Below are 144,179 nucleotides of genomic sequence, written 5' to 3'. Positions count from 1 at the left end.
CTGAGGTATGGTTTTTGTGGGCCATCACCAATGAGTCTAGGACATATCACCAAACAGGGGGAAGCACAATGGTTTAGTTTTTTGCACTGTTTGTAGGAACAAGGTCCTATGCTTGCTTCTTTGAGATCTGTGGATTTTACATGTGCTCACCCCCTTTGCATTAATTACTAACCCCTCTCTTTTAAATGTTTTTTCAACTTCAAAGGTGCCCTGATTTAGTCATATTCCACTGTATGGGAAGACCATTCATGGCAGGTCAAGTCGGGTATGTTGTGAACTAACAAACCAACAAGCCGAATTCTCTGAGGTCCCCATGTTTAGACATAGGAACACAACATGCCAGTCATTGGGGTCACTCCCCTCCCTGTACCGTCTTGTCTTGTGCAATAGTTGATTTTCCACATCTGTGTCACACTTACAGTAAATTTTTCCCTCATTTAGATTTCCACCCTGTCTTAATCTATTGTTATCATTTAATTTTATAGCAAGCCTACAAAATTGTCTTTTTTTTTCACAAGCTGCGCCTTACTGTGCAACTTGTAAACACAAACACTTAAGATAGGACCAACAGCACTCTGATTTACCACAGCATACCTGATGCCTGGCACCAAAATCTCTCTTTAAACCTAAAACAAAGGTTGGATTGGACGACAGTTTCAAAAGAAGATGACAATTGATTTTATTATTTTTCATATGAATGCTCCTGCCTCATCTTCAAGGAGACATGTGCCGTACTCAAGTATGTGCAATCTCAAGTGGCATTACTAAACATGCCGAGCTGTATGCTTGGCACAAGGGAGAAGAGAGTGAAGGGCATGTTGCTTGGCTTTGGAGTGTATATAGTTAAAATGTATTGAGTTTTTTTTCTCTTGAATATTCAAACGGTTTCACAAGGAGAGAACAGCTTGGCCAGTTACCCCTGTCTTAAAATATGATATTAATATATAATTTCCATGTTGCCATAAGTAACTATGAAAATCCTAAAATGTAGTGTGTTTTCCACAGTGAAAGTCTACTTTAACTTGCTGCTGCAGGTTATAACTCTTGGAATTCAAATGCTCTGACACTTTCTAATAATCAACAGCTTGCAGATTCTTTCACTTTGAATAACATAATTCATCATGCTGGACCGATAGTTTTTTCTAACTTGCTTTTATTATGCAACTGATTGTTACATTTGAATGGACTGTTTTCACCTTCGCTGTACTCTGTCATTTAATGTGAAAGTGAAGAAGCAAATTCAAGGGCAGTGATCACTTCTCATTCAGTTCTGTCAAAATCGAGTTATACAGCTGCAACGAGTGGCATAATAAAGATGTGTTGGGGAGAAAAGGCATCACAGGTTTTTAAAATGGTGTAATATGTTATTCAAGACAGCAGCATGTACATTCAAGCTCATTTTTACTGTATTATTTGAACAACAATGGCCTTTGACTTTCAGTATGGTAAATCTGCAGCAGAACATAAACTACACACCTCAGACTATAACAAACACATTTCTGAGTTTAGTTTTTATGGGTCTCTGAAGCAATATGAAAAATAAACTCAACCAGGCATTTTCATTCCCATGACTTTTCCACATCCAGGATTTTTGTTTATGCAGTGCATGTGCACATATTTGAGTTTGTGTGGAGGCTCAGATGGACGCCTGTTTGCATCCAATCTTTCTTCCCACTGCCTTTATCATCCCAGCACAGCGACACAGTGGTGAGACAAGATGGATTCTCCTCCGTTGCATCTGCTTCTTTAACGCTTTGTTTTCTGCAGCTTCTACCTCTGACCCAAGCAGCTCTCCCAACTCTGTGAGTCATTCACATCTCTACTCTAAATTTCATTCCTATTTTACTATGTGTTCGTAAAAGGCTGGTGCAATACAGCTGGCAGGCCACCTCTAAATGTATCAACATTTATATTTTATGGTCACCATCATGAGCCTTCATTTAAGAGCAGTTTATCCTCAGTTGTTTAACTTTTTTTTGCATGGTGTATTTTGTATTCCATGGGGCATTTCTGCAGTTGCAGGGGTTACTTAGAAAGCTCAACTAATTAACTTAACTCAACTCAACAAAAAAAATGGAGTGTGATTTTATTGAAAAATACATCCTCATATTTGTGCTAGGGAGGAAAATAAACAGCCAAATAGGATTACCAATTGGTGTGATTTTGGTGTGGCTCAGTAAGCTGCCCACTTGAGTCAGTTGTAACATCACCTGTTGTAATTAAGAGTTTGGGATAACCAGTTAGCAAGTGAGCAGAGATGTAGAAATAGTAAGCGTATACATTTGAGATAGCTAAAAGTAATGGATAAACCGTTGAAATAGATAGCTACAGTATAATGAGTAAATGGATATGAATGAGGAATGATTTGGCAGCTAAAATTATTGGATAAAAAGATAAAATAGTTAAACAATTCAAATTGTTTGCTAAAAGTAATTACCGGTAGTAGCTAAATAGTAATAGCTAAGTATGGATAAAGATTTATATAATTATATAGTAAAATGAATGAATCAACAGTTCAAATTAACTAGGTAGCTAAAGTAATGGATAAACACTTGAAATAGTTAGCTAAACGTAATGAGTAGTGATCGGTAAATAGATGGATAAACAATGCATATAGGTAAATAAAAGTAATTAATAAACCATTAAAATCAACTAGTTATATAAATAGTTAGCCATAGAAGTAATGTATGACTTAATGTTAAGCGTTTGAAATAGTTAGATAAAAGTAATGGATAAACAGTTGCATAGTTAGCTATAAGTAATGTTTAAATGTTTCAAAAATAGTTGGCTAAAAGTAGCCTAATGGATAAACAGTTAAATAGTTAGCTAAAAGTAATAAATAAACAGTCCAATTAGCTTAATAATGTTGTAGTTTGGTTATATAAAGAAAATAAAGTAACCATAGGCTATCGACTTTTATATAACTGATAGTTTTAACATTGAATTCATTCTGAATTCATTCATGATCTATTTAATTGGTGCCAGTGAAGGGGCACTTGAGTTGATGTGATGGGGCTGTGGGGGTATGATAGACAAAAAAGGTTTGGAACCACTGGTCTAGAATATGGTCCTAAATAAACTAATCTTAGAGAGACCCTCTTGCAACAGCTTCTACCAATGTTAACTGGTTTAAGCAACAGCATTTTTGAAACAGATTAAGAAGCTAAAGGCCTGCTGTGATGGTACTTGTTGGCTAAGGTAGTAAATTGCTTACTTGTTATATTTTCTAGCTGTGATTATGCAAATAATCCTCCACATCTCCTCTTCTCTGTGCCTCCATGGGTTCAGACGAAAGCATGTTTTGGACGATTTTTGGTCAGTGTTGGTCTGGTTCTGACCTCGTGATAGGGAGCAAGGCTGTGTGCTGCCAGCTCTCTTCTGAGGGACATTGGGAGGAAATCTAGGGTAATTGATTTCAGAGTGAGCTTGTACCCTTCTGTTTTGGAAAGGGCAAGGCTGTCACACAGACCACAGCTTCTTCCAGAGAAACACAGATGGCCATGCAAAGATGGCTGGCTGGATTTATGTGTCTGGCCACAGATGACATTACTGAGCAAAATTCAGTTTCAAAATGAGCTCCAGATGTGAGCTATGAATTATAATTGTAGAAAGTGTGTATTGTAAAAAGTAAAATGAAATGGATGATTAGATAACTAGTTTTAATGCATGGGATATTCATTCTAATTTATCACTGACAGACAGACTCTTCTTCTCGAATCATCAGCTGTTTGTTCTGTAGTGTTCTGGCTGCTGTAAGTAGCTGGCATTGTTCTTAGTGTTACTGTTCATTCAAGCCTTTTATACTGTCCTTGCTTTCATTTTGCCTCCCACTTACATCTCACTCCCAGGCATCTTTGCTGAGCGATTGTGTTCTCCACATTAGTAAATAAAGCCTGGAGGGATGACAGATTATTGCAACGTGCTCAGGTGGAAAAGGGATGAGCAGCCCAATAGGATAAGCGACACAACAAGGGAAAGAAGAAAGATTTTCATAAGACGGGAGGCTTTCTTTTATTGCAAAATCAAATTTTTAATTTCCTGCTCTCCACAGTACTTTGCAATATACACAGCACTGTTACAGATGAACGTATGCCGGGGTGATCTGTGTGCCCTTCCTGCAGGAATCAGTGTATTCTCTAGGCACTCTGTGTTAGCAGCTCCCCTGTCACTAAGTGTTAGTGACTAACAAGTACAACTCTTCATCCTCTGGGGGTCGAGAGGACACGGTAGAGTCTCGGTAGTTGAGACAGTGCGTGGGCCACACTGTGTTTCAAGCGACAACTCTGAGGAGTTAATTGCTCGAATATGTATAATTTTCCTCCACAAAGTGATGTTCCGGTTATGGACCTCAGGAAAATTCTTATTGTGCCAGCTGTGGAAATACAAAGATAATTGCATAGTTTCATTTTTCTCATCTCTTAATGGACATTAGTTCTTGTCCCTTTTAAAGATTCAGTAAATCTCACGTGCCATTAATGTCACACAGTAGAGTGGTGCCACATATGGAGGAGTGGTGCAGTTCTTATAAATACTCATTTTCTCCAGTTTTCTGCTCTAATTCACAGTGATGATATTGGTTCAAGATAAGCACAAGTCCATACCTAATTTGTTTCCCTCATCTGTTATAGTATAGCTAAGATTTGTCATTAAATGACCTGCAATGGAAAATTATGATGAAGGCTGAACAGACAGACAGAAGACATTACGATAACTGTACAGTTATATTAACAAAGGTTTTGAGCAGGCTGCAGTATGCAGATAAAAAGGCTATCATTCTTTTGTTATTCTGACATCTCTGCAGTCGTTTTTGTGCAGCCATAAAAAAGGATGTTGTTTTCCCTTTGAATTCACAGAAAATGAGATTCCATTGACAAATTACCATAGACTGTACATAATGACAATTTTATTCTCTTTGTGCTCTGTCTAAACAAGGAAGACATACAAAATACATTCAGCCACTGTGTCTCTTACAGTGTTCACAAGCTATAAAGATACATTTCAGATTGTTCTGTGACCTTAGGTGACCACTGCAATTGAACTTTAGACTTTTGCATTATGAAACGTTGAAAAAAATCTGCCACATCTGTATAACTTTTGCTTTATGAGACTTTATGAGACTTTGGGCCCTATCTTGCCCACAGCGCAATTGACTTTAGTACACCGACACATGTATCATTCCTATTTTGCACCCGACGCACAGCGGACTTTTCCCTCCACAGACACACGTCGGTAAATCAGGGAATGAATTTGCGCTCCTGGGGGCAGTTCAGCAAAAAGAGGAGGCGTCTTCAGGCGCAAACGTTCCCTGGTGCTATTTTGCAGTTTCAGAAAACAATTCCGCCACTGACCAGGAAAAACCTGGTCTAAAGTCAGTGGCACGTTATTCAGATATGCTATTTTAGGGGCGCATGCTTGGCCATAATGTAGCGTGCGCACAACGCGCATACACCTTGCTTCCCTCATCTACACGGATGCAGCAGTTCCCATTTTTGCAAACCATACATAATTACAAAGAAAAATATTACTGAAAATGTGCTTCAGGTGTTTGGATAGGTCAGGAGGCACTTTACAGTACAGTCCTCAAAAAGTCGCAGCATTCTTTGTGGCTTGTTGTGTTTTACACAACATTTCCATGAATCATGGATGTGTTTATGACATAAATGAGGAAATATTAGAGGACTTAAGGAGACGTGATGTTGAACTACGGCGGGATTGGACATTTGAGGGTCCGGGAGTGACAATGCGCGATGTGCTCCTGGTGGAGCGGGTGGACGGAGATGGAGTGGGGGGAGGAGGAAGGGGCACAACAGGAGCAGGTGGTGCGTTTGGAGGCCCGCGTTCCATGGCTGCAGCAATCCTCTCCAGACTTGAGGAGATGCGCCCGAGAGGCCGCAGCAACATCGCCACCCGGACAAGACGGGCATTTATTACTTTGCCGCATCCCGGACAGCTCCCGCTGGCGTGCGCCAGGCAAATCCGCCGTCATAATAGCAAGCCGCCATGGAACAAGCACGCCTGCTCTTAAAGGGAATGTGAGATGACGCTCTGATTGGTTATTTTCACGTTACGCCCAAACCACACCTAGCTACTTCAGACCAACCCATTTTAAATTTGCGTCGGGTGCAAGACTCATTTATCCCGCCGGTATAATAGCAACAGCCCCGAGATCCGCCCACAAAGCTACTTGCGTTTTGCGTTTCATACTTTCGTTTCAGATCGTTAAAATAGGGCCCCAGCCTGTCTCAAAGGATTTGCTTTACAGACCCCATCTCTCAAGGTTCCAAGCATCAAACATCTTATCTGGGACAGGCTGGAGTTTGATGGATGGTTTAATTATGTGAGCTTATTTTTCTGTATTGTAAAAACAAAGCAAAAACAAAGCTTCTTTAATTTTATTTTCTGAGGGCGCGAAGGAAAGAAAGACAGGGATTGATATGCAACAAAGTGGCCTTGACCAACTGTCACTTTGCTTGTTTGCAAGCCATGATGTCTCTCTCTCTCTCATGGGCGGGCCACATTCTCTGGGCGGGCAAAGCAGAGAAAGGGGAGGTAACCTTTCCCCTTATGACCTCATAAGGAGCAGATTCCAGATCGGCCCATCTGAGCTTTCATTTTCTCAAAGGCAGAGCAGGATACCCAGGGCTCGCTTTACATCAATCACAATTTCAAGCCACTTGGGGACCATAGGCAGGCTGGGGGAACTCATATTAATGTTAAAATCCCCCATCCCCATGTTGGAGTTCACTGACCAGATGAAGCAGCTGGTAAATGCTGGAACCAAGTTTGCCCCCCTTCCTTCTCCCATCGTAAAACGCCAGGCACCTCTGCCCCCTCAAGGACGGCAGTTAACTCCTTCTCCCCAAACTGATAAGGATACTTGTGTGCAAAATGCAGCAAGCATTAACTGATATGGGCCGGGTCCAGGCTGCATGCCTAGTAGCACTCATGACTCTTTCCAAGACAAGCCTGGGCCCTGCGTATTAGATTCTTCCACAATTTATGTTGTGATAGGTAATAGAAAAAGAATGGCGAATAAGCACGTAACTGCAAACTTTGCAAATTTAGCATCCATTCCTCATCAGCCACAGTCTGTTCCAAAAAATGAAAACGCACTAACACTAGCCCTACTAAACGTTAGGTCTTTGGCGGGAAAATCATTTTTAATCAATGATTTTATTATCAAGCACAATCTTGATTTTATGTTTTTAACTGAAACCTGGTTGGACCATAATAACAGTACTGCTGTTCTCATTGAGTCAGCCCCCCCTAACTTTAGTTTTATGAGTGAGAATAGAGTGAATAAGAAAGGAGGTGGAGTCGCCATTTTGTTTAATGACTCATTCCAATGTACGCAATTATCTTACGGAAATTTTGCTTCTTTTGAATATGTTGCTCTTCAGCTAAGAGCCTCCCCTCAAGCTCTACTTCTAAATATCTACAGGCCACCTAAATACTGTGCATCCTTCTTTGACGACTTTACTGAACTGCTGTCTATAATCTGTATTAACTTTGACCGTGTAATTTATTGCTGGTGATTTTAACATTCATGTTGACAACCCCCGGGACCGAGGGACCAAAGAACTGTGTTGTGTTTTTGAGAGCTATGGACTGACTCAGCATGTGACACAGCCCACGCACAATAAGGGGCACACTCTGGACTTGATTATCTCCAAGGGTCTGAACATTCCCAAGGTTGTGGTGACTGATGTTGCTCTCTCTGATCATTCCTGTGTTTTCTTTAACGGCACTATCTCTGTGCCCAAAAGTGTTCAAACAAAGTTAATCAGAAAACGGTATATCACTGAAAACACCAGTGAATCATTCATTCAGCTTTTCTCCTCTATACCCACCCTCACTGGGGCCTCAGTCACTGAGCTTGTAGATAATTTCAACTGTAAAATTACGAATGTTATTGATGCTATTGCTCCCACTAAGGTCAAAGCTGTCTCTGGTAAGAAAAGATCTCCATGGAGAAATTTTATAGTTGTGAGAACAGAAAAAAGAGAGTGTCGAAAAGCTGAACGCAGTTGGCGAAAATATAATCTCCAGGTCCATTATAACACTTATAAAGAGAGACTTCGCATTTATAATCTGGAACTAAGAAATGCAAGGCGGTCCTTTTTCTCTGACATTATTGCCAGAAACAATAATAATTCACGTGCTTTGTTTGCTACTGTTGATAGATTAACTAACCCTCCAGTACCAGTAGCATCTGAACTGTTGTCTACTAAGGTTTGCAATGACTTTGCCTCCTTCATCACAGACAAAATTCAGAAAATTAGACAAACAGTCAGTGCTTCCATATCAAGTACAGGATATGTGTTGTCACAGTGTGCACGCAAAACAAATTCCAACATGACACAATTTCATACGATCAACCTTAAAAACCTGGAGGACATTATACAACATCTGAAAACCTCCTCCTGTTTCCTTGATATTCTACCAATGGGTGTTTTCAAAAATGTTTCGAATTGTTTGGCTTCTGATCTTCTACAGATTGTAAACACATCTCTGCTCTCAGGTATCTTCCCACAGGCCCTGAAAACTGCAGTCATCAAGCCACTCCTAAAAAAGAACAATCTAGACACGACACTAATGAGCAACTATAGGCCAATATCAAACCTTCCATTTTTAAGTAAAATCATAGAAAAAGTGGTTTTTCAACAACTCAACCTTTTCTTATCGCTAAACAACAGTTTTGATGCCTTCCAGTCAGGTTTTCGACCACAGCACTGAGACGGCTCTTGTTAAAGTCTTTAATGACATCCACTTAAACACAGATAGTGGCAAAATTTCAGTCTTAGTATTACTTGATCTCAGTGCTGCATTTGATACGGTAGACCATGACATATTGCTTGACCGATTGGAAAACTGGGTTGGTCTTTCTGGCTCAGTACTAAAGTGGTTTGAATCCTATTTCAAGAATAGGGACTACTTTGTGTCTATAGGTAATTATACATCTGAGCATACAAATATGACGTGCGGAGTTCACCAAGGCTCAATTCTGGGGCCTCTTCTGTTCAACATCTACATGCTTCCACTGGCTCAGATTATGGAAAACAACAAAATAAGTTACCATAGTTGCGGATGACACCCAAATTTACATAACCTTATCGCCAGGGGAACATAGCCCAATACAACAATTAAATATGTTCATTGAACAGATTAATGATTGGATGTGCCGGAACTTTCTTAAATTAAATGAAGAAAAAACGGAGGTGGTTGTTTTTGAGCAAAAGAGGAACGATTGAAAGTCAGCGCTCAGCTTCAAACGACAATGTTAAAAACAACAGACAAAGCCAGAAATCTTGGTGTAGTCATGGACTCAGACCTGAATTTTAAAAGCCACATTAACATAATTAAAAAATTAGCCTATTATCACCTTAAAAATATATCAAGGATTAAAGGACTTATGTCTCAGCAGGATCTGGAAAAACTTGTCCATGCTTTTATCTTCAGTAGACTTGACTACTGTAACGGTGTCTTTACAGGTCTCCCCAAAAAAATCAATCAGACAGCTGCAGCTGATTCAGAACGCTGCTGCTCGAGTCCTCACTAAAACCAAGAAAGTGGATCACATCACTCCAGTACTGAAGTCTCTACACTGGCTTCCAGTGCCTCAAAGAATTGATTTCAAAATACTTTTACTGGTTTATAAATCACTAAACGGTTTAGGGCCAAAATACATTTCTGATCTGCTACTACATTATGACCCACCCAGACCAGGTCGTCTGGGACAGGTCTACTTGTTGTCCCCAGAGTCAGAACTAAACAGGGGGAAGCAGCGTTCAGTTTTTATGCTCCACATATTTGGAACAAACTCCCAGAAACCTGTAGGTCCGCTGCAACCATAGACTGTTAATATTAATAATATACAGTCGATGGCTGCAACTCTCAGTTCTTTTAAATCTAAGCTAAAGACCTATCTTTTTGATGTTGCTTTTCTTTAAATAATCTATTTTATTAACTTTAATTTCTTACACTGCACTGTAACTTTTATTCTTATACTGCACTATCAATTTTATTCTTCTTTTAATGTTTTTAATTTGTTTATTAATGTTTTTAAATTGTTTTAAATTGTTTTCTAACTGCTCTTTAATGTTTTATGTAAAGCACTTTGAATTGCCCTGTTGCTGAAATGTGCTATACAAATAAAGCTGCCTTGCCTTGCCTTGCCTAAAAAAAAACTCATAAAGTGACATTTTCATGCCATGGGACCTTTTTAAGCCTAAACATTCATTGAACATAACGTTAAAATTGCTCATGTCTTTTTATGGTTTGTTTTACACACTATAGGTACTTTTTCCTGAGGCCAAAAATAATGTTGCGCACAATGCACACTAAAGCAGTTTAGTAGCCATCTTTTAAATTGATTTAGTGCTATTGAGGTTTTGTATAGGTCTGGTGCTTTGCTTGGGGGCAACACTTGTAGTTATTGGAATCATCACTGTGACCTTTCATCATCACAAGATTATATTACACAAGGCAATATTGGAATCAACACCAGCACCAACAGGTGGACATTACATACTAACACCTGGTACAAAGGAAAAAGCAGCAGGACAAATGGACATTGCAAGACCACTGGAAAACAATCATATGTAGCAGGACAAATATTGACACAATGCTGTCCCCATCATTACTCAGTCACTACTTAGGATTGCTCTTCTGGTAACGAAGATTGCATATTAAACCCAATTTCAGGAAAATAGAGCCCTAAATGTTTGCATGAGATAACATTTGGATTTCTAAAGAAGAACCATGTTGCATCTCCAGCTTCAACACTGTCAGAAGTGGATTAGAGGCTGGATTGTTTAAAGTCCTCTTTCAAACACACAGCTGCTGATTTTTCTCAGGCGGACATCAAGTATGATTGACTTGATGATACCGCTGGTGCTAATGTGTGTGAGACCATGTTAATTTGCAGTTCATTCCTTCGGGGATTCCTAAGCTCTCCTCTGATAGATCTGTGAATCTGTCTGCCCAATCTGAATGCAACACTCTAATACCCAGCACGCCGTAGAGAGGCTGCTGCATAACGAACCTGTCACTCACTCCCCCAGCAAATGTTGGAGTGTGTGTGTGTGTGTGTGTGTGTGTGTGTGTGTGTGTGTGTGTGTGTAAGATAAGTTTAGACCGTCTGTTCCAGATGTCTAGGTGAGTGAAGATTGCTTTCTCTGCAAGCATATGAACACTTAGAACAGAAATATTTGTCAATTTTCTGTCAGACAATGTATCTCCATGTTTGGTTTCATAGGTCCTTCAAAACTCAATTGGATAATGACGAAAATACATAGTCATCAAGTTTCTTTTCTTTGTTCATTAAAATTGTATTGATATTTTCGAGATATGTTGTTGCTATGTTACAAGGCTAAGCTAACCTGAGCTCATAGAACAAAGGAACAGCTACTAAAGGCTAATCTAGCTTGTAACATTAATGGTATTGGTCTCCTCTACCTGCATGATGCATTTAACGCGACAATGAGAACTGTGCTTGCCTGGATAAGTGTATACTTTCCTACCTAAGAGGGGTGTGCTGTGTTAAACTGACTTACCCAGCCGCTGTTTCAATTCATGCTCCGGAGCCAGGCCTGCTTCAACTATTTGCATTTAGGCTATTGACTTTTTGCAATAACTGTATGTATTCCTGTCCCAAGTTGCTGCATATGGACAGCACTCTCCTCACTAGAATAAGTTATGTTTGTTGGGCTCAAACACAAAGGTTTTCTTTATAATTCAATGCTTTGATGGGCCCTCCCATTGGGTAACACAAAGTGTGAAAGGAAGTCTTGACACCTCTTCCAAAGTTCATGCCACACGTTGGCACCATGGCAGTGGGGCTCAGCTGGTTGTCTCCCTGTGAGTGATTCTTTCAAGACAGCTGTTAACGGACAATAACCTACTTTTTTTGTTTCTCCCTGGTGTGTATTTGCATGTGTGTTTGTAGCTGCAGCAGTGGCGGGCCCAGCAGGAGGAGGTGGCGAAGCTGGAGGCAGCTATAGCTGCTAGACAACAAGAGGAGGAAGAGGCGAGGCTAAAGAGGGAGCAGGAGAAGGAGGCTGCCATCAGATCCCAGCACAAAGAAAAAGTAAACATACTCACACCATCACACTGAATGCATCAGTTTCTTCTTGCAGCATTTGCTTAATATCAACATTTATGCATATGAGTGTGTGCAATCACATTTCATTTTAATTTGCATGATTTCACTCATGCATGTGTTACCATGGAGAAATTGGGTTACACAGGTTTGTAAAAACATGTTATGATCAAACCAAATTGAATTAAAACATTAGTGTATAAGCGATCTCCACATATATCTCCACGTATATATATATATATATATATATATATATATAACTTGATTGCATTAGATAAATAAAAACACATCATCCTTTTAGGAGATCTGTATAGAATAAAACCATATTGCCATAGGGTTTTCAATAAATGGCCGCCATTTGATAAAGTTAGTCATTTCATTTAGTTATTGTCCTCACGGTTACAACAACTCCACAATATGTGTGTGTGTGTGTGTGTGTGTGTGTGTGTGTGTGTGTGTGTGTTTGTGTGTGTGACAGAGTGTGTGTCTGACTGTTTAATCAGGGGTCTGCTCGGAGAGCATGGGCAAGCTGAGACACTCTGATTAATGAAAGCATTTAGGCTGTATTGATTCCATATCATTTAGCACAATAGTCTGCCAGACATTGAAATATCATCTCATTCTTTCTGTTTACACTTATCTGATTCCTGCTCTGTCACAATCAATAGGACATGACGATCCTAAGAGTTCTGTAGGAGTCAAATTAGTTGTGGTGTGGCTACTGTTCTTGCGGCTGTTGTTAACTTTTTGTCGTTAGTTTTTGTAAATTGTTGTTTTTCCCCCAGGTCAGGCAGTTTTATTTGATGCAGCAGAAAAGGAGAGAGATGCTGGAGCAGAGGGATCAGGAGAGACTTGCTAACCTGAGGAGCGTCATGGAAGAACAGGCAAGGCGAGATAAAGAGAGGTGAGTGTTGCACCATGGGACCTTTTGGGAGTTTTCAAAGAGATGCTAAAAGAGTTGGTAAAAGATAATCCAGAAACCTAAGAATACATTATTACCTGTTACAAGCATGACATGACATGCATTTAACTTTTTGCTTATGGGCTTACAACCTCTTACAATAACAGATAAACTACATATTCATGTTTTTTATTAATCTAGCTTACATCAAGTAGACTGATGTCTATCTTGTGATGTAACTGCTATGTTACAATTATTAACACGACACTCCACTGTATCAAGCTCAATTTACTGGTCATAGGGAGCGCTACTCAGCCTATGAAAGCAGTTGTGTAAAGTCATCTGTGGCTCTGCAAAAGCTTTGTCAAGTCTGAACTACCCTGGTGATATCACCAAGAGGATCTGAGCATGGGCTTCAAGACTACAAGTACATAAAGTCTTCATCAGAAAGTGGAGGTGTAGAGAGTCTGATAAAAAGATGCTATTGGTTGCATTTTGGGAAGTATAGGATTGGGCGAGTTTGACACATACTCGGTACTAAAAGTCAGGACATCTCTGCCTCTGCTGCTTCAATTTGACAATAATTATTTTAATTATGTCGGCAGGATAATTTAAAAGGCAACCGTGACTACATTTGTTTTGTACAGCCCTATTTCTGATACCGTGGTAGCAGAAATTTTGCCGTGGTGGCCACTACAAAATCAACATAAAGGAAATACTGCTGATGATATAAACATATCTGAGGGTGAATTTTACTCTTGCCGCGCCTGCCATCATTACAAAAACATTTTGTGCAGCCAAACAATGTTCAAACTCACAGAACTTAATTTGAAATGTATTTCCATCAGATGGTATGGTGCAGCCATCAAAAACATGGAGTCTTAGGTTTTAATATCTCACTCAGTTTAAACATATAGCTTTAATATATTTAATAAAGAGCAGGAACAAGCTGATACACAATATATATGTGATTATGGCAGAAAGTGTGGACTGAGATGATTTTTAACAACCGTAGCTATTTAAGCAGAAATAAAAGGGGAAAGTGGACGTTAAGGAATTGTATTTGACGACTCCAGATTTACTTACTTACTTACTGACTTCATGCGCTTTAAAAGTGACAAAGTAGCTGAAAATCTTGTTTTTGCCTACCTCCAATGGTTCAACATCTCACCTTGCTGCAGATGTTTTAGAGTATTTGCCAGAGTGCGTCACTACTTCACCGTTGGGTGTGGTTACACATGCATTTCAGCCGGATCCTAAGTTATGCGATTTGTTTAGCATTTCTTTGCAGACACTCACAGAGACTGGCATTAATATCAGACATTGGTGGTGACATTGGCCGTGAGAATGAACTCAATCAGGAATGAGAATAGGATTCATTGGGGGGCTGAGGAAGAGATAAAAACAAATGATGGGAGAGGAGCTGCTCTCTGGCAGCTCCATAAAACCCTCCACAGCCCACAGGCCCGCTGTTTGGAGCGATAGGCAATGGTGGTTGTGGCGATGGCAGAGGAAAGAGAGGGGATGTTTAGGTCTGATGTCCACACCGTCTGTGCTCCCTCTAGGGTTCAGTTTCGGGCAGATATGTTGCAGCGGCGAAGGGAGGAGAAAGAGGTGCAGGAGCTTGAGCGGCGGAGAGAAGAGGAAGAGAAACAGAATCGTCTGGAAGCTCTCAGAAACCAGGTGGGTCATTATCTGCGCTTAACAGACGGGAAGACTCATAGTTATGAGTTGAGACATCACTGCCACCTTTTGGTAGTAAGTAAAAATGTATGTTATCACTCTATTACATTTTTTTCTTCTATTTATCATAGGTTGGGGTTATGGCAGAGGCAGATCCAGAGAGGATGATGGCAGATACAGAGGCTTGGAGGAGTCGACACTTACATGTGAAGGAGTTTGATCTCCAAAGGCCTCTCTTCAGTATTAACACGTACACAGACACACAGGTGAGAAATGACATCATCTACTCTCCTATAACCTTTAGCTTTTGCTTCACTTATTACAAAAGCTTCACAGCTGCATAATCATTTGCCCCAAGTTCCTTATCTATGCTCTACATATTGTAAGCCCACAAGGCCTCTTTCCCCAGTTTCCTTGCCTATATTCAGCCATTTACAGAATGTTTTGTTTCATCTTGGGTGAGACTGACCAGTGACCCATGCAATGCAGGAACATTATGCAAGATGGTTGGCTGGTCAATCAAGAGAGAGACTTGTATACACAGCCTTGATCTCAAGGCCACCCCGTCAATCAGTGTTCAGTAAAGTGTGTGTGTGTGTGTGTGTGTGTGTGTGTGTGTGTGTGTGTGTGTGTGTGTGTGTGTGTGTGTGTGTGTGTGTGTGTGTGTGTGTGGTTTTATCTTGGTTAGAAAATGCTTTTTGTGTAACACAGGCAATGACTAATGATTGTAAAAACTGTGTAAATCTTCTCCTTTAAAACCAAAACTGTGAAGGATTAGTGAATAATCTTGTTTTAAGTATTAAATGCATACCATAAAAAAACAGCTGTTTCCAACTAGACACACACTCAATATGTAAACATTGTTTACATATTGAGTGTGATCTAGTTGGAAACAGCTGGATATATGTTATTTACTGTTGGTTTTCTGTTTTCCAGATTGTGTCTGATCCAAGAGTGCGGGTTGAGCAGGCTCTGCGGCAGGCTGGTCTGCACCACAGTCAGTATGCCAAAGAGGTCCTGTCTGTTATCACGCCCCTTAAACCGGCAAGAAGAGATACCAAATCCACACTCAAATTCTGACCTGGGGCTTGTTTGGGGTCACATTATAAAGTCCAAATCTTGTTCCGGTATTGAGCATTATATTGAATGTGAATGTGAAGTTAATCAGTAAGTACGTAAGTATGTACGATTTTATTAATATATCACCTTTTAAAACTAAGTTCTTCACAGGATACAGATGCAGACAAATAAGACACATACATATACAGCTATAAACAGAAAGGACCCTATTGGCAAAAGCGCAATCATCCTTGGATATGAGGAGGGAGTAGGCTGTGAATAAAAGACCTTGGTTAGATGATCTCAGTGAGAGGTGGTATAGAGTTCAGAGCTAAATAAAGGGGCAAGACAATGAAGGGCCCTGTATGTGATAAGCAGTATCTTGAAGTTTGTTCTTTACTTTATGGCGGCCCATGAAGGGATTTAAGAGTTGGTGTGGTGTGTGATATGCGGTTGGATTTAGTCAACCTGGCGAAAGGGAAAAGAGCATTGCAAAGCATAGTCCAGGTGTGAAAATATGAGGGTATGAATTAGTAATTCTAGATCCCTGGTTTATAGAATTGATTTGATTTTTGTAAGTTTAGCTAAAGTAAATTAAATCATCAATTCCTTAATAGCAGCCAGTTAGTCATGGAAGATACCAATATTACCAAATGGAAATAATAAATTTGAATGAGCTGCATATGTAAGAATCATTGGACAGATCACACCGCTGCTGTGCTCACAAAGTCAACTGAAATACAGTAGCTACAGTATGGACCACCACGTGACACAGTGCAATTACTGTTATTGACTTTTATTGAAGGTTATGTATTCTACAGCATCTCATGAGCTATACAGTGTCATACAGTATCACTGAGTAATGATAAACATGTACCTCAAACAAATCACCTCTGCACATTTATCAATATTTATTGACCGCTTATGTTAGTTTCAGGAAGTTCGCATTTGCATAAACAAGCTTGTGTGGCAGTAGCAACTAAAATGTAATGTATGCCTCTAGTCATCTGATAACACATTCATCACTGAAATACATTGTAGGAAGGCCCACTTCATCTTCTTGTATCATGAGGGAAACCACTAAGGACTAATACTTCCCATCTAACAAGCATATAGGAGGAAAAACCTTTATAACTAGAGGCTGCTGACAGATTGCAAACCTCCAATGGAGGGCGATCATTTTACCAACTTGCTAATACATAGTTAGTTATAACTATAGTTATAAGTGTAAGTCAAATATTAAAATCAACATACAGTACTATTCTTTAGAAAATTAATGTAACCTTACATAAATAACAGTGTTAAATATTAAAAGATACAATACTGTACATACTAACATATACGTATGCGACACACTTAATATTTTAGCTTCATCAATGAAATCTTAAACATTTTAACAATGTTTTAAATAAGTGTCTAACACACATATTAACATGTTATGTATATACATATCCACATATCAGCTATATACACATTTGAGAGGCTGGGGTTGGGATAGGATGGGAGATGTAGGGGTCTCAGACAATATGTCCCAGGCGTTTCTTGATAAAGTGGGACACCAGGACTTGAGGTCTCTGCTGGTACTCCACCAGAACATCGTGGGGGGAGGTGATCTGGTCTCCGTCAAAGCGGTTCAGCAATGCAACACAGACCACAGCCGCTGGAGAGAGAAATGAGATCATCAGTCATACCGTACACATCAAAGTAGGTCTAGTAGAGGTGTTGTTAAAGCAAGATTGTATCTTCAAAGCCATCAATAAGCTGTGCCAGTGTACAGAATGTTCTACATTTTTAAACTATACCTTTGACGCCACAGACACGGCACATAGCAGCAAATACAGTGGACTCCATTTCAATATTCCTCACTCCGGCCTCATAAGCTTTCCTCAGATACTCCAGTTTTTCTTCATGAGAGAAGGAGCAGAGCGCGCCGTCGAGTCGGCCTTGACCTTGAGAGACACAGGCACAGGATTTGTCACTACCTGACCAATGGTTTTGACATGTTAAAGTTCTATGTAATTACAAATGATGTACAAATATGATCACAAACAACCTCGGCATGTGATGCGGTTTATACCTTCATAGAAGTCATGGGTGCACATGGTGTTTCCAATCATCGTAGGAAAGCTTTGAAGCTCGGCAGAGCACTGCAGAAGCTCATTGGCCACTCCCTCATCCAGCTCAGTGCTCCTGGTAATGACTTTACCCAGAACCACCTGCTCAAACTGGGGAAGGAAGGAGTAGTCCACTGCTTTATTCGTGACCACCACCGTCCCTGGAGCCAGACCTAGAGGCGACACCAGGCATGCATTTAAAATCTATTTTGTTTTAGAGTCATTGCCTAATAAGAGCCAGGATGAAGTAGTAATTTGGGGAAAGCACCCTTTCAATAAGTTTTCTAACAATTTCAAAACAAGAAAATGCAATGTTCTTACCGACTCCACCGGATGTACCAAGGCGAATCAGGACCACATCACTGCACTGAGCGTGGTGCAGCAGTTTGATGAGCTCATGCAGCATGATGGAGATGGAAGGGACACCCATGCCGTGCTGTGATGGACACAAGATCAGAATAGACGTTACTTTGAAAACAGTGATTATTAAACCAGCAATGCAATATGTGAAGCTCCTGCCAGTATAAACAACGCCTACTAGGACAGTATATGTTATTGTTCTGTAGTACTTACACTTAAAGAAAGCACAGGTCCTACTTTATACATGCAGTAGCGATCAGTTCCCTCACAGATATCTCTGACTTCCTCTGGGTTTCCAGGCAGTTCCAGCTCCTGGTGGATAAACTGGGCGAAAGCCTTCATACGATTTGCGCTGCCTCCAACACACACAAACTATAGGAAATAGAGAAAGACGACTAATGAATTCTGTTTTATAGCTTTTGAAATTCTAAACCCCCCATTATTATTTTTTGTGTTAACATTTCACAAACCTTAATATCTCCAAACATTTCTGGGAGGTTGTGAGTCTTGGTGCTCAAGCTGAAATGGTAGAGAATATCCTCCTCCATGGTGTCCAAGTAAGGATTTTTCACTTGGACGTGTTGTCTATGAGCAATATAGTACAGCTTATTAATAAAAGGGACAGATAATCCCAAACTTACATCCTAAATGCTCTGAATGGATTAGCAAACACAAATACATTGGATTTTGAATAGCAAAAAGAAGAAATCGTCAGTTACAAACCTAGATTCTTAAATACTTACTTGATATACTCATTTTGGTCATTCCCCATATGGTCAAGTATAATTGGTGCCATGACTGCTTTAAAATCAAATATAAAATGTCTTCAAAAGTTGTTCTTCTGTAAAACCTCCAGATACTCGTTGCAGCTGTTTCTAAATACGAGATACGTCTGACTGCAGAGCTGATATAGCTGTAACCTCTGGCCCTGCTGCTGATTGGTTCCAGAGAGAGGAGTGGCACCTGTCCTCGCTCTCACAAAAACATCCACCAGCCCCAAACAAACAGAGCGAGATCAAACACACAAGAAATGATTGGCTGAGTACCAGTATACCTTCTGAAGCTGTTGAATAACTAACGTGTTATGACACCTTTCCCAAAGAACACTGAGATAACCTCTGACCCTGGCATGCAATACACCTGCAAACAACACATTTATCTACATTTTCCCTGCATGCCAAAATCAACTGCATCAAATGATATACATTGTATACAGTATATACATTGTATTGTTTGCTGTAATATTACAGTATTATGTAGATAATTATTAACTTTAAAATTTCAGCCTGTGAATACAATTTGGGCATATAAGGCAAAAGCAATAAAAAGTGTTTATTTGAACAATTACATTTTTATTCCTTAAAGCTGCCTTTTACAAACACAGAAAAAAAAGAAGGAATACAGTTAATGAGGCACCGCTAACAGGCACAATAAATAAAAGATCCTAGCTTGAATTCAGTTAAGCACTTTCACACTTGTGTAATACATCTCACATGACAGAACATTTGAAACTAAGTAAAAATATTTGATGTGGCTCAGTATATGAAGGGATAATAAAGAAATGAATAAGGAGAGGAAAGGATGGCAACGATTCCTGTTGGAAGCATTTGAGTTTGTACATCCTTTTCCCACGGCACTGGCCAGTCTTCTAATCTGTTGACATGGAAATGTATACAAGCACGAGTCATTCAACGAACCATTATTACATATTATGTCAAGAGGCATCATAAGTTCAATAAGTTTCAAGGCATCAACGTTTCACACCCTTGACTTCATTATGAGATGTTAAGAAGAATTTTGACAGCATAATGAAAAAAACAAGAAAGGAAATGACTTATGGTGATCTGGAAGCTGGTCACTCAATCTGTCAGAAACACTGTGCTACTTACTTGACAAATCAGTGTTGTCTATTGGTTTGTTCTCATCTGCATAACCAAAGCTCAACAGCTTAGACATGTCGACAGGGGCTGGATTCTTGTCATATACTCTGAGAACACCAAGGACAAAAAGTGATGACATTGCAATTTTTGGAACGCTTTTTTATGGAAATCAAACTCGATGGGGGGTTTTGTAGTCACAAATATAATGTAATGTTTTGCCATCCCCACAAAGTAGGAAATAACATCAGGAGACAATTTAAAACACTAAAAATGGACCCTTACCTTTAACACAGTGTATACCAAGATCTGGCTACTCATTACAAATGTCCTCTTCCAACAAAACACACAGCGAGAACATGTTTGCTTTTTACAATTTTCTCTTCATTTTATACCAAACGACCAACTCTGCAAAACTATCCATCTAAACAAGTAATTTAATCTCAGATTTAGCCTTGTTACCTTTCTTGAAATAAAGTAAAAAAGTTCAGTCACTCTTGTTTCAGGAAATTTCTAGACTCTGTTCTTTTGACTCTCAAAGTTAATATCTTACACCAAGACTCTGTATAACTGATCGCTGCACTGCAAAGACGCAAATAACTGATTCTATTTTTGCTTGTTTCAACAATGTGATTGTAGGATTTAGGTAACTTTTTTTTGCAGTGGATCCTTTGTGGAATCGTTAATTGTTGAAGTATCAAAACCATACATGCACTATGACCACAGTCTTTACTGTTTTCTCTTTGTAGCTTTGTATGTGAGGTTATTTTGGATTTTTGACAAGTCATTGACATTTCCCGAAAGGGTACATTGAACACACATCACTGACTAGCAGTGAGCCAAAGCAAACAAGTCATTGTCCGGATTTGTCTCGACTTTGTGTGCTGTTTCGTTTGACCTAAGTGTGCCGCCAGCCCATGAGCACTTCTGCTTAGTCATAACAACGTGGAGACATGTGGTGTATAATTTACTTACCCTCTTACACAGATTTTTACATCAGCCTTATATCTTATCTGTTGTAATGCTAATAACTACATAATTACACTGATGGAATAGCCAAAAATCTTGGCAAAAACCCTGTAGATCATGCAGTTGCTTACAGTCATCACAGCAAACAACACTTAAAGGATAGGTTCACAATTTTTCAAGTCAGTCATAAAACAATAGTCAGTGCCCATATGTTCATTTAAAGAGGCTTTGTAATATAAATGATGTTGGACAAAATCCACAATCCACCTTACGTGCAAAAATGCATTCAGATGTTTATGTGGAGCTAATGTCAGGCTTTAGCAGTCTGAGTTAATCAAATCAAGTGGATATCTTCCAAAGTTACAGTCTTTTTAGTACAAAACTCCCTCTTTCTATTTCCCCGAACAGTGTTTCCCTGATGAGCTGCAGTGGAAGGATAGTGAACAGCCTCATGTTAGATTCAGGTAAACTTCTGAATACATTTTTGGACAGGACTGTGGATTTTGTCGCCCATCATTTACATTAAAAGAAAATTAAAAAGGGACTTTATAATGGCCAGTGTTAACAGGAGCAACAATTACAGCAAGTAAAAACTGTTATATGGGCACCTGACTATTGTTACAGGACTGACTTCAAATTGTGTAAACCTATCCTTAAGTGTTTGCTATTACTTCCACTCAAAGTTACAGATATGATCTGACATAATAAGATCACTGTTCTATTCTGTGCAATTGTGTTTCTGAGAGTTGTAAAAAAAAAAGTGGCATTCTGGGACACCAGCCACTTGTACTGAACAGAATACGGAACAACAGCACCACCTTGTGACCACGTGAACTTACATCCTCTTGAATTTGCTGGTCTCATAATATTGATCGGATGGCTGCAATTTCTCCGTCTGGCTGTAATGAACATTGTTGTTCTACAGAACACAAAGCAAAGTCACAGTGCGTGGTGGTTAATTTGTGAATAAAAAAATATAGCCAGGATATTTTTTTTTCTCACCCATCTCTCCCTTAAATTTGGCAGTATGCTCTCATCTTGACAATAAAAAAACATTTGAGAAACAAGTACCTGATCCACAGAGTAGGTCTTTCCCATCGAGTAACAACTAAATGAGGTGTGTAACACTACAGCATCACTAACAATCCCTCAACTTTGTCATAAAACATATGATCATAACAGAATAAAACAACACGAGATAGAATACATTATTATTGTGTTAACTCATGGGGCTAAATTACTTTCTAAATGACATATCTTTGTTTACCTTCTCTTTGGCTGTGGTGCTGCTATCATCCCTCTCCCAGGCTGACATATTGTCCGTCCCAAAGGGGGGCTCTCGCTGTTGAAAAGCTCCAGGGTTTTTCTTCTCTTCACTGTTAATTAGACTGTTGGAAAAACACAATATAGGGATATGAAATGTAGCCTTCACTTAATGATAGCTGGAATATCTAATGAAGAATTTTGTCCTTGTCTTATGTCTTGAGGACCCCCTCGAAAACGAGATGCTTCATCTCAAGTGGTTATCCTCTTAACAATTTCAATAAACAATAATAAAAGTAGAAAACAGTCATTATCGTTGCTGACTGTTACTGTCTATATTACAGTACGTTAAAAGAATGAACGCTAGCAAGTTGTACGTAGTATATTAGCAGCAAGTAGTAGTGTTAGTAGATAGGTGTGGCAATGCGAGACTATAGTGTTAGTAATTTAATCATACACTGACTACAAGTCCCAGTGCATGATAATAATAAGACAAATGTTACATGTACCTTGGTTTTTCGTCATCTCCTGATCCAATGCAGAACCTGCCTGGAGGTTGGTATTCATCAGGTTTAGAATTTCTTGTTTCCTCATGCCACAAAAGTCCTGTTGAAAACAAGGACAAAAATAAGTGTAGGCAAAATGCATTAACCAGCAGGGACATGATAGACATAAGGCAACGGGATTGCTCTACCCTTATGCCCTCCTTGTTTTGCAAGCTTGACATAGTCAGAATCACTCTCTAGGACTCCGGCCCTTCGCCCTCGGGCCCTCTCTTCAGGAAGAGTGCTGATGGTCGGGGACAGTCCTGGGATCTGGGAGATCTGGCCATCTATTCCTTGGTACCCTGCACACCCGTAATGTTAAAACACACCCCCACAGACACAAAAGAAACACACCATTTATATGAATTGATATGTGAACTACACTAACGGTTACCACATGCACTAACGTTAACGTTACCCCACCAGGGTCCAGTAGACAAGTCTCCCTGCTGACAATAACTGACCCTAAAATTACACAGAGTTCCAACGTGAGGTAACTATCGTTAGCTTAGTCAGTATAAACAGTTGCACTTGCCAGATGTTGTCGATGGAAGATCGTTATTCATGAGAACTGAGACATTTCTAGTAGAAATGAAGACAAAAACCCGGTACACAGTCAACCTCTTCGACGATAGCTTGTAAGAGCGAGCAGTCATTGCCGTTAGCGTCGTTAGTTAGCTAGCTAGTTAGCTAGTTTAACGGTAGCTGACTGCAGTTAATTTATTCAAGTCTTAAATTAAACACAAATGTAGCTAAGTGACAATTAGTCTATACGGGAAAAAAAAGTTTAAAACACACAGAAATTACAGTTCTGATTTAAATGCAGACGTGTTTTACTTACTGTGAATACATTTTAGGAGCAGATGGAGAAACTAACGTTATGTAACGTTACGGAGCACTGACTGTTTGGAACTTCTGACCGCGTTGCCATGGACACGGTTCCAGCCGTTCGGAGTGCAGCTGCTGCCTAGAACTCTAGACGCGCCCATATACTACTACTACTACTACTAGCGGCAGCAAAAGGAACTTGCAGGTCTGGCTTGTCCATTGACATATGGCTTGTCAGGCTATACTGCTGCTCCGTGATGTGTGCAAAGACTGTACCAGAGACGGTTTAGAACATTTAGTATTACCAACAGTTATGTCTGAAGAGTTGAAATGCTAATAAAATGTCTAAGCTTTGGACGGTTTCGAGTAGCCTAATGGTTAAACTTTTTTTTTTTTATGCATTACACACTCAGAAAAGATGAATTTCCCGAAGGTCCTTGTAGAAGAAATCCCGCAAGGGAAATTACAATGTTTTCACTCTGTTGTTATTATACACATTACACACAAGCCTGAATTACACACACATGCTCAGTAGCCTACCTATATGCACTAATGGAGATGTCAGAGTGAGGGGGCTGCCCATGGAAAGGCGCCCCGAGAAGTTGGGTTTTAGTGATTTGGCAGTGAGTAGGTATACAGGACATTCTTTTAACCTAAATTTATTATTATTAATAAAGTAGGCCTACCTCAGACTTTGTAGAAATTACAAAGTCTGTAGTAAGTGATTGAAGAATCAAATGATCTTTCTAAGTATTTTTACATTTAAATACCTTAGGCCTATGTGATAATATGTCAGGAAACACATTTTGGAGCGATTTCATACTGCCTACGTTTGTTTTAAAACATACCGATATTTTGTATTGCCTGCTATGCCCAATATTTCTTGAACCCTTCAGTTTTAAGAGCCTTCACTCCCCTAAATGCTGAGTCGGGAGCATGCGCAGAGCAAACGAAATAGCAATGGTCCTTTAATACCGCGCACGTCAAGTTAGCCAGAGAGAAGTCTGTGACAGGAAATGCACGCGTTTGCTTCAGCATAAACGCACAGTGTATCGCTGGATAATATTTGGGTAATCAGAGGATGAAAAAGAATATACTTAGGCCTATATTATACGGTTTACTGTAATTTTTTATTGTAGAGTTCAATTTGCACTACAACGCCCATTGATGAGCCTACATCAAAAATACGTTGAAGTTAAATACTGCAGGCCTACCTGCAAGTACAACTTTGAGCTACTCCCTGAAAGCTAACGTGTGCCTGGTTTGTCCTAATGAAGTTGAAATTTCATTTGGGAATATTCACTTCTAAAGCAAAATATCAGCTGACATGATAACGGCCTTAAAATTGATTCTGTTTTACTTAAGGTCCCTGTGTCAAAATCTAGTTTCAGCCATAGACTGTAACAGTCTATGGTTTCAACACCTTCGTTATTTCAGTTTTGTGTTTACATGTTTTTCTTAATTAATTTGTGTTGAATCAAATTACCACACAGCACAGGACCCTCAGCTGTATTCTAAGATAGGAATGCTGGACACAATGCAAGGTACATGGGATCAATGAAAGTCCACAAGTTCATTTTTTTACCCGGCCCCAGGGACGGACTGGGGCTAAAAAACAGCCCTGGACTTTCTCTCAAATAGGCCCATCATCCGGCCATTTGCCCCTAGCCGTGCGCGACAGACACTAGCCAGGATGTCCTGATACTATGCCACAATACTCTATTAGCCTATCAGACAAGGTATTCATAGCAAGTAACATCTCAAATGATAATGGGGTTGTGTTTATTAATGAAGCCTCAGCCTTCAAATAACAAAAAATGTACAATGCCATTACATCTGCATTGAAATTAAAATACAAATAATGAAATGTCACTGGCTACAGAAACCCCAAATTACACAAACTTGTAAACAGTACAGAGTATTACTGACAACACTTTAAGAGATAAAGTAGGCTACTTGCTGTACCTGAACATGGGGATTAGATATATTGTAGGCCTATACCAAAACTACACTAAGAGTGTTAGTTACTATATACTATAACTATTCAAATATAAATGTATGTGTTGCTTTCTGTTAAAGAATTAGCATTGAATAACCTATTTAATATTTTCGCAATGTCATATTACACTTTTGATTCATATTAAGGCTGTGAAATTATGAAAATGACTAGGCCCTATCAATGTTGTCTGTGAAGCTTTTACAACCAACCACCAGGTCTTTGCCAGTTCCACAATAGTAAACCAAATATGAAAGACAAGGAAAAACTGCACTCTGATGGAAGACAAACAGAAAGTGCAAGCTAGGATTTTTATGGTTAAACTTTTGGTTAACGTTGGTGAATTATTTAGCCCCCTTCCCTGTTTGTTAGCACGTTTAGAGTGGTACCAATGCATGCCTGATGTTTTCCCGTTTAATTTAATACCATAGTCTTCATCCTAGCAGCAAAAGTGAGCTCACTACAACCTCTCATATAACCAAGTGAAATCGAGGTCAACCCCCGATTCATTTCTAACGCGTTTAATGTTTCAAATGAACCTAACAGAAATGATTAAATACGTTAAGTTTGACAGCACGAAATGGCACGATCATTTTCATAATCGTGATGCACATGCTCATGTTGATCTGTCAACATGCAATTCGCTAAGATAGGGATAAAGGCAGCCCACACTTACCAGTATTGCTGATGTGAAATTAACTCACGTCTAATGATGTAGGCCGACTCTTCTTCAGTTTTAGTTTTACACGTAGCATATAAGTGATTGCATTTGCGCCCCCTGTTGTTGGCTGTTAATATCAGTTTAATAGACTTTTTTGTGCTTTTCCAGAACGCACAGATTGTCAGTCCGTCCCTGCCCGGCCCCTAAACAGTTTAATCCTACCATTCCTAATAGTATGTGAAATAGTTAAAATTAGTTTCACCTCCACCAGCTACAGCATTAAAATGCTGCTTACAAATTTAGGCATCAGTGACAATAAAACACTATCATAATAATAAAATGTGCTATTGGTCATTCTGCGTAATTGGTACTTTTACTTTTGATAATACATTTAGCTGAAGTGGTGGAGGAAGTATTTAGAACATTCTTCAGTAAAAGTAGCAATACCACAATGTAAAAACACTCCATTAAATGTAGAAGTCCTGCATTGAACATGTAAATTAAGTATATGTTAGTGTAGCCTACATAAAGTATTGAAAGTAAAAGAAGCCAAAGTGGAATAAAGGATATTATTGGATTATTATTACTGATACATTCATGCGTAAGTATCATTTTATTGTTAGTGGGGTATATACAGGGGTAGCTTAATCTAAAACATTTTATGAAGGGATTGATACATTTTGTGTGTAATATATTCATTTTTAAACTAGTACGACTTTAAAATATACATGCAGCAGAGTAAACTCTGTACCATATTTTTTTCCCTGAAATGTAATGGAGTAGGCCTAGATAAAATGGAAATACTCAAGTTCAGAAATAAAATAACCACAATTAACAATTCTGTAGGCTACCTTACAGTGCTTTGTAGGCTACTTACATTTTGCCACTGTAAATAAATGCAGGCTACTTGAGTATCTTTTTTAATATTTCTACTTTTACTAATTATAATTAATTAATTAGCGTCTTCATTCTTCGTCTACCCCTGGGGATAACATAACATTTAAAGAAAGACGAAGCGCTACATTTGTTTTATTTTGGAACGCGTGACCGGAAGAGCCCGTATTTACGATCTCGCTTAACGCTGGATAACAGTGAGTTGTTGGAAGGTAACTTCCTCCTCCAATCCTGGCTTTTTGCCTTCGTGGGTTGGAGTGCGAGTTGTGAAGCTCCAGACAGTTGTCGTGTGTGAAGGGGCACAACGTTACAAAATGTGTCTTAATCTTTCTCTCTCCTAAATATCGCGTGAATTTGTCACTTTTTTTCTTTCACCGAGCTGACGACGGACGATGATGTTGGCGTCATGTAGGCTCTGCTTTTTAGACTTTGGAAAACAAACCGGGTATTGTCGGTGAATTCTCGGGAGATGGCAGAATAGATCGACCTGCGCCACTTACCGAGCCCTCATAAAGCAGTTTGAAAAATAACCTGCAAGGTAAGTTTAATCATGACATACCTAAAATGTAGGCATCTATTAAAGTGTGTATCCTAGTACGAGTATAGACATTTCGGTGTAGGCTACGTGGAGAAGTTTGCTGATTTGCAGGATAAGATTTCGTGACGTGCTCTCTCACAACTGAAATCCCTCGGAGCTTTTCTTCGTACAATCGTGGCCTGTTTTGTTATTGTAGCCACCCATTTTATTTTACCATATCATTATTTATCAGGCTGTGTGAACAAATACGTGCATATATAAATATGATTTAGCCTTTACGTAGCCTACCATAGCCTATTCTTTTTTTAATTTTATTTACCACGTCAGAGAGATGTTTTTGTTTAGTTATTGATAAATGGTGATGAGCTTCAGGCCAAAAGACAAAAAAAAACGTCTTGGGTCTACCATTGCGTCACAATCAAATCAAGATCGCTACATTGCAACTAGTTGTGACTTTTTTAAGAGTTTCTTTTGTCATGCAAACATTCTTTGGGAGGGTCGTTCCTGCTCGATCGTGTGTCTCATCATCCCATGCTGAGCACATTTAACATCACAATCACACCCCTGGAGGGGGGAGAAGAGCCCAAAACACTGGTGAAGACAAGGCATGGCATCTGTGGTTTAATTTCGAAACAGTCGGCAATGGAGTTTATAGAGAAACATTTAAAATATCACCAATATTGTTCTTGTACAAGTATTTGTTGACATGCGTTTCCCTGCTGAGGAACAATCAGACCAAACAGGAAATGTGTGATAAGATTGCAGGGCAATTAAATGTAGATCAAGTACAGTAGACCTGCTGATGAGAGGGTGCAAACTTCATTACAAAGGTGTTAATGCTAGCTGGAAACATTCAGAGATAATTGTGCAGATTAAAAGATGTGTGAATGGGAATGTCTCACACTGAAGTGTTCTTCCTCAGAATCAACTCATTGTGCTAGATCCTCGCACTCACTAAATTACTTTCCCACATACTAATCGGGCCTTTCTTCACTAGTACCCAAAATGTCTGGGGAGCAGCTGATTGTGCATTTGCTTTTGCTGTGTAGCCTGTGTGATTGAACACGGCCCGGCCAAGTTCTAGTAGTTGTGTGATGCGTTAAAGGCGACGCCTAAACCATTCAGTTGACCACACTTTCATGTATATGCATGCCACTCCGACAACCATACATTATGCAGTGATAGTGTCAGTGTAGATAGCATATTGTTTAATCAATATGGATTAGCCACTCAGAATCAATTGTAACACTTATGACCCCCACCAGTTGAAGCTGTAATACATGAATTATTCTGGTGAATTTCAGGACTGGATTAGAGGAATCACAGTTGATTTGATTTGTTATGGTTAGTGGCTGTGTTTGTGTGGTTGGGTGATGATCTGGAGAATGTAACCCCATAGCTGACCAGTCACTGAAGTCTGGCCTCTGTGTGGGCGCCTGCTGTTCTCAGTGGCTTGCGTCGTGAAGTCTGGCTGTCTGGCTGATAGTGGTCTGATAAAAGGACGGCAGGCAGTCTGATGCTGAGATATGGTTCAACTCCGGGGGATCTTTAGAATCCCGTTCTGTTCAGCTGAGCTAACAGGCACCGGCCCTGATTGTGGTTGCTCGCCCTGTCATCGTGATTAGTCCTCTCCTCCTTCTCAACGTCTCTTGGTCTGCAACAATGTTATTGGCCTTGGGCCAGTGTCATTGTTTCAAATTGCCCAACTGTGGTAACTTATTCCTCAACCACTTGGAGGTTATCCATCTCTCTATGACCAACTATGTATTCCCAACAATAGGACTGGTTTGGGGTGTCTTGGAATGTTGAATGAATTTTTTTCTTGCATTGGTTTCAAAGAGGCCTTATGTGTGTCTGATTTATGATGCTTGGAGGTATTTATGTTGTTACACAAGTTTATCTTACTTCCAACAGGTTGCTAAAAGCTGGCGCTGAAACAAATAGTCAATTAATCAATCATAGAAGTTCAGAAATGATTGAAATTAGATTGTTATGTCTGACTAACAGTCCCAAACCCAAATATATTTAGTTTACTATCACATAAAACAAAAAAGCGAATATTGACAACTGAGAAGCTGTAAGCACAAAATGCTTGGCGCTTTTGTTTTAAAATAAATTTAATCAATTGTCAGAATAGTTGCTGAGAATTGTCAAATGTACATTGGTTCCAACCTGTCCAATATTGATGATTTGCTGGGGAACTTTTTCTAACATTTTATAGACCATGAATCAAATTAATAGTCAGATTAACTGATAATGAAAGTAATCATTAATGCAGCACTACTTTGAACACAGCTATTAAAAATAGGCTTTTGGTAACAAGCTGAGAGTTTTGCCTCTCCTACAAGCCTCATTCAAGTTTTCATTTCCACATTATGACTCCTGAATTCTTTGGCTGCAGATATCCTGGCCTCTTCATCAGTGCACTGCTGTAGCGGTTCTTTCTGATGGACCTAAAGTGTATAATTTGCCCACAGAGGTTTGAGCATTTAGAAAGCTTGAGGCGAGTATGGGTGGGGGGGTTGTTGGGTTAGGGGGATAGGCCTCTGATAGCAATCATTTCTCTGTGCACAGTAATTTGGCTGTCAGAAGCAGCTGGCAGTTTAGAGAGAGAGAGAGAGAGAGAGAGAGAGAGAGAGAGAGAGAGAGAGAGAGAGAGAGAGGGGGGGGGGGGGAGAGGGAGGGGGAGAGAGAGAGAGGGGGGGGGGGGGGGGGGGGGGGAGAGAGGGCCGCTTGTTTAACAAGGGAACTGCAGTTATAGAAAGATCAAGATAAAATGCTTCAATATGTGAGCAAGAGTCTGAGTCGCATCGTCTTTTCAATTTTTTTTTTGTTTTTTTTTTTTTAGGTTTTTTTTTTTTTTTTTTTTGGTTTGGGGGGGGTTCTCGGTTTTTTAAAAAAAAATATTTTTTTTTAAAAAGGAGTGTGAAGGATAGAAAGGAGGCAGGATTTGGCTTGAAGTCTAGCTCAGAGTAGCAACCTTCAGCTGTCTTGCTTCAGCTTTTGGCCATGTATACGTCGTGCGTGTGTGTGTGCTGACTTAAGAGAAAGCTGACTGCAACAAACCTGGCATCAGATGAGGCAGCAGGCTGCAGAGGAACACAGCATGTGGGTTGAATTTGCCTCTCCTCTATGCTCCTGTCCAGCTTTTTTTAAAAGGGACCCTCTGTCTGCAGTGTTTATTTTTAGTCCAAAAAAAATCCTTGAGCCTTTAATAATCATCAGCCTTAAGTAGCCCAAACATATCATAATGATAAGAGCTGTCTGGGACTTGCGGGCACTGCAGTTTCAGCATGACACAGGAAGTTAGAGGGGAAAAGAGAATAAGATAAAAGACTGCCTGTGTATGTGCCAAATTTTAGTCCTGTTCCTGTTTTCGTTTTCGAAGCTCCTTATCTGGAGGCTCTGCACAGACGTATTGATTTCTCTTATTCAATGTTCAAATGGGGATGAGGACCAGTGGAGACAGAGAAGGGAGAACACACACACACACACACACACACACACACACACACACACACACACACACACACACACACACACACACACACACACACACACACACACATACACACACATATATCTGCAGTGCTCGTGGCTCCTCTTCTTTCTCCACACTAACCCCAGACTGCACTGGAGACAGTCTGCAATACACATTTTATGAGCCCTTCACTCGCTTCAGTGCTCTTGTCTTATCGCTCAGCTGTTAGTGGGAAAAGTTATGGCTTTGTTTCAGTTGCTGCCTCTCTCTGATCTCATTCCCCTGACCCAGGCATGGGTTCTTACTTGGTGTGGGCACTTTGTCTACAACTTGAGAATAATCTATGTTTCATTTTTGGGTCATGGGGTCGTAAACTGAAGTAGTTCTGTTATGATGGTAGTACTTCAGCTTCACATTTATGGGGCTTGCTTAAATTAGTCCAGTCCATTCCCCATGCTTGAGCCAAATGGGCCATTTGTTATGTTTAAGTAAGTAATCGGTTTTGGCAAGCAAGTAGGGCAGTTGGCTGAAATCAATATCCCAATATGATAGGAATATTTTTGTTGTTTCTGCATTTACATATATTATATTATGGCAGTTGCACTCATGCAAAATCTAAGGCTGCTAACAATTATGGTCATTATCGGTTTATGTGACGATTATACTATTTTCTCACTTAATCAATTAGGTAGTTTAGGGTTTAAAAAAATAAATTCACTTTTTAGAAGCTGGAGTAAATTAATTTTTGGGACTTTTCCTCATGAAATGATGCAACGATTATAACATTTCTGTGATCAAATTAATCAATGAATCGACCAATTGGTTTGATCAGAATTAGTTTTGACTTATTAACGCCATCATCACGATTCAATTCCACTAAAAATGTACCACCCAGCCCTACATGCACTAATCACTTACATCTTCATTTCCCATTTCTGACTTTTAAAGCTTAGAAACTGCCTACTACTACTGGTCTTTTTCCTTAGAAGTCTTTTCTCTTTCCGGAAGGCCAGGAAACTCCCAGCCATAAAGGCTCCATTGGCAGCAGGATGGAGTGGCTACAGAGCAAAGTGCTGTATGCAGATTCATTGTTTTGTTGCAAGCTGTTTGCTGAGTGATTATCATCACGGTGGTGAATGGTTTGGTTGATGTTTGGGGGGGTCACGCAGCGAGGGTTATAACGTTAGCACTCGGACTCTTGGAGCTCAGCTTTGCCAGGCAGAATCAGTCAAGGCAAAAAAAATCCCTGAGCTCTGACTTAGCTGTACGCCAGCTCGTTGGTGTGATTTGGTGTGAAGGAAAATGTGTTTAAAGAGTGTACCGTGATACAAATGAAGGTGTCCTTTTGAGAATAGTATTGCCCCAGGGCAGTGAACTTTGTGAGATGGTCGTTTGGAGGGAGAGTGTTTGTGCATTCCTCTGTTGGCAAACATAGCTGAGGGCCATAAAGATGGTGTTTGAATTGGCTGTTTCAGAAGTTTTGATGGCTGTGTGAAAATGAATGTCTAATTGCTATAGTTACCATTGCGTAGAAGACTTGTTAATAGTGTCTTCACAATGCTGGTAAGTCTTCCAAGTTGTGTCTCACGAGACGTCACGCAGCACAAAACCATAATAAAACTTGCGGAAACGCGAAACCTACTATGACTGCGTACAGATGTGATGTTGTGTCTGATGTCTGCATTGCCTGTATGTTAGACCCTCCCAGACCTACCTTTTGTCTTCAGTTGTCCTCTGTCACCCTCACAACTATTGCCCTGTGGTGTTGCGTCTAAACAAATCAAATTGTGTCATGAATTAGAAACAAAAGTGTATCAAAATGCTCCTCTTTTTTTGTGATTGGGGCCTAGCAGAGTGTGTCAGTGGGTGCAGAGGTGGAAGGTAGGGTTGGACCACAGCAGGAAGAAAGGGCAACAATTGTCTCTGATTACATTTGATCTAGGCTGAAGTAAGTGTGTGTGTGTGTGTGTGTGTGTGTGTGTTACACTGTATCCAAGGAACAAAAACCTGCTATGCTGTTGAATCCCACTACAATGAATGTGTGAGTGAGTATTGAACATACGCAGGGGGGCATTTGCATTTGATTACATTCCTCACACTGTGAAAGGAGGCAGCTGCTGATATACTGTCGGGCCCTGAGAGATGGAGCCTGGCTCGACCTGATGGGGCACTGCAGATTCCACAAGCTCTTCCAAGGGGCCACAGCAGTTACTCTTTCATCTCCACATTTGATGAGCCCCTTGGCCAGCGAGGTGTGTTTCCAAAGGTTAATGAGCTTTGCTTTGTAGTCAGCAGAACCATACGCCTTTCACATCCAGCCTCAGTGTATGATACAGAATATCAAGAGGGGGCCCACCTAGGTTTGACAGTTCTGCCAGACAAGGTCACAGCACCGCATTGAGCTCAATTTCAATACAGCTGCCAGTATAATACCTGAGTTTAGTTTCAATACCAACATATTGTACTATTGTACTACCTACTCTGCTGGTTTTGTCCTAACCTCATTTAACATAAAGGCCAGCATTTCCACCTATTCAGTATTTAAAGGTGTGTTTGGCCACTTCTGGTTCCAGTGAGCTGGTTCCCATTTTGTTTGTATTTTGTGGTCTACTAGCATGCAGATTAAAGCCCAGTTGGACCAGAATAATGCTGAAATGAATTATAAAGTAGTGATCCCATGGCTAAATCACTCAAACCAGCTGCTCACTTGATGTTATTTTGTCAGAGAATATTTCTCATTATCAAGCAGAATATCTGTCATAATATTGGCTGATCCTGCTGCTATAATGATGCAGATGCTGTGGGTGCTTGGTCTGAAGACACCTACACACTGCACAATTTTGGACTGTTCCTGACAAAAGTTGACCGTAAAAACAACACCTCCACCTGTGTCAAAATTCGGACAGTTTCAGAAATTTAGGACCAAATTTTCACAATGTAACCCCTGTTATGAGCTACAAGTCTACAAACCAACCACACCTAATACTGTATGGAATTACAAATGAATTAAGGCCAAACCTTGCTTATTGTTCTGCTGCATTTCCAAAGCTCAAGAGCAGTGCAGAATGGATGATTTGACTTCATGATGTTTCTGCTTTTTTTCTATAGTCCTACATTCTCATTCATTGCACACTCAAAATTGATATTGTACAGCCTGACACAGATTTGGGACCCAGATTGTATTAGACCATCTTGCACAGTGTGACATGTGATGAACCTGCAAGATTGCCAATTTTAAGCCAACTTGACTACAAACCTTCCGCAAGATGACATGGCCCATCAAATCTGTCCTAAATTGGTTAACCATTACCATTGTGCTTTATGCAAAGTGTTGGCACTTTGATATATAATCCTTGACTTTTTGAATGCAGTTTTGTTCAGGTTGTCCCCCTGATACTCCAATTTGTTTTTTAAATCAAACTCTGACGTTCAAATCATTAGTATGCACCCTTCTTCTTTTTTTAGACAACATTCATTGTTATCTTATATACGACACAGCTCAAAAGGACCGCTGTATCAAGTGTGTATTCCCTCATACCCTACTAAAAAGTTAAGGTCGTATATTCTTTCAGCTAAGTTTTAGTCATCCCAAGTTTTGTATTTGACTGTAGGCAGAGAATGTTTTTTAGACTGAGGTGAAAGTGTTGATTTGCTGAGCTGTAGTGTGAATATGAATGTGGGCTGCAGCAAAGACGCCGACTTTCGCCCCTAGGTCTGTGTTACACCCACATTCACCTAGGAGCGAACCATCTGTGTGTCCCTGATGGCATGCTGGCACTTTGGCTGTCTGGGATGGGGACAGGGACATGAACACGAACAGCAGGCGCCGCATTGCCCCAGTCTTTGCCTGTTTCTTCCCTCGCTGTCCCGCAGTTTGCTGCAGTTTCCTCGGTGCACGGGCTATTTGTGCCATGGTAACTGTGCCAGCCTGCCAACTCAGACACAGATTCCACCTCTCGTCTCACTCTTTGCCAGCATGATGACTCAGCAGCTCCTGCAGGGCTTCCAGCCTCCTCCCTCCTCAACCTCAGTGATACACCATGCTCATCAGACAAAGTAGTGTTTTGTCATTCTCTCCTTCGTCTTGACCGGAATAAAAAAAATGTGTTGTTGAAAGCTATAACAACATTCAGTTTTAAAATGTCACCTAGAAACAACAAATGGTAATAAAAATAAGGTTTAAAATGGCACTTGAAGATGTAGTCTTTTAAGTGGGAATGTGTACCAACTCTTTGCATGTATTTAAATTATCATAAGTGTCTACATGCTCCTCTTTTTGGGTTCAGTTGTATCAATCGCAGCATTTGAGTGGCATGTTTAATCATCTCCATCTAATCACATTAAGTCCTGCTCAAAATCTTTAGAGAAGTGCTTATCAAGATAGCCCTCTGGAGTGGGATCACTGGAAAGAGTCTGGGAAGGAAATGTGGCGTCATAAAGCGGGAGCCTTGATATGTAGGCTCACTTTCAAGTCCCTCCAGCAGCACTCAGCGGGAGTCAGCCCTAACATACTTTTCACTGGGCAAGTCTATTTCAACTATTTTTCTCCGGGTTGTACACACTTTAGCTACCTTGTGTTGAACTCAATGTGTTTTTTGTATTCCCATGTGCAAGGTCAGTGCTTACGCATCCAAGAGGCATTGATATCATCATACAAAATACCTGTGGTGGGAAAAGCATTTAGATTATTTGCTAAGGTAAACGCGTAAATCCAGGGGCATCGGACTGGGGGTAAAACCAATACTGATTACCAGGACCCAAGGGGAGAGAGGGCCCTTAAAAAGTCTGGAATATAGTTTATTTTACCTGGATATTTTCATTTCCTAATTAAATTTCATAATGCATGTCAGATGAAATGTAAAGTTAGTGTATTGTATCTCACCCACCCCTTGCTAATGCGCCAAATGGTTTAGTCCATCTGCACGCATTTTGTTTGTTAGTTCAGTTGAGCATCCGGTGGAGTGCAAACTTCTGCTGTAGAAATGTCTTTCTCAAAGAAAGCCAAATCAGGTTACCAAAAAAGAAAGACAGGAGAAGGAGAGAAAACAAAATGAGGGGAAACAATTGGTGACTTGACTTCTTTTCAAAGAAAGGTGAGCAAAAACTAGAAAACAAAACCCATGGTGCTAAACTGCTTGAATATCTCTGTTACCATTAGTGCTAAAGATGGACTGAGACAACCCATTGAAAGAGTAGAACATACACTTTCAAATGATAATTTGGTTATACATGTTATCTGAGATGAAGGCTAAATAAATAAACTACACTAACAATGCTGTTTGCATACAACACACCATTATTATATCTCTCTCTCTCTCTCTCTCTCTCTCTCTCTCTCTCTCTCTCTCTCTCTCTCTCTCTCTCTCTCTCTCTCTCTCTCTCTCTCTCTCTCTCTCTCTCTCTCTGCATACAGTACTTTGCTCTGTAGCCACTACATCCTGCTGCCAATGGAGCCTTTATGGGGCCCATCAGGACTGCCTATGTGTAGGGCCCATGATCTTCTGCTATGCCCCTGCTGAAATCCATTCAAAATAGTCAATTAAGAGTCCTGCATTTAGAGTTTATCTGAAGTATTATCACCTAAAAATACGTAAAAAGTAAAAGTACAGATTATGCAGAATGACCCCTTTCATACAGTACATTATTATTACAAATGCCTTAATGTATAGGTAGCCTTTGAATGTCACAGCTTGGTTGAGGGGGAGCTGTTTCTACCTACTTTCTATACACTTGGTTAGTTAAACCCTTAACAGTTCACTGCATTGAAAAGATGATCACATGTTTTGTATGTAAAACATCAATCTGCAAAGTAACTACTAACTGCAAAGTAAAAGGCACAGTATTTCCCCCTGAAATGTAGTGGAATAAAACTACATTTGAACTAGCATAAAGTGGAAATACGTAAAGTACAAGTACTTTAACATTGTGCTTTCGTACTTAAGTACAGTACTTGATTTACTTTCTACCACTGCAAAACATGAGCTCAAGACACCTGACCAGTATTAACTGCCTGACCTTTCACAGAAAGGAAGTAAAAGAGAAGGAATCATCATAATGCATTGTAAAACAAATGACTTACTCACAGTTGTGTGAAATAACATTTAGCCACCTTTTTAAGCTTGTGTAAAATATTTCCCTGCGTTATAATTTAGTAAGACCCATTATAGTATTAGTTCCAACAGCAGTAAACATTGTAATTATAACTTTAGATATATTTTCCCATGTGGTATTTATACTAGTTTTATTACAAAACCACATTAGAGGATATAGGAAGAGGGAATAAATGGAAAGAAGGGGGTTGAGACAGATAAGGGGTGTGGGGGGTGTGTGTGTGTGGGGGGAGAGCACACACCCTTGGCAGGATGTCAGCTCTATGAACACACAGAACACTGCCAGAGAATTCAATATGCACACACCCACATACACACAGCGCCATAAAGTTGTCTGCTCAGATCGCAATCGGTATTGCAGATGCTTGCCCTGCCTCTCTCCTTTCCAAGACTCCCTTCTGAGGTTTCCAATATCAGGACTAGTCCTGGGTGTGTATACATCACGCAAAGCTGTTAGCTGGCTTGATGATATGTTACCAGCTAGCTATGCCTCATGTGTGGATAGATGTGGAGTAGTGTGCGTTTACTGTGCTTTTGCAAAACAAACTGTGTAGATAGTAATGCATGTGTGCTAAGTGGATACATAAACACATGTTGGACATCAGGCAAAAGGCCCTCAGGTTTAGCAGAACACAGACTGAAATATTTGCTGTGTACATAACGACAAACTCATAACAGGACCACTTAGCAACTTGGTCTGCAGCGTCTGGCACGCTGCTTATCATAGCTTATTTAAGACAAAGTGTCTGCGTGGGAGAGATGAACTGAGACATAGATCATTTTAGTGCCCCGTCGAGGGTCTTTCAGCAGTAAATGTAAACAAAAATGCAGCTAATTATTTACCTACGCTAATTGAGGCCTTTAAATAGAGTCTCGTGACATGCTCTACTTAGTTAATTGAGGTGAGTTATTGATCTGTCGGCAGCATGTGAGTCAGGATATGCGCTTTATTGTCCTTCTACATGAGTAATATATGAGTCAATATCAAGATAACCAGTCAGACAGAATCACTTTTTTTTGGCTCTTGTGTGTCTGTTCCAGACTGTTGTCTTTTACTTCTCTGCTTATCTCTTTATCCTGTTTCCCCCGGCCCCCTGGCTTCACCGTAGCCCAGCCGACCGTCCCCCAACAGCATGGTGCCCTTCTTCCCACTGTCCCTCTGGGCGCTGACACCAGACACCTCCTTGTCCCAGTTCTCCCTCTCTTTTGCCTACCTCACTGTTGCAGCCCACATGTCGCTCAGCCCTGTTCTCTGTCTTTCTCTGACCCACTGTCCCTCAGATGCCCCCTGGCTTTACCTCCTTTGCCTCTTCATGTCCTCCTGCCCGTTCCCTGCCCCCAATGCTACTCCACGCTCCCCTGGTCCAAAGGGAGCAGCCGAAGCTCCTGATTATCTCTGTGTGGCAGCCTCTGTTTTGTGCTCTGATTAAAGGAGCAGCATGTGGTCTGTGTGTGAGCGGCCCGTACAGACGCCGCCGTTGGGCTAATGCTAACATTACGTGCTTAATCATTTATGTCTGGGAGACGGGCACAAAGGCTTGGAGGGGATGGTGGTAAGGGGGGCACTGGGGTGTTTATCAGTGGTACAGATGCACTCAGGCGCAGACACACATGCTTCCAAGATAACGGCGCTGGTGCGTAGTATGGCATAAACGGGGCACGCTGCAGGCTATGATGTCTCCACAAAACTCAAATACCATCTTTATAAAATGGGTAGCTAGGGGGGGTTCCCCTGTGTTCATAGTTATAGTTAAACTGGTGGTCTAATACAAATCTGTCACTGGATAAAACAAACAAACAAACTGCACGGCGTATGACGCTTCTAAAGACGCATTAAATATTGAAGGATTAGACTGTCTCCAGGTCTCTAAACGATAGTATTTGGGCACCCACACTCATTCTCCCCGCTGTGCTCCTCTCCTCTTTCTCCTCGTCTCTCGTCTGTCTGCTCCTCTCCCCTCACTGCCAAGCAGCCTGTCCCTCCAACACACACACACACACACACACACACACACACACACACACACACACACACACACACACACACACACACACACACACATACATCCCCCCTCATGCACTCACGCACACACACGCACGCACGGAGGCAGCCAATAGGAAAGCACCAGTCTCCCCATTGCTTGCCACTCAATGCCTTGTTGCCAGGACAACAGGAAGGCATGAGACCCACTTTACTTGAGCATTTTAAACTTGGTGTTGACTCTTTTTCTGAAAACAAGAAAAGGTCTCCCTGTGTAAAATTGCTCCCTCTAATACTCTTAGGTTGACAGCAAATCCTGTTGTCATCTGCCTGTCTCTCTTGGTCTTATGTCCGTCTCGCTGAATGGTGTTCAGAAAGATGTTTTATAAAAAATACCAAATGTATTCTCGTTCTTCCGTATAAAAATCGGCATCCTTTGCTTTGAATATAATATCGGCCCCCTTTTTGCCCGGCAAAATACACATATGCATTGGAGTGTAGCCGTCATTTATATGTTTTTCTTATTTTTTTCTCTCTAGGTCTACAATGACAGTTGGGGACATGTTTCTTTTGGTTTTGATCGTCCTGGTCCTTCCCTGTTCTAGCTTGGAAGGTAAGTGTCTTGTCACAAAACACAGCTGTCCCAAGTACATGCAATAGCTGGAAGGGTGTGTACCAGATGTCTCTGTTTCCCTGTTCTCTTTTACTCTGGTTAAACATAAACACAATCCTTTAGCCTCTCTGCCTTTATCTGTACCCCTCAAGTCTCTTACATGCATAGACCAAAAAATCACAATTCTTTTCCCTTTCACTACCCCTCCCCAGTCTGTCTCCCTCTCATCTGCTGTCTCACAGTGTTATTTTAAACTGCTGCAGTGGCAGAGGAATGCAGTGGAAAGAGGAGCTTTTTTTGTGTGGCAATCCAGACTTGTCCCAGTACTTACAATAGATATACATGCATCAGAGGGATAAGCGCTGATCATCTGTTGTCACAAAACATTTGGGAGCATATTAGAGATTTAAGTCCTCCTTTGCAGCAGCTCTTAGTCTATTTCCAATGAATTCTGACCTGTTCCATAATTGTTTTTTCTATTTTTGTAGGTGATATCAGTGCGAGAAACTCTGAATGTTTGTGTGATGGAGCGTCCTGCAGCAATGGGGACCGGTGTTTTGGCCAGCAGTGCTTCACCTCCCTCACCATACTGAACGGGACATCGGTCTTTCAAAAGGGCTGCATTGTGGGTAAAGAGGAAGGGTCCTCACAATGCGGAAGCCCGCCAACTCCTGAGCTGGTTGTAGAGTGCTGCTATGGAGATTTGTGTAACGTGAACGTCTCCTTGCAGTCACCAGTGAAAGGTGAGGTGTTTGCATCGTAACCCTGTGTGAAAAATATTTGGCCTAAACTTCTGTAAAAACTTTCATTATCAATGCCATTGAAACAAATCCCTTACCAGAACAATATGAAAAAAGTGTCATTTATTTTCTGTCAAAACTCATACATTTAAACTTACTTGATTGGTCTGTTCAGCCAGTCAACAGAGATACATTTTCATGTTTTCTGATCTGAGTGAATGCCATTTAATTTAATGGGCTACTAATGGTATTGCTCTAATGGGTTTCCACATATCTCTATTTCCTCTTATCAGATATAGAAATGTCTGCTGGCAGACCAGTCCTCAGAGACCAGGAGTGTGTGTGCGAGGGTGGCGTGTGTGAGCGTGACCATCGCTGTGGAGGCCAGCAGTGTTTCTCCTCTCTGAAGATGATTGATGGGGTGGCAGTCCAACAGAAGGGCTGCCTGAGGGACGACAAGGAGGGCAGAGCCACCTGTGCCATGCCACCCTCATCGGCCCATGTTGTCAAGTGCTGCCAGGGCCATCTGTGTAACATGAACGTCAGTGTGCAGGCTCCAGGGAAAGGTGACTTTGTACACATTGTACACATTTCTCTTGGCTGCCATTCAACATAGACCTTATGTCACTCACAACAATTTTTATTTTTTATGACAAAACTTGAATTTTGATTTGTAGAACAAGTAATTCAGGAATAGATTTAATGATTTCTTTTTGAATATTCAATTATTTACAAGCCATGTCTTCTTTTCCGGAATCTTTTGCAGAGGAGGAAGTAAAGCCTCTGATCAAAGAGGAGCATCAGTGTGTGTGTGAGGGCAGCTCATGTGTAACAGGAAATCGCTGCATGGGCCACCAGTGTTTTTCATCTCTGACAGTCAGCGCCGGCTCCCAGGTGTACCAGAAAGGCTGCTTTAAGGTCTATGAGCAGAGCACATTGACCTGCAAGACCCCACCCTCCAGAGACCAGATTGTGGAGTGCTGCCATGGCCACCTGTGCAACATGAACAGCACTGTGAAGCTACCTGTCAAAGGTACAGTACTATACTACCCAGAATGCCGTGTTCTATACCTTTCTATTAAAGATGCTCCATCTGTTGATTTCAGCCTTAAACTGTGTCCTAACCAAATTGCTAAACCCATTCCAGGCAAAGTGCTGTCTAGCTTTCATCTATTCAGAATAGGAACCATGTGAGTTGGCTATTAATGTTTTAGACAAAATAAAGTTCTCCATTGAGAGGTCTACGTCATCGGCTGTGAAACTGTGTGCCAGGGCTGTTCCGGATGGTTTCGGTTGGCCCGAGTTACACCTCTGTGTGGTCACACTCCTGGCACCCTATGAAACAGAAATGGGGGAACCAGTGGCAACCAAAGGTTTTGAATATTATTTAGTCATGGTCCACTTACCCTTTGTCCTCTCAGAGGCCGTCAGAGTTGGCTGACAAAAGCCCAGAGGGTGAAGCCATCTGGGAATTAAGGAGAGGCAGGCATCCATACACATAGCTGTTGTTGCCCTGTGTTTCTTTCACCTTTACTGTATATTTTATAGATAAACATGTATACCTAAATACCTTAGCTGTATCCTTTGGTTATGCATTTGATTAGATCAGAGATAAATACAATTCTGCAAATTGGAAATATTTGTGTTAACCTCAGAATCCGTTTAATGGCCAAGTAAGTGTGAACACATACAAGGAATGACTCCGGCTTTTTGCTGCTCTCAAAGTACATACACAGGAATAGACATACGCTAAAAACATGGACAACAGAGCTGAACAAGGTCAACATAAACATTTGACTACTCTGTACAGATTTGAGTTTGTATATATATAAAAAAAAAAAGTGAATATATACATATACACATGCATACATACACTGACTGACTTGGGTGCAGTTTACCCAATCATAACAATTGACATGTCCATGTTGCAAACCTCCACTGTCTTGTTATGTTGCCACAAATGCAAGTCTAGCTAATTGCATCCCTGCCCATGTGTTTGGTTCAAGTCTAGTGAGTTCCTACAACGTGTTGCTAGCTACGTGTATTTGGGAGAAATGGTTCATTATTCAAGTTGAGAAAAGGGGGTCATTGTCTGTGCTGCAGGCAGAGCTGAGCAGTCTTTCCCTTGGAATGTTTGGAAAGTGTGAATGGTGGTCAATTCCTCAGGCTGGCCTTTGCTGACTTGATGAGATCCACTCTGTCTGTCTTTCTGTGTGTGTGTGTGAGTGAGAGCGTGAATGCTCATGCGCATATGTGGTCTGTGTGCACCCCCACCCTTAACTGTTTTTTCAGATAGTCTGCAGAGTGCTGCAAACCTATGATTTCTGTCAGTATGTGTGGTCCAGTCAGAAAAAAAGCCACAGCAAAGAAGAGTTTTCCCTCTCCGTACATAGTTATAATCATCTCTTCTTATATCGCTGTTAAGTTCCATTGGACGCTCCCATCTGTTGTTTACTCAAGCACTCAGTCGTCTGACAGATGCAAGCCAAATTCAGTCTTTTTGAAATCAAGCTTTATTTTGTGTTCTAAAGAATGTCCAAAAGGATGACCTGATAATCTGAAGAAATCTCACATTGTCATTGTTTCTTTCCCCTCACAGCTGATGAGCTATCCAGCTACAGTGTGACCACACTGGCTATTGTCATCATGGCGCCCATTATCGTCCTCATCATCCTCTCTGCTATTGCTATCCTGGTGTTCAGACGCATCCACAACAACCAAATGGAGAGACTAACATCGCGAGATGCTGAATATGGAACTATTGATGGCCTTATAGCATCCAACGTGGGGGAGAGCACACTGGCGGTGAGTAGGTGGATAGCATTTAGGAGGCTAACTCCCAAGCTCATTAGAATGACTGACTGACTGACTGACTGACTGACTGACTGACTGGTACAAGAGCTGATCAAGGCATATTTAATTGACTGGTATATGAATATTAAATTCAGTTCCAGTCCTTTATTTTAACCCACTTCTTTTCTCTATGCTATACTGTAGGTGTTATAAATTGACCTCTAGTGAGGCACAGAACATCTGCTGTGTGAAAGAAGTTTGAATTGGTAAATAAAACTGTGCAGTGACTCTATTTTCTGAGTTAACAGATTTAGTTTAAAACAGCCAGTGTCATTAAACACTTTGGAAGGAAACTATGGGAAGAATCGATACCTAAACTATGCTGGTTGTACTGTCTTGATGTATTTGAAATGTGCACTGTGAGCCCAGCTGTATTATGTAAGAAAATGCATATCAGTTCAGGGCTCGGTAAAAGATTATATAATATTAAATCACTTGAAGATCGGTAAAAAAGCTTTTTGAAATACTTAGTTACATTTGCTTATTTTCATAGAGTAGGCAAAGGCCCAATATGTGTAATTATTTACCATATATGTATGTTATAAATATTTTCACATGTACAGTACAATTTAATATGTACATTTCTCAGCTGAGCAGAATTAGCGGTTTGCTGTTCTTAAATACTCTACCAATGTAAACAAACATTTTACAGCACCAGAAAACAATGATTTAGATTAAGTTGTTGTCTTGCGTGAGTTCCGATATTTAAAGACCTATTCATCATTTTGAGAGTAATAGCAGATTTAAAATCTTTTAAAGAAAGGCAAATGTATACCAACAACCGAGATGGAAACCCCCTTCTAAAATTATGTTTTGTAATAACTAACTTGAGATTCAGCTGATGAGTTAAAACCCTGTTGGATTAGAGGGGACTTCCGCATCTTCGGTGTACACATTTGGACTATTCACCACAAGATAATATACAATAGACACAATGGCACGATAAACCTTGTTTGCCTCTTTAATCCAGATTTGTGAACAAGGCAGCCATGTTTTAGTTTTATATGCTGTGATTGACCCAAACATGGCACAAACACTGAACTAAAGACAACTTCAGTTCAAAGAAAGCATATTTTTTTCCTTCAACGTAATTCCAGTCTAATAAAAACATAAAAATTGAATAAGAATAACACCAGCCCACTGGACCATTGTTGTGAAGTTGTAAATGTTACTCCATTTATCTAAATGGTTTCTTCAGTTCTGTTGGTTTTATTTTGGGTTTGCGTCACACTACATGGATGAATCCATTAAAGCACTCACTTTATGGTGGGAGCACATTAAAGAAATAAATCACTAAATACAGGGCACAAAAACCCCGAAACCTCATGTTTGGTTCATTAAATGTTATGAAATTATAGACAGATAGATAGATACACTGTATAAACACACAGGTAAAGTTTAAGCTTTAATATATTACAGTGCTTAGTGTTGTTGTTAGGTCAACATGTGCAAGGTCTCTCTCCAAAAATGATTAAATTCAGCAGTGGAGACTAACCCTTCTGAACTTGTGTACTTTCCACATCATAATCTCAAGAGTATTTGGTCATTCGTATGTAAAAACATTTAAAACAATGCATAGTGGCTACATATTCATGAAGTGTGTGTGTTTGTGAATCTTCTCAGTCACTTTTCCAGTCTGTTAGAGGAATATCTTTTGCTATTTATTTTCTCTCCACTCAACTGTGGATTGTAAGTTTTCTGCAGAGTGGTTTATGTTTTGAGGGCCAGTAAACTGATCCAGAGTTTAGGTGGAGTCCTGTGGTTAGCGTTTAGTCTGAAAGACAACCCAGCATATTCACGGACTCACACACTGTGTATTCAAGTTCAGCAGAAATTGCTCACAGTCTAGCTTGTGCCCTAACAAGTACACAACTGTTAGTCCATTTTGTGATTCTATATACTCACAAAAGCACATGTTGAGGTACATAAAGACACATTAGTACACTTTATTTTTATTGAAAGTATTTATTTTACATATGTTGCTGTCATGGAACATATAATCTCTTTTTATAAGCCGGTTTAACTGTTCAAAACCCAGATTATCCAATTTATCTTTAATTATGAATCTTGTAAATAACATGTCCAACTGTTTGTTTGTGTCTGTCTGTCTGTCTGTCTGTCTGTCTGTCTGTCTGTCTGTCTGTCTGTCTGTCTGTGTCAGAGAAAGAAATAGCTGATTTGGGCTCTCTTTCCAAAGTCCATCAATGCACTTGGCAATGGAAAGCCCAAATATGAAGTGGCTGTGAAAAGCAAATCGAACTGAAACACATGTGCTTGTCCCTCAGCAGCCTGCTGCCCAGAAGTCGTATCTGATTATGATGATGTTGCATCGTTCTGATTGCATTCTGCTGCTTAACGGCCTGGCCCAAATATACCCCCCTAAAAACAATCCTCCTGTACCAAAGAGAGGGATTTAACCTCTCGGCAGAGCAACTCGTCATTCATTTTATGGCCTCTGTCTTGCATTCCTGTGTTGTGATTCCAAATTCTCTCTCAGGCAGCTCTTGCATTATGCATCTGTTTATCTGAGGCATCACTCTTTTCTGTTGTTTTCAATCCTCATCCTCCTTCCCCAGTTTAGTCGTTTGTTTTGTTTTGCTCAGCAGCTGCCGGCTCTGTTGCTGCACACTGCCCTCCTGTGTCAGCACCAGGATGCTGCATGTCTTATGGCTGAGATAAAAATAAAAGGCTGAGCAGCATTGTGCATGTTTTGGAGTCTGGCCCTTAGTTAGATAAAAATCTCCAGCGCTCACACCAGTCACCAGGGAGGGGGTGGAACTTCTGTTGTTTACTCAGCAGGGGGCACTCTGCACCTCCAGCACAGACATGCCCACACACACAAACACAAACACACAAAATCCTGGTACACGCACTGCTTGCCACCCTCCATCCCACATGGGTGCCACATCAAAGGCGGCCGGTTGTATTAGTCTCCATCTGAGTCGCAGATGCTACGTATTTCATCATTTCTTAGGCTCGAGCCACAGGATTCCTTTGGGAAGGTTTTCATTCAGTTAGGTTATTTACACATATAAACCAACAGATGTAACTTTACTCTTTGTTTTTCTCTTTGCCAGGATCTTCTGGATCATTCCTGCACGTCAGGAAGTGGCTCAGGGCTCCCTTTCCTTGTTCAGAGAACTGTTGCACGACAAATCACACTCAATGAGTGTGTGGGTAAGTGCCCTGTTAAAGGCTGTTTTCATATTAAAAATAGCACTGTCTCTGAAAACTCTGCCTCCCCATTAATTTCAATGAGGCAATCCCATTGTGCTGACATGGGGGCACTGGCAAAAAATGCTAGAAAGTCTCACTAGAAAGGTGACCCTGGCTCAACTAAAGTCTCAGTGCAGCCGTACACCATTTGACAACACACTGCTATTGGACAAATACAGTATGTGTAAGGCATATATACCAGATACAATATTTTATAGCATTGTGTTGACAGAGGAGCTAATTATTGATGCTGTAATAACTTACTAAGAGTTGTAAATTCTCCCTTGAAGGAGTGTAACTCGCTGTCTAGCATGTTGCTGTCTGATAACCCATGAAACTGGACTTCCTTGTTCATAGCTTCACTGATACTAGTACACTCTCTTTCCTGCCTTCGTTTGTAAGGCCTCTAGCTCTTCAAGGACCGACCAATACATGCAATACAACTACTTTATCCACAAGAAATAAATCTGCTTGAAATAAATGTTTGGGTTGCAAAACAGGCCAGTGCTGGGCGGATATTCTGAAATTGGGCAAGAATGAATGTTCAGCAATCAGATCCCCTATGGACAAAAATTGCACATATTTCAGTTTTAAGGTTGTAGTATGTTAAGTGCAAACTAGGGTGGGGGGGCATCGATACAGCGTAGTATTACAATATTTTCCATAGCGATACTGTGTCGATACACCGACGCCAGGTATTGATCTTTTATTAATACACAACTTTTTGGTACTAGAATAATAAAAATCAGTTGCTTCTCAGTCCACTAGATGGTGCAGTTTTTTCTGGTGAGTTCAACTGGAGAAATGTATCTTTTTAGAGAAAACAGATCTTGCTGTTTTATGTTGGAAAAAAGGAAATAAATTGCAATGAATATCGCACAATGTTAAATATTGCAATAGTATCATGTCGTGACATAAGTATCTTAATATTGTATCGCGGGGCCTCTGGTGATTCTCCCCCCTACTGCAAAGCTATTTTCCTATCGACAAACCTGTTGCCATAGTTATCAGTGTTAAGGGTTAAGTCACCCATGTTGAAATAAGTTCACTTATCCCTCTTCTACTCCATTTGTGTTGGTGCAATTGGTAGTTGCAGCCAAACTCTCTAAGAAAATCAAATCAAATGTGCATGCATTCATTTGTGGCCATTAGGGGACAACCAAATATGCTGACATTTTCACAGACACCACCACATTGCCTATTTACATATCAAGTAGACTCAGCTACTACTACTATTAATTTTATGGCCACCTGATAAATGTAATTCCAGTACTCACCTTCCTTTTAGCTCAATCCTGACACAGATATCTGGATCTGTAGCTACAAAATGTTTTACTTTCTTCATCAGCCACTCACTAACTTTATCTGCTATGTGGAACTGGCCAGCCAGCATATGGTGAACCTTATCACAGTTTGTTGCTGCTGTAAACTCATTTACACTACAGAAAGATGATGAGCTCAAGAGTAGATAATGGTAATTCTAGTACTAAATGCAACCCTTACACTAAAGAGAGACATTTGATGACATGATAACACCAAAAATATCAAGTTATGTTTTTATAGCAAAACACATCCCTCAGGCTGATTTATTTTATGAGTCCATTTCTGTGTTTGCTGTTTGGTCATTTTTCCAATGTTTTTGTCCGCCAGGTAAGGGCCGTTACGGTGAAGTGTGGAGGGGTCAGTGGCAGGGAGAGAGTGTCGCTGTCAAAATCTTCTCCTCCAGAGATGAGAAGTCCTGGTTTAGAGAGACTGAGATCTACAACACGGTGCTGCTGAGGCATGAGAACATTCTGGGTACGTACCATATTTCATGAATACAGGCTCAGCGAGCTGTGAGAATACTGTACCATACCATGTGTTGTGATATAACTAATTTCTAATTAAACCCAGCATGAACATAATTTGATTGATTACGGCAAGACAATATATGACAAAAAATCAGGAGGCTCTAGTGCTTTAAAATGTATTTATATGTAATTTAATAGTTATCTCTTGTTTTAAGAAATACTTGTGCAGACCATTCTACCTCACCTTTACTGGCTATTTGGTGTACTGTAGTGCCCAAACATGTCCCATTGGCTACATACTATGGTGCGTGTGTTGATCAAAGCTTTTTTTATTAATCACATTTGAAATATTTCTCTCAATTTAGGCTTCATAGCCTCAGACATGACCTCCAGGAACTCCAGTACTCAGTTGTGGCTGATCACTCACTTCCATGAGATGGGCTCCTTGTACGACTACCTTCAACTCAGCACTCTTGATGCATCCAGCTGCCTCCGCATGGCGCTCTCCATCGCGAGCGGCCTGGCACACCTCCATGTTGAGATCTTCGGCACTCAGGGCAAACCGGCAATCGCCCACCGAGACCTCAAGAGCAAAAATATATTGGTTCAAAAGAATGGACAGTGCTGCATTGCTGACCTTGGTGAGAATATTGACAGATCTATATCATAAATACGCTGTGTGTGTGTATATATATGTATATGTATATATATATATATATATATGTATATATATATATATATATATATATATATATATATATATATATATATATATATATATATATGTATATGTGTGTATGTATATATATATATTTTTTTAATTATTTTATTTTTATATTTTTTCATCTAATAGTTATAAAAGTTTAACTTAGATTGTTTTGCTTTCAAGATGTGAATAGGATCAATCCCACAGAGATGTATTTAAACTCTACTAGAGATCCCAGAGTAAATATGTCAGGCTTAATTTGGGGGAAATGTGTATGAAATGATCCACAACACAACTATATTATTTACATGAGATTGAATGGTGCAGCTATAAAAACACAAAATCTTGCGTTTGAGTTTTTCCTTCCGTATACACATAATATGGCTTCAATAAAGAGCTGATAACAAGTTGATTAATCATAAGATCATTTTAACCACCTTAAAGCTACTGAAGGGGTTGATTTAAAAGTTATGGTTCATGGGTGTTGCTTAAGAGATGCATCTGCAGTGCTATCACTCCACTCCCATCTATCTGCTTAGCCATATTTGTTGTTGATTTAGGAAGAACAACCACTGCTTAAATGTACCGCTGGGTGCTTAATCAAAAACACATTTAGAGGGACTCGGACCACTCTATCTTAATACACCAATGTTCCATTTGCAGATGCTTGAGTAAAAACGAATTCAGGTGCAAGCCATAACCTGGCAACTGGCTTGACATGTTTACAGGCTCGACGTAATAAATCTTGCTCCAGGTGACGCATTTCACCGTTCCGACAAACATGGCAGGAATTGTTTGTCTCCCAAGCGAGTTTTTCTGATGTTGGAGTACTTCCTGTGGGAACAGGACTGTTTAGGACAAACGAGTAGTGTTTCAGCGTTTCAATCAGTCGATGGAGTGAGTCTAGTGTTTTATCTTCACTATAGTTGTCTGAGATGGGAAGCTTAAAACTGAAAAACTCAAATGTGTTTTTCTCATTGTTACTTCTCTGGATGTTTGAGCTTCACTGTGAAGAATGATGTATGTTCAGACACCAGGAAGCTGTTTTCACGTTCAAAAGATTCTCTGTGAACACCTCTAATCTGAGTTTAAGACAAGTATCGACGAGCATGATTTTGCGAGTGTTTTCATACGTCTTATGTCTGAAAGGGGAGCTCTAAAGTGTTCTGTGTTTTCATGCTAGGTCTGGCGGTCATGCATTTTCAAGACACCAACGAGTTAGATGTGGGGAACAACCCTAAAGTGGGCACAAAGCGCTACATGGCCCCTGAAGTGCTCGATGACTCCATCCAGATGGACTGTTTCGAGTCCTACAAGAGAGTGGACATCTGGGCCCTGGGCCTCGTCCTATGGGAGATCGCCAGGAGGACTGTCAGCAATGGTCAGTGCATGGTTTACACAACTTGGTCCTGTTGGCTTCTCTGTAGTCCTGTCTCATTGTTTTTTCAATTTTGAATTTTTCTCAATTCCAATAAATTTGCATTACCTGCAAGCAGCATATTGTCAGTTTTTTTTAAAGATGTTACTGTTTTTTGTTTTCTTTTTACATTTGTAGAAAAACGTGGAAACACGTGGTTCTTTTCATAATAAATAAATGTTAATCTTAATTAACACAGAATCATTGCTTTTAAGCCGGACTAAGGAAAAGCTTCTCTGCTGTTGATAGAAAGATTGAAAGTGGTCTGCGGAGAAGCCAGAGGCATCTTATGTGAAATTAAATCTACTTCTTCCATCGGCTGTCAAATGGGTTTATCGCTTTATAGTAGGAACTGGGCTTTCAGCAACACTTTATTTGTATATATTGATTTAACCCCGACACAGTAACCGCATATCTCTATTTTGTCCCAAGGCTGCACTTGAGAGCAAGTTAAGGATAACATACATTTTTTCATTTATTTGTGTTTTATGTGTCAGTCATTTGTCATTAGAACTCTTTTATACTTTGTTTTGAGTGATCTTGAAAGTGAATTGCTGCGTGCTCTGCTCTACTTGTAGGCATCGTAGAAGACTACAAGCCACCTTTTCACGACGTGGTCCCAAGTGATCCCAGTTTTGAGGATATGAAGAAAGTTGTGTGTGTGGATCAGCAAAGGCCCAACATCCCAAACAGATGGTTTTCAGACCCTGTAAGTGATATTCAAACTGTCATGAAGTATATCATTCAAGTCTGCATGCTTTTGATATCCAGAAATAAAAGCATTTCAATAATATTCATGACATGGGACAGAGCAATTGATTTATTTCTCCCATTTCATTTTCAGACTTTAACCTCCATGGCTAAACTCATGAAGGAGTGCTGGTACCAGAATCCCTCAGCCAGATTAACAGCCTTGCGCATCAAAAAGACTCTCACAAAGATTGACAACTCTCTGGACAAAATAAAAACAGACATTTGAGCCTGCCTCGAGAAGGAGAGGTAGACGTACTTAAAGGTCTTTGAAGAAATCCAGAGGGGGGACCATCCTTAGAGAAATCTCACAAGACAAGAGACTTTGTGGGTTCAGTGCCCTTATAGTGGCACAAACCTATATTTATTTTAACACTTGGCGGGACACATTTTGGCATCCAAAGATGGCTTACCGGGCATTTCGGAGACTGCCAATGGTCTTGGAAAAAGGAAAATATCTATTCAATTTATGACATAGGAGCTGGACTGTTAGCAATGTTTTTCAAAGAAGAAACTGTTACCTGGGCATTTGAGTAGGCTTGCTTCTGTTAGATCCGCAGATTTTGTCTGGAGCATTTTTTTAGTTTGAAAAGTCTGAACGTATTACCAATTTCACCTTATCTCTTTAATTGTACCGAATTGTTCATTTGCATTACTTTATTCATTTGGAAAAGAAGTCAACTTGCCAAATGAACTTGCCAATTTAATCTGCATTACTTTCTTAAACAGTGATCACAGTGAGCAGTGTTATGTTTAACTTTTGTGTGTCACGCACCTCTGTTAACAATGCTGTCAGAACAAGTTTCTTGGGATCTCACCAATCCCATAACGTTTAGTTGTACAGCTGCATTGATGGCACTGTTCTTCTGTTGATATCGTCCAACTATGAGTACTCTGTCGCAAACCTTTTGTATATCACCATGGATTTTACATTGAATTACCTGTACCTGTTTTATGTTTTGTTTCTTCAGCTTTACAGAGACAAATGCTAAAAGAACAAAATAAAATATCTGCTAGATACTGAACTCTATTCCTCCAGAGGCCTGTAAGTAAGCCTGTAAAGCCTGTATACTGTCTTAACGCGTGTATTGTCAAGTAAATGAAGTCAAACTTCAGCCTTTTTTATTTCTTTTAACATTTTATATCAATTAGTGATTTATATTAATTAAATAGAAAAAAATGAGTTTTATTTGTCTCATTTGTCTTAGTCCAAATCCCGACATTCCGCCGGATTATACTCTTTTTAGCCAGATGTCCGTTACCTTCCATTTTCTTTGTGTTGGAATTCTCTGGTTGATTTATGAGACTATGGTCAACTGCTTCTTAGATCTCTGCAGGGTAAATTGAGACTAGCTAGACTATCTGTCCAATCTCAGTTTTCTGTTCCATGACTTAAACAACTTTTGAACGTACAAGTTTCACCAAAACGGAAGTTCCTTCCCGTGGCTTTTCCCGGTGCTTAGCGCCATAGACGTGTATATATGTCTATGCTTAGCACCGCCCATGACGATTGTGATTGTGTTCTCCCATCCCTGAATGTTGTGTGGACAAGCCAGACTACATTTCTCTTGATGCTGTATCTCGTAGATTTATTTATTGTTAGCCATGCTAGTGGAGTAGCTCCATGGATGGCAATGTCGGTGACTCTGTCGGTTCACCACTTTGGTCCATACTGAAATATCTAACTATTGGATGAATTAAGATGAAACTTTGCACAGACATTCATGGTCCCCAGTGGATGAATCCTACTGACTTAGGTGAACCCCTGACTTTTCCTCTAGCATCCCCATTAGGTTTACGTCTGTGGTTTTAAGTGAAATGTCTCAACAACTATTGACATGAAATGTGGTACATTCATGTCCCTCTCAGGAGAAAAGTGTAATTGCTTTGGTGATCCCCTGACTTTTCATTTAGCTCCATCATCGGGTCAGTCTTTTAATTTGTCCGCTGCTTTGGTTTATATGCCTCCGCGCTGGCTAGTGGCATCCTTCAATCTTGAAACGGCGTTGATTGTTTTGATCTTCTGTGCTGCGGGGTTGAAGATGTGTGTGAAGAATCCATGTTTCACAAAAATATACACTTAATACCTTTTTTATTAAATTAATTCAAAGTCTTCACTACATATAATATATGAGTCTGGATAGACATGGATGTAAACTTCAACTAGACTGGTTGGCGGAGGCAAGGTGGAAATTCTGTTTCCCATCATTCTCAGCTGTAGTTTGTGTTCAGTGATAATTAGCAAAGGCTAGTACAGCAGAGCTGTTAGCATGGCTGTTGACGCTTATTTTACTTTGCGCTACTGAGAACATTTTTAATTTCTCTGCTCATTTTAATTTGTTTCTTCCTGTGTAGACCATAGGATAAAAGTTGTGACTAATAGTGAATCTGTTAATTATTCATGATCTTTAATAAGATTGGCCATGTAGTTTTAATTTGAGTACCATCTATAGTTTCAAATCAAACCCTGTCTATCCCCCCTCTAACCATTCTCTTGTGATTTATAAGTCTGATAGTAAACTTTGCCCAAAGTATATCGTAAAGACCAAGTAATTAACATTTTTAAATAAAGTGGACTAATGCAGCCGTCAGCTCTGCAGCTAAAACCTAACTTCCATATTCCAGTGACTGCCTCTATTTTTGTCAGTACAGGTAGAAATGTTAGTTTATACTAAATTATTTCATTAATATACAATTATTTCTACACAAACTATTTACTGGCTGCAAAAAGCTTGACATCTGCCCTGATAATGCAACAAATTAATCCATATTTCCAAAAAAAAAAAAATATATATATATATATATATATATATATATATATATATATATATATATATATATATATATATATATATATATATATATATATATATATATATATATATATATATATATATATATATATATATATATATATATATATATATGAGAACATATTTCCCTGCCAGCTGTAAAGTGAAGCTGTTTGCACAGCAGAAACTTGGCAGGTGTCAAACAGAAACTGTGCCCCTGATGGTTCTCAGCCTGATTGATATACCAGAGGAGTTATGGGCCATATGATTGAAACCGTGGATATCTGACAGTGCTGAGACGCCCAGCCTGCATGTATCAACTGCTGTCAAACTTTCTACGTAGACTGTCTTCATATTCAGTGTCATTTGAACTATCCTGCACCCGCAGAGCACAGAAGTTTGAATCCACCAGTTTTTAAAATTGCATCGTATTTCCCCAAGGTTCTGTACTTGGTTTGTATACATGCTGTGTACTTTTATGCACCTACAACTGAGAGGGAGAAGAGGTAAACTGTTGATGCTTGCCAACAATTGTATTTGTATGTCTAACTTTCTTTTAAACATTTTAACAATCACAAGAGGTGGAGAAAAGGCAGAGGATACAGTATTAGTGGTGTGGATTCAGTGTGTGTGTGTGTGTATATGTATGTATATATATATATATATATATATATATATATATATATATATATATATATATATATATATATATATATATATATATTATAACTGTCTCACTATGTACATAACCGGTAGACTGCATAGATTTTTCTCTAAATACATAGATAAAAGTACATTTTGTGCTTGTGGCTTGGCCCGTGCACTCTCCTTGGTGACATGTTGCTATGGAGCCCAAGCAGCAGGAACACAACGTGGTCACATATGGCCTGCAGCAGTAAATAAGGCATTACATCCAGGTGAGTTGAGCTGTAACAATTGCTCTGAGCTTAATGTACAGCAGACTACCTGGCAGTCTGCTTGTTTGGATGGGATGTTGGCAGTGGTACTGTATGTGTCTCGGCTGGTCTCTTTAGTTTGCTGACCTGAGTTCTGGTCACATCCAGGGAGAGGAATTACAATGGTCTTTGGTAATTTAATTAACTGCCATTTTGCTAGCGATGTTGCACCTCTCAAGTACAGTATCGATAAAGGTGGGTCCTGCATTATTATCTAATCTTGCGGCCCTGTTTTGCAGAGTGGCCCTGTGTGAATTAGTTATTTTATGCTCACATGGTGATTATCCCTACATGAATTGTGTTACATTACTACAAACTAAGTGGCAGAAAACTCGAGGCAGGTATATCACCATAGGAGTACTGGTTTGTGTCTGGGTATATGATAAAGCTGCCATCTATAATCTGCTGTGTGCACTATACTTGATGGGAATTTATAGGAGATAGATGTGTTGGTACATACACAATAAGGGCACAAGAGCAATGTTCGTTGGCCCAGGGCCCACAAACAGGTTAATAAGTTCCCTTGAAAACCTGCATGTCAATATACTGGCCCACTAGTATGTAGCCTACACATGAAGTTGGAGAAGAGTCAGTGCACTTCTCCAAAACAATCACTACTATTCTTACACTTGGGATTGCACCAATGCCTTAGATACAGATACTCTGGGATTTTGTAGTTTGTACTTACACAAATGGATTGCATCACCATATTCAGTGTAATGTGAACAGTTGGACATGGTTTCCTTCCACAGTAAGCATTTAGTAAATAATTCAGAGCTGAAAAAATGTCCATATTCAATATGCACAATATCACTGGACCTGCATTTGTTAAATGGATGTGCAACACACTTTCTCTCAGGCTCTCATTCACATGTCTTTATCAGAGGTCTGCAGTGTTAATCCTCTTAAATTTCAGTCAACAGAGGCGGAGCAAACCTCTCCCTGCGTTGTAAAGTTTCCTCCCCGCATTTGCTGTGCGAGGCATTTGTGCGGGGTGCATGGCCGACTGACTTTACCGCAATGGATAATGTGTTTTTCTGTAGAGTAGCTGTGTGAACGGTGCGACGGAGACGGAGCAGATGCGGCTCTTGCCATGATTCGTCCCGGGAAGCAGAGCTTTCAAGCGGCGTTGATCTTTCTGTCTGTCGCCCAGCTGACTGCAGGTACAGTAGCTGGCAGATCCTCACTCACTCTTGCAATTCATTAATCAAATGCATTCATTTAGTAAATTACATTAGGCCATTTAAAGCTTTTATGTGAGTTATTAAGTTGCCTACCAGTGTTGGCTTGGCTAACTAGGGTAGTTTATTCACTTGACTTTTGAAATCGCCCATATTATATTATGACAGCTGTTATTATGGGTTATGTCATCAAACAATGAATTGCGTTTATTTGACTTTAAAGGACACATTATTTTATACCAATAAACTCACCTCTGTAAATTACATTAGATAAAATAAAAATAGAATTTATGTTTATTAAGCTTAATTGATGTTGCTATTAAACCTCTGAATGCAAAGACCAGTAATTTAAAGAAAATAAAAAGCCCCTATAGCCTATTATGTCACATATAAGGCAGTAGGTGCAGATCTTGTGTTTTAAGTTGTTGTCCAAAATAGCTTTCTTAAACATTAAAACAGAGGGTGCTTGGTCGAAAAATAGTTTGGCAGACCTGTGATTCAAACCCAACTTTCAGGCAGTAGAATACTGTCAGTTTTATTCTTTATTGCCATTTCCCAATCAGTACTTACGCTGTAAGATCTTGGTGAGATCATGGTGTCATTGTTTTGGGCAAAACTCAAATTTGGTAGTTTCCTACAGCAGGATAGCTTTGATCCTTTGTTTCACATCTTATTAAGATCTGAAATCTGATTGGTCTTTTCTGGAGACTCTGTTTGTATTGAAGATTAAAGTTATTTGTTTTATAACAGAACAATTCTAATTTTTTTTGACTAAATTCATTACTACAGTTGAAGTAAAATGAAAGAAAAAAACCTTAATCAACCTCTTTTTCCAGCTTCTCCATGTGAGGATTTGGAGCTTTTCCTTGTCATATATGATTGTAAACAGAATATCTTTGGGTTTTGGTACTTTGGCAAAGTCTGATTTCATCATTTTCTTACAATTTATAGACCAGGCAATTAATCAATAATTAAGTGGTGGTCCGCAGGTTGTTATGCTGCATTCATTTAGAGTGCATTTTAAAATGCAAAATGTAATCATTACTTATAGAGCTTTGCATGGCCAATCTCCCTCTTACATCCAGGATCTATTACACGCGCACACTTCTGGTCGCTCTCTTAGATCTTCAAGCCAAGACCTTTTAACTGTTCCCACAACACGTTTTAAAACAAGAGGTGATCATGCCTTTTCTGTGGTGGCTCCAAGGCTCTGGAACTCTCTCCCTTTAGCCTTGAGAGCCTTGGATTCTGTGGAAACTTTCAGAAAACACCTAAAGACACATCTTTTTAGTCAAGCAGTTAATTAGCCATATGTATTTTATGTGTTGTTGTTTTTATTTGTTTTACTGTAAAGCACTTTGTGACCCCTCTTGTCTGTGAAAGGTGCTATATAAATAAAGTTTACTTACTTACTTACTTACTTACATTCAATACAATAAAATACATTGTAAATGAATGTTCCAGTGGCTGCAAATGCCTCCTTTACATTTAGTGTCAAAAACAATCAACCACTCACTGACCTGCTACAGCTGACATATACCCACTGCTGTTTGTCCTGGTGTGTGCCCTGATAAATAGGTGTGTGACTGAAAGCTTGTCTGTCTGATAAAGTTAAAGACAGCAGTGTGCTGACCCATTTTCTTTGTCTTTGGCTACTAATGGTTCAGACTTAGAATACAACATTAACAGTAACTTGTTTCCAATGGGACAACAGGGAATGTGGGTTGATATTAGAAGGGATATAAGTTTGGAAGGCTCTCTCAACCAACATGTATTGTTTTATACACAGTAAATTATAGAAGCCCACTTATTGAACACGTTCTTTTATTAAATATAATTGGACACACAAATTCAACTAATCAGCAGAGTGTTTTTCTCTAATATGCCCTCATTGCAGGTAATAGGCTGCATAACACAGGTAAATTAAAAAATGCAAAATATGACAATAATAATCATCTCTTAAAGACTTCTGTGGTAAAAAGGTTTTAAAAGTACAATCCTTTCAGCACTATACTTCTATAAATTAGTTTTGCATCTAAATGATAATACACATATTTGGTTGTATTTTTAAGTTAAGGACTAAATGCATATTATTAACTTTATTTACCTAGGATATTACTCATATCTCCTAAAGGATTGAGGGGAGCTTCAGAGCTATCTGAACATGTTAGGAGTTCTCAGAGAATGATAACATGTGCACATATTCCAGGTTGTGTGGAAAAGGGCTGAACATTGGATTTGAAATAACAAGAAGTTTCCTGAAAGTCACTGACAGGATTCAACTTTTTGTCACCAAATCTTTCTAGATAGTTCTTTAAGCCTTAAGGCTAAACAGTTAGCCTACAAAAGCAATGGCTTCAAAACGTGTTGCATATCGCATCTCAAAGCTCAAAGCAATTCCTCAACAGCTTTTCTCCATAGTTGAACTCTGTTGTTAGACTTCTGATTTATTCTCTCTCATCGGTTTATTTCCTTTTTTTTTATTCAGGGACATTTCACTGAGAGGAGGCCTCTCTTTAGCAGAAACTCCCTGATTAGATTCGCACAGTTAAACGCATTCTCATTAACGGGTTCGTATGATATGGTACGAAAGGTTATGCACATTAAAACGTATGCTAACATACCAAAACTCATATCATACGAGCTTCGTGAGGCGGCTACAGTCCTCCGTCACAGCTTGTCATATTAGCGGCAGTTAGTGGATGTGTTCAGCCGCTACAGAGCTCTGCGACACCGGCTACGATGCTCTGCATGGTGCTCCGTCAGGTCAGCGATAGTTGGTTGTTCAGTTACCCACGAATAGGTGACTGTGCGCCAGGTACAGATCACTGAGAGCTGCCGGTCATTTCAGCGGAGATTATGATTAAGTTTAGGCAAGAAAAGTGAGCGTTGTGCGGCGACGGAAGTTAAGTTAAGGCACCAAAACGACTAGTTAAGTTTAGAAAAAAGATTGTGGTTTGTATTAAAACTCTCCCAAGGAACACACATTCCCTGGGTGAAAGTCTTTTGTTTTCCCCTGGAAGCGAACTCCACCAGCGAACTCCAGTGTTAAAGGTGCCCTGCCATACAAAACCGTTTTTACTTGCATTTTTTGAAATATGTTAGGTCCATATGTGTTTGTGTTATGTTGTGAATGTGAAAATGAACTGCTACCTCCTTTGTCAGCTCTAGCCACTGAAAAGAAATAAGCAGAAAAATTAGGCCAATTACAAAAGCTGGTCATTCTGACATCATATTGCCTGATCTCATTACTAATCATTAGCTCACCCAGGGCTAGATTTATTAAGCAGTTTGCGCCTGTTTCCAGGCGCTAATTGGTCGCAAAGACGGACGTAACCGATGCGGGCTATTTACAAACAGGGCGCACTTGGGTAAAATCGCAGATTGTCTGCCACATGAGCGAGAAGAGACAAGTTGCGCTTTCAATATGTGTTCGTGGGAGGGTCGTGGGGAAAATGGGAGTTCCACACAAAAAGGTGGGAGGATAAGCGCAAAGTGCACCTAATTATATATTCCGTGGTATTTACAAAGACTGTCAGTAAGAGTGCGCCTCTATTCTGCGGGGGAAATTCTCCGCCTCTTAAAAGCAGGTCTAAACCAGCCTCAATCGAGTTTCCTCGTAGACCTTTATGCCGCTGGTGAAATGGCAACAGTAATTTGAGCAAGACGAAGACATAGGCAAGGCTGAAAATATTTTTAACACAAGAATCACACTTTGTCAGTGAACACAACATCATTTAGCGTTACAGATCAAGCAGCCATGCAATATTAGAGTTACTGGAAGAAATCAAAGATGAAATTGAATCTCCCACTCAGCGTTCACATCCCATTCCAGCAGTTGTTAAACTCCTCGCTACATTACAAATATTGGCATCAGGATCATTTCAAACAGTCATAGCATCAGCTATGGGAATATCGCAGTCTGCACTCAGACGTATCATAGCACAAGTACCGCTTTGCTACAGCGCAATTTACGGTATAGTGGGCAGAGAAAGACGCTGATTGCCTGATGGGTGTCAGGGTTGATAAATACTACGCAAAATGTGGAAGCATAGCGTGCGCTATTACCAAACTCGCATAAACAGACGCAGCGCAAACTGCGCTAGTGTTAGTAAATTAGGCCCCCAGTTGGGCTGGGTCAAGGATTCTGACAGCCAGGCTCTCATTGGCTAGCTGTAAGCCAATCAAATTCAAACAGTTTAACAATAATCGAGTCTTCCTGTAGGCTTTCTATACCACGTTAGCATGGCTTGAAACAAGGTAACCAAGGCATTTTTTCCACAAAAGTTTTTACAGAGTCCATGGTAGAACTTCAGACATTACCACAAACAGAGGTGTCCAGTAACGAAGTACAAATACTTCGTTACCTTACTTAAGTAGAAATTTTGGGTATCTATACTTTACTGGAGTAATTATTTTACAGCAGAATTTGACTTCTACTCCTTACATTTTCACGCAATAATCTGTAATTTCTACTCCTTACATTTTAAAAATAGCCTTGTTACTCCTATTTCAGTTCGGCTTGTCTTCATCCCGGCTTGTCATTTCAGTTCGGCTTGTCTTCATCCCGGCTTGTCATAGTTAAAAAAAACACACGCACAAAAAAACCTATCCAGATAAATCGCCCCATCCGGATAGAGTGAATTTGATTGTGATTGGATGAGAAGTATAAACAAATACCAATCCCACACCCTATTGGTTTGTACTCGATCCATCGCATCTTCACAGACCCGGTGCTAATACGGCACCGGTGCCTTAACGACTGTATCTACCGGACCGAATAGCAACGCGGATTTCGGTGTCTTATTTAGATGCCACTTAAATGCCTGCGTTTCTCTCTGATGCTCTGAAAACAACGACGTTAGAGGGAACTGAAACATCGCCGCACGGGACGCTAGTTAACGCTACACTCGACAGCAGGTAGCTAACGTTAGCCTACCGTTAGCTAGCAGCTGGAGTAAACACGGTTAAAATGCTGACAGCTAAACGGTGTAAAAGTGTCTGGATTTCACTGTAGAGGATTGTAACACCAGACTGTAGCTGCCGTTGTCTGAAAAACACAGACAGCCTGAAATAAGTTATTTTTATTACATTTTTAATAAATCATTTAATTTTGACCCTGTGGCCTTAGCAATACACAAGCCATTCTTTAATGTCGCCTTGTGCTCCTTTTTTTTATTTAGATCAACTTTTATTTGTTTTATTTATTATTTATTAATTGAACAAGGTGCTCCTTTTTTAAATATATATAATAGAGATAGAGAGAAGAAATGTGTCACCTTTTTCAGCCCTTCTGAGTTTGCAGCTATGATTTTAATATAACATTATAGTCATCATTGTCTTTAGAAAAATGTTTTTTGTGGAGGTGGGGCGGGCTAAGCTTTTGTCCTGAGGATAAACAATTACAGGTTCAAAGGGTTTGAAACAGGTTTAATACCCTGTGTCGCTGTCACCGATGCTATGCATTTGTAACCCAGTCAAGGAAAGGGTTAACAGAAACTTAGTTTTGGCCAATCGGAGGAGGTTGTACCAGACTACCATCTTTGGCTGAGTCTTAACACTTAACACTTTTGCAAGGCACTGTATCCGTGTCACATTCTCATTAGGGTCTGATGGTGCGTTCTTTTTGTCTTGTAATTGCGACTAGTAGCTCGAGCGTGACGTCACATCCGTGTCGAAAAACGAATAACCGCGGGTTGTTGCATTCTTTTTGTCACACAATACTACGAGTCGGAGAAAAGATGGATTTTTGTAACATTTTTAGTAACATTTAGGATTCTATTCACCCAGTTATTGACATATTACACACATATATTTCACAGTTTGATACATGAAAATTACGTTTTGATTAACGTTAACGTTAGGCTACTGCTCTGCTTTCTGCTCAAGACTCGGCTTAAAGCCGTTGTTGTCATATAGCAACCGAGCGTCTCTAACCAATTTCAGCTGCACCAGCTACAAAATAACTAATCAGGCGGTATTTAACTCCTAATAAGACTGTAGCGACATGCCTATAGGTAGCAGTATACAGCGCTATGTGTACGACTTCTTCATTTGGTTACAACAAAGACAAAAGTGCTTAAAATTGTAGATAACCACAATATTTACTACGTGTGATGCACGACGTAGCCATCTTTGAAAGTGAACTCGGGATCCTCTGAGTTCAGACGACTTGACGAGTCGTAAATACGACCTTGGGGGCGTTCTTTTTGCAACTTCCGGGTCGTAACTCCAGAAAACAACTCGTAAAACGACTTCGGTGGACAAAAAGAACGCACCATGAGCCCCCCTAAAGGTTTGATCCTAGAATCGTCCCTGGGTTTGGGGGTTAAGAGCCTTGATCAATGGCACCTCAGTTGTGGTAATGAGGGAGGGGAAAGCCCTGCTTTTTCACTATCCCCACCCCTCCCCAGCCTATCCTGCTGGTCTGGTCAGAAGCTTGCTTCTCTAACCTTTAGGCCACCACTGCCCTCACTGTTTCTAGTTATCTTCATGCAGTTTGTTGTGGCTCATTCACTATGTTAAAGTATGCAGTACAAAACTTTTGAATCCATAATCAATATGAAGTCACATGTCACAGTGATTTTGAGAAAATATTACAGATCTATGGTGTGATGTCAATGACAGGCAAGATATGGAGCAGTAAACAGGCTAAATATTATAGTATCTTTATTTAAATCTTTTTTTTTTTACCACCATTAAATTAATTTAATGTACTGTTTTGAAAAAGACTTCTTTTTACTTTTGCTGTCCTTGGTGTTTTTTTTTTTAAGACACCAGTTTTCATTTTGTTGATTGTTCTGTTTAGAGAGCACAACACTGTTCTACGTCTTTTCTCTTCCCCAAACATTTTGTGACAATAATAACACACAATGGAGAAAAATTTTTATATTGACATCTCTGTATACATGATTAAAAAGATATACACACCAATGCTCATTCATTCATCTGCTTTAAAAAAAAATGTCATGTCATGCTCTTGGGTCTAGAGCACTGGTTCCCAACCTTTTTTCCTTGGCGCCCCCCCTACTCATGTCTAAGAAAAGCTGAGACCCCCCCCCTCCGAAACCAAAGTTGAGGTAACTCGAGATAGAGCATTACTTTCTTTTTTGATACAGAGGAGTTATCAGCACTTCGATGTTTCTCCGCCATGTTTCATTCATAAAATAGTGATGCCATGGTGGCAGGAAAAACGAGGATGATAGCAGCTAGCAGCTGACCTGATGACAGCAAGGGCCACAGGTTAAGAGGTCTCGGAGGTTTGGCCTACTAAGTAGCCTGCCTACAATTTTAAGCGAGAATAAAAATATATAGTTTTTATACAGACTTTTGTATACATTATATATTCTAGTGTATTATCATAATTTGTTTAACATAAGCAAATATTTTTTTTTACCTCAACCTCAAACCAGATAAAGACTTGCGCATCCCCTGAGGGGTGCCCGGACCCCAGGTTGGGAACCACTGGTCTAGAGTGTGGTCTAGACCTACTCTATCTGTAAAGTGTCCTGACTTCTGTTATGATTTGACACAATAAATGAAATGTAATTGAATTCAACCTCATGGAGCTACAGTAAATTCACAAATTTAAAGTTGCCCAACCATTTTTACTTGAATTTTTTGAAATATGTTAGGTCCATATGTGTTTGTGTTATGTTGTGAATATGAAAATGAACTGCTACCTCCTTTGTCAGCTCTAGCCACTGAAAAGAAATAAGCAGAGATATCAGGCCAATTACAAAAGCTGGTCAGTCTGACATCATACATTAGCTTGCCCAGTTGGGCTGGGTAAAGGATTCTGACAGCCAGGCTCTCATTGGCTAGCTGTTAGCCAATCAGATTCAAACAGCTTAGCTTGTTGAATATTAATGAGAACTGGCAGAAATCGAGCTGAGTCTTCCTGTAGGCTTTCTATACCACGCTAGAATGTCTTGAAACAAGGTAACCAAGGCATTCTTTTCCGCAAAAAATGTTACAGAGTCCATGGTAGAACTTACCACAAAGTAATGAAATACGTGTGGCAGAGCACCTTTAATAGCCTAATCATTGTCCTTGAGAAAGGTTGTTGCCAAGCAACTCCTAGGTATGCTGTTAATGAACATTTTTGTCATATTCCAGTCAGCCTGCTTCCACTTAAACTGAACTGCTGATCTTCTTTGTCTCTGGCTAATTTTGTCAAAACGCCTCTCTTACTGCTGAAAAAGCTTTAAAAGCCCTTTAAAATATAAGGTTGTATATTCTCTATTTTTTTCTAAATGACAATACATTAAAAGACCAAAACTCGTGAGAAATTGATCCTGCTGAAAGGTAAACCATGCCCTTATGTTTCATTTCAATAAACACTTGTGTATTTTGAGTCAATCCTACACCATCTTGGTGCTGTACCCACTGGTGCACTGTATGTCTATTGATCTGCTGCTAAATAGTTTTCAAGAATGCACTATTTATTCCTTGAATAGTAACATTTGCTAAAAACTACAGAACCCAACTGTTTTCTGAAATCCCTGAGCCATTTAAAAAATTATACTTTTAATTTGTGACCCATTTTTTAAACAATTACATATATTCAGTAGGTACAAGTGGACTTAGGACTGAGTTCCGCAAGGTCAAGGTATAATTTATTGGCACACTCTCCATATATATTACTCAGTATGAAGTGGAACAAAATTGCATTTCAGTGCTCCTGTGTACACAACAAAGAAACAGGGTAGGGAGGTCAGATGGTATTGAGAGACAGACTAGAGACAGACTAACACATTGCTGGGTTTTTTTTCAAGGGAAATGAAATATCGATTTCAAGAAAAACAGAATAATGTCAGCCTTTTCTTTTGACGTACTTATTACTCCATTTTTGTTGACCTTGGGTATTTCAGGGGCATCCCTCAAATGTTTCTCTTCATATTAATTCAATAGTAAATTGCGGTATTTTGCATGGAATAATTCTTGGTCCCGTGCTGTTCTCTTTTTATACAATTAGCCTTGTATTAAACACATTTTTTTATAACCGCAACATGGATGACACACAACTGTATCTTTCATTAAAGCATGTGTCCCTTACAACTTGTCCTCCTTACTGAGTTGTTTAGCAAGTATGAAAGACTAGACATCTTCAGATCTCATTAAAAGTCATTCAAACCCCAGTAACAAAAATATGAGTTACTTGTGTTCACAGCATGAACTTTGACTATAATCTCAAAATTCTTCCAGTTGTGAAATATGCATTTCTGTTCTTATCTGGCAAGATCTAGAAAAGATTTATTAATGCTTTTATTACTTCTTAGAAAGAGTATTGCAATACATGTGCAGTATACATGCTTAGATTGCTCCTCTTTCAGGACTCCAGCAGTCAAAAATGCCACTGCCAGACTTTCAACAGAATCCTCAGACAGTTCATAACGCAGAGGATACCTAGGGTTCAGGATTAGTATGGGGTTCAGCATGTTTTCATTTTTCAAAAGTTCAGGTTAAAATAAGTAAATTTGTGGACTCTGATGAAGATGTAACCTTACATCGAAAAGTTAGTCACTGTTATGCACCTTAAGAAATAAAACCATTAAGTAAGAAGACATCTGTGTTGTACCGTCAAATTTTTTGTTATTTTATACTGTTGTGTCCTGCTGCCTTGGCTGCACCGGATTGTTGTGGTCTGCAGAAGCGCAGAGAACCCTCCTTTTTACCTAAGTAAATTTGTGATTTTGGAGTCTCCTCAAGATGTTGATCACAAGGTGACAGGTTTTATGTTATCTCCTTATTATTCCTGTTCATTTTATTATTCATTTTTCTGTATATCCACACATACATATTATCTCGTTGGCATGCGCAATATGAACAACATTCTCTTCCATAACTGTCACTACTCCTGAGGACAATTCATGGAGGTTTATGATGGACTCATCACTCTCAACAGGTTAAGGATGAACTGCATCCAGACTTCCTAGTTTCATGTCAATCAGGTGACATCTACTTGTTATGTTATGTTATCTAAAGCAAGTTCCAGGTTTGTTGATATATACATGACAAATACAGGTGATGTGAAAATGACAACCTGTGTAAAGTGAATCCTCCTGACTAAAATACTTTTGGGAAATTCTTTTTTTTAGACTGAATTAGAATTAGACTGAGCCGGCATGAAAACCACTAATTGCACACAGGACATACATTTCAGACAGCATCCACCAATTTACACTTGCTGGCCCATTTATTAGGTACACCTGTACAATCTAATGCAATCCAATCCAAACAGCTCTGCTATGAATTAAATTTTTGTTGATACTGTCAGAAAGGTGATACTTCTCCTTTGTTTGTTATTGATTGTCATTAAACTAAGTTTTTTGTTCAATGAGCAAACTAAACTGTATGAAAGTAAGATGAGGCCACTTAATATTCAAAGGTCAAGATTTTGAAAATGCTTCAAAATATATTTAAAAAAAAATACAGATTTGTCAGTGAAGTTTATGATAGATACTTTTACAACTTTATAATCTAATAATTTATACTTGGACACCGTGGAGACCTTTATTTACCTTATTATGGGTAATGCAGTTATAAATGTATGCTTCTCAAACTACTTTATTTATTAAAAATAGTTTGAATATATTGAATAATGTATAATAGTCCTACAGTTTATTTCCAGATTTTTCCAGTAGTAAGAAGACAGTGCAAGCTTGCTTATCAAACGTGCACAGTCTTATCAAACAGAGTATGACAACATTTCCAAGAGGAACACAAGATTATCTGGGTGTTAAACTAAGAGGCATTATGTTGGTTCCTCCACCTCCAGCTATTTAAGAGCATGGACCTGCTTACATGACAAAGAGTTAAAGACCACTAGCCTGGCGGTCTGTGAATTAAATTTTTTGTCCAGCCCCCCACCGATTATACAAATCAATGAATTAACTGGTGATGTAATATGTTTCAGGTCTGAGGTGTGTTTGCCAGCTTTGTGCCAACCACACATGTGAGACGACCGCAGACGGTGCCTGCTGGAACTCTGTGATGCTGATTGACGGGAAGGAGGAGACGGACAAGTCCTGCCTGTCGCCCTCTAAGTTGAAGGGCCAGGTCTTTTGCTACAGCTCCCGAAATGTCTCCAAGAGGAACTGCTGCTTCACTGACTTCTGCAACAATGAGACTCTGCACTTACACCCAGGTACAGCGGATATGATGCTTTGGAACGGATGCAATCTTGTCCTTATCTCTGGTTGTCTTTTAATAAAACATTTTGTAATGAATAATTCTAATTTTAAACAGTATGAAAGGAAAAAGAGACAAAAATAGTAGAGGAAAGATAGATTCATCCCCTCAGACGGTAGTCATTCGAAAGCAACACCGCCCCAATCAGTGTGGGATTTCCCACTCATTCTGACCCCGGCTAGACGAGATGGATGCTGATCCTACTAGATCCTCTGACATAACAAATCTGGCAGAGGCAAAGGGATGCCGGTTAGTGATCCTCCCCCTCTCTCTGCTGATTTATAAATAAAGACTTTGTCAGGCATGTAGTCATACTGCAATTTAAAAGCTTCACATGGGTCTGCTGGGTGGAAGTTGGCCTTAAAGCAGAGGGGATTACTTACACCTGTGGATAGACAATTCAGTGGAAAAAACTGGGAGATCAGAGTTATGCTTAGCGTGGGAGTTCATAGTATTTTTTTTCTGTGTTTCACTGCCGCAGTACATAAATTGTATTATTTATGTTGTTTTTTTTTGTTTTGTTAAACCTAACCCTAACCCTAACATATCCGGTTTGAGTTCATGGCAATTTAAATACTCTATACGTCCATGTAAATTAGATCACACATTAAGAATGTAAATCAGATTAGTTAAAGCTGCATTATTTAGTCTTTTTTTTTGGCCAGTTGGGAAACTTCACAACTAGCTGTAAACACACTCATCTGTCATATTATTAATATTATTAATTGAAGATGAACTGCTGGACATGGATCAACATGATTGTCTATTTGGAGTTGTGTTTCTGTCCACTTGGTAAATAAAACTAATATCCACTCTCCTTGTAGCTATGGTTTTGGTCTCTACTAACTCCCTTTTTGCTAATAAATGCTCCACTATGTTCACTAAAAGTTAGTCTCTAACTTTGTGTGTCTGCTGTTTGGTGCAGAACAGGAGCAGGTAGTGCACAGAGGATTTGTCAGAGCTGAAAACAGCAGCCTGCAGCAGTTAGAAAAGGGATTGAGAGAGCAGTTAGACTAATCAAATCAGTAAAGCTGAAAGATTGCAGAGTGATAATTACCTGTGGGTTTTTAATAGACATTTGACCCATTGCTTATATCACAATATTGATTAGTGCAGCTTTAAGAAAACCAAAATGCATCTTATCATACTGTATGACCTGTGAACCTGTAAAACTTAACATTCACATTAATTTTAATGCTTGCAAATACTTAAGTGAATCCTTTTTTCCAGTCCATTTAATTGCTCATGAGTACACCATTCTGGCTGACTATTTTTATTATTGATTGAGCTAGTAATTATTTTCTCAGTTAATCAATTAAACGTTCTATAAAATGTCTCATTATCCCACAGCCTGAGGTGAGGTCTTCAAATATCTTATTTTGTTTAACCAACAGTCCAAAACACAAAGATTTTCAGTTTATTATTATACAGGATTTTTGTGATGAATTGATTATGAAAACTATTGCAGATTAATTATCTGACGATCAAATATAGAATTAATTGATAAACTATTTCAGCTTTAATTTGCAGACACATGTTTTTTAAAAACTGTGAAAATACAAAATTATAAAACAAATCCATCCAGGTGGTATGCCCAAATTTGTACTATAGGGAAACACTGCTTTATAGTCTGGTGGCTTCATTCAAGACAAGAACAGCTTAAATTTTGACAATATTTACTTTTGGTAACTACATGGTCCATACTTAATTTCTGACACCAAATAAAAGACAAAACTAAGAAAACAAAAGGATTTATTCATTAATCTAAAGTGATTAAATTATATGGCGTTGTCAGACAGTGGCTGAAATTAAATGTTGAGGTGATACAGGAGATTTAGAGTGTAAAGTGCTATAGACTGTTGATGAGATGGGTCAGGGCAGCACACTCAGGCTGTGTTGGTGGTGATTGTGAATGAGGACACCAGAATCAATCTGTTCCACTGCTCTGCTAAATATCAGCATGTGAGTTCAATCAGTGTGCTGTTTATTTCTATACACAAAGACTTAATGTTTGTTTGTGCCATTGCTGTGACTTCTATAAAGGTCTGAATACCAGAATGCATCTACAGTTATAAGGTGAAGTTATAGTGGTTAGTGGTCTTGTGTATCTGTATTTACAGTTCAGTTTATTGTCCTTTATTGTCAAACGAAAGTAAAATTGACTGCTCAGATTACTTCCTTGACCCATGCAGAGTCACCTAAAAGTCAATCAATAAACAGTTTCAGTTTGTAGAATGTCTTTTGCCACTAGGCCAGAGGAGAGTAAAGTCTTGTTTTGAATCATGTCTGCTGGGCTCGAGTTGGACACATGGCCGGATATGTTGTATTTAGGTAAAAGGCTAAAGATGTCTTAGGAAACTGTGGTTTAGTTCACGACGTGTTGCTTTGCACATTAGGCCATCTGCAGATATTGCATGTTTGAGGCCCTCCTGGTGAGGACATTTTATGCTTTGGGGATTTGAGAAGATGATAAGGCTGAAGAAACATGGATTAGGATAACCGGTTCTGAAGTCTTTATTGCTTATGTTTAAACTGTATGTTTTAAAGAGTTATTAGTTCCTGCAATGGTTGCTGGAGTTAATATGAGGCCATCTAAGTTGGCATCTTCTAAAGTTATGTTTTAGTACAACATTCTTTGTATTTCCCCAGACCTATAATTAAATTCTAGTACTGTGCTACAATGCTATTACAGTGTGTCTTTAAATCTCATATTACCAAGGTGCCCACCAGCTCTGCTATTGTTGTTTGTGTCCAGGTCTCCTCTGTCCACCCACAGACAGAATGAAGGTCAGCGATATAACTGCCTGGTTACATTGTTTTGCTAAACCCACAATTTGTTTTCATAGTGCACCTGTCCTGATCAGTCACTTGTTTTAAATGAAAAGGCATGTTTTATGAAACAATTACATTTAGATTTTTACTTTTTGGAGCAAAGTTTCTTGGCACTAAAAGCTTCTGCCTCTGTATCTCTTTATTACTTTTAATTATTGACATTTATGGTCAGTGTAGAACATTTCTTGTGCTCTGGAAAAACCTATTTTTTTGGCAGAGAAAACTTTGCATCTGCCAAATGTACAATTTCCATCTCTCTAAATTTTAAGATTAATTAATAATTAAGATGGCTCAATTTAGCTGAGTTTGTGTTAAGGTCAGAGAAGCGTTTCCCTGAAATACAGCACATCAGCATATTTCAGCAGTAGTCATGCTCCACTGATAATAATAATAATAATAATAATAATAATAATAATAATAATAATAATAATAATAATAATCAATAATGGCCACCAGAGGGTGCAACAATCATGGGGAGCTCAGTGATGAACATAATTGCAAATCCCCTCTCATTTTATTAATTATTTATCTTAAGACTTCAATTTCAGCTAACCATGATATGTTAACAATGTTGGTCATGTTGCATGTGTGTGTGTTATCAGAAAGGCCTTTGGAAGAGCCTGGCTGGAGCAGGCTGCAGCTCACTGTGTTGATCCTGGTTCCCTCCTGCCTGTTGTGTGTGGGGATCCTGCTCGGTGTGTTCGTTGTGCAGGGCCGCCGCTGTGCCTACAGCAGAGCCCGCAAGCAGGACCAAGAGGAGCCTCTGGATGACCAGATGCTAATGTCCACTGACAAAAGTCTTAAAGACCTCATCTATGACATGAGCACCTCAGGCTCTGGATCAGGTAAGAGAGACGCTGGCTTACCTGATATGATCACTCATTCTGGGTTAAACTCAACAAGACTTTAATAAATGTGAAGCAAGTGAAAGTAAATGGTTGCATATCAATATCAGCTAATCGTCTTGCTGGTGTCTTGCAGGTCTGCCACTGCTGGTCCAGCGAACTATAGCTCGGACCATTGTCCTGCAGGAGACCATTGGGAAAGGTCGGTTTGGTGAAGTGTGGCGGGGAAGGTGGCGAGGAGAAGATGTGGCGGTGAAGATCTTCTCCTCCAGGGACGAGAGATCATGGTTTCGTGAAGCAGAGATTTATCAGACAATCATGCTCAGACATGAGAACATCTTGGGCTTCATTGCTGCTGACAACAAAGGTATCAGCTTCAGATCCACTAACCAATCAAGTTCACATTACAGTTATGAGATAAATTTGCCAACATGTGACTGTATTATTTGCTGTATGCTGCAGATAATGGCTCATGGACCCAGCTCTGGTTGGTGTCAGAGTACCATGAGCATGGCTCTCTGTATGACTACCTGAACAGGTACACAGTCTCCTTGGAAGGCATGATCGTCCTCGCTCTGTCCATAGCCAGTGGGCTGGCGCATCTCCACATGGAAATCATTGGAACACAGGGTAAGGCTGTGTTAAGTGAATGCAGATCCTGAACTCTTGGGCACTGACCTCATATTGGGGTATTCAAACAATTATGGCACTTGTTTGATTGATAAATTTGATTGTTATTTAGGCCTCCAACTAAAAATTATTTTGACCTTTTTGATTGATTGATTTGTCATTTAGTCTCTACAAGGTAAACAATTAGTAGAAAATGTTTCATCACGGTGTCCCAGATACCAAAGTTATGTCATTTCAATTTGCAATGATATAGAACATGTAACATATAAAACTAAATAAAGCTAATGTTGGGTATTTAGCTTGATAAATTATTTAAAAGGTTAATTGATCATGAAATTTGTTGGATAATGATTATCATTTTAACACTACAGTTTTAACATCATGTTTCATTGATGGCTGTGACAATTTGATTAGATGATGTTAAACAGCATGTAAGAATACTAAAAAACATTGGTGCAGATGTTATTCTTTTCACTCCATTAATTCTGCGAAAATCTTCCTTTTTTTGATCCATTACTCAAAGACAACCTTATTTGTGTCTTTCTTGGTTCTAGGGAAACCTGCCATTGCTCACAGGGATCTAAAGTCTAAAAATGTCCTGGTGAAGAAGAACGGCACGGCAGTCATTGCGGATTTGGGCTTGGCTGTGAAACATGACTCAAGCACCAACTCCATTGACATGCCGTCCAACCACAGAGTGGGAACCAAGCGGTTGGATTTACCTCAAAACCCACAATTAACACACACACACAGTAAAGAATCATTTAGGGCAGGCTGACAGCCAGTTTGTGTGAGCCACACACACACTAGAAAACAGGAAATTAAACTAATTTATTTGATGTGCTAGATTTCCCATGAAGTTTACATTGCAGGAGGTGTCTAAATTTCTCTAAAGTCAACCTGTTTTAAAGTTTTTTAGCCAATGCTATTAACTGGCCCACAACACAAAGTGAGCCACTATTGTTGGCACTGTTTTCTGCAAGAAAAGCATAGTCTCATAATCAAAACCCCCGTAGGTTTCCACCTACCACCGGTTTCACATTCAGTCCCACAAGTGATTCCTAAAATAATATGCTGCTTGGTTGATGCAGGCATGATATAATTAGTTATTTTAAAAACACATTTTTTCTGGTAAAGTGATGAACACATTTATCTATAAAGACCAAGGTTAAACCCTGTATGTGTAGGATTTAAAATTCTTACACTTTGGCTACTCCTAGTGGTATTATCAAAAGAAAACAAGATATATATCAATATATCTGTCAAACTAAATCACCAGTGAGTGCTGTCAGTGTTGTTTTTAAGTTCCCAGAACATAATGTTTAAATCTCTTAAGAGTGATGAACTGCCCTTGTTTTTTTCTATATTTATGATTCACATGAACATAGGGAAACAAACCCACACACTAATCGGTTAAGGAAAGAAGTACTGTGGCTTTTTATTTCATTAGGTCTTAATCATTTTGTCCTCTGCAGGTACATGGCCCCAGAAATCCTCGATGAGACAATCAATATAACTAGCTTTGAGTCATTCAAGAGGGCGGATATCTACTCGCTAGGTCTGGTGTTCTGGGAACTAGCCCGAAGATGCTCTGTTAGAGGTACTTTAAAATGACACAAACACAAATACACTCCCACTTGTTTATTGATATTTATAGAAATACTTAATGGACGAGTCATCAGCAAAACTGCACTATGGCACTAATAGTACATGCATGACACCACCACTATTTTCAGGTGGTTTATGTGCTTATGTATTTCTGTAAACTGTGCACCATCAGTCCTGTGCGTCATAAGGCGGTTGAGCAAAAACATCCTCCATCTTTGTCCTTTTTCACAGGACTTCATGAAGATTTCCAGCTGCCTTATTACGACCTGGTGCCTTCTGATCCGACCATCGAGGACATGAGGAAGGTGGTGTGTGAGCAGAAACTCAGACCCAACGTTCCCAACCAGTGGCAGAGCTGTGAGGTGAGACGGGAGGATGTATCTGATGTATCATCATGTAAGATAGTTAGCACCGACACTGTAACTCAACACTAGTGTGTGCACAACACTGTAAAAGTCAGGTATGAAACAAAAACAGACGGTACATGCCATATTATGTTTATGGGATAAATCTGGGTAAAACACAGGCACTTTTTTGTAGTAGACTTCTTCAGAAGCTGACACTTCAGCCTGTTGTCTGGATAAAGTGACATTTTGTTTTTATATAAATAGTACTGTCTCCTTGTTGATACATCAGGCTCTGCGTGTGATGGGCAAACTGATGAGAGAGTGCTGGCATGCCAACCCTGCTGCTCGACTCACTGCTCTGCGGGTCAAGAAAACGGTGTCTCAGCTGTCTGCCATCAAGGATGTCAAAGATTAGTTAGATTTGTTGCCCTGCAGATCAGCACTGGTGCTGGCACTGGTACAACATGATGGACTGAGAGTTGTTGAAAGCAACAACTGTGAGAAACTGTTCTCTCTAACGGCCTGAGGCTGCCCTCTTCAGGACACAACAACACTGTTCACCCTCAGAGAGCAACTTCAGGTTGTTTTTGGTGCCAAAGTATTGTAGGGGGTGTCTGTGGCTGCTTTGCACATAGACACCTAGGTAAAAACAAAATTGAACCAAACTGCTGAACTTTTGGTCGGAAGAGCCATATGAAATAAGAATATGTCTTATATATATAGAGATTATTTTGCTACCTCAAACATTTAAGTGCCCAAAGCTTGAAGTTGCACATTGTGATGTTTTTGTGCCATATCTTGTATCAAATACAGTATTGCTGAGTAGTTAGTGTGCTAACTGACAATCACAAATGATACTGGATAAGACACCCTGACTGGTTCTGACTGGTTTTAAATGCAACACTTACATACTGTCCCTGATAATCTGAATTTTAAAGTGTTAAAAGTGTACACTTAACAGGAATACAACTGTGCATTTCCAAGTGGAAAACATCCTTTAGCTAAATTTAGTTTGTTTTCAGTGTGATTTAGTTCTGACTAGTGATTTTAACCACCATAGCTCCATGAATGGCAATGAAGTTTGTCCATTCGATCTGTTGGTCCAAATACCTCGACATGTATTGAATGGATCACAATGACATTCCTGGTCCCCAGAGGATGAACCCCCGATCCCCTGACTTTAAGTATATCTAAAGGCTGATTCTCAGTTTAGTTGAGCTGAAACTAATAAGAATTACCGTAAAATCATTAGAGGTTTGGATTTAAAGACAAAACTTTAAGTATTTGGACAGACGTAGTGGTAAGAATTAAATTTAAATAATAAAGCAGTCTCCATATTTGAACAGCCTCATGGGATTAGTAGAGTGGCTATAGACGTTTTCTTTGTCTTGTCCTTTACAGAAAGAGAAGTACAACTATAAGCTCCTGCTATACATTTTGCACATTTAAAGCTTTCAGTTGCTGAAAAAGCTGCTTTCTTGACAGGTGAATGCTAGTTTGCTGACAAACAAAAGCTCAATTATGAATGTGAAAAGTCATTTTTTTTTTATATTTCTCAAATGTATTTATTTAGACTGGAAGCATGTTATTCAAATTATTAAATCTTAGCAACCCTAATGCATGGGTCAAAACATCAGTATTGTTAACATTGGCTCATTGGTATTTCTTTTGACAGGGAAATCTAACAACTAAGCCCAGTACATGTTAGAAAACACTCAATCTTTCAAGCCCAATGCTGTTTTACAGCAGGTGTCCCAATGTACAAGGTAATTATGATGAAATCAAAGACCAAGATAAGATCAGAGCTTGATAAAGCTAATGATAAACTCATAAAACAAGAGGATAACAACAAATTGTTTCAGTTTAAGACATTTCACTTGGAGACCACAGTCTGGGTGATGGGTGCTCTTATGATCACCAATGCCACTGGCTGTTGAGGCCTGTAAAGCCTTGTCAAAACAGGCTTAGGGGAAGTGCACATCAGTGAATCTGTACACCATGTATGCTTGTATGCATCCACATGTGTGAAAGTGTGCCTGCGTGTGTGTGTGTGCGTGCGTGTGTGTGCGTGTGTGTGTGTGTGTTTCATATCATGTGAAGTGATCCTGGGATTAATGATGTGAATCTGATCATTGTAGTGTTTTTGAAACATGGTGCTGTCAAGAAAACCTTTCCATGTTTCCCATCCATCATGGCTTTTTAATACATCCTCCGTTAATGTTCATGTTTTTAGTTGCTAAGGTTTACATACTTCCATGTAGCTGCTTAGTGTTGACACACATACGTGTCCTGCTGTTATGAAGGTGTCATTGTTATTACTGGTTGATATGTAGCATCAGCTGTGTTGGCTCTTAAAAATAAGCTATGTACAGTAGCCTGGCGCTCTCTTGACAAATATCAGTTAATGAACAAGTTTTCATTTTTTCTTTCTATGAAATGATTAGTTGACTTCAATCATAGGATCATTTGACTTTGTATGGTGCAGAATATATATAAAAGAAATATTGAAAATGCAGTATTAAAGCGTCCGTCCATTGAAAATGGAAATGAAAATGGATTATCTGATGTTGGATCTTTGCTGAGCCAAGCTTATATTTTGTCTATTGTGTCATAGCTGCTTCTCCAAGAATCAGACAGGTGACACAACTCATAGCTAAGCATATGAAAAACTTATCAATCCTTCCAAAGAGGAGTGACCACCATGTGCAATTTCTGACTGGTGTCTTTTTAATATATTGTATATAAAATTGCTAAATATGAACAAACATTATATATTATATTATAATAATACCGCTTTCATGAAAATAAGACCTACTTTTTGATTTCCAAACCATCCAGTCATTTAGATCAATACTTTTGATTTATGTGAAACTGTTTTGTGTCATTGCTCAGATTTCATGCCATTGAATTGTATCTTTTCTCTTGCACTATTTATTCTGTATAGAAAGTAGTGATATTAGTGGGTCAATAAACTGTTTTTCATGAAGTTAACTGTTTTCATGACTTTTTTTCATGATGAAAATATGTTTTCCAGTATAAAATGTCTCCACATTGCAATTGTAAATTGTAATCAGTGAACGCGCTGATTGTGCAGAGCTGTGCAAATTACTGCACGTAGGACAGAATTTCCCAGGTTTACTGAAACAGGTCCTTTTTTATCTACCCCATCACACTTTAATCTTTCATCATACATGACTCATCTTGGCTTTTTGTTCTACCGCTATTTGTGTACACGGTTTATGATGCGTCCGTTAGACAGAGGAAATAAAAGTGTAACACTGAGGCCATCAGCACTACGCAGATGAGTCAACGCCGCAACATTGTGCTGTGAGTTGCTTAAACGGCTTTTACTGTGCTGCCTGTTACCTCAGATGAGAGGTCAAACAGTGTTACTCACAGGAGGTTTATGGGACACACTAATCATCCAGACATCCAGTTTTCCAAAATGTGACAAAATGATGATAGTTTTAGCTTTTTAAAGATGGAGTCACATTTTTTCACATTAAGGAAACAATGTTTGTGTAAACAGAAAGAGGTAATTTACATACTATACCATACAGTAATTTGGAAGATAACCACTTGGTTGAAGAAAGACTGCTTTAGAATGCAATTTAACACAAAACACAGGTTGTGTTTTGTGTTAAGACTAGATTCACATTTGAATTGGCTGTGTTACACAGCAAATTCATTGTTTTACAATAGACTTAAAAAAAATGTGAATCTAGTCTTTAAAATGTATTACAGAATCATTGGTGATGGTGCATCTAATGCTTTTCTGTTTTTGTCACTTGTAGCGTGCAGCAGGAGAGTGCATGCTATCAATGAAGAGGACAAGATGTATTATTTTCTGTACTTATAGTGGTAAAACTGTGGATGGGAATTTGGAATGTCCTGGTGAAATGGGATATCTGTGTTCCAGACGGTCCCGTGGTCGGTTGGCCAATGGCTCTGCTGAGGGTCAGTGGGGCAGAGGGGGACTGCTGTGAGGCAATCTGCTAGTTAAGGACTATTTCAACTGGGTTCATATATACAGTACTGATTTTCTGGTCACCAAAGAAATGCATCTTTTGTGCATGGTGAAAGATAATATTCTTTTCCTGCAGATTAACAGTGCACCTTTTGTAGGCATGGGTGTGGTAGTGTAGAAGTGCACGGTGGTTCAGTTTTCTTTACCCTATCATCCATTGTCTCCCTGGCTGGCGGCCTGTGTGTGTGATTTTCCTTTTGAACAAACCATGTCTGATGCCTACGGCCCAATGACCCATGCTGCCTGTTTGGGGAGCGTGACACTGGCCCCAAGCTAAATCAGCCTTTTGTCTGTCCTCATAAGACAAGTCTCTCTGCTTGGCAGAACACAGGACTCAGGCTCACTGAAACTAAGCCCATTGAGAAACTGAGAGTGAGAGAGGATGGAAGCAGGTGCTGGTGGAGGCATGAGGTGGCAGTTTCTCATGCATTGCTGATTTCTGACAGACCAAAAATCTAATTGCTTAGCCTGCAAAAAGGGAAAGGGACTGTTTGAAGGGGAATAATAAGAAGTAATTTCTTTGCTTTTCAAAATAGCAGACCAACCCTTCTCAAGAAAGAAGAACAAAAGAAGTTGAAAGGGTTGAACAGGAAATTAGGTATGTGAGGCTTAGATCTAGAGAAGCAGGGCCACCACAACCATCACATGACGTGGATTTCCGCTTTGACACATTTTGCTTTTGGCTGCACAGAGAGGCAGGGCCACACAATCACTGAAAAGCTTCTGCAGCAGGACATGATGGTGCTTTGAGGACTATTCTACCATGCAGTCCACCATGAATTTCAATGGACTTGCACGCCAGGGCAGCCAAGAGAATTACATTCTGGATAATACTCTGAGGAAGAAATGTTCCCTATGGTACCGACGTTCACTGAGGGGAAACAGTGATCGACACCGGCACAACACAGGCTCACTGCCCCGAGAATGCAAGGTGAGACAATAAATCAAGTGGGATATAATAGGCTAGAATATAAAGTGTAAATGCACACACTTCTGCAATTCAAATCAAACATCATGAAACACTGACATATAAACTTAATTATAGTAGAGATTGTTCTTATACAGTATTGTTTTATAATGAAAAGCAGTTTACTGATATACCACAAACTGTGATACAAAAGTACAGCAGCTCCCTGCAACTGGCCAAAAGCCTTGTAACAATTTTAATCTTTTGAGTTATTTAGCACTGTAGGATCAACATATTCTCACATTGAACAACCTGATTAGTTCCCTGAGAGGTTTAAAACTCAACTCTATTCAATTGTTCTAAAGAGGAACTCTGCATTTCTCCTTTTGCAGCCCAAACAAACCCACTCCACCTCTCTGGTTGATTATTCTGACCCGCAAAGGTAAATACATCAAATCTCATGTGCAATTCATTACTACATGTAAAATAATATATAGCATTATAGTATTTTTACAAAACGTTTTTTTTTTATTAAAAAGAGAATAGAGCACATTAAGAGCAGTTCCTAAAATATGTATGTTTTCTCTTTTTTTGCATTTCTCTTTGCACAGGACCACAATTGTTCTGGAAAAACAAGACAATGAAACCTTTGGTTTTGAAATTCAGGTAATCCCATTTTATAATCATTAAAATGAAGTATATGTATCATTGTCATGCTTTTTTAATCTCTGATTCTAGAGTATTTTTTATGCTCACTCCATGTTTAAGAGGATCTTTTTTAAGAATTGCTTTTGTGACAAATTGTCTCTTTGTTGCAGACCTATGGCCTGCAGCTGAAGGACAGCTCTGCAGTGGAGATGTGCACGTTTGTGCGCAAAGTGCAGGAGGACAGCGCTGCTGAGAGTGCTGGCCTGACCGCAGGTGAACCCCCCACATCCTCTATATACACAGGCTTTCATACGCATACAAAACCGTCAGACCTTTCTGGTGTATAGATAGGTATATAGATTGACGATTATATCTCTTGCTACACATGTAAATGCCCACCCACACACACATACTGATGCACAAATGCAATGCTTGTGTTGTTTTCTCGTAATTGATTAGATCCTTTTTTCGCATCCTCATTCATTGTAGGAGATGTTATCATCACTATCAACGGGGCCAGCATTGAAGGATCATCTCATCAGCAGATACTTGATCTGATAAGAGAATCAACCAACAGTCTAAAGTGAGTGACAGAAATAAAAACTGGTGAATCCACTGCACAGAAACAAAAAAACTGTATGATAGCAGTGTTTTCTGTTAAAAGTGTGTGTGTGATTATGTTGTATTATGTGATTCCAGGATGGAGACTGTATGTGGGAATGTAGTGAAGCAGATAGAGCTGGAGAAGAGGATGAACCTGCTTAAGGTATGTCTCTTTGACCCTGCTCATGTTTGTTGTTGACACACTGCAGCTCTGTGGTTGCATTGCAGCCTACAAACGACTAAACTAAACCACCCAAACCCAGCTGGTAATAATGAAAGTGGAAAACTGTCACACTGTGTTTAATTACAGGTTGACCTAATGCTACAGCACTGTGTAAAAAAAGGTGTGAAATGTTCTCAATGCATAAGCTAAAATGATTTTACTGGAAGTAAAACCATGATGTTTTTTGCCCATACAGCTATCACTACGTGAGAAATTGGTTGAGCTGCAGGCCCTCACATTACAGGAAAAACGTCTAATGCGAGGTGAGAGGGTTTGCTCAGCTGTCAGACCACAGCACTTCCTTTCTCACAGCCACTGCCATATGTCTCTCTATGATGTGAATGCAATTGTAAACTCCAAATAAATTAGATGGAGTTTCCCTGAGAAATACACAGACGCTGCTGACAAACTACCTGTTGCAAACTTCTCGTCAGCTTTCTCTAATGAGGCACTTTGTTATGTTTTCAGGTAACTTAAACAACAGCAGCCTCCACCTCTCAATGGACTCTTCTTCGATTCTGAGCTCCCCCACAGGCCGCTGTGGCCAACGTTTTTCTAGTGACAGTAGCTACAGGAGCATGATGACAGATGACAGTGACCAGGCCAGTGTGTTTGACGATCTGTGCTCTCCCAGCCCATGCAGTGCAGCCAGCCCCACAGACGACAGCTGCTTCTTCTCCAGAGATTTTTCCTCAGAGAACAGCTCTTGCAGGTTTTCCTCCAGCTCCAGCCATCATCACCAATCCCTCAACCGCTCCAGGAGCTCCAGTTTGGCCGGCAGCAGCAGCTCCCTCTCTCCTTCCTGGGATGAAACAAGGATCTCCTCCTTGTTTGGCACCCTGCCCCGTAAAGGCAGGAAAGTCAGTGTCCGCAAACACATACTGAAGTTACTTCCTGGACTCCAGCGATCAGTTGAAGAGGAGGAGATTGGAACAAACACTCAGTGACTTACATGCTCCTTTTGTCTACTTGATACTACGAGTTAACAAGGGTTCTCATGCTCTTGTTGCAGACACTGTAAAAAAACTGTTTCCCCACGCTTGCCTTAATGGGAACCCAGAGACGACAGACATTTTGGCACTTGGCATTTGCCAATGTCAAAGTTTACTCAAGAGGGTCCTGAGCCTCAAAGGTGAGCCTGGCACACTGCTTGGCTTAGACTTGTGTAGGCACAAAAGCATTAAGAAAATATTTTTCCTTTGTTTGAATGAATGCATGCATACGAGATTGTAATGTACATAGATGAGATTATGTATCCTACTAGCTTGAATAAAGAACTGAAATATTTCTTCTTATGCCAGTATGATCAGCTTTAATCAGAATAGTCTGAACTGCAGTAGCTGTATTCATGTAGCACCTTGGATTTTAAAATAAGACTACTGTGACATAAACACATTAGAACCATTCACTATCAGGTCAGATAGACATTTAAACAGTACATCTGTCATGTTCAGGTGCTGAAAACCAAAACCAAAGCTCTACTCAGTATAGATGTCTGCTCAGCTCAAAACAGGATGTGGGTACAAGAGGAAATACTTAACAGTTTTCATTTCCAACATTAATCTCAGGCTGTGTACAACTGCCAGTTCAGAAACACTGAAACTGTTTCTTGTAAATTCTGAATGTGCTAAAATGTGTATGTTTTACTTTCACTGAATCAAATACAACTTTTTAGAGAATATTTTTTGTATCAAATCAAGAAAATCTGTAAGCAAAACAATAAAAGATTTTTTTTAAATACAATAAACTTGTGAAGTCTTAAAAACCCACCAATGTTTTCCTTCAGATGATAATACACACTCATTCTTCAGTTACACTTTCAACTTACACATAATTTACTCATACACAGAAACAAATATTATTCTAGGGAATGCAGAATAGTTTGTAAAAGATTATGCTATAACACTTGAGACTAGAAACCTTATACATTTCCTGTAAAAAGTCTCACTTCTTTGGTTTCCTGCTAAAGAGAGAGAGAGAGAGAGAGAGCGAGAGAGAGAGAGAGAGAGAGAGCAAAAGAGAGAGAGAGAGAGAGAGAGAGAGAGCTACAGAGGGGCATTATAACATAGTAATAAATGAAACTGTTGTCCTGCACTTGATGATTACTATTCACAAAAATTACGACAAACTTTATTATGAAGCAGCAAAACCGAGAGAGATCATGAAAAAAAGACTACTTCTTTTTCACTTTTTTGTGTGTTATGTTGTTTTTTCGACATGCTGTACGATGACATTTATATTTTTTTACTTTTTTCGATATACTATACTATGACTTGTTTCAACTATGACTTTTTATCACTTTTACGACATGCTATACTACGACTTTTTTTGACATACTATACTTTTTTTTATCACTTTATTCAAACTATACTATCACTTTTTTTATCACCTTTTTCGACTTACTATACTATGAGTTTTTTTTAATCACTTTATTCAACATTAGGGCTGGGCACTGGTTCCTACGTAAACGGTAGTTACGAGACCGAATAAGAACGAAAATTTTGGTGCCTTATTTCGGATTTTTTTTTTTTCAGAAGCATCACTGCATGGGATGCTAAATTACCGTTAGCTAGTAGCTGGATTAAACACAACGGTTAAAATGCTGACAGTTTACGTTAGCGGTGTAATGTGTGACTGTGTTTCCCTGTAGAGAAGTCCAACACCGGGACCTAACAGTCTGACTGTAGCTGGTTGTCGGAAAAACAACACAGATGATGCGTTTACTTGAAACTCGCCAGCCTTGTGGTGCATTTTAAGTTATTGTAAAATATCCTTTTCCCATCTGGTGCTTGTTTTTGTCGTTTAGCAGCAATTTACTGGTGAAATAAGTCAATGTTATAAGTTATTGTTATTACATTATTAATCAATCATTTAATTTTGACCATATGGCCTTAGCAATAAACTATTTTATTAATCCTTTTTTATACAATGTGTTTGTTTATTTCCATGACTATTTACATTGTAGATTCTCACTGAAGGCATCAAAACTATGAAGGAACACATATGGAATTATGTAGGCCTACTTAACAAAAAAGTGTGAAATAACTGAAAACATGTCTTATATTTTAGATTCTTCAAAGTAGCCACCCTTTGCTTTTTTTGACAGCACTGCAAACCTTTGGTGTTCTCTCAATGAGCTTCATGAGGTAGTCACCTGAAATGGTTTTCACTTCACAGGTGTGCTTTGTCAGGGTTAATTAGTGGAATTTTTTCCCTTATTAATAAAAAAGCAAAGGGTGGCTACTTTGAAGAATCTAAAATATAACATGTTTTCAGTTATTTCACACTTTTTTGTTAAGTACATAATTCCATATGTGTTCATTCATAGTTTTGATGCCTTCAGTGAGAATCTACAATGTAAATAGTCATGAAAATAAAAAGGAAACGCATTGAATGAGAAGGTGTGTCCAAACTTTTGGCCTGTACTGTACATTATAAATATATTATATATATTTTGGTTCAGGTACTGGTTCAGGCATCGTTTAGGTACCGGCACCATTTTAAAAGTATCATTTTACCACCGGTATCGGAAAAAACCCCAAACGATACCCAACTCTATTCAACATACAATACTAGGATTTTTTTTATCACTTTATTCAACATAGTATACTATGACTTTTTTATCACTTTTTTCAACATACTATACTATGACTTTTCCAACATACTATTTTAGGATTTTTTTATCACTTTTTTCAACATGGTATAATTACTTATCGACATGCTATACTATTAATTTTTTTTCAACATATGACTTTTTTTAATGACTTTTTTGACATACTATATTATCGTTTATTGTTATCACTTTTTTGACATACCATATTATTGTTTATTTTTATCACTTTTTCCGATATACTATACAATTACATTTTTTGACATACTATACTATGATGATACCAGGATTTGTTATCACTTTATTCAACATACTAAAATATGACTTTTTTAAAAATGTTTTACTTTTTCGAAAGACTATACTATGCTATTTTGGGCATACTATACTATGACTTTCTTCGACATACTATACTATGACTTTTTATCACTTTTTTCGACATACTATACTATGACTTTTTATAAATTCTTCGGCATACTATACTGAGACTTTTTCATGACTTTTTTTGCCATACTATAATAAGATTGTTTTCAACATACTAGTAGCCAATTATGTTGTTGACATGTAATTTTAGCAGAATAACACTCAGATTAAACAAGGATGGGATTCAAACCCACTCATGCAATACAATCCATTAGCAGTCCATCACCTTAACCACTCTGCCACCTTGTCTGACTTTTTATTACGTATACCATGACTTTTTTTTTCACTTTTGTGACATACAATATTATTATTATAATATATTATGTTTCAAAATAGTATACTATGACTTTTGTGACATGCTATACTATGACTCTTTTCAACATATAACACAATTTTTTATCACTTTTTGACATACTATATTATAGCGTTTTTATCACTTTTTTCGACATAGTAACTATGACTTTTGTGACATACGAAACTATGACTTTTTCGACATATTATACTGTGACTTTTATTGACAAACTATACTGTGACTTTTTCGATATATTATACTATGAGTTTTTTCGACGTATTATATTATGACTTTTTTTATCACTTTTTTGATATACTATATTATTGCTTCTTTACACTTTTTTCGACATACTATACTATGACTTTTCTTTAATCACTTTATTCAGTGTGCCGATGTGCTACAATAGCAGCAATCGGCACAATGACTATTATCCCCCAAACTTATTATTCCGCCACATTTTTGTCTTGCTACTAGTCACGGAGCGTTGCCAACACATGCACACAAAATACATCAAAACGTGTGTAATGATCGGGAATGGTGTGGCTTTTCTAAAAGAGCGTTTCATTAAAATATTCCACTTCTGTTTGATACATTATTTGGTTTTATTCAACATTTCAATGAAATTCATAGTAATTAAAACCATTCCCACTATTCAACTATTCTCTTCACCTTCTTCTTACGTAATTATGCCAGCAATCCAGTTTAGCTTTGGCAATTTAGCTTTTCAGTCTATCAATCTAGGAGTCGTGCCTCTCCAAAGGGCCACAAAATAAATCTGAGGGATTGGGACATGATTAATGGGAGAGGAATCCACAAATCTGTATTCATTTTTCTCTAATCTTTGCTTTTTTGGTGAAATACTGGAGAGTTTTACCTTTTTGTGGCTCAAGCAGTGCTGATGTTGCATGTTGAACAAACTGTACATTTTCATAATGTTATATCAGCATTTCAGGTGCCTTAGTAAAGATGCAATGACATATATATGCACTTAAAGTCCAAGACATGAACAGGGCTTATCTTAAGCACATGTGCAAACACACCGTTCAGGCGGTGAAAGACTGTAAAGAAAAAAAGACCTACAGGAGAATGTTAATCCAGACTCAAAACGTTACAGAATGAAAGTGGTCACCCAGCAGAGATTAACAAAGAATGAGTACAATCACTTCATTGGAGATGCCAGAGTCACAAAGACTCTTTGTTGGGGCCACAACAAAACCCCGTTCTTCGGTGATTCAACACGCACACAGAATTACATGGTACTAGAACTAGAAAGCACACTAGAGCGCTTGACCTTGCACTGCTGACTGAAATGCAGGACAGAGTCTTTCTTCACTCTTTGACAATATAAGATAAAAACTATTTTGGTAACACACTTGGAATGCTGGAGCAGACGATGTGATGATTTTGATTCAACAAATAATCTGCAAAACACAAGAGCATTGAAGCTAGACTATTTTCAATATCATAGTGGAAAGAAAAGAAGACGGATAGAGATGGAGGCAAGCACAATGCCTTCAAAGGCCCTGAGGCCCTCAGTAGAAGAAGATGCATTGGCATATCAGGTACTGGAGATCATTGGTGGGATCACTGTTGAGGCCCTCCAGACCCTGGAGGAACCTGAAGAAAGAGACGTGTTGTCAATGGAGGAGGGAGATGACTCTGTGTTCTACAGTGACGAGGACCAAGCTCATCAGGACATAAAAGCAAACACATCTTGTGGTATTGGTGCCAACGAGTGTGAGCATGTTGTCAACAGCGTGGCAGCTGATGAGGATGACCCAGGGGAAGAATCCATTATGGATGAAGAAATTGCCGAGATGGAGAAGGAAGTGACTCAGTACATCATTCTGACTGAACAAGAAGAACGCCAAGAGCTCCAGACACCCAAAACTGATCCGAAGGATCAGTCAGATCCTTCAGATCCAGGAGCAGAGTCTGATCTAACGCAAGAGAAGTCAGTGAGCACCCGTGGAGAATCTCCAAATTGCACAATTGCAGACATGCAAACACAGCAAATTATATCAGCAGAAAAAGGTAAGAGGAATTTAGTATTATTGTGCAGTAAAATAGATTGAGAGGAAGGTTTTTGTTTAAAAGATTACAAAATAGATTTCCCCTTACTTTTCTTTTCAGCAAATCTACCAGTTGAGAAAGAAGTGACACCAAACCATGAACCCTTTGATGTAACTAATGAGAAGAGTTATACAAGGCTGAATGAGGAGGCAGACGTCCCAGAGCAGATGTCTAGTGCTGAACTTCAGATAGCAGGTGACAGGCAGCTTCGGGTGGAGCCAGAGCAGGACCACAACTTCCCTGTCCCTATGGGGTTTCATCAAAACCCCAGTCCAGGCTACTCCACTCTGCCTCTGACGAAGAAATCCTGTGGCAGCGTAGACCACCAGAAATCCTTCAACCACCTCTCTTCCTCCAAATATAGCACCGTGTCCTACCGGAAGATCCGCCGAGGCAACACCCGCCAGAAGATAGAGGAGTTTGAGTACATGGTCATGAATTTGTGAGAAGATGGTTTTAATCCCTTTTCGAGAAAAAAATAAAACACGATCCATAACCAAACTGATTGTACATCTATGCCATGTGGTACAGTTTACATATTTATTTGTTCTAAAATCTATTGTACATAGAATTTAAAATGTCTGATGTAACTCTCCAAGTCACACAATATTTCCTAATAGTTGTGCTTTGCAGAATGAAAACATTATGTAAGGCAGTCAAAAAAGAAGCAAATTACTTAACTAAGACGCTCAGGTCTTTATAATCCTACTCGCTATAATAACTAAGATGTTGTTTGGTATTAGAGCTTGATGATCTTAACTAGTATTAGGGTAAGTATTCCCAAGTGAATAACTGAACATGTCCTAATGGCTAGTGGATAAAATATAATAAAGAGATGCATGCTATTAAATCTTTATCTTGTTTTTTTTTTACTTTCTTGAGAAAATGCATTTCCATCAGTATGTGGTTAAAGGATTTGATAAGAGGCCACAAAACCATGAAATCACAGCAGAGGTTTATTGCATGTTTTGAACCAACACTTCCCTCTAGTGACAAGAAGATATTCATACAAATGGACAATTTTCACAACAAAACCTACACCTAAACAACGCAGCATTTAAAAACCACAGAAGCAGCTGTTTCACCCATGTGCCTCAAACATAAAAGTACAAATGTGATATGTTTAATACAAATGTATACATTTTACATTACATGCAATTAAACATCATTATTATTCAGTCCCAGCAGAGAAAATTACTTTTTACATCTCATATCTAAGAGGCACGGTTTATCTTTGGCAGTGAGATGATATGTTGTGCTAGATATTAAGTGTTATTCCATAGAAATTTACCTGAACCCCTTTAGCAAACTCTGGTCCAAATCTATCCAAATGGAGAGAAGATGCCCTTATTCCTCTGGCACAAGTGTGTAAAACTCAAGGTCACTCCAGGCTGATATAATAAAAAGGAAATTAGAAGCATTGCACATCCCCACACCGTCTGCTTTACACCACAAATGTTACTGCCACCAAAGTGCTTCCCACCTCCTCTGGACAGCCACGTGTTGAGTCTGGACCACAGACTGTACTGTAGTGTGATGCCACTGAAGGTATCTATAGTGCATGTTTAACACGTTTCAGTCTCATCACTCAGCGTAGTAGTGTGTGAACTGCCACTTTTGGAAGGCGTTTCTGGTTTCACATGGATTGAGGCGAAGAGTGTCACCCTGAGGCCCCGCCTCCAGGCACATGTGGTGGGAAACAAACTCTGCTATGAGGTGCTCCGCCTTCACAAAAACAAAACAGGAAACATGATTAAAGAGCAAAGCTTTAGCCTCTAAACACTCTTTGATTCTACTGCACTAATTTCCATCTGAAGCAAGCAAGACAAAGATAGTGGACAAAACAAACAGCACACCCAAAGTCAACCTACCAGAGCGGATTTGGATGATTTGTGGAACCAGCGATGTTCAGGCTTGGCGTTGTCACATAATTGCAAAGCGAAGCCGCTGCCCTTGCCGTGGGGAGTGACGCAAATATCTTGCTGGCGAACGTGCCTCATCCAGGTGTAATTAAAGTGCTGACTCTGAATACCAGAGAGAAAGAGAGAGAAAGAGAGAGAGAGAGAGAGAGAGAGAGAGAGAGAGAGAGAGAGAGAGAGAGAGAGAGAGAGAGAGGAGTGACAAGGATGTAATTATGCTCCATGAAAACGTACTCCGAATCCAAAAAGACCATATTTAGAAGACTTGGTCTCGTCTTGGACTCCACCCTTGTTTATCGTGGCTTGGGTCCTTTCTTGGACTCTGATTGCATTTTTCCTGATCTCGATCTATTCCTGGATATTTTTTGTTATCCCCTCCCCTCTATAAACATTTGCTATTTCTTTTGCAGTCAAATAATCTGTGAAATAAAGTAAAGACACCTACCTGCTTGCTGAGGTCACACATCTCAAACGACAGAGAGCCTTTCTGCAGAGTCAGGCATTTTCTTACGCCACGATTAAAGACCTACAAGGAAAAATGAGATGACAAAAACTTTACAGCAGTGAAACAACAGCACTCACTGCAAACATTTGTTTTACTCATTTAGAGTGACAATGGGCTTTGTTGCTGTTCTCATTTCCTTCAATAGATCCTGACAGAAAGCTTTCACAGGCTTTAACAGACAGCTAATCTTTGTTCCAAAGGAGCACAATCACAGTTTTTGTTTGGGTCGATTTTTTTTTTTAAGGGGGTTCTCAGCAGAGATGACAATAGCTTCATGGAGAGCAAGCTGAGCAAGCTTTAATTTTTAAGAGATCTTTTAGGGAAATGGAAACAAAGTTCGTTCATCTACGTACCAGACCCTCGGCTTTGACTAAATGAGGATTCATATCTGGATACACATTATCCAGGTACCACTTGAAGCTCTTGCATTTCAGCCTTTTCCTCAGCTCAATCTGCTCGGTGAGGTTGCCGATGTCAATGGTCTTTTTATCCAGCAAGTGGTGGTAGCCGTGGCCGTAGAAAAGGTCCTTGTACTCATCCAGCCAGACCTCGGCCACCCTCGCCAGGTTACGCTCCACTGTCTTCTGCCTGTCTTTGGGGAACTTGTAAGGATTCTGTCCTCGGAAGATGTGTCCCACTCGAGAGCAGGGGATGATCTCGATTTCCCCTCCACACATCCAGATCTGTTCAAATGGAAAATTAAAAAAATGGAAAAAATTAGTCACGTGAGAGAAGTTCGGGCAAATATTTATGTATTAATTTGATGAGTGATATACCTTAAATGAAATCTCCATGTTCTCCCCACCCCACACATCCAGACCAGGATCATAGGCACCAAGCTCATAGAAGTATTTTTTGTCTATGGAGAAAAGGCCTCCAGCCATAACTGGACATCTGTAAGATCAAAAATAAGTAAATCAAAATGCAGTAGATATATGATGAATAGGAAATAAAACATGAATATGAAAATTGACTGTTTAGGTACCTGATAGGATCTGAGATGGTCATGTTATTCTTCTTAATGTAGTCTTCTGGTAATGCGCTCCAGCCAAACACCAAAGGCCATTTGAAAATACCTCTTTGGAAGTTGTCAACCAGCATATAACTGAGAAGAAACAGCCAAAATGAAAGAAGCTCCAATGTCAAAATGAAATGACTGTGTCTACCCTTCTGTAATAAACATGGTCACATCACATGTATGCCTTGTCAAACATGGCAGTGTTGAGTCACCTCATGTCCTTATCACTGATGACTTCAATAACTGGACAGGGCACCTTCTTGCGATCCAGATAGACTCTCTCCAGCAGCGGCTCCAGCCAGCCCACGTTACATTCAATGTGGGAATCAAGGAAGGTAAGAACCTCACCTACAGTACGTTAAAGGACAGCAAACATCCTGCTGAAGTTAAACAAATAACCACAGTGCAGCCCTTACAAATTCTATCAAAGAGTTCTTTGAAAGGCAGTTGTTTGTTTAAGTATATTATATGCATAAAATAGTATATGGCAAATACACAAGAGAGCAGGTGCAAGTCTGGATGGGTTCCTGCTGAAAGATAATGTGCAGTACAACTCAGTGTAACTTTTCAATGCTCTTGTGTTCCAGTACTGTATTTGTTACAAGACTATTAATTAATACATGGACGTTTTTTTTTTATCTATTTAAAATGCATTTGTCTGTGTCAATCTCGGGTTTCACAAAGAGAGAAGACTATACCTTAGATAAATACCTTATCACTAAACTAGAAAGCAAAGATTACACTCTTAAAAACAAACACGCCGACTTATTGGGACTTTAGCTTATTCACAGTATCCCCCAGAGTTAGACAAGTCCATACATACTCTTCTCATCTCCGTGCGTGTCGTAACTCTGTCTGACGCCACCCACCGCTAGCCTAGCTTAGCACAGATCCTGGAGGTAACTGGGTCCATCTAGCCTACTGCTCCCAATAAGTGACAAAATAACGCCAACATTTTACTATTTACATGTTGTGATTTGTATAGTCACAGCGTGTACAAATAACAAGGTCACAATGAGACACCGGCATCTTGTAACCATATATGGTTACAAGATGGCTGTGTCTCATGTGACACCGGCATCTTCTAACCATATATGGTTACAAGATGGCTGTGTCTCATGTGACACCGGCATCTTCTAACCATATAATGGTTAGAAGATAGCTGTGTCTTATTGTGACCTTGTTATTTGTACACGCTGTGACTATACAAATCACAACATGTAAATAGTAAAATGTTGGCGTTATTTTGACACTTATTGGGAGCAGTAGGCTAGAGGTTACCTCCAGGATCTGTGCTAAACTAGGCTAGCGGTGGGTGCGTCAGACAGAGTTACGACACGCACAGAGATGAGAAGAGTATGTGTGGACTTATCTAACTCTGGGGGTTACGGTGAATAAGACAAAGTCCCAATAAGTCAGTTTTTTTTTTAATACCTGAGAAAACATGTTCTAACTTTAGCGCAAATGGATGTTCACCTGAAAACGTTGCTCTTATGTTATTAAGCCGACAGGATTTATTTTGCCATTGAACAGTATCCTTCAACCTAGTTTGAGTTATTTTACATTAGTTACAAGCTTCTGCAGCCAGACAACCCACATCTTAAATTACAGGAGTGTTGACATCTTGCACAACTCACACACAATATTAAAACTTAGCTGCAGTTTAAATAATAGGAGTAAATGACTCACCAGGAGATGTCTCATAAACGCAGTATCACCCTTTAAATGAACCAAAACCCCCGAAGACAAGGACACGCTAGTTTTTTACAGTGGAACATTTACGATTACAAAGTCTGACCACGTGTTTTGACACATTCATGTAAATTCTGATACTGTCTTCATCTTTGTTTTACGTGGGACACATCGTCTCATCCGTGTCTCCAGTACCTTTGTACGCATGTATATATTTAAACCATACATTAAAAGACATTTATGACAAACTATTAATCACAGCAGTGGTTACCTTTGGCTACAGCAGCTCCCGCCAGCCTGGCCCTGATCAGGCCCTGACGCTCCTTCAGACGAATAATTCGCACTTTGGGAAACTGGGACATGTATGTATCTAGCGGCTCCTTCAGATAGTCTGCAGGAAAAAAAAAAATATGACAAATGTGCATATAGCTTGAAAAGATAACACAGCACTTGTAAATGTAAATTCTAATTAGAACCACTGAAATGAAATACACAAACTACCAAGAACCAAATTATGGGTGGATCTCTAATAATAGCTGAGGACCTTTTTACACTGATATAATTTATATTGACATATTAACGGAGAGAGCTTAACTCAAATGTTATGCTTTTATGTAAAAGAAATAACTGCTATATCGTGACATGGACCCTAATTACATTCATATAAATACAAACAAGATAGAAGTGTTAAATAGGGGTCTTAAGTCACACAATGTTTGAAAAAAAAAAATGCATTCACAAAAATATGCAAAAGCAATTAAACCAAAGCATCAACATTTTCATGAAAAACAAAGAGTGAAGTCAAACTATTAGACAAATTATAACTATTAATATTTTTTAGCTTGCCTTAAAAAGTAAAGATATAAACAAGCCATTGTATTAAGTTGAGCACAACTCTGTACATAATGATGCTAGTAAATATCATCTCTTTTTGGCATACTGTGCACTGCAGACCAGCCAGAAGGAATAACCTACTTTTAATGATAAAAGCCTAGTGCTCAGTGTTGTCATGAGCAGTTTTCTGGTGCTTTGGATGCTGCAGTTGTGAATCTTTGGTCGCCCACGTGGAGACCCATCCAAGGTAACATGCTCTACCTGTGAAGCATTCAGGACACTATTACCTTTTGTGCTGAAATCATCCACCAGAATGATCTCTTTGAGGAGGTGTGGCGGAGATCTGTTGAGCACACTGTGCACAGAGCGGAGGAGTGTGGACCACACTTCATCCACAAAACAGAAAATCACACTGGTGGAAGGCAAGTTATCATGGACCAGATTCTGTGCACACCTGGAAAAACAAAAGCAAAAACAATTCAGCTTGGCAGTCACAGCACTTTGAGTGGCAAAATGTGCAGAAGACTTACATGCTAGGCCTCGTGTCTGGGATGGCACGGTCCACTGGGATCTGGTCGCTTAGGTAGACATTAAAATGCCCTTCGTTCCATCTCTTCCTCACCTCCGCATCTTCGTTACTGCCAACAACTGCTGCCTGACCAAACTGGCCCATCGCGTTGGCATCTCTGGGAGCGTTAGTCACATCCAGAGAAAGCACTTTGTGGACACCTGGATTTCTGACAGCAGGGGAGTTATCCTTTGAGTCCTCTCCTGGTTGGAGCTTGATTGGAGGTTTCAGGGTTTCCTTCGCTGCCTTCAGGTCACTCTTGGCGATCGTCCCAACGTGTTTCTCCTCTGTTTCAATATCTACCTCCTTTCCTTTTACATCCTTATTTGGAGGTTTAAATGTTGTTTTAACAGGGTGTACCTCCTCGGCCTTAGGCTTACTCACTTTTGTTTCAGTCTTGGTCTTAAGTTCATCCTTGACTTTTTCATTTGTCTTTGAATCAGTTTTCTCCAGAGCATTTTGCACAACATCTCCATTTTTAATGGGTCCCTTTTTTGAGGTTGGTAGCGGAGCATGTTGGTTTTCCTGAACACCAGGTGGCACTTGGGTTATATTAGGTACTACTACAGGTAACACCCCTTTAATAGAGTCATCTATTACTCTACTTTTCTCTGATTTCATCCCGATCAGATCTAAGTTTACTGCTTTTTTCTTTGCAGGAACATCCTGCTTTGGCGTGACATTTTGTACAGCGGCTCCTTTTTTATGTTCAGAAACAACATATTTTGGGAGGTCAGTCTTGGGAAGATTATCTCCTTGGTGATTCCCCAACATTTTATCCTGTTTCTTGTCTCCCTGTCTGTACACTTGGGCTAATTTGATGCTTGAACTGAGTGGTGCTTTACCTGCATCTGTAACAGCAAAGTCCACTCTCTGAACTGGGTGTTTAAACCCCCTTTTCACCACCTGTGTCACCCTGGACTGCTGTTTGAAAACCTCCCTTTCTCTTACCACTCGCTCCTTCAGCAGCTGACTGTTCACATCGTTTATTGATAAGCGAAGAGCAGCCATGTCAAGCAGCAGCCAAATGACAGAAGCAATGAACACAAATGCGAGTACCCTCCCACTCCCCCTTAAGTATCTCCTAATCTTAATCATTCTCGGGTTTAAAAAAAAGAAGAAAAAAGTCCACGTGAAAATATAGAAAATGTCAAAATAGCGTACTGTGTGGGCCACTTCTGAGTTGTAGGCAAAGTTTTCTTTTCTTTGGAGAAGTTAGCTGCCTGCGTGGCATGCTAGAAACGTAACAGAGGTAACGTTAGTCGATGTTGTCAGTCAAGAACACAGCAGCGTCCGACACCCATAGCCCAGCACAAAGGTACAATGTAATATTATGTTCCCATACCGTAACATAACCGCTTCGGTCACCTTCAGCCGCCGGGGAACATTATGCTCGCAAAATCTTCTTCGTCACTAAAAGAAACTTAACTAGCTAAAGTTGTGGGTTTCTTCGCAGAATCTCCACTTTACAACTTTGACTGTCAGTTCTGTATGAGGACGTAGCGACCAACTTCCACCCTGTCAGTATACTCTGATTGGACAGATAGGCAGGAAAATATCGGCCTACACGGAGTTAACAGCAAGCTAGCCAGAAATAGCTAGAACGGTACAGGAAGTTTGGCGTTTAGCCTTCAAAATAAAGCATTCAACGTGCAGTCGTTGAACAAAACGTCGATAATGCGTCAGCTAAGGTTAGATATAATAGGCCATGGAATGACAAATCTAAAACATTAAACGCTCCAAGTAGCCGACAACGGAAACCAGGGGATACTAAAAAGTGATTGTCCCACTAAAAACACGTATATTTTCCAACACTTCATAAGCCACAAAGCACAAGCTGTCCCAGCCATGTTTTAGTGTCCCCTGGAAACAGTAGTCGTTGTCGGCCGTGTGTTGCCCTTAATGCTCTGCATGTGTTGTCAAATTGGTGTATATCTTCTATTAATTTGCTTGTGTTTTGTCTGTTTGCATTTTCGTAAGTTGCAGTGCCTTGAGCGAGCGTTCAAGGCCACCTTAGGCTATAGGTTATAGCCTACATTTAGCTACTGGTTCTGGACCTTATTTTGACCAAATCACATGTACCCGGTTGCTAAAACCACTTATGCTAGCTTGCCCTTACATGTCTTAAAACATTGATTTACTTAGGATGTTGTATGGAAAACCCTAGATCTGTTTGCCCTATAGGCCTAGGCTACTTGTAAGTAGCCTATTCTATACCCTTCCCTGCAGTCACTTAAAAATGAATGAAGTTGTGGAATAATGGCTAAATGTATGGTGACTGAAGAGAAGGAGATAGAAGCAAGGAGACAACCTAGCCTTTATGCAGCGCTCCTAAATGAACGCCTTAGTTTAGGGAAATATTTTGCATAAGGGACTTAACTTAAGGTAGTTTATGCGTCTTTAATCAACATGGATGAGACCAGCTGCTGCTGGTGCTGGTGGTGTGGAGTGTGGACTGGATCTGGGCCACAGAAATGTTGCTATCCGGGTAGAATCATGAACAGTTTAAACGCCCACATTTCCATGGCAACTGAACTAATCTGCTGATGAGGACCACGTGATGTGGTCAAAGGCTCTAGAAAAAGCAACTGAGTGGACATCGATTTGATATTGTTTTTTTTTTTCTTCAACTGTTTTGTCCTCGAGTAAAGTGGTAAGCTCGATTATTTTATTGCAATTATGTATTGCAACCCATTCGCTTTAATGAGAACGTTACTGTGTAGGTCTTAACCGGAAGCGACTTCTTAACTCGGTAACAGCTCCACTTTTCTGTTGGCAAAAAGTACAGCCACTAGCAAGCTACATTTAAAGCCGACTTTGCAGTTTGACAGTGACTGATGGAGCATGAGATGTCTTTAGTCAGTTGTTGGGTGTACTTAATGTTAAGAAAAAGCTCTGAAGTCATAATGTTTAATTGACGTGTTTGATTAACGCCGAACAACAAGATAGATTAGGCTAACAATGTAGACGACACACCTAAAAATGTAGCTAGGCTAGTATAACTTGATTTACCAGTGTGTGCTGTCGGCCAACATATAGGCTACTCAATGCGGGCGAGTTTTTATTAATTTGAACCACATTCAAAATTCATTTAATGCTAAATTTTAGATAAATTAGCCTAAAGTTAAAGTGATTAATAATTGAATCCAGATAATATCAACTTATAAATCATAGGCTATGTTTGAGAAACAACTTTATAAATGATTTATTTAAAGTGATCTGATAAAAGAAATCTGAATTCTGGATTTCTCCACTGATCATAATGAGAATTAGGCCCTCTTTCTGGCTGTTTTGTTCAAAATGACTATTGTAAACAACAGGGAAACTATTTATTTTGAGGCTAAAGGATTATTTCCATTATTGTTTCTTCTGCTGATCATTTTCTTAATACATAGATTAACTGTTTAGTCTATAAAATGTCAAAGAATTGTGAAAAACTCCATCACAGTTTCTCAAAAGCCTAAGGAGACGTCTTAAAATGTCTTGTTTTGTCTGACCAACAGCCCAAAACCCCAACATATTTATGATGGCTATAAATCAGAGAAAAGCAGCAAATCCTCACATTGGAGAAGCTGGAAGTTAAAAAATGACAGAAAAAAACAGTTGCTGATAAAATTTCTGTCGATGATACATGAAACCAAACAAACAAACAAACCAAGAAAACAGAAAGTTTTTATATTTTCTGGTTTGGTGATGGTGAATCCGACAGTATCCGGGAAAGCACAAAAACCCTAAAGTACTTGTTATATAAATTGCAGTTTTACCAAACCTCTTTGCAAAATATGCACATTACTAAGCATAGAAACACAATGTATCTCCCAATGAAGATTTTATTGAGATTTCCAATATCCTAAAACGTCAGTATTTCTCTCACACACACCACACACATATACAGACACACATGCACATTTGTAAAACCTGTGTTACTGCAGCCATTAGGCAGTGATTAGTGAAGGCGACGACAGGTTTTCCTCTTCATCAGCAGGCCTCTCCTGGGAGTCCCATTGGCTCCATCCAGCCTATTAATGCTCCCCAACATGAGGAGGGAGGGGAGTGGTACCTCCCATGGTGGCTGCCCTTAGCCACACTACACACGCTTTCATTAGTGTGTTAGCTAAATGATTGGCCTCAGGACAGCCCCCGAGCCCTGCATTGCATGTGTTAGCTTATATGTTCCATCCACTGGGCAATTTATTCATTTATTCATCCATTTCTGCATTCGCACTCATGATGGCATCATTTGGTAAATTTGATTGTATTTTCTCTAAACTGAATGGGCACAGCGTTAGGAAAAACACCAGCGAGACAGAGGTGACAGAGCATATAGCAGTGGAAGTCCATCACCAGTGTACAATTACATAGGATTTCATTCATAGTGACATTACCTGAAGTCAAACAATGTACAAACATAAATGTGTCTACTCTGTGCCTTCTCTTACTCATAGAATACAGTGTAGAGCCGAAATGATTAGTTGATTAATTGAGTCGTCTGCAATCATTTTCATTATTGATTATTTGTTCTAAGCATTTTAGTTTGAGCTTCTCAAATTTGAGGATTTGCTTGGTTTCTCGGTTTGAACATCTTTTGATTTGTTGGTCTGGACAAATTGTAATGATCATTTTTCACTATTTTCTTACATTTCACAGATCAACTGACTAACTGATCAATCAAGAAAATAATCAGCAGATTAATTGATAATGAAAATAATAAATTGAAGCCCTAGTCCATGGCACAGTTGATGATTTATATTTGATTTAATATCTGTACATTTGAATGTGTGATACATACTGAAAGCCGTCCCTGCACCCTAAAGCAAATGGTCCTTCAGCGATTATAAGATTATAAGACTTTTTTTTTTTATAGGGGCAGTACCAACTGAAAACCACTAGAAAATAATCCCACGACAGTTATTCAGTGCTCATTCACTGCTTATTATTTCACTCTAGAGTCACATATGCCTCTGTGACATCTTTTAAGCGTATCAGTCTTACTAACTTTGATTGTGGCTGTTGACCCCAGTATGATAGAGTGTGTATAATTTGGTTGCGCATAAGAAAAGAGTTAGCTCAAATGCCCACCTCTGATAAATACTCCTGTAATTTACATGTAAGTGCTTTCTGAATGAGCTCAGTCACAGTGTCTGTAAATGCTCACAGCTCTAGAGTTTTGAGTGGTGAGTCACCCTGACTGGAAAGTTCAGCACTTAATACAAGAAGCATGAAAAAATAATAGCCTTTTTTTATAATTGACATCTGTAACATAAGCCGTCATGACGTTTCCCATCAAAGGGATTACACAAAATGAAGGCAAATGGAAATCTTACATTGACACTGGCATGTGCAAAATGTACTTGTATGATATCTTTAGAACATGTTAATTAGACCCTGGAATTAAAATTACAACAGTTGGTCTGCGTAATTTACATAGAGGTCATGTTGTGCTAATATGGCACTCGTTGAAATAGACAGCCAGCAACAATATGGTTAAGTCTGACCCACTGACATTTTCAGCTCCAAATTATGCACATTGTGTGAATTAAATTAATTAGAGAATTCATTAAGAAATATGGCTTGCGGAAACGAGTATAATATTTAGTTATGTGATGTCATTTTCTTTCATTGTTAAAGATAATTTGTTTCATAACAGTTCCTGCGGAAGTTTCCCCCCTGTACTAACCATGATGTATGTAATTTGTTAGCCATTTAATTAATTATGATTAGAATTAGTGAATGTACAGCTTGTTTTGACAGATGCTTCCCATCAGGGAGACCTTTGCACAATTAACTTATAATCAATTGCATCCCATTTTTTTTTCTGTTTGTTACATCTACAAGTTTGTGTGGAAAATAGCCGTAGAGTATGCATCATATTTAAATGCTTTACTCGGAATACATCAAACAAGCAATTATCTATAATTTGCCCACTAATACAAAGCAGATAAACAACTTTGATTCATTTCATGCTTTGTGAGATACCTGCAAGCTAGTGCAGACTGCTTACAGTGATTGTTTTATCAGTGTTTAATTATTCTGTAATCTATTCTTATGTCTACTGTTTGATGTATTCATGGCCTTCTCGAATCAAAATGGTTTCTCCCTCTAAATGAGAGTACCATAACATATTTATTCATCGTTTTGCTGCAGATTTGACACTTTTCTCAGACACTATATCATTATAGTCACACTGACTTGCACACTTACAGTTATAAATGTCTTGTTTTTGTCTGTTAACATATAATCGTACACTTATTTCATCATTTCAAGGGCTTAATACAAGCATATCTGTTACCAAACTTCTAAATGGAAAACCTGTGCAGCTATTAGGGTTGCCCGCTCGTTGTACTTGTTTTAGTCCACAAGATGGAGCTTTAGTTCTGTTCATGTTATGCACTTTGGTGGGATGTAATTTGGCTTCATGAAGGAATCTGCAACAAGGACTCATGTTGCCTTATTCCCTTTGCAATATATCCATAAGTTGATAAAAAAAGCATATAAAGTGCACATGACAAAACATGCACCACTGAAATATTATTTGTTTTTAATGGATATTGAAAATGTGTGTACATCTATGCAATCATAAAAAGAGTGATCAATTATGTGACACAGGTGTAGGTGCATTGTTTTATATCATAACATGCAGGCCCTATGATTAGGTTAGGTGTTTTTTGTATTATAAATCCTTGTGTTCCTTTAGTAATGGGTTTATAGCAAATTCTAGGCTATGCATTAATTCTGTTCATTTCTTCTCCAGGCCATTGCACCTTCTGCAGTGCACAGGTACAAAATTCCCTTTATGACATGACTGTATATATACATTATATAAATAAATACATTTAAAATAATAATATTAATTTAGCTGTTAATCTATCATTCACTAACAACACCGTTGAAGCGTCTGCACTACAGATCAGGCCAGAATTCAATTTAGTCTTCTTTTGTACGCCCCAAATATTTCACCAAATAAGATAAAAGTTTAAGGAGTCCATGGCTTTTATCATTTTTTTCCAGGTGACATGAAGGTGATACTGATTTGGCTCTCACTGGACATGACTTAATGGCTGACATAAAAAATAACTACATAATTTGTCTCAATCCAGAGGGCTGACTTGGCATGGACAGCAGCAGTCCTAAATGTCACCCTATAATGAGTTCTGGCCAAAGGTACACAGTTAGGACAGTGCCCGCTGGCACCTGGGATGCCCACTGGCTAGCTTTTTACCCCACAGCAATTTGGACAACCCCAGTTTTCTTTGTGAAGACTGCCGTACGCGATTTGCATCCAAACAAAAAGTTTCAGATTGTGAAGTTTCATTTTACTCTGGCAACAGAGTCATACACAAAATACTCAAAATACATTTAGTTAAATAGTGCAAGATAATGAATAATAATTTGATTAAAAAAAAAAAATAGAAAAGAGTGAATAGAAAGGTGCTTATAAAAGACATGTCAAAATGGAGTAGAATGTATGTGAATGATCTACATTGTTACATGTTGTAGTCTTCTATGACTAAACCTGAAGTTTTATGAAGATGATGCATTGATGTCATGGACTTTATTGCAATGATCATACATCACTTTGAACAATTCACCGATTTTCTGTCTTCTCAAAAGTGAATGCAGAAAGACTTTCAGTTTTGAGGAACTTGACTTCTTTTGTTTAGCTTGTATGAGACCTATTGGCAACACACGGCGCTTATTATCTTACAAAGGCACAGGAGATGAGGGAACATTGTATCTAAATTAACTTTTTCTATTTCCTGGTGAATGAAATCAACTCCATCCTTTTATGTCACTTTTCATCTGCCTTTTGTCTTGTTGCGGAATCTTTTCTCTTTCTCTCTCATTCATCTGTTTTGCCCTTTCCTTGATCTGATAGCATTAAACATATAATTAAGTCATAAAGGAGGGGACTGATGAGTGTAGCAGATGGTAATTGCGTCCTACATTTGAATGAAATGATATGCATTGCTGCAATTTACAGCCTTTGCCTCATATTTTATTCAGCAACCTTTTATCTCTTTTCCTGCAGAATTATTCTGCAATAAATTTAGACATCTTATCAATAGCTGGAGTGATAGTGGCAGAAACATGGGGAAAAATGAGCCTCCGCTGTTTTATGCTGTTTAAAATAATTTTCCATAATAAAGGAGCTATCAGAGCTGCTCTATCACTGTAGAGGGGCAGACATTCCTATTTCTAGTAAGGCTGCCCTTGGTTTGTGGACAAGCTGTCACTCTCCTGTTAGTCTGAAGAAATGTGAAAGGACAGAAGATTGTTTTACTAAAGTTCAGCTGAGGCTTGTGAACTTCACACAGGGAAAATAAAACAAGTATAACAACTTGGAAAGCTAGTTGCAAGTTACTATACTGGTTTTCTACAATTTTTTAAAGTTGTTTTATGGTTTTAATAAGTTGTGTGATATTACTTTCCTGATCCTATACAATCAATTTGAGTGTTAAAGAGCTTTCAGGGTAGAGCGTTGTGGGTAGAGTAATAAATGCTTTGTTGCAGGATGTGTTGCATTAGACTGCATTAGTTTTAGCTACCTGTACCTAATAAACTGACAGTGAACACTGAACTGTGTAGATCTAGCTCTGTTGTTCTCTTAGTCACAGTGACAACTCAGTGGAAAACATTGTGATGCCAAAAAAGCAATACAACTGAAAGATGTTTGTTGTTCTAATTATTCTGCCCAGGTACATTTTGTCCATGAAACACACATTAGATGATGCATCACTTTGTCATCCAACTGTTAGATGGACCCCTTCCTCATAGGATTATTTGTACCTACTTCCTTATGAAAACTTAACTCCTGTGATGAGCAGAGCAGTTGAGTGGAGTAGTGCCAGAAGGAGCTTTTTGTTCCATTGACATGCTTTCCTCTCACCAGTCCCTGGTGAAGTGCTGGACTCCACTGATATTTGAGAACTGGTAGCTGGGGCGATATAGGTTTAATTCTCATGTTCCCCCCGACCTGCCAAGTACAGGCGTTGGGTGCCAGCTGGAAGGCTTTCATAGGAGGGTGTATGAGTGGGGGAGAGAATTAGCAAGGACAGAAGAGAGGAGGGCAAGTATACAGTACATACACAAGTGTCTCTAGACCTTGAAGGTGCTACAGAAGTGCTTTCTACATCTAGACACCCCAAGCACTTAGCGTTTAGTCAGGATGCAGGTCCATTACCTTTAGTACAAGTACTTATGTTTGGTCGCCTGTTTTTACAGCCCTTCTAGCTGAAAGGAATCTACCCGGGGTGACCCAACTCTATTTATTGATGCCTCCTGAGTTTCCACTTGCTGGTTATAGACTGGAAAACACAGATAATGTGTTTGATCGATCAACGTGAACAAATTTCATTTGTTGGGATCAATAACAGTTTACAGTTGACAGAGCCCAAAGAACTACATTTATTTGAGCTTTTTGATTGAAGCTGTCCTGGCAAGCCGGCAATGTGAGGTACTCTAGACCGGGCCTATGTGGCAGGCATGGACTCTTCTGTTCTATTATTGCAGCAATCTGTATTTAAAACTAATATCAGTGTGTGCTGCATGGCTCGGGGCAAAAGGCACCAAACCAATCTGATATACAGCATGTGTTTCTTTTCGGTTCCTTGTGATGTGAATTAGAATGTGTGAAAAATAACAATTCCCTCACATTTTTCACTGGGATCCATTTTTTCATTTGAGGGCATAATGATTAGATTTTTTTTTTATTTTTCCAGCAGCATGATTTGTATTATGTTTTCACTGTGTTCAAAACATAATAGAAAAGTGATGTGGAACCAAAGGGAAAAAGAGGAAATTAACTGACGTGCAGAAGAAAGACGTTTCCATGGCTCAACCTTTTGCAGTTTTCTTCATGTTTCTGCTTTTCATGATCATGCTCTGTGGAACGCCCTGAAGACACAAGAGCCCTTGCTCTGTGTCATACAGTTTCAGGCCAGGCCGCTACCTTCTGCACACACAGACAAAACAGCATGAGATGGGAAGTCCACATGGATAAGCATTTACTATGGTAGGTGTTGCTTCAGGCAAGTGCTATTCAGGGGGAATTTACTGTTTATACACCGGTGTTACGGCAATAACCTTCTTATAGTTTCTTTATAGATGTTTTTGCAAAGCTTTGTATTTCAGTGTAGTAAACAGGCTCACGGGACAGTTCATTATGGATATTTGACATAGTTTACCAATTAGTGTGGTCATCATTTTTATATTGTCAACAAATTCAATGAAAAGACCAAGACCAACAATGGATTGATCAGAGTACTTGTAAGTATTGCTTGTGTAGCCTGATGCAGCTTAATTCTCTTTGCCATAGACCTCCATTGTTTTCTATTAAAATCCCATCAATGAGCCACAATATTGCACTGGGTGAGATGTTACTTCATTATGATCAACATGAAGTTTATTGTAAATTAATCCCACAATCAGCTGAAAATAGGCCTCCCAAAAATGCTGAAAAATCATTTGTTAAAAATTAAAGTGTATGCATTTTACATCCCCAGTAGTAACTAAGATATAGATTATATGTTAACCTCCAATACCTGATTTTGTAGTCGCCTTGGGGGCAGCAGAAACAAGCTGTAAAAAGAAAATCACTGACATATTATCACCTTTATGCTAATATGACAGATATCCAACAGATATGGAACATCATTATCATTATCATTTTGCGTGGCAGATGTCCATGAAAGTAAGTCAAATATTCACTCTCCTTTGAGCTCTGGTTTTGGTCTTCATCAATTCCTGACAGAAATACCCAGCTCTTTAGCTGCTAATACTCCACAATGTTTGCTAGGTAGTTACTTATGTTGTCTGTCTGCTGTTTGGTGCTGAGCATATCATGTGGTTTTAGATTTCTTTTTTGCTAAGAACATCTGCCTGCTGCATCTGAAAACAACACGATGAGAGCGGTGAGACTGAACCAAAACAGTGAAGCTGCAGGTCGGGAAAACCAAAACAATGAGCTTAATAAAACTCAGTCAAGCTGAGGGCACCTGCAGAGTCAGGTGATAATTCTTTGTGTTTTCATCAATGCGAGCGACCCCTTTTGCATTACACATGCTGTAGTCATTTGATCTATTGTTATTAAAAAAAAAAAATGACAACTGTAGCCACTTCAAGGATTTAGATTTGAGGTCTTTCAATGACAGCCAGCATCAAAATGAAAGATTTCCACAAAGAAAATCTTAATCTGTCACTTCTTATTTTGCAGTACATATAACTTGAATTGTTCTCACCCTTAACATTTTCCTTTACTGTATGACCCCACTCCATTTTGTGACCCCAGTACTGTAGACTAGAACAATAATGACCAGTGTTAGTGTAGTGAAGATGGCGCCTTTTTGCAGTCCGCTCTTACTGCAGGCTCTGTGTGTGATTGCTGTGCGGCAGTATTCACAGGGAAGGGTATGGACTTGGATTGGAGGACAATGCATTAAGACTGCTGGTCCCTATGCCTTAGATTTGGCACAGGTTAGGGAGAGGCATGAGATGCATATTGTTTGTGTTCATTTGAATAAGGACAAATGTCAGATTTCCATGGCTCCGGGCAGCCTGCATGTTAGATGATCAACTCTTTTGGGCCCCTGGATGTGGGGTCATCAGTAGCGCTTCCAGGTCACTGTCACTGCATGCCGGTTTGGGGCCATAATTGACCTTTTGACAGAGCGCAGGGAGACAGTCTTTCTCTAAGGGCAGGAATAATCACTTTAGATTTACTTGTGGCTGAGCTCATGTTAGCTAATTAAAATGTTTGTTCTATTAAAAATTAAATTTGTGATTATAAAAAAATGTCATAGTTGCTTGTTTGATATTTTAAAGTTTAAAAAAGTGGTTTAAAATTATGAATACTTTTAAAACAACCACTGATAAAATGATAATAAACCAACCATATACATAACATTATACAAATCATTGGCAGATAATTAATCTTTTGTTTTGCATGTGAAAATACATGAATCGTCTCACATCCGTTATGCTATGGCTAAAAACATGGCTGCAGTGCATGAGTCATTTCTGATGTTTTTCCAGTCATTTACTTTTATATGTTTAGTTAGCATTTTTGTTATGTGTGAACGAATGAGTCAATACTTCTCATGGCATACTGTAAAAGTGCCATCAGTCCCTGTCGTTGTGGTGTGTATGTGGCTGCAGAGAAAGGTTGAATACAGCCCGTATCCCATAAGCCCTTCATCTCCCTTAGGCTTCTTTCCGGTCCAGGATCTCCAAAGAAGCGTGCGTTTACCCTTCACTGTGCATGTTATTCCTCACAACACAGCACCCACGGCCATGTCTATGTCTTCATAGCCCTTAACATTAACTTTCATTAACACCGTACTCTGCTTACATAGGATATTTGCTCATCCCGATACCTTTTTCTTTTCTAATGCTATTATATTTATTTTGCAATTTTCTTCTCCTTCCCCTTCCTCCTCCAGTAGTAGTGCTTTTCTTTTTTTAATTATTCTTTATCTAAATGATGACATGTGTGTCATTGTACTTGCCTCCCAAGCTATCACATAATGCTAAAAAAAACATGTTTCTTTTCATTCATATAGTGCTTAAAAATACTACAATGTTAGTTTCAAGCTTTATTCGTGTAGAAAAATGCTCCCAGCATCTTTGCTGGGATCTTGAGAGTATTTACAAAAAAAAAGCAGCAAGAATGCCAGGGGTCAAGGCTTTGAGACCAGGGTATTACATTATTAATTAAAATACAAGTTGCCTTGTTGCCCATGGGTATACAATGTAACACACTTGATTGAATCAGGTGGTGGCAGCCTAGCCCTTTTGTATTTTGCGCTTGAAGGGACGAGAGAAATTTGAGCTCGGCTGTATTACTCTACACACAAAAACATGTTTTGAGAAATGGTTGAGAGCTGTCATTGTAAGCTATGGCAGATTTAAAATGCAGTTAAATTCCCATGCAGGAGCCAGATTTGATTCATAAATGTTTTGCTCTTATTGTAGAGCTTAAATAGCTGTTATATAAGTTTGAATGAGTGCATTACATGAGACAAATAATCCGTAAATGAAATACTATGTAAATATACAATTATCATATCTACTGTATATCTATATCTTTCCATTTACCTGTCTGGCTACATTTCAGTCTAAATCGAGGTACTTAACATTCATTTAGTCCTTTTTTCGGTGTGTAATAATATGTGAATATGTGATTTGTCCCACCTCATTTTGCCAAATTCAAAATGGATGATAAGTTGATTCCAGATACTGTAAACCTCTAGATCATTTTTGTGACTAGTTTTTATTTCATTTTCACATCTTAGAGGGATAAAGCAACATAACATTAAGGATACTTATAAGCACTTATACAGACACACATTCAAAAATAAATACTGTTTTACAGAGCTTCCAAGTTCTGTACAATATTTAGATGTAGACTATAGTAAACAATGTTTCAAACAGCATTTTCTGCCATGTCATCTATAGTTGGTTCAGTTAGTTAGTCGTGATATAAGCACAGATGATTACCAACACCAGAATTTTTGCTGTGTGCCTGTTTTTGCTATAAAATACTTTTATTTTTAAAAGAATACTACCTGATTAGTTCTTATTTGCTAACTTTATAAACCCACTAATACAATATAAGTATGAAAATTCACTGACAAAAGCAACATTTTGCACCATTGGATTTGACATCTGACTGAACCAAAAACCATCAAAAAATCTGTGTAAAAATACTTCTCTTATAATAGTAATAGCACTCTTATACTATCACTGGATAGGATCACTGGCTCAGGAGAGCATGACCTGCCTTTGTCAATAGAAAATCTCCTACAAAAATATCCATAAACTAAGAAGGGCTGCCGCCAAAAATTACTCATATTAATTGATGGTTTGGTGATTTTCAGTTTACCATCACATAAGTTAAGGAAAAGAAAAATATCTTGGCAATTGAGAAGACACTTTTGCTTGAAAAATGACTTTTTCCATTATGATTATTATCATATTTTTTGTCGATTGACTAACTAATTAATCAACTGATTGTTTCACAGGAGCATGTTGAAGACAGTTTCAGGCAGTTGTGGCTGACTTCAGTGATCAAAATGTGCTACTGATATTTGGTATGCATGATATAATGTTTCACAACTTAGCTGTGATCTCTTCATGATTGGGAGAGTGGTGCACTGCAGAGAAACAATTGGGCCATCCATACTGACACTCATTTTTTGCTTTATTGAATAGTACATAGCTAAGCTCCACATTTGGTCACCTTATTAAGCATTAATCAATTTTCTTTTATATTCAGTGTTACTCTGCAGCTTCGGTAGTAAACGGTGATTATTGGCTTGTAATTACCAATCCTGCCTCCTTCATATAAACCACTTAGTTATATTGGTAAACCCAGGGTAATCAGAGCAGGTTGTGCTGGAAAGTTTAAAACTTTAAAGAAATAGTTACTCAATACCTTAATAATAATAATAATAATAATAATAATAATAATAATAATAATAATAATAATAATAATAATAATAACAATAATAATAATAAAAAAAACTCTATTCTTGTCTCTAATGAAGCGTTGTCTCCTCTTAGGCTCCCATAGTGCATGCTTATAGTTTTAGCAGTGTAATACCTTGATAATTGGAGGACACCTTTCAGCTACCACCCCCATCTGCAAGTCACTGTCTTAGAAAAGAATGCCAGCCAAGACAAAAGACATCCTTATTCTGTATTACCAGACATATACTCAACTTAATACTTCTCATTTGTTTCTGCCATTATCCAACAACACCTTGATTATTGAGTGGTCTCTAGTTGTGCCTAGACTATGTAATGGCAACAAATACTAGACAAAAGGTAACTATAATGAGTGTTGGTGAGAGTTTAATAGAGAAGGAGAGGAAAACCCTGTATGTGCTTGGCCATCCCTTGATTCCTACTGACCTCCAGTCTAGGTCTGTTAAATGTAGTCCAGGTCATAGCAGACAAACAAACGATGGAAATATCAAAGCCAGCCCAAGGCCTTTACATTCGGTTTTCTGCTCCAGGTAATCACAGTGTGTAGATCAGTGCGGCGCACAGCTGAGGCCTTGTCTTCTCCTTAGCCTGTCTTTTATTCTTCTGTCTTCTTTCATGGGGCTGAATTCTCTGACTCCATTTCTGCAGTCATAAGCAAATCGCAAAGTTAATATTTTAGTACAGTGTGGCTACTAATATCCAGAATGGCAAATTCTAATGAGATTTCATTAATTAGAATAGTGCCATCCAACTGATACTGTATATTCAGCCCATATTCTTTTTAAAGAATAAAGAGCTGAAAGAAAACCTGACAGTGAGTGGAGTGATGGTACCGTCTAACCATTAGAGATAGACCTGGATCCATCTGGAAACAAAATGTTTGTCAGTTAAGCAGACCAATTGTGTGAGATCATAGCTGGCTGTTCAGCATGCAAGGTTCTGAAGTGTATCGAGAGGCACAGCTGAGTGAGTCGAAAAGTCTGTGGTCTATTGATAACTCGCGCCTGTTTTAAAATCCTGGCACAACAATGCAACTAGGGCCTTGTGTGCTCCGCTGAGCAACAATACCTTCTCTCACTGGCAGCTTCAGTGTAATGATGACAAACAACAATAAAGGAGCTCTTTTTTTCATAGGCCTCTCATTCCTGCCACCTTTTGATAAGGATATTTTTTTTTAAGTTTATCCAGAGATAGACTCTGGGTATTTATAGAAAATAAACATATTGTTGTTATTTAGATAAAAAAAAGGACTGCATCTGTTAAATGGAAGATACGAAGACTCACTTTGCAGAGACATACCTATCTTTATTTCTTTCTCCTCTTCGTTGCTCCTTGCCCTCATCGGCATCCGCCCACCTATACACACACACACACACGCACGCATGCATGCACACACACACACACACACACACACACACACACACACACACACATGCACGCACGCACACATGCATGCACACGCACACACACACGCTCACATTTTCGCAGTCTTCATTTCTCCAGCCTTGTTCCTCTCCCTGTCTGCCTCAGTGTGTGTATAGAGCTGGTTGGCTGGGCCAGTAGCTGGGAGGTATGGTGGAGTGTAAGCAGTGTTGATGTGGATGGCCCCTGGTCAGAGGCCAGGGCCTGGCTGTTAAAACGCAGCCTCTTTTGTGCGTCAGAGCCAGCATTGCCAGTCCTATTCCACCCCTGTCGCTAGGGGTGGGGAGGCATTTACCCACCACATGCATTCATTCCATTGGCAGTGCTTGATGCAGGGCTAAATGGCATTGTTACAACGTGCCTCTGAGAAGTGTTGACAGGTCCATATGCTAATTTTAATGAATACAAGGGAGCTGTGGTTTTATTCACCTCAACTCAGCTGCAGAATCCTATCTGCACCTAGACTAGCAAATATAATTGCAGCAAACTCAAATGAGCTCATTAGGAAATGTATTGAATTTACACATTATTTCCAGTAGTTAAGCTGAGTTATTTTCCCCAAGGACTCAATTACATACTCATTTGTGACTCAGGTAAATGGCTTTCTGTGTGTGACTTTTTCAACTGCAAAATTGTAGTCACTGAATAATTTGTAAGAAAGCTGTTGTACAAGCACATCTATTGACATTCATTTGTGTGAGGATTTCAAAATGGAAAAAAACTGCAGACAAGATAACTACTTGCTTTTGTTCTTTTATTCACTTCATTTGATTAACTCATAACATTTCATTCACTCGTGAGTTATTTGATCATGTGCTCATTTGTCTTCAGTGGGTTTCCTCATAATGTTTTTGCTCACAACAGCCTTGTTGTCTTTCTGACACATGTAATTTCATAAGTGAGCATGTGGATGAACTTTATCTCGTCAAAAGTGCGAGGGCAAGTCCTTTTTCACAATGGAAGAAGGACAGAATGCTTAATCTAAAAAAGACCTGGTGAGTCAGGGTTCAGTATCAGGGATTATGCCAGCCTACTGCACTCTGAAATGAAAGTGAACATTCATCGAGTGACTCACTTCTTGAACCATGTCCTCCCTAAGCGACAATGAGGATATTGTTGCAGGAACGGACATGGTGTGGAAACTATGTGACAAAGAGGAGTGCCCAAAATTTGAATTCCTCGTTAAATTGCTGTTTGGCTGTTTGTACTGTGTGAAAATGGCCTGATTTGCTGGAAAACAACAACGAATTGTGGATGGGTAAGCATAAGGGTTTCCACAGAGCTTTGTACTAGCTTGTGCTGGATGAACTAAAGTGACTCTGGCTCTTGGCAGAGTTCCCAGGAGCACACTGAAGACAGTTACCGGCAGTTGTGGCTGACTTCAGTGATCGAAATGTGCTACTGATATCTGGTATGCATGATATAATGTTCCACAACTTAGCTGTGATCTCTTCATGACTGGGAGAGTGGTGCACTGCAGAGAAACAACTGGGCCATCCATACTGACACTCTGTTTTTGCTTTATTGAATAGTACATTTTGGATGGTGACAGAGGATATTTTGGAGAGGATGACTTGTCATAAAGGTTATTCTGGAGATTCAGACTAACAGTATCATAACTTACTAGTGCTTACTAGGGGTGTGCAAAAAATCGATTCACATTCGTATTGCGATTCAAGCTCTACCGATTCAAAATCAATTAATAAAATTCCAAAAATCGATACTGTGAATCCTTTTTTTAATCGAAAATCGATTTTGAATCGTATCTTGATCCTAAAAATCAAATTTTTCTCATTCTCTGCACCTCTGTATTGTGATTTTATAGTATTGTGGTTTGTGCTGGCTGTCCTCGCCCATGGAGTGGCCATGAGGGAAGAGGGACTGGGCCTAGTGCTGCCCTGGCCCTGCAAGCTTTGGTCCAAACACATCCTCTGCACTCAGCTGTAAATATCACTAACAGCTGGTGGCACACAAGTTAGTCGTGCTTAACAAATTACTGGCCTACATGTGGAGGGGCAGGGGGCTTCATTTGTCTCCTTGCCAATAAAGTGGCCATGCAAGTGAAATCTGCAAAAAACTGGTTTATGAAGTTAAGTAAAGAAATAATTAGATTTCATGTCTTTTCTGTGTAAAAAAAAAAAAGAGCGATTTTATCAAGTGAAAATCTATAGAGAGATAGCAGGGCAGTGTTGTCCAGCATAGTAGATAAACCACCCACAAGTGAACTCGATGTGAAGACCCATTCCAGTTAAAAACAACAGAAGGTCAAACTTTTTGCAAACACAAACCTGTTTGATCCCACACCCGTCTCGACTCCTATACTCCTCATAGAAACAGAGCTCTGTTTAGAGAGATAGGAATTATCAAAGTCACCTTTGAGCTCAGTAGCCCGTCTAGTGCTCATGGTATCAAACATAATGACATTCAGTGTAGCCCAGATCACATTTATGATAGCATATTTGATACAGCTGTACACCGGCAAAGAATAACGCAGCCTAAAAGAATTTCTACCCCCCCCCTTTTCAGTTTAAACACAATCCATTTTCCAGTGTAAATCACTTGTCACTCTATTGCAAATGTAACTGCTCTGATATGAAAGAGAGAGGTGGAGAGAGAGAAAGAGAGAGAGTAAAGATTATCTTTTGGGCCATTTCACTGGCACCGTTGCGTGACAGAGACTGACAGCTCTTTCAGATGACTGACAGGTGTCCTTTGAAATGCCGGTGAAGCAGCTTCTGTTCAGACTGTTGAAATGCATATTTGGAGCTCTTATCATAAAGGCATGGATGGCCCAGATAGGTGCCGTTAACATTGCAAATGGCTCCAGAATTATTCATTGTCAGTGCTGCGGGAAAGAATGGGGGGGTGAAGTTTGATTATTCTGCTCACACAATGGCAGGGTGCTTAATGATTCCTCTCCACCTTGGCAGCGGCATGTGCCGACTTCAGGCGCTAGCGGCGGGTGACACAGGTCTGGCCAAGTGTTAGAGCAAGATCATACGTCCGGGCCCCATTTTAATTTCTAATACATTAATCTTTTCCTCACAGATCCTCCATGAATATTCCAGGGCTCCTTGTTTGTCAGGAAGGCTGTCTCCCTTTCATCTATTCAGGTGGTTTCATTCACTGTGAAAGCCAGCTAAATGGACCCGATCAGTCAATGACAACCGGGATACAATAGAGCCCGGTAACACGTCCCTTTTCTCCTTTCAGCCTTCTGATAGACAACCCTGACACCTGCTCCCTGGGGAGACCCTCCGCCAAGTCAGCGCACTGTTCCTTGAGAGACTTCCCTTACTTTATCAGCCCATAAAGGATTGTCACAGGTGACTATATCAGCTGAGGTATGGAGCTGCTCCCTCTGACCTGCACCGCCGCTGAGAGGTCGAGGCACCACATGGTCGAGGCACCATGCACCGCATCACAAGCGGATTAAGGTGGCTTAAACGTTGTACATAGCCATTTTTTTTCTTCAAGCAGACTCTAAGTTTTATCCACACACTGCTCACGCTGTTACTAATGAGGCAGCGTAGACCACCTACATAGCTGTAGCTTTGTAGTGCCTGACCTTACAATGGCTCCTGTGCTTTCCTGTCCATTGTGTAATGGCATACACAGAGAGGGATGCAGAAACACAGATACAGCCCTGAGACTCATTAATGGTTCAATTTGTAAATGTAATGATCATTAGGTATTAAAAGATTGCACAGATATGTTTAAGATGATAACACTAAATGTCCCCTTGTATTAATATGTTAATTGATGATGTGATGATTTATAATGGTGACCAGTTTTCCTCCTCTGTTAAGAGCTGAGGTTGACAGAGTGAGATTAACAGATTTTTTTGTGGTTTCAAGAGTAGTATAAAAGTTAGTTCTCTTCTTTTCTAAAAGATATTTTAGGCCTTGCGGTTGTGCTTTATCCAAATGAGCCTATCAGTCAAACCTCCCTTTTCCACAGCTAAATGAGACTCACAGGGGCCTGTATTCTAGAGCGGCGCCACTCAGCACTATAACTCAACATGGAGAACACCTTAACAGTGGAAACTTAAATGTGCATTGGCATATATGGATATTAGAAGTGTCAAGCCCAGTGATGTAGATTGGGTGCCATTCATAATTATGATATCTGATTTCGGCTCAGAAGGGACGCTCTAGAGGGAAAGCGGGGGGAGAGCACCAATATTTTAATGGAGAGGAGACAGCCTTCTCCCTCAAGGAACATCTTCCCTGACACTGGCTGCTGGAAAATTGGGATTTATACTTCCTGTTTTCTATTAATATGGAGATGAATACAGGTGTTCCTGTGTCGTAAAATTAGTTTAGCTCTTGCAAATTGCAATTACCCGTGTTGGGGGGAGAAAAGTGATGTCCATGTGTTTTTACAGGCAAGAGAAAATGTAAGAAAATTAGGAAAAATATCTAGATTTAAAATGAACATAATAACGTGTAATTCTATCCTCTCCAGGCCCCTCAGCCCTGTCTGGCAGCTGTACCTATTTGTTCTGGTGGTGGCTTAGCAGACTAGTACACTTTTTCTTGCTCCTCATGCAAGGAAAATAAGAAACGTTTCCCTCTTCAAGGGTGAGGACTTGGAAAGGGCTTCAAACCCGGATGTCATCCAAAATTTCCTGCTGTCTTCCTAAGGGGCTTGTGAAGGGCATTGTTAAGCAGAGGACACTGGTGAATGTACCAGCAAGGTGAGGTGGGGCTCAACCACAGAAAAACCCCAAGCTAGCACCAGTGATCGGATTATGGCTGGTTCTCACTGGCACAGTAAGCCCACCAGGACAAGTCACTCTCCCCCACAAAAAACTGCAATAGGGTAGTGAAGATACTGTACACAAGCAGACCCTGAGTACTTATTTGAACCAAATAATCAATTACACAAAGTAGCTAGTCTTGCTCTCTGCTTCACTTTTTTTGCAGTGTTAAACTAGAAGATAGATACCACTCTCAAGTCTATATGAGCTACCCCCAGCAACTGGTTAGTTTAGTGTAGCACAAAGACTGGAAACGGGGTGAAACAGCTAGCTTGGCACTGGCTAATCCGAAGTTTAAAAACGACACGTTGTGGTTTTACAAGGTGTTATGTGTCAGACTATTTATTGGCCAGGCACAGTAACTTCCTGGAGTCTCTGCTGGTTGCCTGGAAATGTGACAGTTAGTTTTTTTATGTGAATTAAACAAATGAGATAAGATGTTTAGAGATAGAGATGCTGGTAGGTGGATTTTGTTACATTCGGACAGAGCCATACTAGTTTTCCCCTGCTTCCAGTCTTTGTGCTAAGCTAACAGGCTGCTGGCTGTGGCTTCACATTTATCTGACAGAAATTCACGATCGAGAATGTCCTCCTGCCAAAAAATTACCCCATAAGTCGTTTGTTTAAGTAGCGATTACGACCCATATTTGCGTTTATAGTGCCGCCGCTCTCTAGTGGCCGAAGTAGTTATGATGGCAGCAAAGCAGGAAGTAACAAAGTATAGGGCAAACTCAAGGGGGTAAGCGTCTGTCAACAACCCATAGGTCCTATGGCGCCATTTTGATGCTACCAAACAATCACCTGACGTTAGCATCCCTTTGACTGCCATTCATTTTCACGTCACTCTGACAGCGAATAACTTTATATCTGAAGCGTTTAAAGACTCAATTTGTCCATTGTTTATTTCAAAAGAAACACATCAATGTATAAAAGGCTCCATTACCTTGTATTATGGCTCCGTAGCAGACGTTTTTGTAAAAATAGGCTAATGATTGTGTCATAACCACACGACTTACTGTCGCATAGTAGAGGAATTACCGTACAGTACAGGAGAAGCTCGCAGGCAGTTTCGACTTATATTAGCTGTTTAAGTTTAATTACTAATGTTAACTACCATTTTAGTTAGCAATAATTAGCCTGTGCCCATGTTATCTCCTTACATATACCTACGCTCTCCGTCTCTGTAAGATTGGAAATGATTGAGATTTCTGTTGGCACAGCTACCAGAAGACTTACAACTTTCAAATTGCTCACATCACATTTACGTCGTCTCTCTCAGTTGGAGGCTGCGCAGTAACGCTCAGCGCTCACCAGAAAAATGCTTCTAATATCCTTCACTGGTCTCCGTCCAGAGCAACGGGATCTGTTGGTCCAGTTTATATACTGTTTATGGGCAAACTCCGTGTAAGGAGGCAGGTTAGGGGGGTTGATGGGTCAAACAAACAAACAAACAGGACTTATACCCAGGAGCCTGGGGTTCGTGTGTTGTTTGAAAATAACAGTAAATGGCGAGTTTTCTTTAACTTTCAGGAACAAATGGAACTACGTCACGTTTTGCGTCACCTGCGTAACTGGAAGTGAACTAATGTGACAGATTGTTACCCAAACCACAATGTTTTTCTAAACTTAACCAAGTAGTTTTTGTGCCTAGACCCAATGTTAATCGTTTCACATGTTAACGATGTGTTTAAAACTACAACAGTTACACTTAGATATAAGGACGGAAAATGCATCTGTGTGGAGAGATCCTTTCATCTAGCTTTCGGCAAAAAAGCATATAAGCCTATAAAAGAAGACAATAAAGAAAGAAATGCTAAGAAAAATCAATCTGATTACAACAATACAAAATATTTAGTGTCCGTTGATGCCTGTCCGCACTAGCGGTTATTCTAGTCCTGTGACTTAATCAGTATCAATGTATTTTCAATTCCACAGTATTAGAAAACAAATGCGCCACTGATTTTAACAAGACATGCAAGCAGCAGCATTTACCTGGCTTTCTCTCCACAGCCAATAGAGAGGCTCTGGTATTGAGGCGAGACATTAATTCATTGTGTCAACCTGTCCCCCTGGAATATTTATGATGCTAAATACATTTAATTAGTCACTGGAGCTCTGATGGGAGAGAAAATGCACTGTCAGTAAAAAAAAAAAAAAAAAAAAAGATTTTGTTACCCCTAATGCTGATAGGCTGGTAATGCTGCTTACTCATTCACAATGACAGGAGCACCAAACACACTGCAGAGGGAATTTGAATCACTCAAAATCAGTTGTGGCACGTTCATTACAATGTCATCATAGCACCTGAAGAAGCTAGTACAGACGATTATTGAGAGGAGAAATATTTTCTTAAGCAGGTTTTGGCGGGCCTAAGCAGGTATTATTAATTGCCCTTCATTGAGACTTTTGCACAGAATACAAAATGCTTCATGAAGTTAAAGAGATTGAAAAATAAAGCAATATACTGTGTGTGTGATGGAATGCGTAAATGATTTGCTTTAGCGTCTTTCTTACTAGGATAAAACTGATTATCCGTATAGACTTTTATCATGCCGTTCTTGATTTGGGCAATCAAGACAATTAATTTCCCTTCCTGACAGTTAGTTATTTTTATAATAAATAAACAAGTAACAAAAGGAGTGTATACTTTGTACTGATGTACTCCAAATATCACAAAAAAAGACAGGTTTTGATTCATTGGCTGACAGCTTGGAGTAAAGTGAGACATCATGTCTGTCTGTGATAAAAACATGGCTACAGTAAATAATAGCCAGTTTCCATCTTGACATCTGTCATCCGAGTGGAAATGGATGGGGAAATGACCAGCTCTCTATCGGCCGAGCTCTGGCTGTGTCACTTGCTGAATGATGCAAATAGAAGATAATATCAGTGGTATACTGAATGGCATTACTCCAAATCTAATGTCATTAAAAGGGTGGGTATTAGCTCTGCTGTCTGGAGGTGGTGGTGTGTGCTGCTCCGGCTTGACTGACACACAGATTAAGTGCAGTGACAGGAAGCACAATAAAGTCATCAGAGAATGTGACATGTCAGTTAGGGAGGAAGAAGGGATGAATTGTCACTCTCTGTCAGAGCCCATCCTCTCCCTTATCCATGATGTCCCATACACCACCGTGGGAAAACAGCACAGCACGGGCGCTTCAGACAAATATTTATTCAGGTAGTGACAAGAATACCCACTCAAGCTTTCCTGTTCACTACATGTTTGCAAATTTGCTCCCAGAAGAAGAGAAGATGATGGATTAAAAGCAAAATTGTGTCCACTTGTTTTTTATTTACAAGCCATCACATAAAATCTTTTCAATGTAATATTTGAATCATGCCGTTAAAATAGCACAGGAAATAATGATTAGTTAGTTTTAGTCAGTTGGTATTTTAATTCATAGACAATATTAAGGTTGAATTGTAGTTACCTTTGGAACATATCAGACAGTTTTATTGATTGTATCATCCAAAAAATAATTCCTCCTCTCTCTGTTACAAAGGAATAAATCCATTACGTGCCTTTGTGTCAAGCTGCCTTAGGACCTCAGTATGGGTTTGAAGATGGAGTATCCCTGGGATTTTACAGAGTATACAGTCTGGCCAAAAGATGGCAATGTTGCAGTGCTGAATTCCAAATGAGTTTTCTACTGGTTGGCCCCCCCATCGCAGACTGGCCACTGCCTTCCCCTGCAGCACTCTTCCTTCCAAACTAGCACAGAAATTTGTCATCCACACAGGGTACAACTGCACTGAAGTGTAAGAATAACATTAGAGTCGATCACTAAAGTTCCAGCAGAAAAGTTGATTACACAGAGGTCGAATGAAAAGACAAAGTTTGGTGTGATAGGTTGAGGGAATTGGGCCACATGGCATTGGATGCACTTTCCCCCTGTATGTGCTGCTTACTAGTACTGTCCAATTAGTGCTTGTAGCGAAATGTATAGTTTATAATTTTCAGGTACATGTTTTTTTTTTTATCAGAATTTAATATTATTATTTATTTATTTTCCTCAATCTGCGAGTACATTGTTCTGTCACTCAGAGCAATTTCTGTAATTACGAATAAAGCAACTATTTTGTCCTTTACAACTCCAGCTTTTAAATACATATACCACCACCTCCTGTATCATGCCCATACATTATGAAATTAAGTTGTGTTAGGTCAAGAGCTATTTGTGCTCAGAAGATTTTCTTTTGAGTGTTTCTCAGTAGTTACAGTCAGTAGGAAAACATTTCAATGCATTTGATGCAGCCACATAGACACCCAGCAGGGCAGCAATTTGACAGCTATTATAGCACTAAACACTTGAAATGTGCCTCCCTAAATGGATTATGAAGTTATGTCCTACAATACTGAAAGGGTTAACAGGTCTGCTAAAAAAATTGTCAATTTGCCACCTTTCAACAAAATTACATCCTTCATAGATGCTTTCAGCGGTAGATTTAGAAAAAAAAAAAACACAATTGAGAAGACACAACGGTTTCATTAATTAAAAAATACAAGAAAGTTGAAAAAAATGACATCACTTTAACTTTGTACACCTGATTGCAGACTCCAGTGACACTTGTTTGCTCTGTTGTTTTGAAGCTAGCAGGAACAGAACCCTCTCCCATGGCCACTTTGCTGGTCTTTATTATTGGCTTATTGCCTTTAAGCTGTCACCACTCAGAGCATTTCTTCTCTCAGGGGATTGTCTTCTGGGACTCGAGAGAGAGCTCGGCTGGCTGAGACTACTCAGCTCTGTTGCACACTGCTACTGTGTCATGTTGCAATGTAATGTACTCTCATACTGCTTATTTCCACTGATTTCCACATAAAACACCCTTGCTGACATTCAAGATATGTGTGCAAGAAGAACATTTTAATTTACAAAATAAGTAAATCAAGCTTTTATTTAGTTGTATTTATTACAACATTTCTACAGTTTTATTGTTTGCTGTGATAGTATAATACAGTTATTCCTCTGTCTAGAACTGCTCTGATCCTTAACCATATCACTTGCATTATACAATAGGCTATGGATGTTTTAGTGCATAAGGTCAATTCATACGAAGTGCACAGGAGCTGAATGTCCAGTCAAGCCTCAGTCAGGTAGCCTCTTTGCCTTGGGCAACTGTTGTTTATTGGCTATTGCATTAAAGAGAAAGTGTGCCAGGTAGCTGTTCAAATAACAACCCAGAGACAGAAAGAAAGCAGAAATATTTGTAAGTAGGGGAGAATGAAAATCACATATGTCAATTAATTATTTTATTGATACACAATTTAACAAAATACTCTGGTAATCTATTAATTTAATATACTATTTGTAGAATAAAATATTTTTCAAGCTTTTGTTTGGGAAATGTGACAAGCAGTGAGGCACTATGAGAAATAGTTGATAGAAATCCCAAGATTTAGCAAGAGGGTGTGATTTTCTGCTCCTGAGCCTAATCCCTCCATTCCTCCACCTCTCCTCTCTTATGCCAGTCACATTTTCTAATTAGCTTTCCCTGTGGAGGAAGAAGATGGATTATATTTTAATATCTGGGGCCTAAAATTAGTTTATATTTTAGCAAGTTAGCACTTCTTAGAAGTTGATTTACTCTTGAAGCTGTAAAACCCAGTGAGCTCGCAATTAATCATTCTCTTTGGTCTTGTTCTCAAGGAAAAAGAGGCTGCAGTGTCACAAGCTGGATCACAATAGGTAAACATCTAATTTACACTATTTAGAAATCACCTCTCTAGTATTGTACAACATATGACACTCGCTCCCTCAATTGTTCTGTCCCGCTCCAGTTATTAATTACAGCACACTTTTAACAAAGCGACATTGTCTATGACTAATCATCGACACAGAATGATTAAAGATGTTCCTCGCTTTTTTGAATTACTTGCTTCCCCTTCGTCTGTGCTCATTCATGAGCTACATGTCTCTGTTTCTTTTTTCTTCTTCTTCTTCTTCTTGGTCAAGAATTCAGTTTGCTGTTATCCGATTACCAGCGTCCTGAGAGGCTTTCACAGGCCCATCCATCAAGACTAAGGGGTTGAGGGAGAGCCTTGAAAACGCTGCTGCAGTGATGTAAACCACTGAAGGATTCATGGTTATTAAAAGGTAAGAATGGTTTTATATAGAAAAACAGAAGACTTGCCACACAATATCACATTATGTGATGCTCTCTGATGAAAAGGTGACAGTGTATCTCCCCCCCCCCCGCGCAAATATGTTAAACGTCACCTGCAAAACTTCAAATGGTTATTATTCCTCTAAGATACAATTCACCTACAGTATTTTACAACACAAAACTTGAATGTAAAGCTGCTATAAAATGACACCTACTGAGCACTGCAGAAAAGTTGCCATGCTGAAAAAAGAACACAATATGGCTTGAGTGAAATGTGCTTGACAGAAGAGCAGAAGTGTGGATGCTGTTCTTCACCACGCAGCCTTCCCTTACAGCCACACAGTGTGAGAAGAGTATCTCCTAAGCCTGGATCTGGCATTGCTTTGGAGTGCTGTTTGGTGACTGGAGGTATGGAGCGGTGTCGGGAGGATCATCACTGGCTCTCTCCCAGGGAGATGAGCAGCATAGGCCAATTTCATATGCGGGGCTCGGCCCCTGGGTCTGAGTGGAGGTGGGCTGGGTCCACCCAGTATCCTGGCTTCATTAATCATCCCGCCAAGGCTTACCGGCAAACCCCCTCTCCGCTCTCTCCTAGACAACCCCTCGGATTACACAGAGCCAGCGAAATGTCAGCCCAAATCTGAGTCTTGATGCAGATAATCATTTCAATAATATTTCTCCATTTGTGCCCCTGATGCCAGGGGAATAAAGCTTTTCCACTGTCAGGTAGCATAAGACTACAGTTGGTGGGAATACTTGACTCTGAGCCAGATGGCTTAGCCATGCTTGCAGCATATGTTCAACAAGCAGTCCTGTGCCAAGCACGCATTAGGTTTTTATTAATTTGAAGCAGGCAGGAATGCATACGTATATATTTACGTAATCCCACCACTCCTCGCCACCCGTCAACCCCAGCGCTCCCTTTAGAAGTTAACTAGACTCTACTGGTGTCTGCAGCAAGAAAAATATCATTAGGGTTCTTATTAATAATTTCTTAATAGGTTATATGATATATATAGTTGGTTTCTAATATTACCAGAAAATATGTATTAGCTAGATATTATTTCAGAGAAAATTAAATTGGAATTAAAGCATTTCCTCTTCCATCTTTAAAAATAAAAAAACGACAATGAGTTTGTTACTAATCAAAGACAATTATAAAGTATATTTATAGCTCTGATATCTGCCATAGTGGCGTGGGTAAATCCAAAGCAAATTACCATTTAGATGCATGAATATGCTTGGGTCCAAGACAAAAGAAACAGTACTGCATGGGAGGGCAAATTTATTCATTACCACTAAGTTGAACTTCCCTTTAACAGCCCTGTGCTCTGCAATCCTGGGAGTTCTTCTCTCAGTGACTTATGGTAGTGCAGGGGGAGGGGGGACGGCGCGCCGAAAATGTCAATAGAAATAGTAAGTGTGAGAGGGAAGGCTTGCCTAATTAGTGCCCATTTAGATTTTATGATGGCTCTGAGATCTGCTCTTCCTGACAGAGAGCACTATAGTTGCATATTGTCCTAGCCTGAGGGAACCATAGGAAAATCCAGATTTATTGTACCTATCATACCAGCATATTTCATTTGCCATTATGAGATGCCATCTTGCAATGATGCGAGATTATTTATTACAGATTAAATTGTGGGACCTGGGTGGTTGAGGAACATTTCAAAGTACCATTCCTCTTATTAACTTCTTCATTATCTGCCCCACTGTGATCTAAAAGCTCCCTCCTTCCTACCTGCGTTAACAAATACATTACTGATTGGACAATGCCTAACTGTTTTTCTACTCTCTGCATTTGTTTCCTAACATAAGTGCTGGTGCACAACACAACTCATCTGTTTCATCTACTTAGGGCAGACTGTGATTTCATTAAGCCTAATTTCACATAGAATAGTTTCTTTTGTTCAGGAGGATGTTTTTTTTTAAAACCAGCAGCTATTCAAAGACAATGCTCAGTTTCATGCTCAGTATTTTTAATGCATGTAAATCACAAAATTATTGTGCAGTATATTGTGTTTTAATTACACTGAGGATTATATTTATGTCATTTTGGATGCGCATGTTTAGGAGTATGCTAAATGTAGACACTGAGTCTTGCACTCCTCTCTCGTTCATTCCTGTCTTGCTCTGCAGTTTCCAGACGCCTGAGTGGTTTTATGTTGTGTATTAGGTAGTGTGTATTTACTATGTCCCTTAAACCCCAGGATGTTGGCATTTATCCTATTTACACATCAATATCATATCTCCATGAAGGCCTTGAGAGTTGCATTTAAGTCATTGTGCAGGATGGTATTAAAATGTACTCCATACTGTGAGGGGAGCTCGTCAGGGAATAGCTGGGCCCTGGACTCCCATTACCCAGCATAAAAGTGTCAGCCACTTTAATTACATTCATGCCTTCCCCAGTCCATTTTACTGCAGCCGCAATCAGATTTCGTGCACAGATCTCATGCCTCTGTCCCAACCCTTTGGACATTGCTGGTGATGAGATGAGAATCTAACATGATTTTTAGATTTCTTTTTCCATCTGTCTATCTGTTCTCGTGATATATGACTCAGAGTAGTGTTTAGAGGTTAGATATTACAGGTGTTTTCAGCTGGTCATGGATCTTCAGTCACATGTGGAACGCTTGGTCTGCTGCTCTGTCCCTCAATGTGAATTTGAGTATCTGTCCCTGGAATTGTTGATTAAGTTGGCATACCCAGCCACTAAATATCAGTGCACCCCACTGAGAGTGGGAGAATTGGTTGTACACAGGACACCCTCACAGAGAAGGGTGACGGTGGAGGGGGAGGAGGGCGGAGAAGGGAGGGTCAAGTTCCACCGGTCAGACTGTTAGCGAGCGCAGAAGAGGCAGTGTCACTTACTGTTTTACGGGGAAGCTTCCTGACCTTCTAGGAGTGAAAGCGAGATCCTCTCTTGTTTATACTCAGCCATGGATCAGTGCGTGGAATATGTCTACATCCTCTCAGCCAATTTCACACAGAGGAGGCGCAGTGTGGGCGGCCGACACAAGCCGTTTCCCCTGGACGATGAGGCCCATCCCTCACGCACGTCCTCTGTCTGTGACTGGAGGTGTAGAGACAGACAGAGACAGAGGCACTCTACTGCTCCACTGGGCCACAGAACTATCCCCTCCCTGGGGACCCTCACGTTGGGACCAGCCTCTGACTCTGGGTCCTTTTTTAAGAGACGAGGAGCTCTCTCAGCCAAACAGTAGATAAATAATTAAGAGATGTAGTGCTTTGGTAGCTCTTTAAGGATTATTGTTTGTTTCTTTTTATGTGTTATTTTCCTACAGTTAGAATGCATTTTACATTTCTGTCTTTACAAACAATGCAGGATGCATATTGGAGGTGTGTCTTCTAGTACTGTGAAATGGTGAAAAACATCTTGCAGAGCCTCAGCTAAAAAGCCCTGTTTTGAAATGACAAGGGAAAAGTCCATCTAAAAGTAATTTATAGGCAGAATAAGTGGACATAAAGCACTCAGGTGAATTATCAGAGAAGCCGTTAATTACCTCTAATGATTTGAATGTGACAAGCACATTTGCTATAAAAAGTATTTATGATGCACATTAAGGTTAAGCTTTTTCTTAAAACTAAGACTCCTGCATGTATCAGTCATTGAAAAAATACGCACAAAACAATCTTCCAAACTCTTAATTACAAAATAAGGGATTTATAACGTTGTGGCACAATCCAATTTTGCATTAACAATCAAAAGGTAATCAAACCTCAGTCAGTGATCCCACTTCAAAACCACACACTGCTCTTGTATGAAGCCTCTTCACTTCATGCCCAATTGATCTAATTACATAAAGGGATTCTCTCTCTCTGTCTCTCTGATATAGTTAGATCCGGCTGTTCAGTTAATTAAGTCTTCATTCTTTATCACAGTGGTGGACCTGGGAACACCATCGAGTCTTTCTAGAGCCCTCTTTCAGCGCATTGTCTTGTTTTTCAGTGCAGCTCGAGGTGAGGCGCAGCTCCAACCACTGTCCTGTGTTCCTCTATGCTGCTTGCCTTGTAATCAGCGACCCCTGTTTCTCAATTATGGGGTGTGAATTTGGGCTCTTTGGTGACCTTCTCCAAGTGATCCTACTACTGACCCTTCAATAAGAGTGCAGCCTTCCCACCACTGCTTTGTGGGTTGCATTGCATTTTTTTCATTTGTGGGATCTTTATGAAGAGGGAAATGAAAGGAAGCGGGTCACTTGTGTTGTGTTCTCACATCTACCCACTTCAGAGGCTGTGAACAGGAGCTTGGTGTTTACTTTGATTGTATGTAGGGTACACCTTAAGTTCAAGGGTTGGAGGGCAGGAAGCATCGCTCTTTTGTAGGTAATCATATCCAGCTTTGTGCTCCTTGTACCTCAACACTGAGGGTGGCAGCTTAAAGGCTGTCTGGAGCCTTGTTCCACCACCGGACCACACTTTTGATAATCCCCAGCCGCAGCAAGCTTCCTACACCGGTCTGTGTGATCCTCCGCTCAGCTCTGTGTTGATGTACAACTCGTCTCTGTAGCCAACCACTTTTTTTTATGTACCGCACCTCATTTCTAGCACTCAACGGTTTTAAGATGACATATTAGCCAGCTCCGGGGTGGTTAAAGGTGATGCAAAGATTACAGCTATTTACTGAATTATCTGTCTGTGAGACTACCCTCATATCTCTGCATATATTACCTTGAGCTTGAGTTTAAAGAGCGATTGCTCAGAACAAGGAAGTTAAAGAGGCAATTACATAATGAAATGGGCCATCAATTCTGCTCGTGGCCTTTTTCTCTTTGAACAGAGATGGCCCAGATATCCCTGGTTTAGCTGACCCAGTAGAAGTACAACTGTTTGTATTAAACTCTCCTCTATCAAGGGACTAAGAAGCTGCATGGGTCTGTCTTGCTTTCTATCTCTGTTCCGTAATTCAGTTATTAATTACCCTTCCTCTCAGAGCAGCAGCAGTGGCCATTGTATTTACAGTGTTTCCATGGTGACCCTAGCCCATTTATAAGGTTTGTGTCAGTATTAAGACAAGACCTGTATTCAAATGGCCTCCATCTAAATATAGCAGTGTCTCATAATGTGAGGGTTATTACAGTGAAATTAACATTGCTCCATTGCAGGCTGGATTATATTAAAGACTGGTAATATTCAGCAGTACTATGGTGGAAATGTAAGAAAAGAAGCTTTTTAGGCTATATTGCACAGTTTGTATTCAGATATTACTGATGTCAAATATTTATATTCTAGATTATATTATACTCGGTGAAGAATAAATTACATTATATGTAAAAACATATTGGATTTTAAATGAGATCCCTTTCTTTTAGAATACAATAATTAAATAGTATTAAGTAATTACATTATAGAGAATTAACATGATGTGATAAATTTAGTTATTAACTAATGTTTACTAGTTATTATTGTTATTAATTATACAAAAATTTACCTGTAATCTTTTCAATAACATTGTATGGCATTGCGTTAAATATATCAAATACCAAACATTTACTTTGAAATTATGCAATAATTAGTGGTAGAAAAAGGAATTACCTGAAAAGACTAACGTAAAATGTTACATTAAAAACATAGTAGTGGCTAAGTGTTTGTTATGTAATAATATTGTGAAAATGAATGTACTTATGTGAAGTGAGTATTACATGGTAAATGCCTATAGTTTATTACATCTAGATACAATGTATGTTATGCAAAGATGCAAAGTAAAAATTATTGAAAAATGACTCAGTAAATATGTCATAGGTAAAGTAATTATTTCACCTAGAACTGTTTTATTTTCTGGATGTCTGTTTTTATTGTAGAAACCCAAAACAACCTATTTATTATTATACCCATATTATTATCACTTTATGATATTAACTATAGATAATAACATGTTTGTACCAACCATACATCATAATCACAATTAAAATGTAACTATTGTACTAATGATGTGCATATAATGAACTCTGGATTGTACCTATAACTTTCTGTTCATGAAGGCTTCCACACAGTATCAGTATCGGTACTGTAGTAACAGTAGGTGTACTCCTAGCAGCCCCACTTTCTCCTCTGTTCTGCTCAGTATTGTGGCTTTAATTTGTCCTTCTGGTGTGGAGAGTCAAAGAGTAAGATAGTCAGTGGCTCTTATTCGGGCCCAAACAGGACCCACACCTTCTGTCACAGCCTCCAGCCCTGGGCCCGACGGCAACCTGCTGCCAGGCCTATGCCCGCTGCCAGTTGTAGTTTTTAATTGGCCATCTGGGGAAAGCTGGATCTAGTGGCTGGATATTAATCAGTAAATTAACCCAGCCATAATACAGCTCCCTCCCAGTGGAAGCCCGGCAGCTGTGGGCAGAGAAAGAGAGAGAGAGAGCGCGAAAGAGAGATGAACCATAGGCTGGAGAGGCTGAAAAGGGAGGCTCCCGAATGGGCTGGTCCCTGATTGAACATTTCCTCTGTGTCCCTTGCCACATTCCCCTGTCTGCAGCGCCGCTGACCCTCAATTTGTGCGACAATCACATAGAGGATTATCTCCAGCATGTCAGTGCAGATGTCACAGGTACTTCCTCTCACTAAGGACAAAGCTGCAAATTCAGAGCTAAAGCTTGCTTTTCTGGCCAAAACTGACAGTTGTATTGAAAGCTGGAGTGATTGGAGGGACACTGCTCTACAAAAGTTCAGGGGGAGGTTACTCCTACAAGGTCTTTCTGTGTGGAGAACTGTGTGTGTGTGTGTGTGTGTCATTAGTGTATTTGACTGACTGGAATTGCTGGTGGTCCCCAGAGTTAACCAATTAAAAGGCTAATGAATATACAATAGCTAATTATTATAAGTAAGCTAAATTATCATATTAGCCTGCGATTACAGTTTCAGCATTGAGTTTGGACATGCTGAGAATAGTAACCAAATTAGCACACATTGCTAATGAAATGAACGAGGAATGCCAATCACTGTACAGTAAAATGAAAGAACACATTATTGTGCTATTATGCTTATTAATGCACATAAAAACAAACACGGTGATGCTTTTCTGATATTGTTATACACTTTGGGGTGGGAAATATGAGCACAATTTCCTATCATGGTGGTTCCAATAATATACATTATATATAATGACAACATCTTGAATAACCAGATGTTGCTAGTCTATTGAATTAAATACCCCAAAAAATCAAGTTGTCAGTGAAAAACTACATTGCTATGAAGTATATATTTATCCAAATGAAATGTTGATTAAATGAGCATTTATATTATTAAATCAGCTCTTTGTCAGAAGGACCATTTATATTATTTCCTCTCAGGAACATGCTGGATCAGGATCTCCAACTTGTATCATTCTAAACAACAGTAGTTCACATGGTCCGACAGCCTCGGCATAACAAGAAACAACATTGCAGCGGATGTCACAATACATCACAGGAAAGCAATGTCAACCACTGACCCACTCTACATCTAATATATTCATGCATAGCAAACACAAAGACTCAAACACGTGCGGCATATGCCATCTGACCCTGCGGAGAGCTTTTATGGTGTGATGTCATCACGCCCCATTGTCATAAATGAACCACCTCACTTCTCTGCCTGCCTGTCAATAAATTTTCAAGGGGCCTCGGTCATACTTTCTCACTCTACTGTGCGCTAGATGGACATGAAATAATTGCCATGCAAAGAGTTGCACGTTTCCCTTTCTAATTTTAAGCATATTTTTAAAATTTTTAAAAAAAAAAAAAATTTTTTTTTTTTTTTTAAAAGGTTTTTGATAGTTAACGTGCAATGCATGGTTAAAGAGAAAGAAATGAATGCAAATCGTCCAGGACCCACTTAATTTGATCCCTGACCGGGTTACCTGTCTGCATGGAAATCATAATGCAATTCAAGTGTGAAGAAAAATGATATAGTGTGTATTTACCCCAAATATTTATGCAGGGCCTACTAACAGTCTTGCTTACTCCTAATAAAGGGAAAGTGATGCCTTGTAACATTGGTGGTGCTGGGTTGCTGCTACATTGCCTGAGGCCATTGTTTCCTCCATTATCATTTTCATTGGATTCTATACAGGGCACTGTTTCCAGTGTTTACAATGCCTGCCTCATATACTGTATGCCTTAGGTGTTTTACAGAGCTGTTTTGATATTGAGAGATTTCTTTTAGAAATGTTGACTTTATTGTCAATAAAAACTCCACAGTATTGTATCATTTGTATTATTTAATCTGAAGGACACATGAGGCATATTCTGACCCACATTTACAGGCATCCTATAGGAAATATCTGCTATCCACCTGCAATAGGTGCAATAACATCCTGGGTGGTACCCAACTGAGTAAATAGTGATTTGCTATTAGTTTGTATGATCTCTAGGTGTTTTTTCTTTTTTCTTTTCCTACCATATTCTTCTGTCCGCTCAAGGTTGCAGTTCACTCAAACTGACAGCTGCTGTGGGGGGTCCAACAATGTGTCTATTGCTCAACGTCCTAACTATCTTCTGGCCTGATGATACCACGTGCGACCTGAGGGATGAAAAACCAAGTTAGAAGACATAATAGGATAAAAGAGAAAATCCCCAGTACAGTTACACCTCTGAATTGGATTGTTATTCTGCAGTTCAGTTCCTTAAGAAGTGTGTCAATAGCTATTAGCTCCCTAACAAGGGGATCAGGTGAGCCCTGTACCAGCGAGGCAAAGCTCCCTGAGGCACAATCATGTTCTATATTTCCAGAGAGGAGGTCTGTACTGTACTCTGGGCAGCAATCTTCCAGAGGCCTATTAGACTACTGTAGCTGTATAAAGAGTCAAGCAGAGAGGGTGTCTCATCAGTGCTGATAACAGGGTATCTGGTCAAGTCATTAGCTCTCCTCTTATTGAATTCCTCCAGCCAAATAGACCAAATGAAGCTAAATAAAGCTATAGATGGTGAGGAGCCTACAGCCCATTAATATGCTGCCACCTCGCTCTTCTCCTCCTCCTCCTCCTCCTCCTCCTCCTCCTCCCAGAGCCGCAGACACGCACTGCCTTTCTCCCACTCTTTCTCACTTTCTCTTCCTCACATCCCCTCATTTCTCTCCCTCTATCAATCTCTTCCTTTCCACTCTTTCCTCCTCTGTCATTCTCAGCTCGTCTCTGCCTCTCTCACTCCCTCACCTCCTTCCTTTCCTCCTTTCTCCTCCCTCACTCTTTTCTTGTCTGGGGGCCCTAATGGCGAGCATGTACAGCAGCTCTGACACCGTCACATCTGCTGGCAGAGAGGGTCTCTCCCTCACCACACAGCCTGCTAATGAGATCTTCCCCCATTTAATTAATACCATAAGAATTTTAATTCTGACTGAATCAATTTAATGTGATGTGATTTTGTCAGCTCTATTCCCCAAGTAAGGAAAAAAACAGAGCGGGCCCTGATGCTTATTACATACATCATTTCACGGGCCCTGCATTCCCTGCTGACTTAAACAAATTCTAATTAAGACTAATTAAAGCATCATTTATGAAAACGCTTGTGATAGTTATGCAAACATTCTGGGTGGGTATGCTCTGCATGATAATTACCCCCCGGTTTAAATTAAGACCTGCTCCCTGGCAATTATGCTAGCCACACACCAGCACCTCATGGAAAACGTTCTTTATTCAATTCCTGCAATTAAATAGGAGACCTGCCTCCTGAACTATCTGCTCAGAATGCATTTTATAAGAAGAAAAGAATGATTATGTATTGTTGTTTTCCCCTCTGTCAGGTGGAGAAAATGGAGCCAATCCAATGTTCTGTATCTGAGTTACATTGGGGTTAAAGTGATGATCATAAAGCAGCCAGCGGTGACTGATATGCGAGGTGACACCCGCTGCCTTAGGATGAGGTGATTAGCCTGTGTTTTCTAGGTGAGTTTTTGTCACATTAGTGCTGGTTAGACAGATGTGAGCAGATGCACTTAGTCTTAGATCTCCACCTCCGCTCACCAGTGTCTTTCACTGAGTTACTTCAAACGCACAGTACGCCTACAACTGTACAGTATGTGCCTTAATTTGGCTCTTTTCTCAGACCAAAGTTAACACCTTAAAAAAACAATGTCTGTGATCTTAAAAGAAGATTTGGGTGTGTGATCGTGCTAGCTCACTGGATAAAGAACAACACCATATTTTCTATTACACCATTACACCACATTTCTTCTTCTGCATTCTTGATGTAAAAATTCCAAGATATCACACTCTCATTTCTGTAAGCCTTATATGAAGCTACCGCCAGCAGCCGGATAACTTAGCTTAGCATAAAGACTGGAAATAAGGAAACATCTAGCCTGGACCCGTCCACAAAATGAATTAACACATTGTATCTTTGTTTAATCTGTACAAAAACTAAAGAGTAAAACCAACAATTCTGATGGTTATATGCCAAACTATTTCTATAGAACCAGTTGCTAGGTAACCAGGTGAGACTCCAGGAAGTTACTGGTCCCAGCCAAGAAGAAGTTGAGAACATAACCCCCGTAAACCGTCAAATTGCTGTTTTTTGTACAGCTTAAACAAATGAGATATGAGATGTTAATTGGTGAGCTTTAGAGGCGCTGTTAGGCATATTTTGTTACCTGGACAGTGCCATGCCTGCTGTTTCCCCATTTTCAGTCGTTATGCTAAGCTAAGTTAGCCGGATGCTAGCTGTAGCTTCATATTTCCTGTACAGACAGGTGACTGGTATTAATCTTCTCATCTAATGCAGCAAGAAAGCAAATACGTTTATTTCTCAAAATCTTGAACTATTCTTTTAAAGGAACACGCCGACGTATTGGGAATTTAGCTTATTCACCGTAACCCCCAGAGTAAGACAAGTCGATACATACCCTTCTCATCTCCGTGCGTGCTGTAACGCTGTCTGACGCCTCCAACATTAGCTTAGCCCAGCACAGATCCTGCAGGTAACTGGTTCCAACTAGCCTACTGCTCCGAATTGTGACAAAAGTGACAAAATAACGCCAACATGTTCCTGTTTACATGCTGTGATTTGTAGAGTCATAACATAACATAACGTAACATGAGACACAGCCATCTTCTATCCGTAAACAAACCGGGAACTATATTCTCAGACAGGCTTGCTGCGAGCATATCACTCCACCCAAGTACTATATTCTTCCGCCTGAGAATATAGTTCCCGGTTTGTTTACGGTTAGAAGATGGCTGTGTCTCATGTTACGTTGTTTTTTGTACACGCTGTGACTCAAATCACAACATGTTGGCGTTATTTTGTCACTTATTTGGAGCCTTAGGATTACTGGAACCATTCACCTGCCTGTTCTGTTATGGGCTGATGCCGCTGGAGCCGTCAGACAGCTTTACAGCACGCACGGAGATGAGAAGGGTATGTATCGACTTGTCTTACTCTTGGGGTTACGGTGAATAAGCTAAATTCCCAATAAGTCGGCGTGTTCCTTTAAGCTCTTCAGGGGAGCTGTAAAAAAGCATTTATAAAATACGAATATTGCTGGGAACTATGTAGTCATATGTTGGCCTCCACATTACGTACAAGGCTGGGAAATGGTGAAAGTATATTATGAGAACAGGATTTCCTGTCTTTAAATGAATGTGCTGATCCAGTTGCTTATGTCAGCTGGCTGTTAATAGACATCCTGCAGAACGCTGCCTCTTTATCAGGCTTTTAGCAGGAGTTTACAGTGTGACGTCATTACACCTATCAGATCTGTTGATACGGCAGCACACTCCCCGCAATGCATTGTTTCACAGAGCTGAGGTCCAGACTATTCTTACTTTATTGGCACTATTTAAAGCTTCAGACATATTAATGACCCTGAAACTGTAACAGTAGTTAAAATAACATATTTATCTGAGTGATAGACACACCTGTGTTTTGCAGGTGTTTCTGACATGTTAATGCATTAATTATAATATTCCAGTAATATAACAATATAAGAAGTATGACAGGGGCCAGTCTGCAAAATAAGTACTTTTACTGTTAATACTTGTAAATTACTATGTAAATTATGTTGCTAATACTTCTTGAATGCAGGACTTTTAATTGCAATGGAGTATTGATTTAGTGTGCTTCCACCACTGCCCATGTACTAGGATTTTCTTGGTTTCTTTCATGTCCTAAAGATATAAGATACTTTGATACCTTATGTGAAGCTTTACAAATAAAACGATGAACAGATGTGGAGCTCTATATGTGGCGTGGTAATTCATCATACTTTTAAATGCTTTTAATAAAGTTATGGCTTCACTGCGCTCAGATGGCTCGATGCGGTGGTGTTGTTTATATGTTTGCTCAACACTTATCACTTCTGTCATGTTTGTTTACTTTTCTCGGTGTGTTCGACTTTGGCAACGGCGCAGCATTATTGCGTTTTACTTCCTGAGAGGCAGCTGGTTCAATAAGATGAGAAAAAAACAGGCCCTATTCCCAAATCAGTTGCTGGTGAGGTTGAGGGAACTGGAGCAGCAAGGAGCAGACCCCGGTTCCACCCACGTCCTGTTTTACGTGTGCTGCCTCCCCCTGTACATGCAGATGGCACAGCGCTCCCAGATTTCATTTGAGGTAATCTAATCCCTCCACTGCTCCCTCTAGAAAGGAGGAGTATTAGTGGCCATATGTCAACCAGATTTGTCAGATTATTCATTACAATTAATTGCTGTTCCACTTAAGGCCTTTAAGGCTGTGAATTGCTCCGAAATCTATTGCAAACACAAAAATTATGAGTAAAAGACTTTGGCCCTGTCATTCAAATTTCAGGCTGACCTTTAGCAGAGCCTGGCTTTTCTGAGGGAGTGCAAGAGAGAGAGCCTTTCTAATTGGTGTTTCTTCAGCCTTTTATATTTTTTATTTTCCATCTACAGGTAGAGTGTCTGTCTCTATTGACAAGGAATACAGGGAAGACTGTTGAGACAGTCCAGAGTGATTACACCTACTGCCCACCGAAGTCCACTGTTCACATTTCGTCTCAGCGCCTGCTCTACTAAATAAACTTACATATTGGTTATATTCACATGCACAATTTGTTTTGCTTATTGTTGGGATGCAGTAACACCGTAGTTAGCTTTCTGCACACTGTACACTGTCAACTGAATTTCAATGTGGACCTTTTTCGAAGGTTGGCTGCAAGGCAGCCTAATAGCCACCTGAATTAATGTGCTGTCCAAGGATATGAGCCATAATACTTTGGTGATTAATGTTTCACTGGTGCTCTGCTTCCATAGTTAGGGCTCAGACCCCAGAGATAAACTATTCACCACATACTCAAATCACATTCAACCAGCACACAGAATCACTTTGAACTCTAAATCAGATTTCTTTTTTGTCTGTTTTTTATTTTTTATTTTGAAAAACTAATTGATTTAAAATAATTTTAGCCCAAATCACATCAAGTAGTCCTTGAGGAAAAAGTCACAGCAAATTACAACATTATGATTGACTATGATTGAAATCCACAGGGCTGATTCATTGCTGATGATGTATTTTAGTTAATTATGGAGTAAAGGCACAAGAGGAGTGACTTTAAGCCCGTCTGATTGGCCCACTTAATTGTGCTTTATGAGATAGGGCTTACCGAGCAGGGCTTAGAGACTCAGTGTTAGGGCTGAAGTAGGAGGAGAAAATCTCTCACAGGTCATATTACCCAGGCCAGAGTTAATGAGAAGGTGGAGGTAAGAGAATACATCACCATATCAATCTGCACCACCTCTCCTTTCACCTCCACTCCGACTGTTTTTTATCTTTTCCACATTAATCATCATTAGTATGATACAACATTATCATATTCCTAGTTATATTAGATCGACATGGTTTATGCTGTCTTACTGAGAAAACTAATAAATACAGAAGAAATGCAAATCTTTTTAAATAAGCTATTGTTTACATAGTACACAGTTTGCGTTGTATAATTGCTATTATTGTGTATGATTCAGGAAAAACATGCCGATCTATTGCTCACCATTAATCACAGACAGGAGGGTCCATATACCTCTGTCTTGTTTTTTATTGCACTCGACTGCTCAGGCTACCTCAAGTGCCTCAGACCAGCTCGATGAGATCTCGTATCCACCTGTATATTGGGAGAAGGAGGCGTTGAAATATTTCAGATTCCCCTCTATACTCATGGTGCCCAGCGGATCGATGCTCTAAACGCCGGTTGCCTGGCCTCGTCTCATCACTGTACTCCTGCCGACTGACACATCCTCAATATATTACAATACGGTTGCCACTAAAGGTCATTCTCCCAGAACATAATCACACACAATCAAAACCACAAACTTCATATATCAAGGAGACAGTAAATAGCCTCAGGGTTTATTTTCTACTGCCACAGAAACGCTTTCGGTCTATTCATAAACTGAAGTTGGGGTGACTTGAATTAAGATCTGATGGCACATAAACATAACGCAGAAAAAAATCATTTTAACAAACTCACTTTTTTAACTGACTTATTCAGATGTCATAAATAATTCTAAATCTTACCACTGCCTGAACTTATTATTTGTAGCAACAGCTAAAGTCTTCATATTTTTTCTCTAATCAGTTTGAAATGTAAAGTCTCTTATTTAATGAAGATTTTAGCCACCATTTGTAGTCACTGAAAGAGATGGTTGTTGTGTCCAAGCTCCCAATATTTTCCTTCCTTCTTCATCAGGAGTAGGTTGTCATGAAAAGAAGTGTCAAAGTAAAAAAAAAAGAAAAAAAATATGAGCGGAAACACACCCCTCTCCTCCATATTACCATAATGAGGAAAACACACTTAGTGGGCCATGACCTGATGTCATCTGATTATACCCATGATTAATGATATCCTTTTACCAAAACATGCCACTACTGTAACTGTCTGGGATTACAAGGAGCAGATGGTAATGTATTCATGCTTTCAGAAATGTGTTCTTATAGTCTTAACCAATGTGTGTGTGTGTGTGTTTTATACTTGCTAAGATGCATTGTTTTTAATGGAATTTTTTTTCCAGGATACATTTTATTTTTTTGACTTAGGTCCATATAGGTTTTTTTATGAGCTTGATTTGAAGATGTTGTGTCTCTGTGCTTGTTACGAGCTCCTTTTTGTGAGCAATAAATGGCATGAACAGCCATCACCATCTGTTAGATTTAGACAAATTCAGTTTTCACATTAAGTCCAACTGTGGATACACGTGCACATTGATATAAACCTGTTTTTTTTTCTTGGCAATGTAGAAAAACTGTCTGACGTACAGTCCATAATTGGTCAACAGTTGTACAGTGAAATAACAAACTGGGGTTGACGCTTTGTGCTCCTTCTGGTGTGAAGATGATCTTAATAATGGTGCAACAGTATCCCACGAGAGAGCGAAAAGCTGAAATGCTCACACAGCTTTAAAGCGTCTTGTTTTGTACTCAGACTCCAGTCTCCAGATACCAATGTCCAGTCGATGACTCAGTTGAAAATATTTTCCTCTGGTTTTTCCTCTGTCCAGACGCCATGTCAACAAAGCCCCCAGTGTTGCGACGATGTAGGAGCTACAATGTCGGCCTGGGTTTATGGGGGGGGGGGGGGAATAATAATTAACACAAAAAAAACCCCTTTTTTTAACAGGTTTAAAGCCCGAAAGTGTTGATTTACATCTTAGGGATACAATGAGTTTTAGCTTGTGCTAAAAGGGGGGTGATAGGGCCCACATTCCTCCACCTCCTACTGCATATTGTTCTATTGTATATGAACACCTCTCTGCCACAGAGCAGCCCTGGTCAGGGTAGGTGTTGAAGATGAGGAGGGGAACTTGAACTGAACTTGGACAAAAGGCAACACTCTATATTTGCTCAGTCTGCACGGTCGCCTTCACTGAGTAGAAGTGATGTATCGTGCACAACATACCTGTCAACACAGCACTATTTTGTCTGTAATGCACTGGCTGGTGTCTGAATGTGGCATGTGCATTTTAGGCTCTGTGACTTTTGTTTTTAATCACTGAAATGGATCTGCAATGTTATACTGTAATGGACAAATTAAATTCCCGTTTGAACAGTTGAGACGTTTTGTGCGGCTCTCAGGGAGATCTACTTCACTAGTACAAAGTGTAGTACTGTGTAATTATAAGAGAGGTGGTCTGGCCTCGGGGGATTGCTGCTAGATTTCACCAGAAAGGTTCCTGTGCACTACATGAATATGCTCAAGAAATCCGCCCCGCATTTGTGTATTGGGCTGTCAAAAAATTAAATGAAAAGTCATTCTAATAGGCGACCCCTGGCCTAGTTCATATTTCCTGTCAATTATGAAAGTATGAAGTCATGCATAGTTATGAGGCATGGGCGGGCCTATTAAAATTCATAAATGATTTGTGTTTATACCAGGTTATTTTATAAACCACTTAATTCCACGTGGTCATGTAGAACTAATGCCGCTCCCCACTGTATACCTTAAAAAGAGGCAGGTGCATTGTGTTTCTCCCAAATTTGTGATTTTCACTATAAAGAAATTAAAACAATGAACAAATCAGCTTTGTTCTTGCTTTAATATTGACAGCATGCAACAGCTTTTTCACGATGAGTTGTTTGTTTAAAGCCAGAAGCTGCATTGGAAGAACTCTCTTGCCAACTGCCACTACAATGAGCTAATTGTTTTCTGGTAATTATACCTTCTTCACCAGTAAACGTTTTGCGGACCTCTTGGGCTCTTGTGTAACTCAGGTGTGTGTAATTACATTTCTTAAGGTCAGCCTTTCACCAGGATGAATTAGTGAAATTGCGTAGTTGACCACTTCAGGGCATGGATCCAAACGCAATTATCTTTGTTAATAGATCTGCTCTTCAGTGCTAGAAGATGATTCAGAAATCAACTGATTGACACAAAACAGGAGACACCTTTTAAAGTTGTCTCACAATGTCTTTAATTTAACTTTTTATTCATGTGCAAAACATGACACATATCCAAACTGTCCTCTCATTACTTCAAAAGAAGGACAAGTGTTTTGGTAGTTCATCCTGAATGCCATTGTAAATACTGGCTTGAAATACACAAACACTTGATTTGTTTTCTCTCACCATGTGGGGCCTGGTGCGAGATATTGATCAGAGCATATCCTGGTCAATCAGACTAAATGATTGCCTATAAGCCCCCCTCTCCTGCTGGCTGGAAGGCATGAGGGGGATCCGGAGGAAACCGAATTATAGCAGCCCAGATATGAGCTGCCTGGCCACTGATAGTTCGCAGCAGCCTCATGGAACTGAGCAATGCAAATGTACAATAAACAGGGCCTAAGCTGGTGGAGGTCTTTCAATCACACAGGGGCAATAGTTCAACCCCCGCCATGCGTAATCCCAGCCTTGAAACCCCTGGGACTCTAGCCTCCAACCTGCTCAATGGCACAAAGATATTAGATAGCCATATGTAGATTCACTAGGTAAACAGACTCTCATGATAACACAATATGCTCTCTTTTCTACCAGGAATATATTTGAAGCTACGTTCTGCTTTCTTCTGACGGAAGGATCAAATTGAAGGCTTAGCTTTGCTCCATCAGAATTCGATGCAGCTGTTTGCTTTGTTTAACGTCCTTGATATATCTCTTGCTGAGAAGAAATTGGTATCTCTTCTTTTTGAATTAAGTTGCCTCTGTGTTTGCATTATAGACAGAGCTAGACTGAAGAGTGGCTGATAGAGGGCCTGTTGAGGGGGGTTTAAGTGTGTTTACACAAATGGTAAAAAAGATTTAAAAAAGCATGCTGAAATTGAGAAAATAAAACGGGAATGGCTGGAGAGCAGGAAACAGAAGAAGAAGAGTTATTTTTGGATGCTGATTTTAGAATCAAAAGTCATTTGATAACAACACGAATTGTTTTATTTTAACGAGCTGATGGCTTAATTGACTTAATCTGGCTGAAATTGATCTTGTGTATGATTATCGTTGTACAGTATTTGACATTTATTGTTGGTGTCTCCCCTCGATGTTTCAGCTCATGAGGTTAATCTTTTCCTGGGACATGTTTACTCACTCCATCATTCACTTACACACACACACACACACACACACACACACACACACACACATATACAGTATACACTAAAAATCATTCATACACAGCTGCACAAGCAGTCCTGTGTGAAAACACACACATGCACAGTCTCTCTCTTTCTCTGACACATGCATTCACCAGAGAAGTCCATATGGAGATAAATGACAAGGCACAATGCACACACACACACACACACACACACACACACACACACACACACACACACACACACACACACACACACACACACACACACACACACACACACACACACATGCATGCAGCAGGAAGAGTGTCTGTCTATACATGGGGGAGGGTAAGCAGGGACAGAGGATAGGAGAGTAGGATGGGGTGGAGGGTGATGGGAGGTTGGGGGGTGTTGACAATGTTCTCCAGGTCTGTGTAACCCCTCCTCCCTCCCTTCGCCAGTGGCTCAGCAGTCCCAGCAGGAGCCACTCCAGCCTGGGGAGAGGGTCCTTCCGGCCAACGGGGGCTCCAGAGGGTGGGGGGCACTTTAGGCTTGCATCACATGATCCATGTGAAAGGAGGCGGCTGATGAGGAGCTGACACCGATCATCCGCTCTGCCCGTCCATTATGTCAGATAGTGTGAAGTGACAGGAGAACGACGTCTTCAAAATCCAGTAGATCAACCTCTTTTTGTTTGCAACAAATGTAGCGGAAATATCCACAGGAGTCCCAGATAGAATATGGCTAAGTTGTTCTGAAATAGCTCCCCTCTTCTGTGATTGCCAGTTTTCTCACTTCTAATTGCTTTAAGAGTTGATTCTTTGAAACTCAAACCTGTACCACTGATTTTTGTCCGAGCAGTATATCTGTGTATTTGCTGCTAATGATGCCTCTGAGGTGCATTTTATTTTGTCACAGATACAGTGCTGTAATTAAGTGGCCCTCAGTCCTGCTCCTCAGTACCCAGAGTGCCACATTTTCAGTCCTACTAGATACTTAATTTCATTCAGCTGGTGTTCTAGGTCTAAATCAGTCCCTGATTACATGACAAAAATGAAAACCAGCAGGGCTCTGCATCCGAAAGGACCAGGAATGAGAGCAAACTCTCTGCACAGTAGAAAGCAAAATGCAAATCAGATCATTTAAAAAGTAACCAAGTTTGTTCATTTTAAAAACTTGTCTGTAGGTAAGCTGAGGGCCTAAGAGAGAAGCTGGAGGCTGTTCTGTGTGGCGCTAAACACATGTGAGCCTGTTCAGAAATGTAAGCACTTGTGAGTCTGAGATAATGATGGGATAATAGTAATCTATTAGTCCTTCAGTTTTTGTATGCCTAATAATTACATTAATTGAATGACACTCATTTAGAGAAAATGAGGGACCCAATGGTGTTAATTCAACCTGTGTTTCCAGATGCTCATTTCTAAACAGCTAAGTGAACTACCTAATCATAGCCCACCATCTGGGAATTCCCCTCCAAGGCAGCAATAGGATATGGCGCCATAATACGTTTTAAAGACATCGATTGATGGTTGCCTGCAACTAAACATATTGAAGCCGCCGTTTAGCCTCTCCAGCTAACAAATAGGGGGTAAAAGTGAGTGCCTTGATTATTAACTCCCCGTTCATTTAGGGCACCTAATGCTAATTTCTGTCTTTTATATGAAGGTAAATAAGGTCATTATGGCGGTGTTAATGATTAGCATATCTCACAGGTGTAATTCTCTGTGAGTATTGCTCCGAGACTGCTTTCCTTCAGTAAAAATCACTCAGTGCCATGCCAACAAAGATGGGAAGACTGACTAATTTATCCTCAAATTTGCACCATGTACAAAAAATCATGCAAATCAACTGGGTTCTCATTTGGAAGACACAGCATTTGGGTGACATTAATCAAAGAAAAATATGCAGACAAAGGTGACAGTAATCCCAATACTCATGCATAAGTGGCACAGCTGTGATTTCTCTGACTGTATAGTTGTACAGTACCTGCGTGGACTGGAGCCAAAATGGAAATTCTATACATTATACCACCTCGTCTCATTATTTTTATTTTAGCTCACAGTGATCAAGTGGCTATGAACTTCAATTTTTTTTTTTTTCACACTCAGGTGCTCATGCCTTCCAATTACAATAACGCAATTACACATATCTGTTGGTTTTTCCATTATCACTTAAAGTTGGCATGAAGCAAAAAAAAATTCCAGCTCGTCAAAGAGAGAAGAAATCTTGTTATTTGAAAATGAACATGTAGTTTTGTGGCTGAGGTAAGATATAAGGAGCTTGACCAAAGTTGTGGGAATTCAAATAAATTGATCTTGAATGCAGGAGACATCTGTCAAGATTAATAGTGCGGGTTCATATATGTTTTTCAATCTGGTTAATGATGATTGATATAGACATGTGATAATTGTAATTATCTCCACTGCTTCTTGCTCTGTACACATGTGCATCTTCATTAGCTTAGTCAGCCTATAGATATAGTATGGCCATGTACAATTCCTTGGAGTGTGAAATTTCCCAACAGTCGTCTCTGTGTATGTGAGAGCAGTGCGGTGCCACAGCCCGAGCTCACCTAAGCTCTCGACTGAGTTGTAGTGCAACGTAGCCTAATCCCCCAACAGAGCCGTCAAGCCAGCCTGCAAACAGAGCTCACTGCTGGCTCTCTCTGCGTGGAGGGAGCAAACCAACATCATAACAAAGGGTGTTTATGGAAAAATAGATGCTGGCGCAGCCGACCAGAAAGGGCTTAGCAGTGAACAGACCCCGCTCCCACCTTTATCCTTCACCGTTCACATTGAAATGCAAATATCAAGGCAGGGTTTCCACCCGTGTGCCACTCACAAATTGAAAAGCAGTTTTTATCTATGCAAATGCAAGCATGGTAATTGAAGTTAATCAATCAATGCTAGCTTTCACTAAAACCTTGAACATGATTGAATAAAGTAATTATCATTCAGGAGAAAATGATGAAGTTGTAGACAGCATGAACCTTATTAAAGGAGGATTTTGAGTCACAATGGCTTAATTTAGCCAGCAGCCCCCTCTGTGTCTTCTTCCTCTTCTCCCCTCTGTCTCTGCATCTCTTTCTCACTCCATCCCTCTTTTCTTCGCTCTTTGACTCAATCTTGTGTGAAGCAGAATAGCTCACTGTTAAGAATATTTTAAGTGTGAAATATGCCCACTTGTGGTACATGGCACAAGGTAACTCCTGATGGAATTATTTATTTCAGAACTGTATTACTTTTTCCCTGCAATTGCTGCATGGAGAAACTGTCACATTTTCTGCTCTCTTTAAGACATGACATGCACATGCACCCCTTTTTGTAACAGTTTGTGCCGCTCGTGTTATTAACAGTACATTCGGATCATAGAGCTAAGCATCAGATTTTCCCAAAAATAATTACCAGGCGAGCTTTGAAAAACCTAGAAGGTCATTTAACAACACTTACAGCTGTTTTGAAGGTATTTCCTGAAACCTTAAATAATATTTTAATCATCTGGATAAAAGAAAAGCTACACACAAATTTTTTTTTTTACCTGTGTACCCCAAGTTGCAACTGTATTTTCTAATCCAGGTAGCTGGAAATGACTCCTCGCTCTTTTTGTAAAACACAAGCAAATATAACATATTGGGAACAAACATCATTACATAAGAATATAACAAATATTTTATTTATGGTTATACAAAATATGCAAGGAGAGGTAAAATCTGGCTACCATCTTTGGTTGGATTATGAGAAACTTGGTGAACGAATTAAAAATATTTTTAACCTGCAGCAAACTGAAGGTGTAATTAAACAACCTTCTGGGTAATTATGTCTCAGAAAATCAGTTGCTTAGCTCTGTGATTTGAGTGTAATGGTGATACATGAGAGGCACAAACTAGGATTTGCATCCTTGATGCTGTATTCACCTCACTAGGTATGTTGCAAAAAATAACTCACAAGTGCCAGTGGAGAGATGTTAAACGCAAACCTTGAAGAAAAGTACCATCCTCTCAGAGCTCACCCACACTGACCGAACCACAACCATCTCTGATTCACACTTGATGTATCTGTTCTTTGAGGGTAAAATAACACTTGTACATAATTGTTGAGGTTGGGGATGGAAAAAAAAGAGATGTCAGTGTCACCCATTTTCAAATGAAGGCTCCTCCCCCTCCCCCCAGCTTCCACCTGTCAGCCAAGACGGTGGTAATTGAGACTTCCTGTGTGCTGTGGCTGGCTACCTTACTGTGGCTCTCCTGGCTGCTCTCCTCATGGCAGGGCTAGTTAAAGGCCTCTTCGGTTTGTCACAGAGTTTAATATGCACCCTACATAATTATGCAGGATTCACAGTGCTATCAAACTGCAATTCAAATTAGTTCAGGATTAAAGGCACAGAACAGTACTGGTTCCTTAATTGCATTGTACTGTGCTGATCACATTCAAATACCCATTACTCATTCCCTCTGCGGAGCAATAAGTCAGAGGGATTAATACTGAGGCAGGTGACAGGGCCAAGCCATTAAAAGGCAGTTATGCAGAAAGCATGGCTGGTTTTATTCACGTTAATGAAATCAGCGAAATGAAACTGTAATAGATTTATCAAAGCTCAGATGGATTTGCAGTAAATCAGTTTGATTCAGGCAATCAAACTGGACAATGGAGATAGTTTTCAGCTACAGCAGTGGATATCAGGCAGCAGCATGTGAGAAGTGCTGATATTCTTCTTGTGAGGATTTGGTGAACACCCGGTGCCTAGGCCCTATTCCCAGAGCTGGGCCTGCTCATTTTTGTCAGCTAAATGGTGCCAGTGACTGATAAAACATACTGCCTTCCAGTTAAACACCATATTCTTCTACCCCCTTCTCTCATCCCACACTCTGTCTCTCTCCTCCTCGCTCTCCTCTTCAATTTATGGACCGTGTGTTGCTGATTCCGGCTTGTTATACAGTGCACAAGCCCATGAATTAGAACCTAAATTCACTTACATCAAATGGATTAGTGTTGAAATCCATCCGTCTGAGCTTGTCTCATGGCACAGGGCTTCAAGTAGCTGTCCAACACAAGATGCTAGCTGGTCAAAACTCTACAAAGAATAAAAATACATTCAGCAATTTAAAAGGAAAGTCTCAGATTAAACATAGCTTGCTAACACCCCCTATTTAGCATCTATAAACAGTATATAAACATTTAATACATTTTTTATAACACACTATAATATAGTTATAAGCAGGTATGAGGACGTTTTAAGTGATAATTATTGTACAGTATTTGTCAACAATTATAACTTCTCCTATGAAGACATATCTTATATTATTACAACTACGTTTTACTATATTGTCATTGAATATCTGTTTAAACAGCAGCCTCTAGTGATTAGTGCCTATAGGAGTTAACAAATATATTAACACTTATATCTGCTTACAACTATATTATAATGTGTTATAAGCCATTTATTTAGTGCTTATATATACTGCTTTTAATATAATACTAAATAGGGGGACTTGAACTAAAGTGTTACCATGTTTAGCATGTTATACTTTTGTTTTTAATAGTCACAAATCAGAAATTGAACCAATTGACAAATCAGTAAGTGACATTTTGCATGTCGTGGTATATAAAGTCCGTAGGCAGTTGTAATGAGAGAATTACACCAGCTATGGCTGTTTTTTTCTCCAAGTCCTGCCTTACACTTTTTCGATGTAAAAATGGTTAAATGACCTGAGCTCAAACGACATTATTTTTAAATGTGTTCTTAATGAGTCGTCCACTGTACAGTATAAATTCCAATTACATCCAATTAACCCCAATCAGAAGCACCTCATCTCTAGCCTCTTTTTTATTTAATGGTTCGCTGCGGCTTCAACCATTGATTAGGCTGAATGAGCAGCACTACTAAATGACCACCTTGCAGGAGACGGGAGCTGTTAGCCTTAATAGAGACAGCCTGGCCATTACACCTCTGTGTGCACAGTCCCCCTCTTTTAACAGGCTAGATCAACTTTTATATTGGGGTCTGACAGGCCTCTATCTAGGTTGATTTTGACTTTAGCCCATTTGCTTCGAGGGAAAATGTTAAGTAGAAACCTCCCATCCATGAACACTAGCCCATTATTTTGTAATTACAATGCATTTAGGTCCACCAGTAGGCATCAGTGATTATACACAACGCCATTTGAATGTGTACACAGTGGAGGTGTTCTCAAAGCAGTTATGAAACCAAATATTATTGTGGGAATAGCCTTACATTACTTATAGAAATATAATCATTGAAGACAATGTTCAAAAAAAAGAAAAAACAAAAAAGA

The 144,179-nt window shown here is 39.6% G+C and overlaps 8 protein-coding genes and 2 long non-coding RNA genes across 15 annotated transcripts in view; 6 read left to right on the top strand and 4 right to left on the bottom strand.

The window, feature by feature from the left end:
• LOC120570319 (coiled-coil domain-containing protein 148-like) overlaps positions 1–16,049 on the top strand; it is a 32,781-nt gene extending 16,732 nt beyond the window's left edge. For 3 of the 4 annotated variants that reach the window (XM_039818609.1, XM_039818608.1, XM_039818610.1), the window contains exons 11-15: positions 11,948–12,088; positions 12,886–13,004; positions 14,567–14,684; positions 14,816–14,950; positions 15,621–15,764. In XM_039818609.1, the coding sequence (XP_039674543.1) occupies positions 11,948–12,088; positions 12,886–13,004; positions 14,567–14,684; positions 14,816–14,950; positions 15,621–15,764 (657 nt within the window). Of the gene's footprint in view, positions 1–11,947; positions 12,089–12,885; positions 13,005–14,566; positions 14,685–14,815; positions 14,951–15,620 lie in introns of all 4 variants that reach the window. The other variant, XM_039818607.1, reaches the window with a different exon arrangement.
• Positions 16,050–16,523: 474 nt separating this feature from the next.
• On the bottom strand, positions 16,524–19,137 carry upp2 (uridine phosphorylase 2). The gene is made up of 7 exons (XM_039818611.1): positions 18,961–19,137; positions 18,688–18,802; positions 18,431–18,589; positions 18,179–18,293; positions 17,821–18,030; positions 17,546–17,692; positions 16,524–17,403 (listed from the first exon to the last, which is right to left on the bottom strand). Exons 1-7 carry the CDS (start codon positions 19,011–19,013, stop codon positions 17,261–17,263), a joined length of 942 nt encoding a protein of 313 aa, XP_039674545.1. The 5' UTR covers positions 19,014–19,137; the 3' UTR covers positions 16,524–17,260.
• A 411-nt stretch (positions 19,138–19,548) lies between these two features.
• On the bottom strand, positions 19,549–24,162 carry LOC120570321 (uncharacterized protein C7orf57-like). 2 transcript variants are annotated; one of them, XM_039818612.1, is made up of 8 exons: positions 23,713–24,162; positions 23,407–23,453; positions 23,021–23,173; positions 22,836–22,932; positions 22,331–22,451; positions 21,903–21,982; positions 20,107–20,204; positions 19,549–19,870 (listed from the first exon to the last, which is right to left on the bottom strand). In XM_039818612.1, exons 1-8 carry the CDS (start codon positions 23,721–23,723, stop codon positions 19,866–19,868), a joined length of 612 nt encoding a protein of 203 aa, XP_039674546.1. In that variant the 5' UTR covers positions 23,724–24,162; the 3' UTR covers positions 19,549–19,865. The 2 variants fall into 2 exon arrangements, with proteins under 2 accessions (XP_039674546.1, XP_039674547.1); XM_039818613.1 differs by lacking the exon at positions 23,407–23,453 and having other exon boundaries at positions 23,021–23,181.
• Positions 24,163–27,453: 3,291 nt separating this feature from the next.
• Positions 27,454–52,560, top strand: LOC120570317 (activin receptor type-1-like). Its single transcript, XM_039818605.1, has 12 exons — positions 27,454–27,788; positions 39,900–39,973; positions 40,462–40,716; positions 41,007–41,279; positions 41,480–41,746; positions 43,313–43,518; positions 46,644–46,743; positions 48,433–48,579; positions 48,938–49,213; positions 50,462–50,659; positions 51,274–51,404; positions 51,540–52,560. The coding sequence occupies exons 2-12, from the start codon at positions 39,907–39,909 to the stop codon at positions 51,672–51,674; spliced, it is 2,055 nt and encodes a 684-aa protein (XP_039674539.1). The 5' UTR covers positions 27,454–27,788; positions 39,900–39,906; the 3' UTR covers positions 51,675–52,560.
• A 3,551-nt stretch (positions 52,561–56,111) lies between these two features.
• On the top strand, positions 56,112–76,820 carry LOC120570316 (activin receptor type-1C). The gene is made up of 9 exons (XM_039818603.1): positions 56,112–56,356; positions 67,293–67,523; positions 71,002–71,244; positions 71,381–71,611; positions 71,707–71,874; positions 72,429–72,585; positions 73,350–73,474; positions 73,714–73,844; positions 74,119–76,820. The coding sequence occupies exons 1-9, from the start codon at positions 56,287–56,289 to the stop codon at positions 74,242–74,244; spliced, it is 1,482 nt and encodes a 493-aa protein (XP_039674537.1). The 5' UTR covers positions 56,112–56,286; the 3' UTR covers positions 74,245–76,820.
• A 1,314-nt stretch (positions 76,821–78,134) lies between these two features.
• LOC120569256 (cytohesin 1 interacting protein) lies at positions 78,135–81,524 on the top strand. Its single transcript, XM_039817068.1, has 8 exons — positions 78,135–78,787; positions 79,156–79,205; positions 79,375–79,429; positions 79,582–79,684; positions 79,901–79,994; positions 80,111–80,177; positions 80,434–80,500; positions 80,706–81,524. The coding sequence occupies exons 1-8, from the start codon at positions 78,620–78,622 to the stop codon at positions 81,182–81,184; spliced, it is 1,083 nt and encodes a 360-aa protein (XP_039673002.1). The 5' UTR covers positions 78,135–78,619; the 3' UTR covers positions 81,185–81,524.
• A 4,272-nt stretch (positions 81,525–85,796) lies between these two features.
• LOC120570325 (ermin-like) lies at positions 85,797–87,477 on the top strand. Its single transcript, XM_039818617.1, has 2 exons — positions 85,797–86,593; positions 86,693–87,477. The coding sequence occupies exons 1-2, from the start codon at positions 86,053–86,055 to the stop codon at positions 87,076–87,078; spliced, it is 927 nt and encodes a 308-aa protein (XP_039674551.1). The 5' UTR covers positions 85,797–86,052; the 3' UTR covers positions 87,079–87,477.
• A 93-nt stretch (positions 87,478–87,570) lies between these two features.
• Positions 87,571–94,736, bottom strand: LOC120570324 (polypeptide N-acetylgalactosaminyltransferase 5). Its single transcript, XM_039818616.1, has 10 exons — positions 93,131–94,736; positions 92,888–93,054; positions 92,038–92,157; positions 90,287–90,422; positions 90,042–90,161; positions 89,833–89,950; positions 89,410–89,739; positions 88,997–89,077; positions 88,504–88,656; positions 87,571–88,357 (listed from the first exon to the last, which is right to left on the bottom strand). Exons 1-10 carry the CDS (start codon positions 94,264–94,266, stop codon positions 88,217–88,219), a joined length of 2,502 nt encoding a protein of 833 aa, XP_039674550.1. The 5' UTR covers positions 94,267–94,736; the 3' UTR covers positions 87,571–88,216.
• A 997-nt stretch (positions 94,737–95,733) lies between these two features.
• Positions 95,734–132,891, top strand: LOC120569338. Of its 2 annotated transcripts, none has more exons than XR_005640868.1 (7): positions 95,734–95,821; positions 112,123–112,187; positions 112,288–112,511; positions 119,488–119,526; positions 119,794–119,934; positions 129,680–129,821; positions 132,786–132,891. It is a non-coding gene; the product is annotated as an uncharacterized LOC120569338 (long non-coding RNA). The 2 variants fall into 2 exon arrangements; XR_005640867.1 differs by lacking the exon at positions 132,786–132,891 and adding an exon at positions 132,285–132,347.
• LOC120569337 lies at positions 106,417–109,286 on the bottom strand. The gene is made up of 2 exons (XR_005640866.1): positions 108,952–109,286; positions 106,417–108,294 (listed from the first exon to the last, which is right to left on the bottom strand). It is a non-coding gene; the product is annotated as an uncharacterized LOC120569337 (long non-coding RNA).
• Positions 132,892–144,179: the final 11,288 nt, after the last annotated feature.

The sequence above is a fragment of the Perca fluviatilis genome, chromosome 12 (assembly GCF_010015445.1).
Source record: "Perca fluviatilis chromosome 12, GENO_Pfluv_1.0, whole genome shotgun sequence".
NCBI classification, from domain to species: domain Eukaryota; kingdom Metazoa; phylum Chordata; class Actinopteri; order Perciformes; family Percidae; genus Perca; species Perca fluviatilis.
Note: the sequence above shows the minus strand (reverse complement) of the source record. Positions and strands in the feature narration are given on the sequence as shown.

Coding starts and splice junctions, on each gene's coding strand:
- LOC120570316 (XM_039818603.1), top strand. CDS start 56,287: ATGATTCGTCCCGGGAAGCAGAGCTTTCAAGCGGCGTTGATCTTTCTG. Junction 71,612..71,706: donor CATTGCTGCTGACAACAAAG/GTATCAGCTTCA, acceptor TGTATGCTGCAG/ATAATGGCTCATGGACCCAG. Junction 73,845..74,118: donor ACCAGTGGCAGAGCTGTGAG/GTGAGACGGGAG, acceptor TTGATACATCAG/GCTCTGCGTGTGATGGGCAA.
- LOC120570317 (XM_039818605.1), top strand. CDS start 39,907: ATGACAGTTGGGGACATGTTTCTTTTGGTTTTGATCGTCCTGGTCCTT. Junction 39,974..40,461: donor TCCCTGTTCTAGCTTGGAAG/GTAAGTGTCTTG, acceptor CTATTTTTGTAG/GTGATATCAGTGCGAGAAAC. Junction 43,519..46,643: donor TGGGGGAGAGCACACTGGCG/GTGAGTAGGTGG, acceptor TCTCTTTGCCAG/GATCTTCTGGATCATTCCTG.
- LOC120570324 (XM_039818616.1), bottom strand. CDS start 94,266: ATGATTAAGATTAGGAGATACTTAAGGGGGAGTGGGAGGGTACTCGCA. Junction 89,951..90,041: donor ACCATCTCAGATCCTATCAG/GTACCTAAACAG, acceptor TTGATCTTACAG/ATGTCCAGTTATGGCTGGAG. Junction 89,078..89,409: donor TAGTCAAAGCCGAGGGTCTG/GTACGTAGATGA, acceptor TTTTCCTTGTAG/GTCTTTAATCGTGGCGTAAG.
- LOC120569256 (XM_039817068.1), top strand. CDS start 78,620: ATGCAGTCCACCATGAATTTCAATGGACTTGCACGCCAGGGCAGCCAA. Junction 78,788..79,155: donor CACTGCCCCGAGAATGCAAG/GTGAGACAATAA, acceptor CTCCTTTTGCAG/CCCAAACAAACCCACTCCAC. Junction 79,430..79,581: donor CCTTTGGTTTTGAAATTCAG/GTAATCCCATTT, acceptor TCTTTGTTGCAG/ACCTATGGCCTGCAGCTGAA.
- LOC120570325 (XM_039818617.1), top strand. CDS start 86,053: ATGGAGGCAAGCACAATGCCTTCAAAGGCCCTGAGGCCCTCAGTAGAA. Junction 86,594..86,692: donor AATTATATCAGCAGAAAAAG/GTAAGAGGAATT, acceptor TTTTCTTTTCAG/CAAATCTACCAGTTGAGAAA.
- upp2 (XM_039818611.1), bottom strand. CDS start 19,013: ATGGCACCAATTATACTTGACCATATGGGGAATGACCAAAATGAGTAT. Junction 18,590..18,687: donor AAATGTTTGGAGATATTAAG/GTTTGTGAAATG, acceptor TATTTCCTATAG/TTTGTGTGTGTTGGAGGCAG. Junction 17,693..17,820: donor CACCCATGACTTCTATGAAG/GTATAAACCGCA, acceptor GTGTCTCTCAAG/GTCAAGGCCGACTCGACGGC.
- LOC120570321 (XM_039818612.1), bottom strand. Junction 22,452..22,835: donor GGAGATGACGAAAAACCAAG/GTACATGTAACA, acceptor TTTTTCCAACAG/TCTAATTAACAGTGAAGAGA. Junction 20,205..21,902: donor ACCAGCAAATTCAAGAGGAT/GTAAGTTCACGT, acceptor TGGTGTTCTCAG/AGTATATGACAAGAATCCAG.